At 42.2% G+C, this 144,179-nt stretch overlaps 1 protein-coding gene across 3 annotated transcripts; it reads right to left on the bottom strand.

Annotated features, from left to right (window-relative positions):
* Nucleotides 1-32,851: 32,851 nt before the first annotated feature.
* Nucleotides 32,852-109,776, bottom strand: LOC140727540 (immunoglobulin superfamily member 5-like). 3 transcript variants are annotated; one of them, XM_073045000.1, is made up of 9 exons: nucleotides 109,675-109,776; nucleotides 92,170-92,248; nucleotides 90,162-90,476; nucleotides 86,254-86,553; nucleotides 81,261-81,392; nucleotides 80,232-80,256; nucleotides 76,258-76,355; nucleotides 62,311-62,372; nucleotides 32,852-34,348 (listed from the first exon to the last, which is right to left on the bottom strand). In XM_073045000.1, exons 2-9 carry the CDS (start codon nucleotides 92,213-92,215, stop codon nucleotides 34,241-34,243), a joined length of 1,086 nt encoding a protein of 361 aa, XP_072901101.1. In that variant the 5' UTR covers nucleotides 92,216-92,248; nucleotides 109,675-109,776; the 3' UTR covers nucleotides 32,852-34,240. The 3 variants fall into 3 exon arrangements, with proteins under 3 accessions (XP_072901101.1, XP_072901100.1, XP_072901102.1); XM_073044999.1 differs by having other exon boundaries at nucleotides 109,382-109,754; XM_073045001.1 differs by having other exon boundaries at nucleotides 81,261-81,377; nucleotides 109,382-109,754.
* Between the last annotated feature and the right edge of the window lie 34,403 nt (nucleotides 109,777-144,179).

Here is a 144,179-nt window from a genome sequence, read left to right as displayed (position 1 = left end):
TGGTTTTGGTTTCTCCCATAATTATAGGTTAAGTGAAGGAAAATGGGACCAAGACACTCAATAAAACATCCAGCCAGTTCACATTGCACATGGACGAGGTCTAAAATGCTGCATGCCGGTCAGCCAGCCGGTCAGCCGGTCAGCCGGTCAGCCAGCCGGTCAGCCGGTCAGCCAGCCGGTCAGCCGGTCAGCCAGCCGGTCAGCCAGCCGGTCAGCCAGCCGGTCAGCCGGTCAGCCAGCCGGTCAGCCGGTCAGCCGGTCAGCCGGTCAGCCAGCCGGTCAGCCAGCCGGTCAGCCAGCCGGTCAGCCGGTCAGCCAGCCGGTGCATTGTTTTTTACTTGGCGCATGCCAGGTTGCAGTGATGCATTTGAACAAGAATGAATTCAATGAAACAATTCAGTGTCAGAAAGCAAACCACAGCCAGATAAAAATAAAAATCAATATAAAAATTGTGTTTCTGCCACTTGCAGACATGCTTCATCAATGATTAAGTTAAAGTCTAGAATTGTTTTTCCCTGAGCTGCCCAAAGTGGCTGTGTGCTGCCTATGCAAAATCCAGAGCGGTCTTCATAGTGAATTAAATAATTTCAGAAGTTCAAGATTAATTATCATTCAGCCATACGTGTATATTCATGAACAAATCGGTGTTCCTCCTCAGACAAGGTGCAAAACACAGTAGCAACTGTCACGGGCAGCACAAGGCATATGTAGCACATTTAATACAGCAGTAAAACACACAGTCAGGGGAGCAGCTGCTGCCTTCTCCCAGCCAAGAATGGACCAGATGGGCCGAAGGGCCTGTTCCATGCTGTAAATATCCGACTAAGAATCTTGGCAGCTAAAACCGAAGTGAACCGAGTCGGCAGTGATCTGTAGAAACTTAAAGGTGTGCGACATTAAGGGAGGCCATTGAGTTCTATAGCACAGAGACCCTCAGCCCGCCGTGGTCATAGAGACTATCAAGAACACATCCACACTAATCCTATTTACCATCTCTTTACCAAACTCATAGATTCCAGAATTTATCTGGATAGCATTTTAAATGCTGTGACAATACCTTCCTTCAGCAACCACTCTCGAATCTTCATCAGAGTGGTGTAGCAGCTAATCCAATTGATTGCCACTACCTTGAAGACATTTCATTCGTTAATGATGTGGCATGATTATAACGCAGGGAATCATGGTCTTTCCATGACCATGATTGTCCTTGACAAATTTTTCTACAGAAGTGGTTTCCCATTGCCTTCTACTGGGCAGTGTCTTTAAAAGTGTCTGTCTGCCTAGCCTCAGTGGTCATATAACCAGGACTTGTTATATGCACCAGCTGTTCATACAAACATTCATCACCTACTCCCATGCCTTCACATGACCTTGATGAGGTGTCTAGGTATGTGCTACACCTTACACCTCTTTGATAGAGATGTATCTTCACCCTGACATCCAACTGAAGACATTAGGAATGACAAAAAGCTCCTGTAAATGAAATAAAGCCCAAATTAGTTCCACTTCCTGCTGTGGCCACCCAGCTCTGCAAAATATTTTCAACTATATTTTCAAAAGATGTATGGTTTGCTCAATATGATGCCTAGCTGCAACTTCCACTGAGGTTTCGCCTATCACCTACCATCGTGTACTTCCTCCCTTCCTCCGCTTTGTTTTTCTGACTCCCTTCCCCTTCCTTTCCAGTCCTGACAACGGGTCTCAGTCTGAACTGTCCACAGATGTTGTCCGACCTGCTGAGCTGCTCCAGCAAGTTGCGTGCGTTTCTCAAAATTACCCGATGTCTTCCATCCCTATTTTCACTAAAGCTCACCCATGGGCAACTGGTACCATTTATATTGCTCCAACTTCACCCCTCAGACCCTCCCCCTCCGCAACTGCACGTTGCCTAGTTTCAAAGTTAGCGCCATCTTACCCCAACCTTGCCAGATTAACACACGTTCACCAGTGCTAGATGCCATTGTTATGATCTAAATACTTATCCAATCATTCGAATTTTCAGGAGCATCAATATGCTGCTAAAATTTGAGTAACATACAAAATGCTGGAGGAACTCTGCAGGTCAGTCAACATCTATGGAGGGGAATAAACAGTGAATGTTTTGGGCCGAGACTCTTCATCAAGACTGGAAAGGAAGGGGGCAGAAGCCAGAATAAGAAGGTGGAAGGAGAACTTGCCGAGATGGATTCATTGCAGCTCCTGAGCCTGAACTTTCAAAGGTTTCAACTGAATAAAAAAAAACTTTTAATGAACTTAGGACCTATTCAACTACAGTTGATTGCTTTACTTGGCTACTAAACTGGAAGCCATGATTGATCCCATCACCAGCAATTAAAAATTCTGAGGAAAGAGATACTGTCACTATATCCTGCAGTTCCTTTCTCTTTTATGTTTTTCTAACATTTCTCTAAATGTATCAATTTGCCACAGCAACACCATGTGAAAGCAAGTTCCACATTCTAACTGCTCTCCACGTAAAGACATTTCTCCCAGACCTACAACCTCTTATCTGACACACTTGATTCTCAGTATCTCCCATTATTAAGTGCAGGAAAAAGGGTCCAAGGCATTCGATAAATATCCAGTCAAACGTATGTGCACATGGTCTAAAATTCAGCAACTAAAATTCTCTGTCTATTCAAAGTGCAAATTAACATCTGCAAGATACATCTTCAAAAACATTTTTAACCCCAAGATGTCAGCAAATTCAATGTATAACTTTATATAAATCAAATCCCCAGGCTATAAAATAATGCTAAGCAGTTGTACACTGTATTTCATAATGAACTGGAATTATCAGACCATACTGTGAGATCGAAGCCTTTTACATTTCTTTTTAAATCCAACACACCAGAGCATTAAAAAAATACAATTACAGTGTGATAACTACTGTTATGCATAAACAATGAGCCTGTCAGTCTTCATCAATTCTTAATATCAAGCGTTGCTGCAGTAACAACTAATTAAAAAGAGATAAATGTTGTTCCATGTGACTGAGAAATGAGATGATCAGGACTGCTGTGTTGTGTGCACGCCACTTCAGTTAATGCACACCAACTCCCCCAAATCACAGAGGCAGCATAAAAACAGGGCATTATTGGATCAAAATATATTAGAGAATCATCCACGTTTTTAAAATTATTTATTCATCCACAGGATATGGATGTCACTGCATTTATTGCATCTCTGAAGTGGATGACTTCTTGTGCAGTTGCAAAGGTTTCAGTTACACCTAGAGTCACAACAGGTAAGGATAACAAATATGCTCAGCTCTCAGAACGGTCCAGCAAGAAACCTTCTTAACAGTTTATTGCATCATTCAAAAGATCAGGATGCGCTCTATAGATAATAAGTTACCTTGAGAGTGTGATTACTGTTCTCAAGTATCTATTTATCTGCTCCTTAGTTAGGGAGCAGAAAATTAGCTGCCATCTGGTGTAGAGGAACTGCTGATGAAGCACTGGTGGTGTAACCAGGCTGACCTTGATCTAGCAGCCTCTCCTAAGAGAAGCTGCGAATGCAGGAGGAGAAATGAGTTTGAGTTTCCTAGGAATTTCTAGCGAGAACAGAGTTTCAATAAAAGCTGCAACCAAATGCCTTAACTGAGGTATCATGGGAATGTACAGATTCATACAAAAAGATATATAAAATATAATACAACAATTTATGAGAAAGAAGATCATTTTGTACAATTAAAAACAATAGAGCTTTGATATAGACCAGCCCAATGAAATTCCAATAGATATCCAACCTGATTGCAAAGATTGCTAACTCTAGTGGTCTGAGATGTTTCATCATGTGACCTCCAATGTTTTCTGACATTGAAAAAGGATCTAGTGCTTTTTTTTTCTGATATTGGTTACCCCATTCGAGTCATAAAGACAGAGAGTAATATAGACAAGGGAAAATCTGCAGATGCTGGAAATCCAAGCAACACACAAAATGCTGGGGGAGCTCAGCAGATCAGGCAACATCTATGGAAAAGAATAAACAATCATTGTTTCAAGCGGAGATCCTTTATCAGGACTGGAGAAAAATGATGAGGTCAGAGCAAGAAGGTGGGGAAGGGAGGAAGAAGTACGAGTTTGGAGGTGACAGGTAAAACCGGGAGAGGAGGAGAGGTAAAGTAAAGAGCTGGGAAGCTGATTGGTGAAAGAGTTAAAGGGCTGGAGAAGGGGGGATCTGATCGAAGAGGACAGAAGACCATGGAAGAAAGGGAAGGGGGAGGAGCACCAGAGGGAGGTGATGGGCAGGTAAGGAGATAAGGAGAGGGAGGGAAATGGGAATGGGGAATGGTGAAAGAGGGGGCGATTATTGGAAGTTTGAGAAATCGATGTTCGTATCATCAAGTTGGAGGCTACCCAGATGGACTATAAACTGTTGTCCTTCCAACCTGACTGTGGCCTCATCGCGGCAGTAGAGGGGGCCATGGACTGACGAAGAGTAACACAGCGCGGAAACAAGCCCTTCGACTCAGCTGGTTCAAGGACTGCTAACTCTAACTATCTGAGACGTTTCATCATGTGACCTCCAATGTTTTCTGACATTGGTTTCCCCGTTGGAGTCATAGAGTCATAAAATAATACAGCATGGAGACAGGGCCTTCAATACTGACCATTGCATTTTCCAAGCTAGTATTAGATGCCTGCATTCAGTCCGTATAAGTTAGAAACCCTAGTCCAGGCAACTTTTATGCACCCTCTCTAGCTTGACAAAGTCTTTTCTATAACAGCGTGACCAAAGTTGAATACACTACTCCAAACAGGATCGCACCAGTAACTTACGTGTATAACTGCAACGTAATGACTCTCTCCTAAACTCGATGCTCTGACTAATGAAGGCAAGTGAACTAAATGTCAACTTGTTTGGCTGCTTTCAGTGTGTACATGCACTCCAGGTCCCTCTGTTCCACGACACTGGCCAGTGTCCTGCAATTCACTGCATGGGTTTTACTGTGGCTTGACCTTCCAAAATGCACCATCTCATGCTTATCTAAGTTGAAATCCACTTGCCATTCCTCAGCCCAACTCTCTAGGCAATCAAAGTACTTTTGTTATTCATTGTAATTATTCATTATCAACAAGACCCCATAATTTAGTAATCAGAAAACTTATGAATCATGCCATGAACATTCACATCCAAATCATTTACATAAATAGTGAATAGCAGAGGTTCCAACACTGACCCCCTGGCGCCTCACTGGTCACAAGCCTCCATTTGGAGAACTGATCTTCAACCATCACGTCAGCCTCCTATCGTCGAGCCATTTCTAAGTGCACCTCACCAGCTCCCCTGAACCCCATGCGACGCAACCTTCCAGATTAGCTTGCCATGCTATCGTTTTTGTTGCTTGCTCTTGTGAACATGTTGAGCACGTTATGTTGACATCAGAATGAGCGGTGACACTTGAAGGCTGCCTCCGGCACATCTTCAGATTGTGTTAGTTGATAACGCAAACAATGAATTTCATGGTATTTTTCAATGTACGTGTGACAATTGAATCTGAAGCTGAATCTAGAATCAAAACAAATATGAATACACTTTTCTTTCCCTGAAGAACCTCAGTGAAACAAATAGGTTATTACTACAACGTGGTAGATTTACAGTCACCAGTACTGAAAATATATTCTTCATGTATTTCTTCACTTGACTTTAAAATCCCTCACTGGAAGGGTACAATTCAAAGTCAATGGTCACAACTGGATCACTAAGCCACAGTACCAATTAATGCAGTGATGTGCTAGAGGTCAACCTTTAATCCTCGATTCCTCCTGGCAACCAGGTTTCTAAGAAAGCACGAAAGCCACAAATGAGAGAGCCAAGGAGAAAAATATTTCCTGTGAGTTCTAGGGAGTGCAGTTTCCATGGGTGGCAACATTCACAACCACAGCTGTTGAAAGGTTCTCGAGCGCTTATTGTACTAAAGGTGAAATTGATTGTGCTGATTACAATTAAATTGCAGAACACATTATTTAAAATGATAATAAAACTCAGATGGAAGTTAATTTCCAAAACAATCATAAAATCATACACCATCAGTCAAAATTAAAATATGCACCTAAAGTGCAACAAAAACAACTGGAAAAAGCCCACAAGCCATTTTAATATAAAAATTACATAAGAAGCGATTACATTAATGATGCAGATTGTGTTACAGAAATAAGAAGTGACATGGTCTCTCCTGGTGGAAGGTATCAGCCTTGTAGCTCCATAGGAGAGACCTAATTTTGGTTGTTACACCCATGAACAAAGCAGAAAGAGAAAGAATTGCATTTATGCACTCTGTGACCACTCCTACACACCTGCTCAATAATGTAAATACCTAATCAGCCAATCATGTAGCAGCTACTCAATGCATAAAACCATACAGGCGTGGTCAAGAGGTTCAGTTGTTGTTCAGACCAAACTTCAGAATGGGGAAGAAGCGTAATCTAAATTACTTTAACCATGGAATGAATATTGGTGCCAGATGGGGTGATTTGAATATCTCAAAAACTACTGATCTCCTGGGACTTTCCCGCACAACAGCCTCTAGAGTTCACAGAGAATGGTTCAAGAAACACAAAAACATCCAGTGAGTGGAAGTCCTATGGGCAAATACACCTTGTTAATGAAAAAGGTCAGAGGAAAGTGGCCAAGCTGATTCAAGCTGACAGGAAGGCGACAGTAACCCAAATAACCAAGTGTTTCAATAGTCGTGTGCAGAAGAGCATCTCTGAATGCACAACATGTCGAACCTTGAAATGGATGGGCTACAGCAGCAGAAGATCATGAACATACACTCAGTGGCCATTTTATGAGGTACAGTAGGAATTTATTAAGTGGCCACTGAACGTACATGTGGCCCAGAAGCAGTAATCCACATGCTCAGAGAGAAGCTCCACTCTGGAACCTGACCTTCAGCCTTTGATTCCTGGATGAGAATGCCAAAAGAGAGTTAAAAGTAAAATATTTTGTGTGAGTGCAAGGTAGTGCATGCTAAGCTTCCTTTCAGCATTGCTGGGTGGGAATGGAGAAAGAGAACGATTAGCTTTATTTCTCACATGTAGGTTGAAACATTGAAACAGACAGTGAAAGGTGTCATTTGCATCAAATCCTGTCGGTGAAGATTATGTTGGTCATGCCTATAACTCACTATCTGTGCATCTTTGGAATGTGGGAGGAAGCTGGAGCACCTGGAAGAAACCCATATAGAAACAGGAATAATGTACAGACTCCTTACTGGCAGCAACGGGAATTGAACCCCGATCAGTGATCACTGGCGCTGTAAAGCACTGAACTAACCGCTATATTACTGCGCCACACATAGAACGTACAGTCCATGATGTTGTGCCAATCAATATAAACTTACTCCACGATCAATCTAACCCTTCCCCCTCCCCCAGACAGGTAGTCCATATCACTCCATTTTCCTTACATTATGCTCCAGAACCTACTGCTCTGTGTAAAACACTATCACTGATATCTTCCCTAAACTTTCCTCCACTCACCTTAAATGGAAGTATGCTGATATTAGCCATTGCAGCCCTGAGTAAAGGTGCTGGTTGTCCACTCTGTCTATGCCTCTCATTATCTTATAAACTTTATCAAGTCATGTCTCATCCTTCTTCATTCCAAAGAGAAAAGCCCGGGCTCATTTAGACTGTCTTCATAAAACTGCTCTCTGAACCAGACAGCATCCTGGTAAATCTACTCTGCACCCTCTCTAAAGCTTCCACATCCTCCCTATAAAGAGGCAACTGGAACCAAAGGTGATGCTCACAACTGCAATTGTTGAAATAAAATTAAGTACATTTACTATCAAAGTACATATATATTACCATTACACTACCTTGAGATTCATTTTCTTGCAAGCATTTAGAGGAAAAACAGAAATACAACCAGAATTTGAAAAATAAAAGACTGGCAGACAACCAATGTGCAAATGAAGACAAACTGTGCAAATAAAATATAAAACTAAGAACATCATTTGTGAATAGACCTTGAAAGGTCGTCTGTCGGTTGTAGGATCAGTGATTGAGGTTATCCATGCTGATTCAGAGGCCTGATATTCCTGATTTGGTACCAAGTCTTCTGTAGCTCCTGTCTGATGGTAGTAGTGAGGAGAGGGCATCATTTGGATTGTGAAGGTCATTGATGGTGGATGATGCTTTCACATGGATCTGGAATGTTTATTGCACTCCAGCTGAAATGAAGTAATTCAGAGGCACAACAGCCTACAGTCAAGTTCCTCCATTTTCCCAGGTTATCCAGGGAATTCTGACTCCTGAACCTTTGCAATGTTACTCCTGGCACAGGTTCAGCTGCTCTTCGACATCAACGGAAGGGAACCACTTTGAGGAACCACTCTCAGAAGACTTTCAGCTATTTTTTTTAGCTCTATTGTATTAACTCAAATTAATGTAATTGCTGATTTAAATTACTTGAACATATTTAATTGCTCTTAGTGCTTGTAGTGAATTTAAATGTTCTATTTTTAATAATGAAAATTGTGATATTTTCCCCTTCTTTAATAGTATGGTTATCTGTTAATTGTCTTGTAATTGATCCAATGTTTTCAATACACAGATGTTCATGTTTCCGGGACAACTGAGAAACCTGTGACATGGATCGAGCATTTCAGGGGCCAATCGGGATACAGCTTCAAAAGCACACGCCAGGTAACTGCGAGAGGGGCAAAGAGCGGATCGGCCAATGGGTAGATGAGTAGGGGGCAGAAGAGAAGGTGGATCACTACTCCCTTTGGAAGTTTGGGTGGAACAATCCTGCATGTGTCCCCGTGTTCTACACCACTAATTTGATATTGGGGACATTAAATTAAATTATCAGAGGTACTAATAGACTTCTTCATTGGTATTGGCTCCTCTTAATTATCACTTCTTGATCATTTGGCGTTCGGGAAGAAAACTCACCAAATGCCTCTACCTCAACACTCAAAATCCTGGAGAAAGTCAGCAGGTCAGGCAGCATCTAAGGAAGGAAATGAACAGTTGACGTTTCAGGCCAAAACTCTTCATCGGGACTAGAAAGAAGGAGGGCAGAAGACAGAATAAAAGGATGGGAGGAGGGATAGAGCACAAGCTGGCAAGTGATAGATAAATCCAGGTGAGAGGGGGGAAGGTAGGAAACAGTGGAAAGGGTGGAAAAGGAGAATATTGTGAGAAGCTGGGAGCTGAATGGGCAGAAGAGACAAAAATGAAGGAGTCTGATAGGAAATGTCAATTATTGTGGAATAAAGGGAAGGAAGTAGGGAACCAGAGGGAGGTGTGGGTGAAGAGGCAGGTCATGGGGGCAGGAGGAGGGGGAAGGAGCAGGCAAATGGGCCAGAGTGATAAGGAAAAACAAAGAGGGAAGGAACAGAGAGACATGGTTACTGAAAATTAGAAAAAAAATCATATTGATCCCTCTACATCACTCTCCAAAGTCTGTGAGCTCATAAATGCTGATTAATACTTCTTCACCCATAAGACTATCATATATAGGAGCAGAATTAGGCCATTTGACCATCAGGTCTGCTCTGCCATTTCATCATGGCTGATCCATTTTTCCTCTCCGCCCCAATCTCATGCCCTCTCCCTGTATCCCTTCACCCATCCTATGTTGAAAGGGATCCTAATTATCTGGTTATTAAGTTAGCCCTTAAGTCTGACCCCAGAAATGTGTCCCTAGCAGAAATGACGGGTGCGTTTGGAATGCAGTAAATGGGACTGAATTTAAGAAATGGGATGTAATATGCATTGGCACATTAGGACACATACATAGAGCTACAGTCAGAGGATAAATTTCTAGGGAAAAGACTTTGCAGATTTTACCACGGATATTTTAATAGCAAAATCAAAATCTAAGTCGAGTTTTTTGTCATTTGCCCAAGCACATATACACACAGGTGGATTGGGAAACTTATTTGCAGAAGCACATAGCATTAGAAATACAACGTTCACAAATAAATGTAAAATAAACAAATTATACAAGGAAGAATACAATCGAACACAAAAATAATCAAAGTCCATATAGTGCAAAGTGATCATAGTAGCGTTATACTAAAGCAGCGATTAGAATTGCGCAGATTGGTTGAAGAAGAGAATGGTTGAAGGGAAATAGCTGTTCATGAACCTGGCGGTGTGGGACTATTCGATTACCGCTTCATTCTGTGTGAAGGCCTGTACCTGACGGGATGTCTGCAGAGTTCGGTTCAAGCATTTAGAAGCACAAGAGATACTGGAACCTAGAGCAACAAACAATCTGCTGGAGGAAGCGAATGGGTCGATGGGTTGAGCAGCATTTGTGTGGGGGGGGGCGGGGAGGGACTGTCGATGGTTCAAATCAAAACCCTACAAAACGTCAGTCATTCTTTCCTCACCCACTGAGTTCCTCCAGCAGAGAGCTGTTCCAGTTAATTTAAGTCAGTGCACCCTTCAGCCGTGCTTTGCAATGTTTCCCAATTTGCTGTTCGCCACAGCATCAGGTGACATGTCACCCAGCAGGTGGTATCTCAAGCATTGCGACTGCTGGCTCTCTGCCAGTTCAGGCAGCCACTGACCGCCCTCACATCCCCATAGGCACCCACATGAAGAGACCAAATCTTTTGTTAAGCAGGAAAGGTTTTCAATTGCCTGTGCTCACAGTGGTGAATGCAATGTTCCCAGGGGAACACCCTCGAAGGATCCTGAAGCAAACTTTGAAACGTTGAGCGAGCCAGAGGTTGTCTCTTTAGAGCAAAGGAATACAAGAGGTCATTTGATAGGGGTGTATTAGATGATAGGAGGCACAGTTAGAATGAACAGCCAGTGTCTTTTTTCTCCGGGCAGCAATGGTAATACAAAAGGGCATAATATAAAGATGATTGGAGGGAAGTATGTCGGAGGAAAGATTCTTACACAGAGAATGATAAGTGCCTGAAGTGTACTGTCAGGTGTGGTGGTAAAGGGATATAGACTTTAGACATTTTAGATAGACACATGGATGAAAGAAAAATGGAGGGCAATGTAGGAGGGAAATATTGGATTAATTTTGGATTAGATGAAAAGATTGGCACAATATCGTGGGCCAAAAAGCCAGTACTGTGCTATAATATTCTAGGTTCTATCTTCAGATAGCTAATGCAGGCTATGCCGTAGGTAGTACCATCTCAAATATTAAATTGAGCATTAAATATCCATTTTAGTAAGCTTGCTTACTCTGGGTGGAGGAAAAAATGTTCCTAATCCAGGTACTGACATCAATATGAATGTAAAGTTGATTGGTTTTTCTCTTTGGAGTGAAGGAGGATGGAGGTGACTTAATAGACGTATACAAGACAAGAGGTAAAACAGAGCGGACTGCCAGAAACTTTTTCCCTCAGTGCAGAAATGGCTCATTCAAGGGTGCAAAACTATTATGGTGTTTAGAGGAAAGTACAGGGGGGGATATCAGAGGCAGTTGTTATTTTTACACAGAGAGTAGTGGGTGTGCAGAATGCTCTGCGACGGTGGGTGGTAGAGTCAGGGAGAGTTAAGAGACTCTTAGACAGGCATATGGATAATGGAAACGTGGTGGGATATGTAGGAGGGAAGAGCTAGACTATTCTTGGAGCAGTTTAAAAGGTCAGCACAGCATCATGAGTCAAAGGGCCGGTACTGGTGTGTATTGTTCTACCTTCTATATTCTAACAGCTGCCTGAATGAACTGGATGAAGGAATGGTTCCGAGGAGGACAAAGGCCACTCTGTACTCCCCAATAACAGGAGCTGAGCTCAGCTTCAATAGACATGCAAGTATTAAGATAATATTGTAAAAAATGCTTGATCGCCACTTTAATGCTGTTAATGACCCGACCATTAGCTGTATAAACTGGCTTTGAGAATCTACTGGAAGTTAGTTGAAGGTTGAAGGCTTCTAAGACAGAATATGAGGGGTTGCTTTTCCAAACTCACTCAGAAGGCCATAGTCAACCTGGATGTTGATTCCCGAAGAAGGGTCTTAGCCCAAAATATCAAATATCAATTCATTTCCATAGATGCTGCCTGACCTGCTGAGTTCCTCCAGCATGTTGTTAATTCCTATGATGACTCTTTCACATGAAAGATACACAGAGTATCTACTGATTTTATTTGCAAGTGTTCAAACTGATGCATGGTGTATCTTGGTGAAGAGCAGGGATGTTCATGAATCTGATGTAAAACTACATGAACAATTGTTCCCATAGCCCATTCTGAAAACATTTTATATGTTAGAGCTTCTCTCATTAGGGAATGTGTAACTGTCTCCAAAACAAGCAAATCAGTCTGCTAGTAAAGTATATGTAATTGTTAAAAGTATACTAACCTTTCTGGAGTGGGCAACTTAAACTGTAAACCATGATTCTAATCCACTGCTTTAGCTAAAACCATAAGCTAAGAAAAGCCGCAAATGATTATTGTCTGTTTATCAGCTGTCTCCCAGTACAGGCATTAACTCAGAAACTGTTTAACACCTTTATTAAAACAGTAGGAATGGTTAAAATACTGTTACACTAATGCAACGCATGGTCATATCTGGACTTTGACTGTGAAATTTCAGTGTACCTTTTCTCACCAGGAAGCACGTATTATTATCAAGAGAGTTATTGTTTGATAGAATTGTTCGTCTTTTCAGAATGTACTTTCAACATTTGTCTTGGAGTGGAATTCTCATTCATTATTTAGCTGCTTATGTCAAATTCAAACTTTGATACATTGCACCCATTCCATAATCATGCATAATACAGCTTCCCTTCCATTCTTGATGCTAACGCATGAAGTGAAAAATAACACTGTGTGGATTGAAGAAACATTTGTTGTATGACAGAGGATAGGCCAAATTATTCTGACAAGTTTACTCTGAAACCCACAGCATTCACTAAGTAGGCAGAGCTGGAGGTGGCTTGGTTTAAAAATGCAGTGCTCTCTAATGGACATTACCACAAAGATTACTAAACTCAGCTCACTTAGTCGTAAACAAGAGAAAATCTGCAGATGCTGGCAATCCAAGCCATGCACACAAAAATGCTGGGGGAACTCAGCAGGCCAGGCAGCATCTATGGAAAAGAGTGTTGTCAATGTCTCGGTCCGAATGTCCTCCAGCATTTTGTGTGTGCCACTTCGTTGTAAACTAAGTTAAGAAGCTGATCCTGATTGGATAGGCTAGGCAATCTGGGGAAGAATAAGCCATGGTTCCCAGTGCTGGTCATTAACTTGCAGATCCTGAAGGACACCTATCGGGTCACAATGATTTCTCCACACTTGCTCTATCATAGCTGAAATAACTTAAATATTTACTTGCAAGTGCAAAAGGGTCTTTGTTGAAGCTCTGGATTATGAGCAAACTCCATCAAATTTCTCTATCACAGGGGTTCCCAAACTGGGTCCACAGACCCCTCGGTTAATGGTAGAGGTTCATGGCATAAAAAAGTTTGGGAACCCCTGCACTAAAGGAAGCTGATAAATAAACTTGCCAAAAAAAATAGCAGCTCTAGGAAGGAGAAAAAGCTATCATAAGACATTTAAAAACTATCAACTGGATTAGACAATACCAATGTAGCTTTATGGAAGGGAACTTTGACAAATTTACTAATTTGATGAGATGGAATATATGTGAGGGCTGTGGATGTGGGTTTTTTTTTGGGGATTTTCAGAAGGCATGCAGCAAAGGTCCCATATAAGAAATGACTTGTAATTGGATAAAATGGAGACACAAGAGATTCACAGCAAAATGAGGGAGGAACTCGATGGGTCAGGCAGCATTGATGGAGGGAAATGAACAGTTGGTGTTTCAAGCTGAGATAATTCATCAAAGTCCTAGTGCAGGGTCTCAGTCTGAAACATCAATTGTTCATTTCCGTCCATACATTTTGTACGTGTTGCTGTTGGCCTGAGACTAAAGGTTTGTTGTAGATGGGAAAGAGAGACAATCTAGAACAAGAAGTCATGATCTCAGGATTTGGATCAAATATTTAGGACTGAGATGGCTGTGGAAGATATATTTAAGAAGGTAATAATTTTCAAGCCAAAAGAAAGCGTCATAAATGGATATGGAAAAAGGCAGGAATATGGTCTCGATATTTAGGATCTTCCATGATCTTGTGAAAAAAATAGAAGCAGGTTTGAAAGGCTGAATGGCTTATTACCACTGGATTTTAATATTACTCAGTTACTGTATTCAGCAGAATGGAATATTGGGGTTAATTTGTTGAAAAGTAACCAAGAAATCAAATTATGGCTTTTCAAATTCTTTCTTGTTCAGTGCTATTGAAAATATGAAAATATTGAATTCAGTCACAAGATACATCTCCACAGCATGTCGAACAGAACAGGTATACACTGTGAAACTTAAAAACTGATCTTAGTGTTAGGATGACAAAGGATTGGAATGGAATCCAGCAGTGGTCAGCTCAGAGTTTCTCTGTGACACAATCAGCAAGGTCAAATATTTCAGTGCAATGCTACGAAATGACAACTAGCTCTTTCTGTTAACGTGGCACATTCCTTAAACTTAACTTAGAAAGAAAAACATTTTTCTTGATTTAAGAAACCTCCCTGGATACACTTAACAAATTCAGCCCCATCTAAACCCTTTTCACTAAGAAGGTTTATAGTAGGGAAGTTGAAATCCCCCATGACAACAACCCTATTATTTTTACACATTGCCTTTATCTGATTACTTATCTGTTCCTCAATGTCTCAGTGGCAATTGGGGATCTGTAGTACAATCCCATCGGTGCGATAGCACCCTTCCTATTCCTAAGTTCCACCCAAATGGACTCAGTGTCTGCCCCCTCCATTATCTCTCCCCCGAGTGCAGCTGTGAAGTTGTCCCTGATTAGTAGTATATCTCCCCTTACTCCCCTTTTACCAATAGCACCACTACCTCTGGCTGTACCCCCTCCCACTTGAGAATATAGAAACATAGAAAAACTACAGCACAATTCAGGGCATTCGGCCCACAATGCTGTGCTGACCATGTACTTACTTAAGAAATTACCTCGGGTTACCCATAGCCCTCTATTTTTCTAAGCTCCATGTACCTATCCAGGAGTCCCTTATTATACCTACCTCCATCACCATCACCAGCAGTCCATTCCACTCACTCACCACTCACTGCGTAAAAAAAACTTACCCCTGACATCTCTTCTGTACCTACTTCCAAGCATCTTAAAACTTTGCCCTCTCGTGCTAGCCATTTCAGCCCTGGGAAAAAGCCTCTGACTATCCACACAATCAATGCCTCTCGTCATGTTTTACTGCTCTATCAGGTCACCTCTCATCCTCCATCGCTCTAAAGAAAAAAGCCGAGTTCACTCAACCTATTCTCATAAGGCACGCTCCACAATCCAGGCAACATCCTTGTAAATCTCCTCTGCACACTTTCTATGGTTTCCACATCCTTCCTGTAGACAGGTGACCCGAACTGAGCACAGTACTCCAAGTGGGATCTGACCAGGGTCCTATATAGCTGTAACATTACCTCTCGGCTCCAAAACTCAATCCCACAATTGACAAAGGCCAATGCACCGTATACCTTCTTAACCACAGAGTCAGACTGCGTAGCAGCTTTGAGTGTCCTATGGACTTGGACCCCAAGATCCCTCTGATCCTCCACACTGCCAAGAGTCTTGTCATTAATGCTATATTCTGCCAAGATAGTTGACCTGTGAAAATGAACCACCTCACACTTATATAGGTTGAACTCCATCTGCCACTTCTCAGCCCAGTTTTTCATCGTCCCACTGTAACCGCTGACAGCCCTCCACATTATCCGCAACACCCCCAACCTTTGTGTCATCGGCAAATTTACTAACCCATCCCTCCACTTCCTCATCCAAGTCATTTATAAATATCACAAAGAGAAGGGTCCCAGAACAGATCCCTGAGTCACTGACCTCCATGCAAAATATAACACATCTATAACCACACTTTGCCTTCTGTGGGCAAACCAATTCTGGATCCACAAAGCAAGGTCCTCTTGGATCTCATGCCTCCTTACCCTCTCAATAAGCCTTGCATGGGGTATAATTTCCTGAACTATCTCTATTCTTTTTCTTGAATAAGGGAACAACATCTGCAACCCTCCAATCCTCCGGAACCTACCCCGTCCCCATTGATGATGCAAAGATCATTTCCAGAGGCTCAGCAATCTCCTCCCTCACCTCCCACAGTAGCCTGGGATACATCTTGTCTGGTTCCGGAGACTTATCCAACTTGGTGCTTTCCAAAAGCACCAGCACATCCTCTTTCTTAATGTTTATATGTTCAAGTTTTTCAATCTGCTGTAAGTCATCCCTACAATCACTAAGATCCTTTTCCATAGCAAATACTGAAGCAAAGTATTCATTAAGTACCTCAGCTATCTCCTCTGGTTTCATACACACTTTTCCACCATCACACTTGATTGGTCCTATTCTTATCCTCTTGCTCTTCACATACTTGTAGAATGCCTTGGGGTTTTCTTTAATCCTGTTCACCAAGGCATTCTCATGGCCCCTTCTGGCTCTCCTAATTTCATTGTTAAGCTCCTTCCTACTAGTCTTATAATCTTCTAGATCTCTATTAGTACCTAGTTTTTTGAACCTTTCGGAAGCTCTTCTTTTCTTCTTGACTAGATTTACAACAGCCTTTGTACACCACGGTTCCTGTACCCTAACATCCTTTCCCTGTCTCATTGGAACGTACCTATGCAGAACTCCACATAAATATCCCCTGAACATTTGCCACATTTCTGCCATACTTTTCCCTGAGAACATCTGTTCTCAATTTATGTTTCCAAGTTGCTGCCTGACATCTTCATATTTCCCCTTACTCAAATTAAGTGCTTTCCTAGCTTGTCTGTTCCTATTCTTCTCCAATGCTATGGTAAAGGAGATAGAAATGTGATCACTATCTCTAAAATGCTCTTCCACCTAGAGATCTGACACCTGACCAGGTTCATTTTCCGATACCAGACACACTGACTTAGGTTCTTTGCGGGAATGGGACCCTTTCTCTGGGTTTCCAGACTGGCCGTTATCCGACATGCCTAGGGTTCAGCCTGAGAGCCTCACTCGTACTTGGAAGCCTAAGATCTCTGGCTCTGGAGATGGGCAGATCAAGGGTCAGTGTCATGGCAAGAGACTCGTGTGCCTTCGGGGAGGCCAGAAAATCTTTTGCTGTGGGTCCGAAGACCTGAGATCTTTGCCATCTTCAGGCACAGAGCTCGTAAAAAGTGACAAAACGGTCTTTCAACATCATAAACCAGTGGGTTGTTGTTATGTCTCCCACTCGCTGTGAAAATGGGGGACACCTCCCTCTCCCTCATTAGGGAGAGAGAGACACTGTGGTTTGTCGAAAGCCGGATGAAACGCTAAGTCTTTGGGGTAACTGCAAGTCTGTGTCTGCCATTGCCCAGCTCACGCTTGTGCTCGGTGTTTGTGCTGATGTTTGCCTTTTTTTGCTGGCGGGGGGAGGGGGAACTGCTGTTCGTTGCTGTTTATGCACGGTAGTGGGGAGCTGGGGGAGGGACTTTGGAGTTCTCACGTTTAACTGTTGTTCATTCTTTGGGGCACTTCTCTGTTTTCTTGGATGTTTGTGAAGAAAAAGCATTTCAGGATGAATATAGCATACATTTCTCTGACATTAAATTGGACCCTTGACCCTTTGAAGTACGGCCTCTCCCCTTGTAGGCCTATCTACATATTGTGTCAGGAAACCTTCCTGAACATACCTAACAAACACCACCCCATCTAAACCCCTTGTTCTCGGGAGACGCCAATCAATATTTGGGAAATTAAAAACTCCCACCACAACAACCTGCAGCCACTCCAATATATCTTGGACCCTAGCACCCAGGAGGAAACAAGCCACTCCAATATATCTCGGACCCTAGCACCCAGGAGGAAACAAGCCACTCCAATATATCTCGGACCCTAGCACCCAGGAGGAAACACACCATCCTGGTGTTTCATTTGCAGTCACAAAATATCTTTTCTGACCCCCTTAACTATCGGGTCCCTATAACTACCACAATGCCTGACTTCACCCTTCCCTGTCGAGCCTCAGAGCCGGCCACAGTCCCACTAGCCTGGCAGCTGCTGCCGTGATCTGAGACGATAAAGTTGACCAGGATATAAGAGATGGCAGATGCTGGAACCTTGAACAACAATCTGCTGGATGAACTCAACAGGTTCAGCAGTAAACTGAGGAGGAAAGAAGTTGTCAGCTTTTTGGATTGAAATTCTGCATCAGGACTGAGAGCGGAGTGGCAAAATCATCAGCATAATGAGGAGCAGGAACGGTGAGAAATGAGCGCCAAGTGATTTCTGCCAGGATGGATTTGATGCTCCCCATGCTGAAACATCCAGGCCAAAGGCCAAGCTCTCAAAATAAGGGACCAACCATTCAGAACAGAGATGAGAATTTTTTTTTTTGACACATTCTGAGAATGGAATGCTAATTTAATCCATTTTGCGGCAGATTGTGGGTGACTGCCCTAAACCACCCTCTGGGTAAAGTACAACGATGTAAGCCAGGCACAGATCTGACTGAGGCAGTCTGCTTCAGATTCACAGCCAAATCCCAGTGCCAACAGCGATTTCAGTGTATCCTCAGTCCAGCGACTGTGCTGGCCTGTTCAATTACGTCGTTAAAGCAGGCTATTTTTAATTACTTGCTTGTCCCATTTGAGCAGAGAGATGGTTCGGCTGAAATTAGTTTTATTTGTGCCCATGTCATCCATCTGACAATGATAAATTATAGTAAGTGTTATAAGTGTCTGTACAAATCTGTTACAGTGTTCTCTTTAATAACACAACCTGAGATCTGAAGACATTATAGATAGTAATAGCACTGTTTTTATAACAAAATCTTTCAGGTACGTATGGTAGCACATTAGAATAGATTTTGTAGATCAGTGCCAGCAACTCCCTGTGCAAATCCCAGCATCTTTGGGATTACTGGAGACAAACACTTGGTGGCCACTTTATTAGGTACCTGCTGTTCATGGTCTTCTCCTGCTGTAGTCCATCCACTTCAAGGTTCAACTTGTTGTTCATTCAGATTTGCTTTTTTGCTCGCCACTGTTGTAGCGCATGGTTATTTGATTTGCTGTCGTCTTCCTGAAAGCATTACCAATTTGGCCATTCTCTTCTGATCTCTCTCATTAGCATGCATGGTATTTTCACCCACAGAACAGCTGCTCTCTTGGTGTTTCTTTTTGCACCGTTCTCTGTAAACTCTAGAGGTTGTTGTACATGAAAAGTCAAAGTCACTTAGATCACATTTCTTCCCCATTCTGTTTGTTCTGAACCTCTTGACAATGCTTTTATGCATTGAGATGCTACCACATGATTGGCTGATTAGATATTTGCACTAACGAACAGGTGTACCTAATGAAGTGGCCACTGAGCGTATGTTCAAATGCACAAGACCTAAACTTCATCGATTTATCAACTGAACCCAAGATCTTCTCAGCTCCCTGGCACCAATTCTAGGAAATTCACTCAAAATACCACTGCCAGAATAGAGCTGGCATAAAAAAATCACTCATCCATTAGCTTCAAGTAATTATAAGGGGATTAAGTATGATTAGTGCCAGCAATGCCTACCTGACTGAAAGTCATTCAATTATTCTGTTCCATTTCACACTCATCCATACTCACCCTCCTCTTCCCATTCAGAACATGATTAGAGTTTCCCACTTTGATCACCTTCCACCCAACTAACCTTTGTTCAATGGGTCATCCTCCATAATTCCCAATGACTCCTATGTAATTCCATCGCTAAACTTATATTTAGCTCCTTTCCCCTTACAACATGACCTCCCCTCACCTTCCCTCCCTCCCTCCGCCCTCCCCTTTCTGAAGGACCTGCACCCTTCAGGATGAACTGACACACATTTCCATCACCATCGTCACTCACCACGCCTTCCACTGAAATCATAGGTAATGCAAAACCAGTAAGTCCTTCTCCCTTCCGGCTGAGCAGGTTTTTGAAAATCCCTTCCAGGTGGAACAACTTTGTGTGATATTGCACTCATTTTGGTGCTCAGAACGTGTTTAGTTCGCTTTGTGAAAACCATCTCCTCCTGTCCGTAGGTGTGACTCCAAGTTTCCTATTGTCTGATCTTTCGCCATCCCACCTTCTCTCTGGTCACTGTGTCTTCAGTTTCCTAATCTGTTAGGGCGAATCTGAACGGAAGTTCAAGGAGAAGCTTTTCAGCTTCTGGCTAGGTGTATTACAACCTTCAGAACTCAATGCTGTATTAAAATAAAATTTGAATTTTAGCCTTTAATTCAGGCTTTTTCCCCCTCTTTTCTCTATCTCCACCCTATCACAGAGATTTCCTTTTGTTCTCTTCACTCCACCTCTTTTCCCTTGATTGAGCCATAAAATTGTCAGTTTAGAAATGTACCCATCGTGTGCAGGCTGACCATCCCACACCCATCCACTCTAATCCCATTTACCAACAGCGGGTCAGTAGCCTTCAATGCCTGGAATTCAGTGCTCATCTAGCAATCTCATTGTTGTGAGATTACCTGGCCTGTTTCTCAATGTCAAGACTGGTCTTACTCAATATAATACAATCTAATCAAGGCACATTAATAAACAGCAATAATGTATCAATTCCACTCCAATTCTAATTGTAAAAGCTTTGACCACTGGCCCAGAAACACACGGCCTTAGTCAAATGTCCAATGCAATAAAAACTGTAAATGTTTTTGAACAGCTTGGGCAGCATCAGTGGAAGGGAATAAATAGTTCTGGTGAAGTGTCTTGGCACAAAACATCAACTGCCTATTCCTTTCCACAGATGCTAACTGACCTGCTGAGTTGTTCCAGCATTTTGTGTGTGTTACTCTGGATTTCCACCTCTGAAGGTCCAAACCTATAACCTCTTCATGAGAGGTAGAAATGGGTAAAGCTGGGCAACAGGGCTTCAGTAAAACTGTATCAGCCAGATACAGAAACATTGATGATTTCCAACCATACCATTGACTCTGGCTGATGTCCACAGAGGGATCAGAAGTGGGGAGAGTGAGCAGCTTCAAATCCCTCGGTGTCAAGATCTCTGAGGATCAAACCTGGTCCCAACATATCGATGTAGTTATAAAGAAGGCAAGACAGCAGCTATACTTTATTAGGAGTTTGAAGAGATTTGGCACGTAAACAAATACACTCAAAAACATCTATAGTTGTACCACAGAGAGCATTCTGACAGGCTGCATCACTGTCTGGTATGGAAGGGCTACTGCACAGGACTGAAAGAAGCTGCAGAAGGTTGTAAATCTAGTCAGCTCCATCTTGGGCACTAGCCTACAAAGTACCCAGGACATCTTTAGGGAGCAGTGTCTCAGAAAGGCAGCATCCATTATTAAGGACCTCCAGCACCCTTTCCTCACTTTCCTCATCAGGTAGGAAGCCTGAAGGCACACACTCAGTGATTCAGGAACAGCTTCTTTCCCTCTGCCATCCAATCCCTAAATGGACATTGAAGCTCTGGACACTACGTCACTTTTTTTAAAAATATACAATATCTCTGTTTTTGCACATTTTAAAAATCTATTCAATATACATAATTGATTTTCTTGTTTATTTATTATTATGTTTTTTTCTCTCTCTGCTGGATTATGTATTGCATTGAACTACTGCTGCAAAGTTAACAAATTTCACATCACATGCCGGTGATAATAAACCTGATTCTGATTCTGGAGTCAGGAGGTCATCAATGGCCTATGCTCCCCGGGAACTAAGGCCCAAGAAGAACAACAGGACTCTAGACTTCCAGCATCTGCAGAATCTCTTGTGTTAATCTAACGTAATGTTAAGCAATTAACAAAATATTAAAGTAATTAAAACAAATTGAGAAAACCAAAACATAAAAACAGATAAACAATGAAAAACAGTTTACTAGGTTTCCCTAAATTGGGAATCTAAGAAGGACATCTTCCATCCATAGAGTGAAATCCACTAATAGGGAAAGTGGTGGAAGCAGAGTCACTAACAATATCTAAGAAGTGTAGAGACAAGCACTTAAATTATATAGATGCAGAAGAGCAACTGTTTATCATTCAATAGTTATAATAAATCCCTTAACAGGGAACGTATCAGAGAACACATTGAAACTTTTCAAATGTTGAAAGACCCTTACAGAGTAGATGTGAAAAGGAGGTTTCCCATGGTGGGGGAGTCTAGGACAAGAGAGCACAGCCTCAGGATATGGGCATCCATTTAAAACTGAGATATGGAGAAACTTCTTTAGCCAAAGGATGGTGAATTTGTGGAACTTGTTACCATAGGCAGCTGTGGTGTATTTAAGGCAGAGCGTCAAAGGTTATGGGGAGAAGGCTGGGGCGTGATGCTGAGGAGGGGAGAAAAGGATCAGCCATGACTCAATGGTGGAATAGGGCCAAATGGCCTAAATCTGCTCCTATGCCTTATGGTCTTATAATCACCAAATCCATCCTGTATAAATATTTCAGAATCTTATATGTTTCAGTCTAGTGCCTTCTCATCCTTCCAAATTCCCAGGACTAATAGCCGAGAGCTGCCCAAGACAACGAGGAAGTTGTGAACACAGCCCAGTCCATCTCATAAACTAGATTCCCTTTCATTGACTATTTTGGTGGATTAGGGTCTAAAGTGTTACTTTTCTTCAAATTTCAAGTGCAGGTTCAGTTGATAGGTGGAGGGGCAGGAGGTGCTGAGGAAGCAGGGAGTTTGCAAAAGGACTTGGACAGATTGGAAGAATGGACAAAGAAGTGGCAGATGGAACATAGTGTCGGGAAATGGATGGTCATGCACTTTAGTATGAGGAATAAAAGCATAGAGTATTTTCTAAATGGGAAGAAAATTCAAAAATCTGATTTGCAAAGTGACTTGGGAGACACTGTTTGGTTTCCCTAAAGGTTACCTTGTAGGTTGAGTCAGCAGTGAGGCAGGCAAATGGAAAGTTAGCATTCATTTCAAGAGGACTAGAATATAAAAGCAGGGATATAATGCTGAGGTTTTATAAGGTAATGGTGAGGTTCATGTGGAGCATTGTGAGCAGTTTTGGTCCCCTTATCTAAGACAGGATATCCTGCATTACAGAGGGTTCGGAGGCGGTTCAAGAGAATGATTCTGGAAATGAAGGGGTTATTGTATGAAGAGCATTTGATGGCTCTGGGCCTGTACCACTGGAATTTAGAAGAATGAGGGGGGGGATCTCATTGAAACCTATCAAATGTTGAAAGGCCTTGATAGAGTGGATATGAAGAGGATGTTTCCTGTAGTGGTGGAGTCAAAGACATGGGTATCCCGCCTCAGAATAGGGGACACCCATTTAGAATGATGAGGAGGAATTTCTTTAACCAGAGAGTAGTGAATCTGTGGAATTTGTTGCCACAAGCAGCTGTGAAGGCCAGTTCATTGGGCATATTTAACGCAGAGGTTGATAGATTCTTGATTAGCCAGGGAGTGAAGGATTACAAGGAGAAGGCAGGAGAATGGGGTTCAGAAGGAAAAATAGATCAGCCATGATGAAATGGCAGAACAAACTCTATGGGCTGAATGGCCTAATTCTGCTCCTATCTCTTATGGCCATTCACCATGCAGATGTATAGAGCTAAACAAAATATTGTTCCTCTGAGGCCAAAGTGCAAAACACAGTGCATGCAGTCACATGCAGTAGACAGTAACTATGTACAATAGCGCATACAGTCACAAAATAATATTAGCACAAGTCTTTGAGTGGCATGGCATGAAGACTGATGGTGCACAGGATGCTGGCCTGGAGCCACGAGCACATGATCGCGCCTTATCTCCCACAGCCGCAGACAAAGGTGGTCCAGCTTGTCTCCCAGGGAGCGAACACTACAGAGCAGCCACCCTGCAGGGGCCGGCCCCTAACCCAGCACGGATTTCAGCTCACCCACCACACTTCTGTCCATTTCCAGCACAGGCAAAGCCACAGCATGGCAGTCTAGTCTGCACAACAGCCGAGGCCACACAGCTCCCCGCCTGATGCACCATCAATAACTCACTCTGAGACGTAGGAAGCGAGGTATCGGCTTTTATTGACTGGAAGAATGAACAACACTACATCCTGGAGAATGAGGCTGGGCATCAGGCCTCAATCGCCTTTATACAGGGGTCTGTGGGAGGAGCCACAGGAGCAGTCAGCAGGGGGTCTGTGGGAGGAGCCACAGGAGCAGTCAGCAGGGGTCTGTGGGAGGAGCCACAGTCGCCTTTATACAGGGGGTCAGTGGGAGGAGCCACAGGAGCAGTCAGCAGGGGTCTGTGGGAGGAGCCACAGGAGCAGTCAGCAGGGGTCTGTGGGAGGAGCCACAGGAGCAGTCAGCAGGGGTCTGTGGGAGGAGCCACAGGAGCAGTCCAGACAGGTATATGTAGTTCACCACACCGCCATCGGCCTTCCACTGAACCAGTGAACCGGACTTGCTGTATTTTATATCACCAATGTCCAACAGCGTCTTGCAATCACAAAAAAATGTTTAAAACAAACACTTACACCTTTTATTGGCCGATGCAAGCAAATCTTACCAGAATCAATTTATTGATTTTCTTTCTGCAGTTTAATTTTCTTTATGCTTACTTACGTGTTTGTATAATCACCTGCTTGTCCATGAATGTTCAGTGAACTTTCAGTAATTTAGTATAGTTGGCTCTGTACTTTTGTAGTTTTTATATCTATAAGCCTGAGATGTCATGACCATGTAAATCAACACTGTCCCAGTTTTCTCAAAGGCTGTTCTTATCAGAGAAGACCCTAATTGGTCAGGGTTGAACCAATTTTCAATATAAAGACAGACCATGAGGCAGAGTGTCAGAGTGAGCTGGTTACAGCTAGAGTTAGTTCTCTTTGGCTGTGTTACCAGCTCAAGGAGCTCTACCATTAATTCTTTATTATGAACACACCCACCTTCTTATTCTCCCTTCCTTCCCCCTTCCTTTCCAGTCCTGGTGAAGGGTCTCGGCCTGAAACGTCAGTTCAAGTCAAGTCAAGTCAAGTCAACTTTTATTGTCATTTCAACCATAACTGCTGGTACAGTGCATAGTAAAAATGAGACAATGTTTTTCAGGACCATGGTTTACATGACACAGTACAAAAAACTAGATTGAACTACGTAATAAAAAAAACATAGAGAAAGCTACACTAGACTACAGACCTACACTGGACTGCATAAAGTGCACAAAAACAGTGCAGGCATTACAATAAATAATAAACAGGACAGTAGGGCAAGGTGTCAGTCCAGGCTTCGGGTATTGAGGAGTCTGATAGCTTGGGGGAAGAAACTGTTACATAGTCTGGTTGTGAGAGCCTGAACGCTTTGGAGCCTTTTCCCAGACGGTAGGAGGGAGAAGAGATTGTATGAGGGGTGCATGGGGTCCTTCATAATGCTGTTTCCTTTGCGGATGCAGCGTGTAGTGTAAATGTCTGTGATGGCAGGAAGAGAGACCCCAGTGATCTTCTCAGCTGACCTCACTATCCGCTGCAGGGTCTTGCAATCCGAGATGGTGCAATTTCCGAACCAGGCAGTGATGCAGCTGCTCAGGATGCTCTCAGTACAACCCCTGTAGAATGTGATGAGGATGGGGGGTGGGAGATGGACTTTCCTCAGCCCTCGCAAAAAGTAGAGATGCTGATGGGCTTTCTTTGCTACGGAGCTGGTGTTGAGGGACCAGGTGAGATTCTCCGTCAGGTGAACACCAAGAAATTTGGAGCTGTTTACGATCTCTACCGAGGAGCCGTCGATGTTCAGCGGGGAGTTGTTTATTCATTTCCCTAGATGCTGCCTGACCTGCTGATTTCCTCCAGCATCTTGTGTGTGTTGCTTTGGATTTCCAGCATCCACAGACTTTCTCCTGTTTAAAATCTCTCTTATTGTTTATCCCACTGTACTGTCTTTCTTTCTGAAATGTGCATCTCATTCATGACCTCCAAAGAACCTTGTTTAAAATTTACACTTGTCTCTGCCTGGGGAAAGCTGCAAACTAAATCGAAGACCTCTCCCGGTCTGGTCATTCGCTCTTCTCTTCTCCCCCATCAGGCTGAAAGCGCAAACCACTGGACTCAAGGACAGCTTCTGTACCGCTGCTGTCAGACTCACAAATGCTCAAAGATGACTTCTTGAATTCTGATCTCCCAATCTCATCTAGGCCCTTGCACTTTACTTGTCAATCTACACTGTACTTTCTCTGTAACTGCAATATTCTGCATTTTTCTTTTTACTACCTCAGTGTAGCTATGGGCTGCCTGGATAGCATGCACACAAAAGCATTTCGGGAGGCACTCAGTGGACACTCTATTAGGTACACCTGTACATCTGCTCGTTAACACAGATAACTAATCAGCCAATCATCTGACAACAACTCAACGCATAAAAGCATGCAGACATAGCCAAGAGATTCAGTTGTTGTCCTGACCAAACTTCAGAATGGGGAAGAAATGTGATCCAAGTGATTTTGGTTGTGGAATGATTCTTGGTGCCAGATGGAGTGGTTTGAATATTTCCGAAACTGCTAATCTCCTGGGGTTTTCATGCACAACAGTGTGTAGAGTTAATTGCGAATAGTGCAAATAAAAAGACCAAAAAATATCCATTGAGCAGCAGTTCTGTGGGAAGAAATGTCTTGTTAATGAGAGAGGTCGGAGGAGAATAGTTAAACTGGTTCAAGATGACAGGAAGATGACAGTAAACCAAATAACCACATATTACAACCATGGGGTGCAGAAGAGCATCTTTGAATGCACAACACAACAAGCCTTGTAGTGAACGGCTACAGCAGCAGAAGACCAGGAACATAAACTCGGGGGCCACCTCATTAGGTACAAGAGGTAACTTATAGAGTAGCCACTGAATGCATGTGACAATAGTAAACCAATACCAATGCTAATGTCCAACCTTTTCTCATAAAATCACCTGCACATTCCATCATTAATCATGACTTACCCTGAATTATGTCCAACATACTAATGTCCAGATCAAATAAGGACATCTGTGCTCTACGCGGTACTCCAGATGTAGTCTCACCGACGTCTAATTTAATTGAGAAAAGTCACTCCTTATTTTTGTATTCAATTCCCTTGGCAATAGGCAGTAACCTTCTGCTAGTTTTCCAAACAACTAACTGCAAATATTTGACAGGAACACTAGAACCCTCGGTAATTCACAGCTCTGCATTCTTTCACCATTTAAAAACATTTAATCTATAAACCTCTGCATCCAAGTAATTTATATAAATTGTAATATGTTTCAGGCTGAGACCTTTCATCAGGACTGGAAAGGAAGTCAGAATTAAAAGGGTTGGGAAAGGAGTACATGCTGGTGGGTTACAGGTGAGACTAGGCAAGGGGCAGGGTTGGAAAGTGGGGGAGGTGGGATGAAGTAAGAAGCTGGGTGGTGATAGGTGGAAGAAGTAAAGACTGAAGTAGAAGGAATCTGATTGGAGAGGACAATAGACTTGGGAGAAAAGGGAAGGAGGGCCCCAAATGGAGGTGATAGAGGGAGATAAACAAGTGATTAAATCCCTAACTAATCAATTCTGCCTACACAATGTCCATATCCCTCCATTCTCTGCACATTTGTGTATCTACCTGAGGGACTCTTAAGCATCTCTGTGATGCTTGAGTCCTCTACTACACCTGGCACCTGCCACTCTCTATGTACAAAGTAATGCCCAGCACTTCTCCTTTGAACTTCCATTAACCTTAACCTTAAATGCATGCCAGCTAATATTGGACATTGGCTGTCTAGACTATCTAGCCTCCCATAATCTTATAAACTTCCATCAGGTCTCCCCACAGCCTCTATTGCCCCAGAGAAAACAAACCAAGTTTGTCCATATCTACTATAAGCCTACAGACTCTCACAACTACCTGGACTATTCCTCTTCCCACCCTGTCTCTTGCAAAAAGTCTATCCCCTTCTCACAATTCCTCCATCTCCGCCGCATCTACTCTCAGGATGAGGCTTTTCATTCCAGGACGAAGGAGGTGTCTTTCTTTTTTAAACAAAGGGGCTTCCCTTCTTCCTCCATCAACTCTGCTCTCAAACGCATCTCTCCCATTTCCCGCACATCTGCCCTCACCCCATCCGCCCGCCACCCCACTCGGGATAGGGTTCCCCTTGTCCTCACCTACCACCCCACGAGCCTCCAGGTCAAACGTATAATTATCTGTAACTTCCGCCACATCCAAAGGGATCCACCTACCGAGCACATCTTTCCCTTCCCCTCTCTTTCTGCTTTCCGCAGGGATCGCTCCCTACGTGACTCCCTTGTCCACTCGTCCCCCCCCCCATCCCTTCCCACCGATCTCCCTCCTGGCACTTATCCTTGTAAGCGGAACAAGTGCTACACCTGCCCTTACACTTCCTCCCTCACCACCATTCAGGGCCCCAGACAGTCCTTCCAGGTGAGGTGACACTTCACCTGTGAGTCGGCTGGTGTGGTATACTGCGTCCGGTGCTCCCGGTGTGGCCTTTTATATATTGGTGAGACCCGACGCAGACTGGGAGACCGTTTCGCTGAACACCTACGCTCAGTCCGCCAGAGAAAGCAGGATCTCCCAGTGGCCACACATTTTAATTCCACGTCCCATTCCCATTCTGATATGTCTATCCATGGCCTCCTCTACTGTCAAAATGAATCCAAACTCAAGTTGGAGAAACAGCACCTTATATACCAGCTGGGTAGCCTCCAACCTGATGGCATGAACATTGACTTCTCTAACTTCTGTTAATGCCCCTCCTCCCCTTCTTACCCCATCCCTGACATATTTAGTTGTTTGTTTCTTTTTCTCTCTCTCACTTCTGCATTTGTGATGAAGGGTCCTTGACTTGCTCAGGTCCCCACTAATGCCGCTTGGCCTGCTGACTGCTCCCAGACTGGTCTCCTCATGTGAAGGAGAAATGGCCCTTACCAGTTTTTAATAATGCATTCTAGAACGCATCCTATCTGGATGCATCAATGCTCTGCTCTACACTGAAAGAAACTGTAGGGAGTTGTGGACACAGCTCAGCACATTGGAGGAACCAACCTCCTCTTCATGGACTCTGTCTATACTTCTCACTACCTCAGTAAAGCAGCCAACCTAATCAAAAACCTCACCCACACTAAATATTCTCTCTTCTCCCCTCTTCATGAGCAGAACGTACAAAAGCCTGAAAGCATATACCACCAGGCTCAAGGACAGGTTCTACCCCACTGTTATAAGACTACTGAATGTGTCCCTTGTGCGATCTTGGACTCTTTCTTGACCTCACAATCTACCTGGTTATTATCTTGCACCTTAACGTTTACCTGCGCTGAACTTTCTATGTTACACTTTATTCTGCATTGTAAGCACAAGAGGTTCTGCCGATGTTGGAAATTCATAATAACACACACAAAATGCTAAAAGAACTCAACAAGCCAGTTACCATCTATTGAGAGGAATAAGCAGTCAATGTTTCGAGCCAAGACCGAACATCAGGACTCGGCCCGAAATGTCAACTCTTTATTCCTCTCCATAGATGCTGCTTGACCTGCTGAGTTCCTTCAGCACTCTGCATGTGTAATTCTGCATTGTTATTGTTTTACCTTGTTCTACCTCAATGCACTGTGCATTGTGATCTGAACAAACCGTATTCATGACCAGCTTTGCACTGAACCTCAGTACATGTGACAATAATAAACCACATCCAGTTCCAGTTCCCCTAGCCTTCCCTATCGAATGCTGGAGCAACCCTTAGCTGAGTATCTGTAGAGATGCCCCACCTCCTTGTCAAGTCAAGTTTGTTGCACGTGAACACGTATGGTGAGGTGCAAGAAAAAACTTACTTGTGATGCATGACAGACAGGTAATGTATCAGTACATGAGAAAAAGTTATTGAGCTCATGTCATCCTTTCTGGGGAAATCAAAGGACGTGTTGAGTTATGCTCTTTACTCTTCCACAATAACGTTCACAATGCTCCTGTCACCAGCCACCTTTCTTTCTCACCTAGCCTGCAATGAGCTTGAAGTCCCTTATCATTAACTGTGGATTTATTTACAATAGCTACTACTTTGTGCCCTACCAACATGTTAATCTGGTGTTGAGACAGATTTGAACTTGAGGTTGAGACTTTAGGCAGTAGACAAAAGGATAATGAGCAAGAAGGCCTTATGCCTGGATCGGATGAGAGAATTCTGTGAAAGAACAGGAAAGATGGCAGATGAGGAGAGCTTGGAGTAGTTAACTGGAGAAGCAGTGGAAAGGGTAAGCACTTTCAAGTTCCTGGGTGTCAACTTCTCTGGAGATGTATCCTCACCCCAAAATTTCAATGTAACTACAGAGAAGACACAATGGCAGCTATATATCATAGGGAGTTTGAATAAATTTGGTATGTCCCCAAAGACTCTATCAAATTTCTGCAGATGTACCGTGTTGAGCATTCTAACTGGTTATAGCACGGTTTAGTATGGAGGCACCTCTGCACAGGATCAGAAAAAGCTGCAGAAACCCAGCCAGCTCCATCATGGGCACTAGCCTCCCAGGCAACAAGGACATCATCAAACAGCAATGCCTCAGTAAAGGGGAATCCATTATTAAGGACCGTCAACAGCCAGGACATGGCCTCATCTCATTACTACCATCAGAGAGGAGATACAGGAGCCTGAAGACACACACCCAACATCTTAGGAACAGTTTCTTCCCCTCCACCATCAGATTTGTGAACGGACAATGAAAACTACCTCATGTTTGCTCTCTTTTTGTGCTACTGACTTAATTTAATTATATATATATATATAATTTTCTTATTATGGTTTTTAATGTACTGCACTGTACTGCTGCTGCAAAACAACATATGCCAGTGATATTAAACCTGATTCGGAAGGTAAAGATTAATGAATTGTGTTAACTGTTAAAATTGCTCTATGTGAAATCACAGATACAGCAACTATGTATTTTACCAATATTTAAACTGTGTATCTGCAATTTTCTGCAATAACTCATCCTCACTGCCTGAAAAATAAACTTCACTTTCAGCTCTCAATAACACAGCAAATCGCTAGCTAATCAAATTCATGCCCAATTGATTAACATCCAGAGGTTCCCAGGCAGCAGCAGTTTGCAAGTATATAAAATTTATTTATTAACTACCCAATAACTCAGAAGGAAAGGCAATACAGTGAGATAAATAATAATGGTGATTTTAAACACACAAAAGTTTGCAGATACTGGAAATCCAAAGCAACTCACATAAAATGCTGGAGGAACTCAGAAGGTCAACAATATCTATGGAAATGAAGAAACAGTCAATGTTTCATGCCAAGACCCTTCTTCAGGACTGGAAAGGAAAGGGGAAAACACCAGAATAAAAAAGGTGGGGGAGGACGATAGCTCGAAGGTAATTGGTGAAGTCAGGTGGGCAGAAAGATTAAGGGCTGGAGAGGAAGGAATCTGATAGGAGAGGAGGGTGGACCAAAGGAAGGAGGAGGGGATCCGTGGGAAGTGATAGGCAGGTAAGAAGTGATAAGAGGCCAAAGTGGGGAATAGAAGAAGGGTGGAGGGGGAGGGATTTTTTTTTTGTTTTCAGAAGGAGAAATCAATATGATGGATCAATATGTTCGATGGAAAAAGCCAGAGGGTGGTAGTGGAGGATTGCTACTCTGAGTGGAGGCCTGTGACTAGTGGTGTGCCACAGGGATCAGTGCTGGGTCCATTGTTATTTGTCATCTATATCAATGATCTGGATGATAATGTGGCAAATTGGATCAGCAAATTTGCTGATGATACAAAGATTGGAGGTGTAGTGGACAGTGAGGAAGGTTTGCAAAGCTTGCTGAGAGATTTGGACCAGTTGGAGGAATGGGCTGAAAAATGGCAGATGGAGTTTAATACAGACAAGTGTGAGGTATTGCACTTTGGAAGGTCAAACCAAGGTAGAACATACAAGGTAAATGGTAGGACACTGAGGAGTGCAGTAGAACAGAGGGATCTGGGAATACAGATACATAATTCCCTAAAAGTGGCGTTACAATTAGACAGGGTAGTAAAGAGAGCTTTTGGTACATTGGCCTTTATAAATCAAAGTATTGAGTATAAGAGTTGGAATGTAATGGTGAGGTTGTATCAGACATTGGTGAGACTGAATTTGGAGTATTGTGTGCAGTTTTGGTCACCTAATTACAGGAAGGATATTAATAAGGTTGAAAGAGTGCAGAGAAGGTTTACAAGGGTGTTGCCAGGACTTGAGAAGCTGAGTTACAGAGAAAGGTTGAATAGGTTAGGACTTTATTCCCTGGAGCGTAGGAGAATGAGGGGTGATTTGATAGAGGTGTATAAAATTATGATGGGTATAGATAGAGTGAATGCAAGCAGGCTTTTTCCACTGAGGCTAGGGGAGAAAAAAACCAGAGGACATGGGTTAAGAGTGAAGGGGGAAAAGTTTAAAGACAACATTGGGGGGGGGGCTTCTTCACACAGAGAGTGGTGGGAGTGTGGAATGAGCTCCCAGATTAAGTTCTAAATGCGAGCTCACTTTTGACATTTAAGAAAAACTTGGACAGGTACATGGATGAGAGAGGTTTGGAGGGATATAGCCCAGGTGCAGGTCAGTGGGACCAGGCAGAAAAATGGTTCAGCACAGCCAAGGGCCAAAAGGCCTGTTTCTGTGCTGTAATGTTCTATGGTTCTAATATTCAATGCATCAGGTTGGAGGCTACCCAGACAGAGTATAAGGTGTTGCTCCTCCACCCTGAGGGTGGCCGCATCTTAGTACAAGAGGATGCCAAGGACTGACATGTCAGAACAGGAAAGGAGATTTTTTTCTGGGAAACTTGTTGAAGTTCTGACAATCAGCAGGAGGCCCAGCAGGTGTTTCCCTTATCAGATCCTGATGGGTAACCTTAAGAGTCAGTCATCTGCTTTTCAGGCAGGATTTTATTATAAAAATATGTATATGTTAGCATACACTACCTTGAGATACATTTTCTTGCAGGCATTTACAGGAAAATAAAGGAATACAATAGGTTTATGAATAATTATACCGTGCAAAAACAAGGCCTGACTTTCTCCCAAATTACTTGGCCTATTCTTTTCAACACACTAACTGTGACAGTGTATAACACCCAGTGTACATAGAGAATACTTAAAACTGCCAGCCAAGAAAAGATTTTTACCCTTGCTTTCTGGCTATGGGGGTATTTCTATTTGCAAGTGCCCACAATGCACAATTCAAAGCTGCATTTTCAACATTGCAATAGATGGTTCTTCAGCAGCTCATGCCCCAGCTTATGAAAATTGCTTCATAAATGGAAGTTCTTTAGAAATCTGATCCAACAGACTGAACACCTAGTGCAGGGAGGGGAGTGGGGCACTTACAGAAAGGCAATCCCTGGATCGGGTTACCGCTGGGGATGGGAGGGGCAGTGGAATAAGTGAAATCAAGACTTGTTGCCATGATGATGAATAGAACATGGAGTTCGAATGTCAATGGCAGAGAAGGAGGGAGTCAACCTGATCTGGAGTGATATGGAAGCAGTAAAAAAGAGTGTTTGGACTTGACTCAGAGAAGACATTCTGCCTCCCAGTGCTCTACAAGGGTAGAATCCAAGCTGGCATTCTGACTGGACAAGGGGGACCATGCAATTTGACCTGGAAGTGTAAGTTTAAGGTCAATATCAATCTCTTTTACTTAGCACCAGTGCGCAGTGATTCATGAGCAATTTAAATACCTCATACTCCAAAGAATACAAGCACAATGAAGCAAGTTTTGTCCTTCATTTGCACAATCTGTCTGTGGGAAAGGAGACAACCACCCATCCTTGTGTTTAGATTCACGTCTATCATCCTGGGGCAGCGTGGTAGCATAGTGGCTAGCGTAACCCCTTACAGTACCAGCGACCTGGGTTTAATTCCCAGCGCTGTCTGAATGGAGTTTGTACATTCTCCCTGTCACCGCATGGGTTTCCTTCGGGTGCACATTCCAAGGAAGTATGGGTTAATAGGTTAATTAGTCCCATGGGGGTAAACAGGTAGTGCAGATTCATTGGGCCGAATGGCCCGTTGCCATACTGTATCTCTAGATAAAAACAAATAGGCATGGCACATTGAGACTTAATTCACTTTGTACTAACTGAGATTCCATCTGTTTCTACCAAGCAATCTTTTCCCACTAATAAGTGACTCCTCCAATCAGTAACATTCAAATTCAAAATGCTTTCAATGTAGTTTTCATTTCTATTGCAAAACCCAATAAAATACCTAAATAAAGCCATTAAATACAAAAACTCCTCAGCACGGTCATCGTCATTACACAGCGGTCACGTGTCTGGTTTTCCGTGGGTACCAGGGAAATTTCATAGGTTGATTCTGTGTTTCCTTCTGGATTTCATGATAATCGGCTGGAATCGTAGGGGTCTGTATAACGATAAGAGAGAAGACACAATCATTAAGGCTTTTGAGGCAACTTATATTAAAGAATGTCTAACTAATATTACAGGGATTTTCAAGGAAGTTACAAGGAAAATGGATGAAGGCAAGGCAGTGGATGTTGTGTACTTGGACGTTAACAAGGTATTTGACAAGGTCTCGCATGGAAGGCTGGTCAAGAAGGGTCAGTCACTCAGCGTTCAGGATGAGGTAGTAAATTGGATGAGACGTTGGCTTTGCAGGAGAAGCCAGAGGGTGGTAGTAGATGGTTTCTGCTCTGACTGGAGGCCTGTGACTAGTGGTGTGCTGTAGGCATCGGTGATGGGTCCTTTGTTGTTTGTCATCTATATCAATGATCTGGATGATAATGTGGTTAACTGGATCAGCACATTTGTGGATGGCACCAAGTTTGGGAATGTAGCGTACATTGAGGAAGGCGATCATGGCTTGCAGAGGGATCTACATCAGCTGGAATAATGGGCTAAATAATGGCAGATAAAATTTAATGCAAACAAGTGCAAGGTTTTACATTTCAGTAGGACCAGCCAGGTAGGTCTTACACAGTGAATGGTAGGGCACCGAGGTGTGTGGTAGAACAAAGGGATCTGGGAATAAAGGTCCATTGGTGTCACAGGGAGATAGGGTTATGAAATTTTTTTGACATATTGGCCTTCATAAATCAATGTATTGAGTACAGGAGATGGGATGTTACGTTGAAGTTATAAAAGACATTGGTGAGGCCTAATTTGGAGGATTGTGTGCAGTTTTGGTCACCTACCTACAGGAAAGATGTAAACAAGGTTGAAAGAGTGCAGAGAAAATTTACAAGGATGTTGCTGGGTCTAGAGGACCTGAGTTGTAAGGAAAGATTGGATGGGTTGGGGCTGTATTCTTTAAAACATAGAAGATTGAGAGGAGATTTGATAGAGGTATATAAATTATGAGGGGTATAGATAGGGTAAATGAAAACAGGTTTTTTCCACTGAGGTTGGGGGGGGGACTACGACCAGAGGTCATAGGTTAAGAGTGAAAGGTGAGAAGCTTAAGGGGAACATGAGGGGTAATGTCTTCACTCTGAGGGTCGTGAGGGTGTGGAATGAGATGCCAGCAGAAGTGATGCAGGCAAGCTCGATTTCAATATTTAAGAGAAGTTTGGATAGGTACATGGATAGTAGGGGTATGGAGGGCTATGGTCCCAGTGCAGATCGATGGGAGTGGGCAGTCTAAATGGTTTTGTCATGGACTAGATGGGACAAAGGGCCTGGTTCTGTGCTGTACTTCTCTATGACTCTATAATGCAGAAGAAATTTCTCAAGTATGCACTGACTTGTTTTAGAAAGGATTAACAGAACATTATTAGATTGGTTCTTGGAAAATGAATGTTATATAGATCTGTGCGTGTATGCTGAGTGTTTTCACCATTTTCTATTTTTAGTTCTCAGACTTCCGGCACCTACAGATTCCGATTTTCATTTACTGATAATCACCGCTGGAGATGGCTGAATTCACAGCTCTTTGCAACTTCCTGCAGGCCTGTACACCGCAGGCTCCATTCCAGGCTGTGACGCAACCAGTTAGAATTATCTCTAGCGGCGATATAGGTGAGCAGCTTCAAATTCTTAGGTGTCAACAATGGAGGATCTGTCCGTATTGATGCAGTCATGAAGAAGGAACGCAGCCGGCCAGTGGAGTAGCGGACTTTGAGGCGAGTGATCCCAGATTGGAACCTGGCCAGCTCCTTGCATGCTTCCCATCTGTGCTGGGTTGAGATTCAAGCTAGCAACATGGCCTCATAAAGGACAGACAAAATGCTAAATAAATGGCAAGGTTACCACCCGACGCGCCACAAGGCACGCAACGGAACAACAACAACAATGAAGAAGGAATGCCAGCAGCTCAACTTTGTTAGGAATTGGAGGGGATTTAGTACAGTAAGCCACCAAAGACTATAAATTTCTACAGATGCATAGTGTAAAACATTCTGACTGGTTGTATCACAGCCTGGTACAGAAATTCTAATGCACAGGACAGTCGAATGCTGTAGAGGGTTGTAGACTCAGCCAACTCCATTATGGCCACAGCCCTCCCAACCATCAAAGCTTCAAGAAGACAGCATCCATTACTAAGGAACCTGGCCATGTGGGACATGCCGTCTTCTCATTACTACCATCAAGGAGAGGACAGAGGAGACTGGAGACTCACTTGCAATGATTCAGTGACAGCTCCAAAATCAGATTTCTGAATGCCCCATAAACCCAAGAACATGATCTTGTTTTTGCTTTTTTTATGTACTCTTTATTTATTATGTAACATATAGTTCCTTTATGTCTTTACGTCTACTGTACTGCTGCCACAAAACAACAAATTTCACATCATATAAGTCAGTGACAATAAAGCCGATTCTGATGAGTTAGTTTCTCTATCAAGTACACACAGGTTTGAATCTCTTCACCAGGCCTACTCTTTATATTTTCATTCTCAGGAGAATAATCTCAACTTCTCCAATTTCCCATCATCCTCATTTTCCTGCTGGTAAATCTTTGCTGCACTTGTTCTCATATCCTTTCTGGAGGACGTGTCCAAATGTATTCACCATGCTACAGACAAGGACTGACTACAAATTTACGATAGCTTAGCATGGTCTTCCGGTTTGTCTTCACTACTCCTAATTACAAAGCCAGTTTTTTAATACACATTTTAACTGTTTGTCCAACATCCAAAATTGTACATTTCACTTTAGGTTGCCTTAAAGTCCATCACTTCATGTTAAGTAACTTCCAAGTCTTCCCATTTCATCAGTTGTTCCCCTGAAGTCTGCTGCTGCTTTGATCACTATTGCTGAATTTAGAACATGGTAACCTGCCTCAGTGATTATCGTCCACTAGCACTTGCATCCACGGTGATGAGGTGCTTTATGAAGTTGGTCATGAAGTATATCAACTCCTGACTGAAGACTAAATTGGATCTGCCCCAATTTGCCTACTATCATAACAGGTCAACAGTAGATGCCATTTCATTGGCTCTTCACTCAGCTCAGGAACATCTGGACAGTGGAGATGCATATATCAGGATTGCTCTTCACTGACTACAGCTCAGCATTCAACACTATCATCCCTTCATAACTAATCAATGACCTCCAAGACCTGGACCTCGGTCCCTTCTTATCAAATGGATCCTCAATTTGCTCACTTGCAGACCCCAGTCAGTTTGGATTGGCAACAATATCTCCTCCATAATCTCTATTAGCACAGGTGCACCACAAGGCTGTGTGTTTAGCCCCCTACTCTACTCGCTTTACACCTGTAACTGTGAGGCTAAGTACAGCTTCAAAGCACATTTATGTTTGCTGATGACACCCCTGTTGCAGGCCGAACCAAACGTAGTGATGGATCAGCATATTGGAGGGAGATTGACAATCTAGCTAAGTAGTGCCACAACAACAACCTTTCACTGAACGTCTACAAAAGCAAAGAGCTGATTATTGATTAGAGGAGGTATAAACCGAAGGCCTATGTGCCAGTCCTCATTCAGGGACCAGAGGTGGAGAGGGAGTTGAAAAAAACACTGGTCTCTCTTCAAAATCGGAAGAAATTGCAGAGTTGAGAACGTGGCCAAGGCCATTACAAAACTCTGCCCTCCTTCCATTGACTCAGTCTACCTCTCCAAATGCCTCACAAAAACAGTTAAAATAATCAAACTCCTCCAACCTTGGTTATTCTCTCTCTCCCTCCCACTGGACAGAAGATGCAAAAACTTGAGAATGTGTACCACCAGGCTCAAGGACACCTTTTATCCTATTGTAAGCCTCTTGAATGGATCTCTTGTGCAATAAAAATGAACTTGTGATTTCTCAATCCATCTCTTCATGGCCATGGCACAATGTCTACCAGCACTGCATTTTCTCAGAACACTGTATTCTGCATTCTGATATTGTTTTCTTTTTATAAATACTTCAAGTTACTTATTATTGTATATTTAATATTTGAAAATAGAAGAAGAGAAGAAAACCCTTAACTCCAAGTGGAGTCTTCGGGACACTGTCATGATGGCGTGTTTTTAGCAGGCTTTCTTCTTTTTACGAGGCCGAGTTGCTAGCTCGATGCTCAACCAGGCACGGACGGAAAGCGTGCAAGGGAGCCGGCTGGATTCGAACTCAGGAGCCTTCGCTCCGAAGTCCGGCGCTGATGCCGCTACGCCACCAGCCAGCATATTCGAGTAATATTGTAACTATATTGTTTGGTTAAGCATTCTTTGTTGTTTACATAATGCATTGCCAATTGTATGTAAAACTACATAAATGGCATATGTTACGACACTGACACGTGATACGTGTGCGCCTCGCATGAAGCAGAGAACAAACTAAGATTCACATCTCTTGGGCTCCCGGCTTTTTCCTGCAATTAGTTTTTTATGATTTGGAGTTACAAGACATAACACTATTATGCATGGAATTAAAATATAAAACTGCAGAAGCTGGAAATCTGAAGGTAAAAACACATCAGGTGCTGGAACTCCCCAGCAGGTCAGGTAGCATCTGGGAGAGAGAAAGTGTTAATTATCTCAGGTCAAAACTTGATCACTGAACTGAAATATTTACTTTGTTTCTCTCCCCATTTGCTGCCTGACCTGCTGAATGTTTCCACCACTGCTTGTTTTACTGGGGATAACATGAGGGGTAATGACCCTGTCAGTGATGTTTCGTAACTTCACTGTTGCGAAGGATGGAGATTAATTTCATACCTATCTTTCTCCCCTTAGGTTTGAGGATGACAGTTTCATTCTGGTTTTATGGGTTCAGAAGAGGTTAACAAAGCCAAAATTCAGATTCTTATATATAAATGGGAGGGTGAGAGCCAATGAGATAGTGGTTTGCGAGGTGGAGCCCTCCTTCTCCTGCTTAAACACATCTTTGAATCTTTTCCTCTACACACTTAAAACATAGAACAGTACAGCACAGTACAGCCCTTTGCCCCATGATGTTGCTGCAAATGTTTACCCTACTGTAAGATCAGTACAACTCTTACCCCACCCCAACAGAGCCTCTCATTTTTTTTATCATCCACAAGCCAACTGGTAATCAGCTCTCAAAATCGAGTACTTGTCTCTGGACTCTGCTTCTCAGGCATGTAACTGGTGTGGTCAATCCCATGCAGTTGACTGCGAGTAATTAGGGGCTTAATGTGGGCCTAAGAGAGGATGGTGTTGTTGGCTCACATGGGCCTCCAGTCATTTTAGAAGGTTTTGCAGACATGACATTGGTGATACTTACCCAAAGCTTTGAGATGCTTCACATTATGCTGTACACATAACTGATTTGTTATCATCCTCCACCTGGTCCAACTTTTCATAGAAATTACATTGACTAGAATTTATTGACTGGCTGTATCACTGCCTGGTATGGAAACTGTACTTCCCTCATTCACAGGGCTCTGCAGGGACTGGTGCAGGCAGCCCAGCGCATCTATAGATGCGAACTTCCCACTATTCAGCACATCTACAGAGACAGGTGTGTAAGCAGGGCCCAAAGGATCATTGGGGATCTGAGTCGCCCCAGCAACAAACTGTTCCAGCTGCTACCATCTGGGAAATGGTACTGCAGCATAAAAGCCAGAACCAACAGGCTACCACCAGGCCATCAGACTGATTAATTCACGCTGACACAATTGTATTTCTAGTCTGTATTGACTGCTCTGTTGTATATCTTTCTGTACATACTATTTATTACAAATTACTATAATATGCATATTGCACATTTAGATGGAAATGTAACGTAAAGATTTTTACCCCTCATATACGTGAAGGTTGTAAGAAATAAAGTCAGTTCAATAACAAGAAAAGCAACAACCCTAATGATCCCATGTGAAGGCTTTACTCTACACATCTCTGCAAGTAGAATAATATCTGTTCACCACTCTTTGTGTGTGTGTGTGTTGTTTGTCAGTGTGTATTTATGTGGATGTACTGTATTTCTTGGTGTGGATGTGTGTATACATAGATCTAAGGCGCAGAGGGAGTTGGAAGTCCTCATGTAGGATTTCCTAAAGGTTAATTTGCAGTTTGAGTCAGTGGTAAGGAAGGCAAATGCGATGTTAGCATTCATTTCTAGAGGACTAGAATATAAAAGAGAGCATGTAATGCTGAGGCTTTATAAAGCACTGGCAAGGCATCACTTGGAGTACTGTGAGCAGTTTTGGGCCCCATATCTAAGAAGGGATGTGCTGACATTGGAGAAGGTTCATGAAAATGATTCTCGGACTGAACGGCTTATCATTTGAGGAGTATTTGATGGCTCTGGGCCTGTACTGACTGGAATTCAGAAGAATGGGGAGTGACTTCATTGAAACTTATCAACTGTTGAAAGGCCTTGATAGGGTGTGTGTAGAGAGAATGTTTCCTATGGTGGGGGAATCTAAGACCAGAGGACACAGCCTCAGAATAGAGGGACATCCATTTAGAATAGATGAAGAGGAATTTTTTTTAGCCAGACAGTGGTGAATCTGTGGAATTTGTTGCCACATGTGACAGTGGAAGCCAAGTCATTGATATATTTAAGACAGAGGTTAATAGATTCTTGATTAGTCAGAGCAGGAAGGGATATGGGGAGAAGGCAGAAGATTGGAGCAGAGAAGGAAATGGATCAGCCATGATGAAATGGTGGCACAGACTTGATGGGCCGAATGGCCTAATTCTGCCCCTATATCTTATGGTCTTACATGCATGCATCATGTGTGTCTGTGTGTGAAACACTGTATGGCTGTGTGTACACATATGTGTGTGTGCCTGTGCATGTGTCAGTATGTCTGCATGTGTGTAGGTATATGCTTGTGTGTTTGTATGTGTAAGTGTGTGAGTGTGTTTGTGTGTGTGTATGTTTGAGTGTGTCTGTGGAAAGAGACTACTGGATTACAAACAGCCATCATTTCAACCCACACATGAAGAATTGACACTTGTGTGAGGGGTGACACCATTGCACTCTTACTTAATTACCCACCTCCCACCGGAATTAGCACATCCAAGGGAGAAGGGAATAACCTATATTCATAGCCATGTTATTGACCCAGTTATTGCACATTTAAGCTATAATTGCCTGATAAGAGGACGGCCTGCACTGTGACTAAAACAAGCTGGAGAGAGGATTTTTGCCCTCATTGCCCGGCCTCTAATGCAACAGGGTGGATCCTCGTTGTCCTTTCCTCACAAAGAGGCATACTCACTCTGCCACTTACCCCTCTGAGGCTGCAGGGCAAATCAGCCACTTAGCCTGTGGACGATGGCAGTGCCTGGGAACAAAATAACTCCCGTGATACTCAGCGTCTCTCCAGCTTTCAGGGCAGAGACACTCTGTTTAGCACTTCTAATGTGTGCTCCAGTCAATTACTGGAAGGGTTCAGTAAAGATGGGGTTACAGTTTGTTAATGAACGGTGAATTCAGTAGAGCACTTTACAATCTGCAGCTGAATCCAAACCTTACAGAGCAGTAAACTTCTAAGATGACTTTCACACCTATCCATCTTTCACTGATCTCCACCCACTCTTTACTCAACGGCCTGCAAGTCCAGACCAGTCCGCTAGTCACTCCCCACATCCTAGTCCAGACCAGTCCGCTAGTCACTCCCCACATCCTAGTCCAGACCAGTCCGCTAGTCACTCCCCACAGCCTAGTCCAGCATCCTAGTCCAGACCAGTCCGCTAGTCACTCCCCACAGCCTAGTACAGCATCCTAGTCCAGACCAGTCCGCTAGTCACTCCCCACAGCCTAGTCCAGCACTAAAACTAGCCTCTGTCAAACTCCACTGGCTTTATCTAAGAGAGCAGCCAATGTAATCAAAGACCCTTCTCAGAAGTTTTTCTCTTCTTCCCCCCTTCCATGTGGGGTATTTAAAGGGTTTCTGATCTGGATCTTGTTCATTCAGAGGGTGGAATGAGCTGCCATTGGAACTGGAGAGGATGCATGTTCAATAGCAACTTTTAAGAGAAGTCTTGGATGAGTAAATGGATGGGAGGGTATGGAGGACTATGGTCCAGGTGTGGATCAGTGGACCTAGGTAGAATAACAGTTCAGCACAGACTAGATGGGCTGAAAGGCCTGTTTCTACACTGCAGTGCTCTATGACTCTAAGATACGAAACTCTGAAGAACACTTCGAGAGCGATTGTAAAACTCCAGAATGCCTCTGTTCTACCAAGAATTGAACATTGATCTCTCAGTCTACCTGCTCAGGGTTTATTTGTCTTCTACACTGCACTATTTTTGTAACCGCACTCTATAGTCTGCACTTTCTGACAAAATGCTGGAGCAAGTCAGCAGGCCAGGCAGCATCTACAGAAAAAAAAAAGTACCGTTGATGTTTTGGGCTGACCCCTGAGTCCTGCCAAAGGGTTTCAGCCTGAAACATCGACTGTACTCTTTTCCATAAGATGCTGCCTGGCCTGCTGAGTTCCTCCAGGTAGGTAGGTAGGTGTGTGTGTGTGTGTGTGTGTGTGTGTGTGTGTGTGTGTGTGTGTGTGTGTGTGTGTGTGTGTGTGTGTGTGTGTGTGTGTGTGTGTGTGTGTGTGTGTGTGTGTGTGTGTGTGTGTGTGTGTGTGTGTGTTACCATTGGGTGCTCTGGTGTCCTCCCACATTCCAAAGATGTACCCGTTAGTAGGTTAGTGTGTGTTAGTTACTCGGATTTCCAGCATCTGCAGATTTTCTCTTGTTTCTGCATTCTGTAATTGTTTAATTTTTGTGGTACCTCGATGTACTTATGTAGGGGATGATCTACCTGGATGGCAAGCAAGTGAAGCTTGTCACTGTAATTTGGCACATGTGAGAATAATAGACCAATTACTAATTAAGGCACAGCCACCACACACACACAATGAATGAATGGTCACTGAGAGGGTGATACAGGGCCAATATGCAAAGGTTCTATTCAGCAAATTGTTCTCATGCCTCCTCCCTAATACAGACCCCACCCCCATTGCTCTGACTGACCAACCGCTCCCACCTCCCACCTACCCAGCCTACGACCATACTGCTGCCCCTCCTACCCTCCCTACAATTCCATTTGTTGACAGCAGCGGGCACGCTGCTCGCTAAAATGAAAACTCCATTCAGTGTCGTTGCCATGGCAGCAGCTTTTGGAGCAGCGCAGCGTGCATTTGGAGGTGCTTGAGTTTCTCCTGAGAAGGGATCAGGAAGGAGGGGCTGTCTCCACAGCTGAAAGAGCCCTTTGTGACTCTCCCCTATCAGCAGTGTGCCAAGTGTGAAAAAAAGCCCACAAGCTGCTCACAGTTTATTCCCTAAATGTCACATTCATATTTGCATATCCGCTCGGTCCTGCTGCAAAAATTAAGCACACAGCAAAATCCATTTATTTGCATTCATTTGTCACGTCAGGTATTATAATTCAAAAGGTCATTTTGTATTTGAAAATTAGAGCCAGTCTCAATGTGTCTCATTAAGATGCAGGGTTAAGGATGCATCCTCCAGGGTAAAGTACACCAATTCCTCCCTGTTTAACTCAGCTTCTCATCAATCTACGCCCAGCCCCTCTGCCAGGATCAAACAAGCCCACACCTTCCCTGCCTACCACCTACAGATGACCTGGCATCCGCCAGACTTTTTCACCCTACCATATCAAGGTCACCTTGACCCCAAGCAGGGGTTCCTAATCTTTTTTATGCCACGGATCAATGCTAATAAGCAAGTGGACCGTGGACCCTGGGTTGGAGCCCCTGAACACCAAGGAACAATGGCAATTCCCGAAAATCAGGGAGTAAACCACGGCTCCATGTCACCAGAGGGTCACTGTATCTCCTCTCTTCTGCTCCTTTAGGGCCACAACTCTGGTTTGACATGAGATTTGACCATCAGATGCTTATGCCTAGGAGCTGAGATTTCATACTTTCAGTAAAGGGTGAATAGGTTAGGACTTTATTCCCTGGAGCATAGGAGAATGAGGGGAGATTTGACAGAGGTATACAAAATGATGAGGGGTGACTTTTTTCCACTGAGGTTGCGTGAGACCAGAACTAGAGGTCATGGGTTAAATGTGAAAGGTGAAATCTTTAAGGAGACCCTGAGGGGGAGATTTCTCCTCTCAAGAGGGCGGTGAGAATGTGGAGCAAAATGCCAGCAGAAGTTGTGCATATGGGTTCGACTGCAACATTTAGGAGGTTTGGATAAGTACATGGATGGGAGGGGTATAGAGGGCTATAGTCTAGGTGTGGGTCAAAGGGACAAGGCAGAATAATATTTTGGTATGGATTAGATGGGCTGAATAGTCTGTTTCAGTGCAGTCATAGTCCATAACTCTATGGCTTGCTGTACTAAATGGGTGCAGCATTTGGCACTAATAGTCAATTAAGTGCCTCACCTTAAGAACAAAATTAAATTGACAAATTGACAAAAAAGTATGATTGAGAAAGGTTTTGGGTGTTTTCAGTTATTCATGCACTAAAATGAGGCCAGCAGTATTCCCAGTGGAGCTCGTCCAGTGCAGTGCACCTGCAGATATGATTGCGTGCACAAATCCCAACAGGGACACAATCTTCAGAAGCACACTACCCATCACAGGCACTCACCTGCTGTAGCGAATGGAGGTGAGGTAGGAATAGTAGGAAGAGTAGTGAGAGAGAGAGAGAGCGTGGGGGAGAAGGGAGAGAGAGGAAAAGAGATAGTATGCTGCTTTACTCTATTATTAATTGAGGTGGCAGCGGTCAAGACTGAGACCAGAAAGGGTGGTCCTCTGGTTAGTGAGATCCAGGAGATGTTCCAACTGAAAACTGAATCCTGTAAGAACTCAGAGTCGAGCAGCATCCATGGAGGCAAAGGATGTAGCTTTTGTCGATTACCATGTCGCCTTTGATCAACTGTGCATGCTGCCATTACCATCTCCATTGCTGCCTCACTATCAAGGTGGTCCTGCCTCTGCTCACTGGCACAACCGTCCTCTGTTTTAATAGGCTAACAGGCCAGACTAGCTCTCGACCACTCCACAGAAAGTTGCAGTGCTAAAGCTCGCGGGCAGCGGGAGACGCTGGAGCACAGGTGGGAGAAGCCAGGCTTCTGGGCGGAGGGTGGGAGAGGATGGGATTCTGAGGAGAGGGTGGTCAGGGTCAGCAAGACTAAGAGGACTTTGATGGCGAACACCATACAGCATCACCATCACTGACAGTCCGGTCTGTAAGGCCACACTTGGGGTACTGTGTACGGTTCTGGTCACCCTGCTATAGGAAGGATGTCATTAAACTGGAGAGGGTGCAGAAAGGATTTTTGAGGAGGCTAGTAGAACTAAGGGGCCAAGCTAGAAATTTCTGCCCTGGAATGTAGGGAGAGGGACACAACCTTATAGAGGTTTATAAAGTCCTGAGTGGTATCGAACAAGGAAAATGGCTACAGTCTTTTCCCCAGAGTGAGCGGAGTCCAGAACTGGAGGACAAAGATTTAAAATTAAGGGTGAAAGATTCTAAAGAGGATTCAAGAGGCAACTTTTTCACAGACATGCAAAAGTCTTAGGCACATATATAGGGTGCCTATGACTTTTGCAATGTACTGTAGTTATTTTATGTGTTGCACTGTACTGCTGCTGCAAGAAAAACAAATTACATGACATAGGTGAGTGATGATAAACTTGATTCTGATATGGGTCTCTATTGTGGACTGAGAGTGGGAAGGGGGCAGGGAGAGGCGAGGGAGCAGGAAACACCAGAGAGGCATTCTGTAATGATCAATAAACCAATTGTTTGGAATCAAATGACCGTGTCCGGTGCATTAGAGCTGGGCGTGTCTGCACCAGTGCCAACCCCCACCCCAGCATTCCTTCTCTGCCGCCTGCCAAGTACACCGCACACAGCACTCCACCCTCACCAGTCCTAGCACCCTTTGCAAGCTCACTCTCCGCATCACGTTTACAAATACAGTACTGTGCAAATGCCTTGGGCACCCTCACTATATATTGTATACGTGCCTAAGACTTTTGCACCATACTGCAGAGAGTGGTGGGCTTATGGAAAGAGCTAGAGAGGAAGGTGGATGCGTGAACAAGTGCCACATTTTAAAGATATTTGGATAGTTATACGGACAGATAAGGTTTAAAGGGATGTGGGCCAAATGCAAGTAAGTGGGACGAGCTCAGTAGGCAATTTGTTCGGCACAGACAACTTGGGCCAAGGGTTGTATTTGTGCACAGTACAACTCTTTAACTCTATCGAATTATAAAGATACATATTACTGAGAGATACCCAAGGCATCACTGGGCTGTAATCTGGCACCAGGCACGGGGAATAGGGTGCTGGGGATCACCAGAAGGGTGTTACTTTCCCAACTGTATTGCCTCATAAGCCACAGATGAATACACTTATTGGGAATCTTTCATGGCAGGTCTGATGGTACGATATAGTGAGATAGTGAGTGCTAACAACTATGGGGCTGAATTCTGGGGATGACAAGGAGAGTCTTTTGGTTAAGGCCATAAGACCATATGGGAGCAAAATTAGACTATTTGGCTCATCGAGTCTGCTCCATCATTTCATCATGACTGATCCATTTCCCTCTCAGCCCTAGTCTCATGCCTTCTCCCCGTAACTCTTTATACCTTGACTAATCAAGAACCTATCAACTTCTGTCTTAAATATGCCTAATGACTTGGCCTCCACAGCTGACTGTGGCAATGAATTCCACAGATTCACCACTCTCTGGCTAAAGAAATTCCTCCTCGTCTCTGTTCTAATTGGATGCCCCTCTATTCTGAGGCTGTGTCCTCTGGTCTTAGACTCCCCCACCAAAGGAAACATCCTCTTCACATCCACCCTATCAAGGCCTTTCTACATTTGATAGGTTTCAATGAGATCCCCTCCCCTCTATTCTCCTGGATTCCATAGATTACATGCCCAAAGACGCCACTCTTTATATTATAAGCCTTTCAATCCTGGAATCAATTTTGTGAACCGTCTTTGAACTCTCTCTAATGTCAGCCCATCCTTTCTAAGATAAGGAGCCCAAAACTGCACACAATACTCCAAGTGAGCATCTTATAATGACACTCACTTAATGAACATAATGAATATAATTCACTATGTTAACAGTGAATGAATGATGGGAGGGGCAGGGAATGGCAGAGATTGTTCAGTGGGGAGCAGAGAGGTGTGGATGGATAAGTGAAGTATTTTTCCACACAGGAAGAACGTTCTTACTGCAAAGAAGGTGTGTGGAATTTCACAGGGGCACAGCCCAATTGCTCCAGACAAAAGGCTGAGAGGGAGGTTTCTACAAGGCATAAGTGGTGTCTATGACAGGATAACTTTATAGTCCAAGAAAAAATATCTATGACTGCCCATACTGTCTGTTCCCTTAAAATGAAGGAAATGAAGATTAAGGCTCTCCTTCCAAAATACAGAGTCTGGGTCACCTCCCTAATATTGGAATTGGTTTATTATTGTCACATGTATCAAGATACAGTGAAAAGCTTGTCTTATGTACTGTTAATACAGTTCACATCATTACACAGTGTATTGAGGTAAAACAAAACAATACAGAATAAAGTGTAAAAGCTACAGAGGAATGTAGACAATGAAGAGCAAGATCACACTGAGGTAGATCATGTGTTCAAGAGTCCATTTTATCATACAAGAGTGATACAAATTGTGAGAGAGACTTAATGAGTCATGCAGTATCTGTGGGGGCAAAAGGAAATGTCAACATTTCAGATCAAAACCTGTATCAAGAGTCGACGATTCTTTTACCCACAAAGTCATCGCTCGACTCACCGAGTTCCTCCAGCAGATCGCATGTTACTCCAGCCTTTTGTACCTCCATCAAACTGTGAGACAAGGCAGATGCCAGAAGCAGCTCCAACAATAACTTCAGACTGACCAAGACATGATATCCATGGGCAAAGCTTTGATGACTCCATATGAGTTCAAAGATTGAAAGGAGCACTAAGAATACAGTTTGAATGTTGGCCGTATCATAGAAAGCTGGGTTAGCAAAACCCCGTTATTCTTTAACTAATTAAGGATGGTCACTTTTCAGACTTATAAAGTTCAAACTCTCACTATACTAATTAGCAAATTAATTTATTGTTATACGTACAGTGAAAAACTTCGCTTTGAATGCCATCTATTCAGATCATTCCATCGCATCAGTACATTAGATAGCCAAAGAGAAATCAATAACAGAATGGAGAACATAGTGATTCAGTTACAGAGAAAGTGCAGTGCAGGTAGACAATAAGGTGTAAACCATGATGAGGTAGACAGCGTGGTCAAGTGTTCATCTTAAAATATACTGTTATGTTTTGTAATTCCATAAACTAACCGGAAAGAAAAACACAGGAGGCCGGGATAAAGATGCACTCTTTGTTTTCTACTTTATTTATTTATTTATTGAGATTGACCACCATAAGGTCAGAAGTGAGGATGACTGCACAATGTTCTGCACCAGTCGTGACTCCTCAGATAGTGAAGCAGTTCATACCCAAACGCAGCAGGACCTGGACAATACCCAGGCTTGGGCTGACAACCGGCAAGAAGCATTCGAGCCACACAAGTGCCAGGCAATGACCATCTCCAACAAGAGAGGCCCTGACCATTGTCCCTTGACATTCAGTGGCATCACCATCACTGAATCCCCTACTATCAACATCCTGGGGGGTTACCGTTGACAGGAAACTGAACTGGTCTAGCCATATGAGCACCAAAGCAGGTCAAAGGCTAGGAATCCTGTGGTGTGTGACTCACCTCCTGACTCCCCAAAGCCTGTCCACCATCTACAAGGCTCAGGTCAGGAGTGTAATGGAACACTCACCACTCGCCCGGATGAGTGCAGCTCCTTCAGCACTCAAGAATCTTGACACCATCCAGTACAAGGCAGCCCACTTCCACAAGCATCCAATCCCTCCACCATTGGGAAGTGGTAGCCTCAATGTCATAAAAACAAAGGAGCTGGTTGTGTATTACAGGAGGAACAGAGACGAGCAAACCCCTATTGACATCAATGCATCTGGGGTTGAGAGGGTAAACAGCTTTAAGTTCCTCGGCATCCACATCTCCGAGGACCCCACATGGTCTGTACACACCAGCTGTGTGGTGAAAAAGGCACACAACGCCTCTTTCACCTCAGATGGTGGAGGAAGTTTGGTATGGGCCCCCAAATCCTAAGAATTTTCCACAGGGACACAACTGAGAGCACCCTGACTGGTATGGGAACTGTACCTCCCATAATCGCAGGACTCTGCAGAGAGTGGTGCGGACAGCCCGGCGCATCTGTAGTTGTGAACTTCCCATGATTCAGGATATTTACAAAGACAGGTGTGAAAAAAGGGCCTGAAGGATCATTCAGGACTCAAGTCACCCCAACCACAAACTATTCCAGCTGCTACCATCCGGGAAACCGCAGCATAAAAGCCAGGACCAACAGGTTCCAGAACAGCTTCTTCCACCAGGCCATCAGACTAACTCACGCTGATTTGAGTGTATTTCTAATTTACATTAACTGCTCTATTTATTATCAATTACTACGATTGCACATTGCACATTTAGACAGAGACATAACATAAAGATTTTTACTCCTCATATAGGTGAAGGGTGTAAGAAATAAATCCAAATTCAAAATTCAAATTCAAATTCAAATACAACTATTCATTAATGCAAATATCTTATCAGCCATCTGTGTCCAAGTCCTTTCAAGAGTTTACTACAGCAGCATAGAAGGTGAACCTGAGCCCGGTTCCAGGAACATTCTGGACTCTTGTTTCGTCTGCCTGATTGGGGGGGGGCGGGGGGGGGGGGAAGGGAGGAAGTCTAAGGAGGGGTGGTTCTTTGGTTATGGCTGATTTGTCAGGGTAGAGAGAGTTATAGGTAGAGTGCATGGAGGGGAGGGGATGTGCTAGTCTGTACACGTTCCACTCTGCAGCACAGCGCACAGTGAAATTTGCACTGCAGCACTGTATGGCGGGATCTTATGCCTGAAAGAAACACAAATGAGCAAAGGAAAGAAGAAGAGCTTAGTGACAAACACTGAGGCACCAGAAGTGTGAGAAAAATCGCTCTAACCCAGGCTAATGTGATTTTCAGCAACACAATGTAGTTTGTTTCAGAGGTGTAGATTAATTTCTAGCCCAATAGAAATGTAGCAACAAATCCCCCCTTGCCAATGAAGACATCAGCAGAGCCAGGCTAAATCAGGCTACTGTTTTTGCAAAGATTACAAGCAGAATCAAAGCTAATTCAGATTGCCATGTCAAGAGCTATGATCTATGGTGTACAGTATGTCACGGAGAAGGTTTACAATCTACTAGTTCATCTCATTAATTGCAGTACCAAGAAAGATGCTCCACAACTCACACAAACAAATTTGCACATCAGCATTCATCAGAACTCACTGCCATTTGAGATACATTGAAATATAATGTAAATTTTGTGAATCACTTTCCAAAACAGGGTTTCAGCATTTTGCTTGTACCGTAATCCAAACACTCTGCTGAAATTCAGGTGCAAAACTGAACCGTAGCAAGTTTGCATGCAGCTGATTGATTGTGTGGTGAATCAATTGAGCCTCCTACACAAAGGAGACCCTCACTTTTGGCGTGGGCTTTCGAGAGCGCATTTTCATCTCAGCTATTCAGGTTCATAGCTCCCACGCTGTATGTTGCCCAGTGTGTACTGTTACCAACATGGTAAAAAGGCTTAATCTTACTGCTCCGCTATCGTTCTTGTTCCTTACATACATAACAAAATCCATTGTAGACTAAAGGAAGATCAATGTGAACCCATGTGAAGGAGCTTAATCCTGCTCTTAACGGTAAAACAAATACACAAAAATGCCTTTCATTTAATATATAGGTGCAAGTATGATCAAGCCCATTCTGACAACAGAATAAACTGTTGCTGCATGTCAGGCTGTCATTATCCCTGGCCAAAAATATAGTTAATGATGGAATTCTTCTGGCAGTTCCAGTTGTAGGTGATGAGGCAGATTCTAGACTAGAAGACATAAGTCATAGGAGCAGAGTTAGGCCATTTGGCCCATCGAGTCTCTGCCATTCAATCATGGCTGATCCTTTTTTCCCCTCCTCAGCCCCACTACCCGGCATTCTCCCCGTAACCTTTGATGCCATGTCCAATCAAGAACCTATCAATCTCTGCCTTAAATACACCCAATAACCTGGCCTCCACAGTTGCCTGTGGTAATAAATTACACAATTCACCACCCTCTGGCTAATGAAATTGCTCCATATCTCTGTTTTAAATGGAAACTCCTCTACCCTAAGGCTGTGCCCTCTTGTCCTAGACTCCCCCACCATGGGAAATATCCTTTCCACATCTGCTCTGTCAAGGCCTTTCAACATTTGAAAGATTTCAATGGGATACCCCCTCATCTTTCTAATTCCAGCAAGTACAGACCCAGAGCTCCTTGTATGATAACTCTTTCATTCCCAGAATCATCCTTGCGAAGCTCCTCTGAACCCTCTCCAATGCCAGCGACATATTTTCTTAGACGAGGAGCCAAAAACTGTTCACAATACTCACCAGTGCCTCATAAAGCCTCAAACATCATATCCTTGCTCTTGTATACTAGACCTCTTGAAATGAATGCTAACATGGCATTTGCCTTCCTCACCACCAACTCAACCTGCAAGTTAACCTTTAGGATGTTCTGCACAAGGACTCCCAAGTCCCCTTTGCATCTCAAATTTTTGGATTGTTCTCCCCGTTTAGAAGATAGTCCGCACATTTATTTCTTCTACCAAAGTGCATGACCATGCATTTTCCAACATTGTATTTTATTTGCCACTTCCTTATCCATTCTCCTAATCTGTCCAAGTTTCTTCAGCGTGCCTGTTTCCTCAACACTACCTGACCCTCCACCAATCTTGGTATCATCTGCAAACTTGGCAACAAAGCCATTTATTCCATCATCTAAATCATTTACATACAGCATAAAAAGAAGCGGTCCCAACACCGACCCCTTCAGAACACCACTAGACACTGGCAGCCAACCAGAAAAGGATCCTTTTATTCCCACTCACTGCCTCCTACCAATCAGCACATGCTCTAACTATGCCAGCTACTTTCCTGTAATAACATGTGCTCTTAACTTTGTAAGCAGCCTCATGTGTGGCAACTTGTCAAAGGCCTTCTGTAAGTCCTAATATACAACATTGATTGCATCCCTTTTATCTATCCTACTTGTAATGTCCTCAAAGCATTCCAACAGGTCTGTCAGGCAAAATTTTCCCTTAAGGAAACTATACTGACTTTGTCCTATTTTGTCCTGTGTCACCAAATTCTCCATCACCTCATCCTTAAACATTGAACCCAACATCTTCCCAACCACTGAGGTCAGGCTAACTGGTCTATAATGTATTTTTTTCTGCTGCCTTCCTCCTTTCTTAAGGGGTGGAGAGACTTCTGCAATTTTTCAGTCCTCTGATACCATGCCAGAGTCCAAAGATTTTTGAAAGATCGTTACTAATGCCTCCACAATCTCTACCACTACCTCTTTTCAGAACCCTGGGGTGCAGTTCATCTGATCCAGGTGACTTATATACCCTTAGGTCTTTCAGCTTTTTGAGCACCTTCTCCCTTGTAATAGTAACTGCACTCACTTCCCTCGCTCCCTTCAACATCTGGATCACTGTTAATGTCTTCCACGGTGAAGACTGATGCAAAATACTCATTTAGTTCATCAGCCATCTTCTTGTCCCCCATTATTATTTCTCCAAACTCATTTTACAGCTGTCCTATATCCACTCCCACCTCTCTTTTATTTTCTACCTATTTAAAAAAGCTTTTACTATTCACATTGATATTGTTTGCTAGCTTGCTTTCATATTTCATCCTTTCCCTCCTAATGATTATTTTAGTTGCTGTCTGTAAGTTTTTAAAAGCTTCCCAATCCTCTCAATCTTCCCTGAATGCATAACATGTCGAACCTTGAAGAGGACGGCCAACAGAAACAGAAGACCACGTACAGAAGGAATCTAATAAAGTGGTCACAGAGTGTAAATCTGTGTTGAAGGGGACCTTTGGGGCCTACTGAACTAACAGCAGCGCTGACCAAAGGAAAGAGGCTCAGAACTTGAAGAATTCTCTCCACAGAGCAGTGGTGATAAAAGCTAACAAGGAGAAGACAGAAAATATGAAGAAAGGGGGATGGCACTCTCCAGTGCACCTTGTGTCCACTCCTGCCTTCACAGCCAATGGGATGGCCTGATCTTATCAACTCCTGAGATGAGCGTGCTGCAAGCTTAGGGCTGAATGGCTGACCAATGATCTCTTCTCACAGTTCAGGGAAAAGACTGGGATCGGGAAAGGGAGTTCCAGAGAATCATTTAACAGGGTTAGAACAGGAGGTAGTGGTTAGAGTTACACTATTAACATGGAAACGGAGATACATAGAAAACCTTCAGCACAATACAGCTCACTAAGCTGTGCCGAACATGCCCTTAGCTGAGAAATTACCTAAGGTTACCCGTAGCCCACTATTTTTCTGTACTCCATGTACCTGTCCAGGAGTCTCTAAAAAACCCTATCGGATCCGCCTCCACCACGATCGCTGGCAGCCCATTCCACACACTCACCACTCTCTGCATAAAAAACTTACCCCTGATATCTCCTATGTACCTACTCCCAAGCACCTTAAAACTGTGCCCTCTCGTGTTAGCCATTTCAGCCCTGGAAAAAAGCCTCTGACTATCCAAATGATCAATGCCTCTCATCATCTTATACACCTCTATCAGGTCACCTCTCATCCTTTGTCACTCCAAGGATAAAAGGCCGAGTTCACTCAACCTATTCTCATAAGGCATGCTCCCCAATCCAGGCAACATCCTTGTAAATCTCCTCTGCACCCTTTCTATAGTTTCCACATCCTTCCTGTAGTGAAGTGACCAAACCTGAGCACAGTATGCCAAGTGGGATCTGACCAGGGTCCTACATAGCTGTAACATTACCTCTCAGCTCCTAAACTTAGTCCCATGATTGATGAAGGCTAATGCACCGCATGCTTTCTTAACCAGAGTCAACCTGCGCAGCAGCTTTGAGTGTCCTATGGACTCGGACCCCAAGATCCCTTTGGTTCTCCACACTGCCAAGAGGCTTAACATTAATGCTATATTCTGCCATCATATTTGACCCACCAAAATGAACCACCTCACACTTAACTGGGTTGAACTTCATCTGCCACTTCTCAGCCCAGTTTTGCATCCTGTCAATGTCCCACAACCTCTGACAGACCTCCACACTATACACAACACCTCCAACCTTTCTGTCATCAGCAAACTTTCTAACCCATCCCTCCACTTACTCATCCAGGTCATTTATAAAAATCACAATGACTAGGGAACCCAGAACTGATCCCTGAGGCACTCTACTGGTAACCGACCTCCATGCAGCAGAATATGACCCGTCTACAACCACTCTTTGCCTTCTGTGGGCAAGCCAGTTCTAGATCGACAAAGCAATTTCCCCTTGGATCCCATGCCTCCTTACTTTCTCAATAAGCCTTGCATGGGGTCCCTTGTCAAATGCCTTGCTGAAATCTATATACAATACATCTGCTGCTCTTCCTGCATCAATGTGTTTAGTCACATCCTCAAAAAATTCAATCAGGCTCGTAAGGCACGACCTGCCCTTGACAAAGCCATGCTGACTATTCCTTATCATATTATGCCTCTCCAAATGTTCATAAATCCTGCCTCTCAGTATATTCTCCATCAACTTACCAACCACTGAAGTAAGACTCACTGGTCTATAATTTCCTGGGCTATCTCTGCGCCCGTTTTGAATAATGGAACAACATCCACAACCCTCCAATCCTCCGAACCTCTCCCATCCCCACTGATGATGCAAAATCATTGCCAGAGGCTCAGCAATCTCCTCCCTCACCTCCCACAGTAGCCTATGTTACATCTCGTCTGGTCCCTGTGACTTATCCAACTTGATGCTTTCCAAAAGCTCCTGCACATCCTCTTTCTTAATATCTACATGCTCAAGGTTTTCAGTCTGCTGTTAGTCATCCCTACAATCACCAAGATCCTTATCCGTAGTGAATTCTGAAGCAAAGTACTCATTAAGTACCTCTGCTATCTCCTCCGGTTCCATACACACTTTTCCACTGTCACACTTGACAGGTCCTATTCTCTCACGTCTTATCCTCTTGCTCATCACAAACTTGTAGAATGCTTTGGGGTTTTCCTTAATCCTGCTTGCCAAGGCCTTCTCATGGCCCCTTCTGGCTCTCCTAATTTCTTTCTTAAGCTCCTTCCTGCTAGCTTTATAATCTTTGAGCTCTCTTGTCATTACCTAGCTTTTTTACAGAGCCAGTGACCCTAGTTCAATTCCCTTTTCTGACTGCAAGGTCCGTACGTTCTCCCCGTGATCATGTGGATTTCCCCTGGGTGCTCTGGTTTCCTCCCACATTCCAAAGATGTACAGGTTAGTATGTTAATTGGTCACAGGGGTGTAACTGGGCACCATGGACTTAATGGAGTGGAAGGTTCTGTTACCATGCTGTATCTTTAAACAATAAATAAGTAAATGTGACAATGGTGATTAAGAGGTGACCAATGACACATTGCCAATGTTTTCATTGCTCAGTGGCTCCTGTACCTTGAGCAATGTGCTTTTGCCTTTTTTATGAGTTGACAGCAAAGGTCACAGCTCCGCACAAAAGCCCCAGCTTTTGGCACCAGTGGGGGAGAGATTTGCTGCTTGACCTACAACCAAACTGGCACCCCCAGGTTGGTTGTCCTCTTCTTATTAAATACACAGGATTACACCCACAGCGATACAACACCCTAGCTAATGCAACTGCTTCCTCGTGGTGCCTGAAAGCCTGACCTTCGATGCTACCTGTGACTCTGTATGTTTCCTCAAGATATTTCCGTTTTATCCCACATCTCAAAGGTGTGCAGGCTACTAGATTATCGATCACTGTAAATTTCCCCTGGCTTAACGGTGAGTGGAAAAATCTGGGAGAGTTGATGACAGTGTGGGAAGAATTTAAGAAAATGAGTTAATGTAGGTTTGGTCTAAACAGATGATTGATGATTAGCACTGAAGATCTATCTCCTGGCCGTGTCTCTCCATATGATTGCTGGATTATAACCTAGGTTTCAGATGGCGAGAAGGCAGCTCAATAATTTGCATAAATTCATCGCCTGTGGAGGAATGTCTATGAGAAACTTTCTGTTCCAAATTGGAGCAAAGAGGAGGATGAGAACATAAACAATTACCTTTAGCTCGTCAACATTCATCAATGCCCTATTATCATAGAGACTGCCTTATGTCATGTGCTGGTGATGACAGCAGAAGTTGGTCCACCAGGAACCTCATATGAACAGAAGCAGTTCAAAGTGCATTTATTAGCAAAGCGTGAATATATCACCACATATTACCCTGAGATTCATTTTCTTGCAGGCATTCACAGTAGAACAAAGAAATACAATAGAACCAATGGAAAATACTACACGTAAACAAGACAGACAAATGAACAAAGTGCAAAAGATAAACCGTGCAAACACAGTAAGAAAATAGATGGATAGATGAATTTTGGGTTTCGTGTTCATGCTACCTCTACCTGCTCATGGAAAACAGTGTCCTCTCCATGGTCTCTGTCTACACTTGTTCCCTCAGTAAAGAAGCCAGCATAATCAAAGACCTCGCTCACCCTGGACATTCTCTCTTCTCCACTCTCCCATCAGGCAGAAGATTCAAAATCCTGAAAGCAACCCCCACCAGGTTCAAAGTCAACTTCTACTCCACTGTAATAAGGCTAGTAAATGCTTCTTGGTGTGATAAGATGGGCTCCTGGCCTTACAATCAATTTCATTTTGATCTTGAACTTCATTGTTTACCTGCCGTCCAGATTCTCTTTGTTCTACTTCAATGCATTGTGTAATGGATTGATCCGTATGCACGGCATACATGACAACCCAACTTCACCCTAAATATATTCACTTTGTCCTGTCCACCTCTACCCTACCCTCCCTGCACCTTAATTTGATTTCTTACTTAGGAAACATTATTTATTTTCCCACCGATGCTCTGTGACCCGCTGAGGTTTCCCAGCACTTCTTGTTTTCATATTCCAAATATTTACTGACTCACTCGGTTTCTTAAAGACGTGAGGGAGAATTTCGCAAGCACGAGGCACAGGAGAGAGCAATAGCTGATATAAAAACCTAAGTATTCAACTCTACACATCCTGATTTGCTGGTCAGTGAACTAACTGGGAGAAAGTACAATCCGTGGCCAAGTTCTTCATTTAAAATGGAACATGAAGACTATTTGCTTTGGTGCATCTTCTCTGAATATGCTGCTCAAAGAAGTGCAAGGATTTCCTGCAGTATCTCAGCCCAAATTCCTCCTTCTGTTAATGCTACCAAAAAGCAGATATTGGCCTGCTCATCTCATTTGCTTTTAGTGGGAACGGTGCCCACGTTTCCCACATAATTATCATTGCAATTGCAAAGTGCAATTCATTTTCCGAAGTGTTTCAAGGCCCATCGGCCTACAGTAATAATTAAAAGAACTGCTGCTTATTAAGTTATAATTTAATTTTTTTATGGTTGGAATGGAAATACTGTTTGCTGGCAGTCAGAGTAACTCTTAGCACTTTACTCAAATGCATGATGCCAAATATTAAAAGGTGTGTTAGTTTATCTGAGGATAGGAATCTAAACAGCAGTTAGCAGTTAGCAGAATCCTATTACAGTACAGGGACCTGTGCTGAATTATGCTGCTGTCTGTAAGGAGTTTGTATGTTCTCCCTGTAGGTTTCCTCCGACTGCTCCAGATCCCTCCCACATTCTGAAGATCTACAGGTTAATAGGTCAGTCAGTCACATGGATATACAGGGTGGCACAGGCTCATTGGGCTAGAAGGGCCTTTTACTGTGCTGTATCTTCAAATAAAAAATAACTGGCCAACAAAAAAAATGGTGTACGTGATGATAAGAGGAATAGATCGAGTGAACAGCCAGAGATTTTTTTCCCAGGGTGGAAATAGATAATACAAGGGGCATAATTTTAAGGTGATTGGAGGAAAGTTTACGCAGGATATCAAGTAAGTTTTGTTTTACACGGAATGGTAGATGTGTGGAACGTGCTGCCAGAGGTGATGGCAGAGGCAGATACAGTAAGAGCAATTAAGAAACTTAGATAAACACATGGATGATTGAAAAATGGAGGGTGTGTAGGAGGGAAGGGTTGGATTGATCTCAGAGTAAGGCCAAAGGGCTGTACTGTGCTGTAATGATCTTCGTTCTATGTTAATACAATACTGGGTTGAACTTCCTTTATTTATCGATAATTTGTCCTGCACACGTGTTGTACACAAATGGCACCATGATTTGATTATTCCTTCCTCTATAAATTCTTCCAGCCTCGAAACCCTCAAAGGCCTCTGTGTTCCTTCATTTTTGGATTTCATTGGTGACTGATGCCTCAGTTATCCAGGCTCAAGCTATGGAATTCTCTTCCTAATCCTCTCTGCCTCCTTAAGTATGAGATTTCTTTTCCTACCCCCTCCAATTCTCTATCTCTGCTTCTTAATAGTTTTGTTAAATGTTATCTCTGATTAAGCATTTACTCTTTAGCTTATTATCCTCCTGGTGTCAAGTTTCCTTGCTAATTCTCGTTTTCAACAGTCTGCAATGGATTTGGCATCAGTAAAGGACAATAAAAAGAAGCGAGGTGTAAGCAAAGCAGCCATCGTTGGAGTGACCAATGTTGGAGTGGTGTAGTGTTAGAGTGCTCAGGAATTGACTGAACAGGTTTGGGCATGAACAGACTTGCGCAAGCATAGGCACAGGTTCTAAGTAAGTTTCTAGTAAGGTTTTTTTCCTCTTTCGTTGTCTATTAGTACATATCTAATGCAATGACAATGGGCCCAGGATTAGTGGTATGCTTTTTGTGTGAGATATGGGAACTCTCAGGGACCTCCACTTTCCCCGATAATTACATCAGCACAAAGTGTATGGAGCTTCAACTCTTTAGACACTGTGTTCAGGAACTGGAGCTGCAGCTGGATGACTTTCAGCTTGTACTGGAAACTGGAATGTTAGGTGGATTCCCTTAATGGAGAATGCCTGTGCTTGACTTTGTTTAATGCAGGAGGCTGATGCACGAGAGGCCACCACATGGTCCGTGACAAAATCGAGGTCAGGCTCCAGTGGCATGAAATGCAAGATGCCTGGAGATCCTTAAATGCTGCAGACATCCTCTAACTTCAGTGCCATTGTGATGTGTCAGAATCTTTTGCCAGCTTCAGTTGAGGTCTTGGTCAGACAGCTCCTCGCCTTGAACATTCCCCTTGACCTTACTACCATGGGTGACCCTATCTGGAGACGGCATCACTCTCAGGGTGTCAGGAACTCACAAATCTCTCCACCATGACAAGGTGATGATCCTCAGAGAAGATATAACAATATACCATTATTGTGAAAATCTTGCAGGTCAGTTACTCCATCCCTGTGATCCTGCGGCTTTTGTCCTTCGTAAAGTGCAACTACTATGGCAAAGCTGTCACTTCTCATCCATCCCTAATAGTTCCTAACCTGAGGAGGCAGTTAAATGTTAATCACATTTGTGGATGGAGTCATGCAAATCCTATACCAGAAAAGATACTCTCTTTCCCTGAAATGCATAGTCCTCCAACAGCCCATGAACTTCATAAAGACAAGAGATTCTGAAGATGGTGGAAATCCAGAGCAGAAAACACAAAAATGATGGAGGAGATCAGCAGGCCAGGAAAGGAATGAAAAGTCAACATTTGGGTCTGAGACCCTTCTTCTGGAAAGGAAGGGGGAAGAAACCTGAACAAGAAGGTAATGGGAGGGGGAGGAACACAAGCCAACAGGTGAAAGCAGAGGGGGAATGAAGTGAGAAGTTGACAGTCAATACGTGGAAGAGGTTGTAATCTGTTTGGAGATGTGAGTGGACAGTGGGAGAAAGGGAAAGAGCAGGGGCACCAGAAAGACGTGATGAGCAGATGAAGAGAAGTGGGAAGCTGGAATGGGGAATGGGAAAAATTACCAGAAGTTGATATTCATGGTTTCCTTTCCTTCAGTATCAACTTAATTTGGTTATTTGGATTGAAGTTCTCTGCCAGCCATAGTTGCATTCAAATTCCCATCTCTAATTCAGTTCTCTTTGTTGTAACCTACTCACTATGCTGCTCTTGTCTCTTGGCTTTTGTCTCTGTTGTTTGTGAGGATATTTAATCAACCTATGTGTTAAGACTTTCACTCTTTGGTGCAGAAGAAATAGTCCAATACTCACTGGGTCCTGTAGCACAGTGGTATTACAGTACTATCCAGAGGTATAAGCTGTTGTGTTGGAGAAATTAGACTGAATTGAGTAATTAAATAGACACTAAATAAATTAGTAGTGCCAGGCATTGTAACTGTGAAACTGTTGGAGTGTTGTAAAAACCAACCTGATCCTTTAAAGCAGAGGTTCATAGGTTCTTGGTTAGTAAGAGTTTCAAAGCAAATCGGAAGGAAGCAGGAGAATGGGGCTGAGAGGGATCATGAATCAGGCATTGTGGAATGGCAGAGCAATCTCGATAGGCCAAGAGCTGACCTGCCAGGCCTCCAAAAATTTGGGCTCAGAAATCTCCCTGTGACTCAGTATCCTAGCGCCGTTCATTCAGTCATCACACCTGACCTCAAAGACGCCACCAGCCTGGATGTTGTGTATTCTCCTCTTTCCCACTGGGCAGAAGGCACAAGCCTGAAGCTTTTACTGTACTACCAGGCTCAAGGACAGCTTCTTCCCTGCTGTTATCAAACTATTCAATGGTTCAGTACCATAAGATGGAATCTTGACCTCACAATCTACCTCGTATGATTTTGACCCTTATTGTCCGTCAGCACTGCACTTCAGCTCATCTAATCCATACTGAACCATTTAAACTGCCTACTCCTGTTGACCTGCACCGGGATCATTGCCCGCCATACCCTACCATCCATGTACCTATCCAAACTTCTCTTAAACATTGAAATCAAGCTTTCATGCATCACCTGTTCCACATGCTCTCAACCCTCTAAGTGAAGAGGTTTCCCTTAATGTTCTCCTTAAACCTTTCACTTTCCACCCTTAACCCATGACCTCTACTTGTTGTCCCACCCATCATCAGTGGAAAAAGCCTGCTTGCATTTACCATATCTATGCCTCTCATAATTTTGTATGCCTCTGTCAAATCCCCCTTTAATCTTCGACATTCCAAGGAACAAAGTCCTACCCTATCGATCTTTCCTTATAACTCGGGTCCTCCAGTACCAGCAACATCCTCGTAAATTTTCTCTGTACTCTTTCAACCTTATTTTCATATTCCTTGTGGAAAACTGCATACAATACTTCAAATTGGGCTTCACCAACGTCTTATACAACTTCAACATAACATCCCATCTCCTATACTTTGATTTATGAAGCCAATGTGTCAAAAGCTTTCTCTGCAGCCCTATCTACCTGTGATGATACATTCAATGAACTATGGACCTGTACTCTCAGATCCATTGTTCTGTAGCACTCCTCGGTACCCTACCATTCAGCGTGTAAGACCTACCCTGGTTGGTCCTACCAAAGTGCAAAACTTCACACTTGTCTGCAGTAAAGTCCATCTGCTAATTTTCAGTCCATTTTCCCAGCTGGTCCAGATCCCACTGCAAGCTCTGATAGCCTTCCTCACCATCCACTACATCCCCAATCTTGGTGTCATCTGCAAATCTGCTGATCCAGTTAACCACATTATCATCAAGATCATTGATATAGATGGCAAATACCTAACATCTAAACAATTCAGATTTGTGAATAATCCTACACATTTTGTAGAAAACATACCCAAATATCTTTTAATAATCTTACTGTTATTTTCCCAACAGGTAGACGGGACATGACCTTTGATACTTAGCCTACTGATCATACATGAAAGCATCATGTTAACCAAGTCATCATTACCTACCTCCAAGATATTGTTGCTCTTTTCTCCAGAACATGCATTAATCCAGTAGGGTGAAGTCAAACCTGGTCATGAAACAATATCAAGAACAGCTTACTAACAGCTTACATTGTTATATTTTCACAAGAATTTTTAATAAATTTCTCCTTTGTAACTACAATGTACGTAGTAAATGGTTACAAATTATGACTTGACTGTCATCAGTTGTTGTAATAATTGCACATTGATTGACACCAAGTTTGAATTATCCATCCTTGCAGAATACCAGTGATTCCTTGCTACCTGCAACTTTAGTTCTCCATCCCACTCATTCAGATCCAACTTTCTATGGCCATCTACACTAAGATAATGATGCCCAATGTAAGCTTGAAGAGCAGCGTCACATCTTCCATCTGGGCATGTTGCAACCTTCAGCACAAAACAGATGCTGCCTAACCTATTTCCTGTAAATTTTGTTCTTATTTCAATTTCTACAGTCTTCTAGATTATTTGTTACTGAATTATCTGTTTTGTTTTTGAAGCTTCCTTCTTATTTCATGTGTTCCTATCCAAATTTGATTGGGGTGAAAGACAAATCAGACATAACCTGTTTAAGATTAACTACTGAACACTACTGACAGCTTTCTGGTAATCAAAAAGTTAAGAAATCCGACTAAAAACATCACTAAAAATACATTTTCTGAGGTAAATTGTGTCACATTATCGCCGCAGACAGTGAAGGGGCAAGTGATGGTGAGGCAAGTTTGGGGGATGAGCCGAGATGGTGTGTTGCAGTATCAATGCAGATGGAGTTATGATGCCCATACAACTGGCCCAGGTGTGAGGTTGGATTATTCTGGGCACCAAGAGGAGAAATCAGGGCTTGGGCAGAGGAGATTTGGTGCCCATATAACTAGCTCGAGAGCTAGAGAGCCTCTTCAGGCTGGGCAGTGAAATCTGGGCCAGCAGCAAGTTGTTGGGCAGCATGATCTAGGCCCAGAGCCTTTTGATGCAGCAGCACCTGGGTCCTAGTGTGAAGTACAATACCCTGTTTAGACAAATTAAATACCGGTCCAGATTGGAAGCGAACGCCGATTTTGCTCCCTCTCTGCGATGTTCACTTCTCTCTCCAGGGTACCAGAGCCGTTCACTGTTCTGTTGGTTTGTCAACTTAAACACCAGCCCAGATAGACTAAAAAGACAAGCTGTCGGGATCTGGGCAAGGAGCTGATTTTGCTCGTTGTCCGTGATAGTCACTCCTCTCTCTTTATGCCGCTGAGGCTATAAAGACTGCCCCGTCTGTTGTCTCCGTGTCCGCTAATATGATGAACTGATAAGCAAGGCTTTGGGCCTACTCTGGGCTGCTCCTAGGTTCAGATCTGAGGACTCAATTTTTGGTTCGAATTGTTGTTCATTTTAATTGTTTGCATGATTTGTGTGTTTTTTCTCTTGCACATTAGTTGTTCATCTTTTATTTTTATTTTTTATTCATTTTTTTCACTGATTGGGTGCTTTTGGGTTTCGTGCTTTGTGGTTATCTGTGACAAATTTCTAGGTTGTATAATTTATACATTCTTTGATAATAAAGGATGGAGTTCAACCCAGAAAAATGTGAAGTGGTTCATTTTGGAAGGTCAAATTTGAAGACAGAATACAGTATTAATGGGAAGACTCTTGGCAGTGTGGAGGATGAGCGAGATCTTGGAGTTTGTGTCCATAGGGCACTCAAAGCTGCTGTGCAGGTTGACAGTGTTGTTAAGAAGGCATATGGTGTGTTGGCCTTCATCAACCATGGGATTGAATTCAAGAGCCGTGAGGTAACGTTACAGCTATACAAGACTTTAGTTAGACCCCACGTGGAGTATTAAGTTCAGTTCTGGTCACCTCACTACAAGAAGGATGTGGAGACTATAAAGAGTGCAGAGGAAATTTACAAGGATGTTGCCTGGATTGGGGAGCATGCCTTATGAGAATAGGTTAAGAGAACTTGGCCTTTTCTCCTTGGAGCGACAGAGATGAGAAGTGACCTGATAGAGGTGCATAAGATGATGAGAGGCATTGATCGTGTGGATAGTCAGAGGCTTTTTCCCAGGGCTGAAATGGCTAATGCGAGGGGGCATAGTTTTAAGGTGCTTGGAAGTAGGCACAAAGGGGATGTCAGAGGTAGGTTTTTCACACAGAGAGTGGTCGGTGCATGGAATGCACTGCCGGCAGGTGGTAGAGGCAGCTACAATGGGTCTTTTAAGAGATAGGTACATGGAGCTTAGAAAAATCAAGGGCTATGTGAAAGGAAAATTCTGGACAGCTTCTAGAGTAGGTCACATGGCCGGCACAACATGGTGGGCCGTAAATTTTCTACATTCTATGTTTTAAATGTAGTTTGAATCTTTGATTCCTTGAACCCAATCACTGTCATCTTGGAAAGCGGCCAAATGAATTGAATGAAGTCAAAGGATATTGCAGCAGAGAAGGAGACAACTTGATTCCTACTTTACCTACAGCTGTTCTTGGAAGAGCTATCTGTTGCTATGTTGTTCATCCAAAGGCATTATTTATTGGCCATCTCTATTTACCTCTCATCTGCATGGTTTTCTCTGAGGATTTTTGAAGGTGGTGTTAGGTTAATGTGTGCAATTCTGGTTGGCCCATTCAGGAAGGATGTGTGTGGTGGAGAAGGTGCTGAAGAGGTCCTTCAGGATGTTGCCTGGTCTAGAGAGCATTAGTGTTAAGGAGAGGTTGGAGAAATTGGATTTGTTTTTCCAGTGTGTCGGAGGCTGAGGGATGAACTAACAGAAGCTTAAAAAATTAAGGAAGACTGAAATAGGCTAGATAATCAAAATTTTCTTCCCTGTGTAGAACTGTCAAATTCTATGATATATGCACGTAAGATTAAAGGGGCAAAGTTTACTGCAGATACATGGGGCAGGGTTTTTACAGAGAAAGTGGTTGGTGTCTGGAACAGGCTGCCCGGGGTTGTGGTGGAAACAGGCACAGTAGTAGTATCCATGAGGGATTTAAACAGGCACAAGAACATATAGAGAATGAGGGAGATGGATCATGTGCAGGCAGATAGATTTAGTTTAATTTAACATCATGCTTTGCACAGATATTGTGGGCTAAAGGCCCTGTTCCTGTGCTGTTCTGCGCTATGTTCTGAGTAACCATCGGTTCTGAAATCACATAAGCCAGATCAGATCTCTATATAAGTACGTTAAAAGACCTGTAGGCTTTTTATGACAATCTAAGAAAAGATTGAGTGGCAGGGTGGAGATACGTCTCTATCAAAGGAGGTGTATGGCGCACCTTCCCTCTGCTAACCCATAGGTCACCTTTGAACAAGGTGTTGCACCTGCTTAGCCCTCTGATCCGGGTCACTTGAAACCATGGAAGTAGGTGGTGCATATCACAAGTCCTGGTTATGCAACCACTGACACCAGGCAAACAACCTCGGAAGGGTATTGATAATGGCTGGGGTCACCCGTCTTGTAAGATTCTGCCCGGAACACAGCAATGGGAAACCACTTCTGTAGAAATATTTGCCAATAACAATCTAGGTCATGGGACCATGATCACCCACGTCAAACGACTTGGCACATAATGATGATGAAGATAAGATGAGCTTTACTTGTCACACGTACATCGAAATATACAGTGAAATACGTTGTTTGTGTCAAATCAAATCAGCAAGGCTTGAGCTAGGAATTGTTACTACACTTCCAGCACCATCATACCATGCCCACAACTCACTAACCATAATCTAGTAGGTTTGTACTCTTCATTAATATCACCAGACTATAATTACAGAATATGTCTCTGGGCCATTGTTCAGGTCATCGATTGCTAGTACAATAATGTAACTACTCTCCCACCTTGTTCTTGACCTGCCATATTTATATTTAGCCCTATCCTTCCCAGCAATGTTTCCCCTTTCACATATTTATACAATTCCTTTTATAAATCATTACAATCTTACATAATATGTTTCTGGGCCATTGTTCAGGTCATTGGTTACTAGTACAATAACCTAACTACTCTCCCACCTTGTTCTTGACCTGCCATATCTATATCTAGCCCTACCCTTTCCTGCAATGTTTCCCCTTCGTATATTTATACAATTCCTTTTGTAAGTAATTACAATCTTCACCTTTTCAGTCATGTACTCCAAATAATAACAAGTAACTACTTCTTATCTCACTTCTGGAGCTAGTGACCTTATTACTGTGTCCTTCAATGATTAACCCTTTGAAGAAATGTCTCATTTCTATATACATTATATGGTTATATACATGTATTCAGTTAAATGACAGTAAACTTAACTTGACTTACTTAAAGTAACAATATTGAGCCCCTTAAGTTGAATGCCTAATGTTTCCAAGCAAATGAAGACCCTCCTCTTTGACACCATTTTAGTTAACGTCTTCACACATTTTCTACCTTAAATGTAACATGCAGAGCTGGGCACAGCATTCAAACAAGAGGACATGAGTTGAGAGTTAGGGGGCAAAAGTTTAGGGGTAACACGAGGGGGAATTTCTTTACTCAGAGGGTGGTAGCTGTGTGGAACGAGCTTCCAGTAGAAGTGGTAGAGGCAGGTTCGATACTGTCATTTAAAGTAAAATTGGATAGGAATATGGACTGGACATTGTTTTCTATTTTAGGATCTTCACTTCCTTTTGCTTTATCTAAATTGAATAAACAAATAACTAATCCTATAGTTAAACATACATTACAAATATGGTTTCAATTTTGTAAATTCTTCTGCTTGAATAAGTTTATCTTATCAAGCCCTATTATATCTAACCTTTTTTTCAGCCCTCTTTTATGGATCAAGCCTTTGTGTTATGGAAAAAAGGTATAATATGTTTTTGTGATCTATTTTTAGATAACAGTTTTATGTCCTTTGAACAGCTATCCAATAAATATAATTTGCCTAAATCTCATTTTTTTAGATACTTGCAAGTTAGAAATTTCTTGAATAATATATGTTACAGTCTTTTCCGAAATCATGTCCAATGGATATTATGGAAAAATTTTAGCTCTGAATCCTTGCCAGAGGGGTTTAGTAGCCATCATTTATAATATGACCGTGAAAATACAGCCAGAAGTATCAGAAAAAATTAAAAAGGAATGGGAAAAAGAACTTCATTGTCTTAAACTCACAGAACAGTGGGAGAAAATTTAACAATTAGTCAATTCTTCTTCTATTTGTGCTAAACATGCCCTAATTCAATTTAAGGTTGTACATAGGGCTCACATGTCCAAGGATAAACTTGCTCGATTTTATTCTCATGTTAATCCAACCTGTGACAGATGTCATTCTGAAGTCACTTCATTGACCCATATGTTTTGGCCTTGCCCCTGTTTGCAAAATTATTGGAAAGATATTTTCGGTATTATTTCAACAGTTCTGAATATTAAATTGCAACCGCATCCTATTACTGCAATTTTCGGTTTACCAATGGTGATAATAGTTGTTTATCCCCCTCAGCTCGACGGATGATTGCACTTGTTACATTAATGGCTAGAAGGTCTATCCTATTGAACTGGAAATAAATTAATCCTCCAACTATATTTCAGTGGTTTTCTCAAACTATTTCTTGTTTGAGTTTAGAAAAAATTAGAAGTGTTGTCTTTGACCCTTCAGTTAAATTTGAAGAAACTTGGAGACCATTTATTCAACATTTTCATATGAGCTAAGTCGACTTTTCCTAAACCTTACTCTTATCATCCTTAATTATTTGGATGGAGGTGCGGAGTTATTGACGCTACTGTGTATATTTGACATAATGCAATGGCCCATGTTGGTTAGGTTTTTTTTCTTTTTTTTGGGGGGGGGGTTCTTATTTTCTCCATTTTTTGTAACCACTATGAGTTTGGGAGGTTATTATATATGGATTATTATATATTTGTATTTGTACCTTAACCTATTAATTATGTACTCTCAAGCTCTTTGTATTCATGTTTTATTTATGTTTGTTTAAAATCTATAAAAAGATTTAAAAAGAAAAGGTATATGGACAGGAAAGGAATGGAGGCTTATGGGCTGAGTGCAGGTCGGTGGGACTAGGTGAGAGTAAGCATTTGGCATGGACTAGAAGGGCCGAGATGGCCTGTTTCTGTGCTGTAATTGTTATATGGTTATATGGTTATATTCCAAAGGAAGACTGAGTTTTAGCTTAGCAGAGAACATAGAACAAGGCAGAGCAAGGAGAGACCTTTTGGTCCACAATATCTGTGCCAAACAAAGTGGAGGGCTACGTAGGAGGGAAGAGTTATGTTGATCTTAGAGTAGGTTTAAAGGCGGCACAACCTTGTGGGGCAAAGGGTCTGTTCTATGTTCTTTGTTCTATAACATTAAATAAATCTACTCCTATCGGCCTGCACCGAATCCATATCTCCCCAGTCCGTCCGTGTTCATGCGTCTCCCTAAATGCCACTTCCATGTCTGATTTTACCAGCACCTCCATCAGCACATTCCAGGTGCTTACCACTCTTGGTATAAAAACCCTTGTCCTTCACACCTCCTTTCAACTACTCCCACTTTACATCTATGATCTCCAGTGTTTGATGCTTCTACCCTGAGCAAGAGACTCTGACTACCTTTGCCTCTCATAATTTTATCACCTTCTGTCAGATCTCCCTCCAGCCGCTGACACTGCAGCAAAAACAGTCCAACCTCTCCTCCGAGCTAATACCCTCTAATGCAGGCATTAAACTAGTGAGCCACTCTGCACCCTGGGCAAATCCTCAACAACCTTCCTGTACTGCGGCAACCAGAAACAAACACAGTACTCCAAATGTGGCCGAACCAAAGTTTTATGCAGTAGCATTGAGACCACTGCATTCAGTTTTGGTTTTGCTTACAAGGAAGGTTTAGAGTCAAGATCCATTGTCGTTCTTCAGTACATGGGTGTGAAGGAAAACAAAATTGTTGTTACTCTGGATCCAATAGAAAAAATATATAAAGAACACAATAAAAAAACAAAGAACAATAAATATAAATATAAAAGCAATGAACGAGTAGCCGTTACGTAAACTCAGTGGCTCCGTTATTGGGTACTCCGGTAAACTTGCTCATTAATGCAAATATCCAATCAGCCGATCATGTGGCAGCAACTCAACGTATAAAAGCAGGCAGACCTGATCAAGAGGTTCAGTTGTCGTTCAGACCAAACATAAGAACGGGCAAGAAATGTGATCCAAGCGACTTTGTCCGTGAAATGATCATTGGTGCTAGACTGGGTGGTTTGAGAGTCTGGGCATCTCAGGAGCTGGTTGGATTTTCACACACAACAGTCGCGAGTTTACGGAGAATGGTGCAAAAAAAAAATTCAGCAAATAAAAAAACATCCGGTTCTGTGGGAGAAAACACCTCAACGAGGGAGGTCAGAGGAGAATGGCCAGACTGGTTCCTGCTGACAGGAAGGCGACAGTAACTTAAATAAACCAAACACTGCAACAGTGGTGCGCAAAAGTGTCATCTCTGAATGGGCAACACACTGAACTTTGAAGTAGATGGGTTACAGCAGCAGCAGATCACGAACATACATTCAGTGGCGAATTTATTAGGTGCAAGAGGTACCTAGTAAAGTGGCCACTGATAGTGCATAGACTGATTGTAACACACATAAAGTGACACTAGGTGACGTGTATGTAGTGGTGGTGGGGTGGATTAATTAGTGGAGCTGTTGATCAGCCAGGTGGCTTAGGGGAAGTAGCTGTTTTTGAGTCCGGTGGTCCTGCTATGGATGCTGCATAGTCTCTTCTGTGATGGGAGTGGGGCAAACAGTCCACGAGCAGGGCGGGTAGGAGTCTTCAAGATATTGCTGGCCTTTTACCAGCACCTTTCTGTATATACTGGATGCCTCTGGTCCTCCAAGAGGACCACAGCCATATCATAGTGTTTGGAGGCTAGACTACCTCAATGACCAGGGGAGCTATGTTGGCTGGAGTCAGGGCCTTGTGCTTTGACTCTTGATAGGGTCACCCATGTGACAGGTGATAGGGTAGAGGCCAGACTAAGAGAGGTCCACTGGTCCTCCAGGCTCAGATCAGGGCTAACAACCCTGAATGGTAAAAAAAAATGGTTATGAAAACAGTAAAAAAGCTGCCCTAAACAGCAGTGATATAACAGACAGTAACTAACTGTATGTCCTGGATGGTGGGTAGGCTGGTGCTAGTTTTGTTTAACTTCCTTGGTTTTGTAATCAATCTGTTTCTATTAATGCAATTTTCTCTTATTCTTTTAGATCATAAGACCATAAGATATAGGAGCAGAATTAGGCCATTTGGCCCATTGAGTCTGCTCCGCCATTTCATCATGGCTGATCCATTTTCCCTCTCAGCTCCAATATCCTTCCTTCTCCCCGTATCCCTTCATGCCCTGACCAATCAAGAATCTATCAGCCTCTGCCTTAAATATATATACTGTTACGCCTGTGGCCCCCTCCTTTTTGAGAATCGCAGGATCGCTATTGATTCGGGTCAGGAGACCCAGGAAATGTGAGAGAGACAAAGCCACGGATAACGGCCATTATCTCTTGGAGACGGAATTGTGTATTGAGTACTGTACGATTCATCGAAGCCCCCAGGCAATGAACCGAGGGGGGTTGGTGGAGGGCTGGCATCATTCCACCCTGATTGACATCTGAGACCCTGTGAGTCAGGATAAAAGAGGGTCTGTGGGAACAGCCCCTCAGACGCACCAGAAGAAACGCTAGAAATCCTGTAACAGCGTAATAACGAAAGCCGGTGGAAAGCCACGTGCGTCCTTTTCCATTTGCCTCAGAATTGGTGAGCCTTGCCACAGAAGAACGGCTTTAGCTAGCAGCAAAGGAGAAATCAGCCCCCAGCGACTCTCGAAGGGTTGACATCATAAAAGGAATGGGCAAGTTTTAATCCGTCTCTCTCTCTCCAACCAAAAGCTGCAGCTTGAATGAACTTGAGTGATTTTTATATTTCCATCAGACAATACATTATCCCCTAGACAACGATAGAGCTATTTCTTATTGATTATTATTATACCCGCGCTTTTAGATTTAGTATTGACGACGTATATTATCTGTATGGTTGCATTGATATTATTTTTGTGCATTTTTATCAATAAATACTGTTAAAAATAGTACCATCAGACTTCAACGGACCTCTCTATCTTTGCTGGTAAGTGACCCAGTTATGGGGTACGTAACAATTGGGGTTCTCGTCTCAGGATTTGACACCAAATTGGGAGGCCAGTGAATCGGGCTTGTAAGTCCAAACTTGGATCTGGTTACGCGGGTAGCCAGACGGGAAACCAGCAAAGATGGACGCGGGTGAATTTATAGAAAACCCGACTCTGGAAGCGCTAGAGGCGGCCACCAAATCGGACTTGATAAATTTGGCGAAGGGGTTAAACCTCGCAGAGGTGAGGTTGTCAATGAAAAAGCTGGAGGTGCGAAGGGCCATAACTCAGTATTATATTGAGAAGAATGTGTTTGCAGCTGAGGTATTGGAAAACATCCCTGAAAAGGTACCAGCTAGTGGGACGGCTCAGTTAGAGTTGGAGAAATTAAGGATGGAACATGAAATTAAAGTAAAGCAGATGGAAGCAGCTGAGAAAGAAAAGGAAAGAGCCAACAAACAAAGGGAGCAGGCACTCCAGCTAAAGGAGTCAGAGGTGAAAAGAGAGCAGGACAGGGCTGAGAAACAAAGAGAGCATGAAATTCAGTTAAAACAGCTGGAAGCAGCTGAAAAAGAAAAGGAAAGAGCCGAGAAGGAGAGGGAGACAGAGAAACAGAGGAAACATGACTTGGAGATGGAGAAGTTAAGGCAAGAGCGAAGAGATCAAGGGTCAGACCGAGAGGAGCGGTTTAATGTTAGTCGGGAGTTGAGGTTAGTACCTCCATTCGAGGAGACGGATGTTGATAGTTATTTCTTGCTTTTTGAAAAGGTGGCAGTGAGTCAGAAGTGGCCCAAAGAGCAGTGGGTGGCGTTGTTACAAAGTGTGTTAAAAGGGAAGGCACAACGAGCATATGCGGCGTTGTCCATGGAGGAGGGAGAAGCGGAGAATTATGCCGAAGTAAAGGAGGCCATTCTCCGGACTTACGAATTGGTACCTGAGGCGTATAGACAAAAGTTCAGAAATTTAAAGAAAGGGTGGAATCAGACGTATACCGAGTTTGCCTATGAGAAGGGTGTGCTCTTGGATCGCTGGTGCACAGCAGAAATAGTGGGAGAGGATTTTTGGCGTCTCAGGGAGTTAATTCTGATTGAGGAATTTAAAAGTGGTGTTTCAGAGGAGATCCGGACGTATTTGAATGAGAAGCCGAATAAGTCCATCTCCGAATTTGCTAGGTTTGCAGATGAATATGCCCTAACCCACAAGACAAAGTTTTCCTCGAATAAAAGTTCCCAGAGTGACCGTGGGAATGATAGAGAAAGTTCGCCGGCTGAGGCAGAGGTCCCGCCGGGAGCTAGTGGTAAGGTTGGGGAGGAGAGGCAAGACGGCCAGAGATTTCCGGGCTTGACCTGTTTTAATTGTAGAAAGGGGGGACATATTGCATCTAAGTGCTTTATTCCGAGGAAGGAGACAGGAAAAGGGAAAGCAGCGGTCCCTATCGGATGTGCCGTGGTAATCAGTAAATCGACAAGAAATCCCCGGGTAGACAGAGTACGAGAAGGGTCTGAGACTTGTATGTCAAACGGAACCGTGTCTGTGAATGAGGGAGATACACCAGTTCCAGTACGGATCTGGAGAGACACGGGCACTGAACTGTCATTGATTAGCAGTAAGGTACTGGATTTTGGTCGCAAGATGGGAATGGTAGCTGTGAAAGGAATAGGAAAAGGGACGGAAATGGTGCCCTTGCATAAGATCATTATGAATTGTGAGCTAGTTTCTGGACCAGTTGAAATGGGGGTGCGATCAGAATTCCCGAGAACTGATGCAGACGTCCTTCTTGGTAACGATTTAGCCAGTGGTAAGGTTTGGTCAGCAATGATGCTAACGAGCCGGCCGGTGGAGGCCCCGCCCCTAGATTCCAAGATCTATCCCGCATGCGCGGTCACTCGCAGCATGTCGAGAAAGGCAGCTGAGACAGAGAGCAGTTTAAATCAGGCCAGTATCGATTTGGCCAAGATGTTTTTACCGACCCTGTACCAGGAGGGTGGGAAAACGGAGAATAGGAAAGTGAAAGAGAGTAAGGGAGAGGAGGTAGACCTCCCCTTAGCGAGGAGAAAAGTTCTAGAGGCACGAAATAAAGATGAGAAACAGATAGGGCTGTTAAAAGGTTCAGAGTTGGACATGGATGATCTGTCTGGTTTGGCAGAACTGTTTGAAGAAGTTGAAAATTCTAAAGGTGTTCCCGATAATGAAATGAGGGCAGTCCTAGATGAAAAGGATGCCATTACCTTGAAGAAGTCTGCTGGGTTGGCAGATGAAGTTGTTTCAGCCCGCGGGGTTGAGTTTACCCCGGAAGGGAGTTGCCCAGAGAGTAGTTGGGAGAATCAGGGGAATTTAGAATTTGAAAAGGGTACGGGTATTGAAAGCCTGGAAGAGGCAAATGTCCCGTTTGAGTGTGTCCAAGATGGTACTGAACCTAATAATGGAGCTCAGAAAAAGTCTGAGGTATTTGATTCAGTTGAAAAGGAATGCAGTCCTTGTGGGTCAGATAGACTTGGTTCAGTGAAGAAAGGGTTAACCTTGGTAATAGTGGGAAGTGAGAGTTCCCAGGTGTTTGTGCTCGAAGGTGTGTTAAAAGTTAGTGGGGAGATGAATATTATTATTGAAGGAAAAGGGAAATATGTAGTTCCCAAATTGAATGAAGAAAATTTAAAGGCTGGACTGATATCAAAAGCAGCAACCAGGCTACAGAGACAATGGCGTGGTACCACAAAGCCTGTGAATCAATTACAGGTTGAGTTGGAAGGTAACGGGCCCCACACGCTATTGTTATTCCAGAGTGTGGTGTGAAAAGGCAGAATTTGAAATGCTGTTTGAACAAAGAGTTTGAACTGAAAATTAATAGCCTGAAGGATCCTGAAGAGAAAACTAGCAACTTGCATAAAATTAAAGAATTGGGAGGAAATTCAGAAGATGGTCTAAGTTTGGAACACATTGTTGATAAAATAACTCCTATGGAAGGAGCAGACGAAAGCCTATTTCACCAGGGTGCACAAGCTCCCCACGTGGGAATTAACTGGAAAAAGAGGCGAGGGTTAATGGGGATGCCATTTTTAAATAGCAGAAGCCAGTTTTAAGGGATTTCGACAAAGCATGTGAATAATAAAAGACAACCCCCATGGAAGCCTGCCTGTTAAGTTTGAAAGCAACATAAAGATTAGTATTTGCAAGAACTTTTATAGTATACCTGTAAGCTAAGATCACAACTCTTTAGTTTTTGTTGACTAAAGAAAAATAAGACCTAAAAATAGGTGGCTATTAAATTGGAGTCTGATGCTACAAGACTTTAGTAAGGTACAAGATGTTAAGATATTAAAGGAAGTGACAATGTAATCGGTAACCATCTAGATACTGAATTGAATGTATAACTGTATTACCCAGTAGAAAAAAGAACTTTTGTATGGTGTTAGATTCTAAAATCCTGTAAGACTCTGTATTACTTCGTTTTTACCGATGGTAAAAAAAAGTTGAAGAAAGGGGGTGTTACGCCTGTGCTCCCCCCCTCCTTTTTGAGAATCGCAGGATAGCTATTGATTCGGGTCAGGAGACCCAGGAAATGAGAGAGAGAGACAAAGCCACGGATAACGGCCATTATCTCTTGGAGATGGAATTGTGTATTGAGTACTGTACGATTCATCGAAGCCCCCAGGCAATGAACCGAGGGGGGTTGGTGGAGGGCTGGCATCATTCCACCCTGATTGACATCTGAGACCCTGTGAGTCAGGATAAAAGAGGGTCTGTGGGAACAGCCCCTCAGACGCACCAGAAGAAACGCTAGAAATCCTGTAACAGCGTAATAACGAAAGCCGGTGGAAAGCCACGTGCGTCCTTTTCCATTTGCCTCAGAATTGGTGAGCCTTGCCACAGAAGAACGGCTTTAGCTAGCAACAAAGGAGAAATCAGCCCCCAACGACTCTCAAAGGGTTGACATCATAAAAGGAATGGGCAAGTTTTAATCCGTCTCTCTCTCTCCAACCAAAAGCTGCAGCTTGAATGAACTTGAGTGACTTTTATATTTCCATCAGACAATACATTATCCCCTAGACAATGATAGAGTTATTTCTTATTGATTATTATTATACCCGTGCTTTTAGATTTAGTACTGACGATGTATATTATCTGTATGGTTGCATTGTTATTATTTTTGTGCATTTTTATCAATAAATACTGTTAAAAATAGTACCATCAGACTTCAACGGACCTCTCTATCTTTGCTGGTAAGTGACCCAGTTACGGGGTACGTAACAATACACACTTGGCCTCCACAGCTGCCTGTAGCAACAAATTCCACAGATTCACCACTCTCCAGCTAAAGAAATTCCTCCTCATCTCCATTCTAAAAGGACACCCCTCTATTTTGACGTTGTGTCCTTTAGTCTTAGACTCTCCCACCATAGGAAGCATCCTCTCCACATCCACTCTATCAAGGCCTTTCTCTATTCATAAAGTTTCAATGAGGTCACCCCTCATTCTTCTGAATTCCAGTTAGTTGAACATCTTCTAACCTTTTGAGAAATTTACTAAATTATTAACTGTAGGGTTACTCTCTTATTTATCTGAATGCACATGGAATAACTTAACATAATTCATCACTCTCCTTCCAGTTTCCACTCCTGCTGAGGATAGAAGTAGGCACCATTTTGTGTTTTACACTTCTTTAAATGATGTTGCCATGACAACCATCGACTGGCCTGTGTCATGCAATATATTGGAAGTATGAAATTAGGACTCCAAATCAAAGTTGGAGGTAGCAGGAGAAGGGGGGAGGAACAGACTTTCACCTGTGAATGTAACACCCTAAGAGCACTTACCTGAAGGATACTGCAAATCATTTACACTTTCAGTTGACATTCCCATGTTTTCCACACCATCTGCAGTCACCTCCAGGGGTTTCTTCATTGATATTTTCCTTGAATGATAAATACAAAATGAAATTATTAAATAGCTAAATGCTGCTACTACCTATGAAGGATTTTAGTTGGAGAAAGTAGATGTGGATTTTTGAGTGGCAGGGATCGAGGAAAAAGATTGTTGTTTTCTCAGAGCTGGAAGAAAGCAGATGGCTCCAGTACAAAATCACAGCTTAAGTGTGAAGGACCTAGTGAATCAAAATATTTTAGAAGTTTTATACATTCCAGATAGGTGAAAAACATGGTTCAATTCATAATGTATCCATCTAAATAATTATACATAGTTGATAACCACTTTATTAGGTACTTCATGTACCTAACAAAATGGCGACTGAGTGCATTTTTATGGTCTTCAACTGCTATAACTCATACACCTCAAGATTTGACGTTATATGCATTCAGAGATGCTCTTCTGCACACCACTGGTGTAACACATGGTTATTTGAGTTAGTTCCCTTCCTGTTAGCTTGAACTAGTCTAGGCATTCTCCTCTGACCTCTCTCATTAACAAGGCACTTACATGCACAGAACTCTAGACTTTGTAAACTCTAGAGACTGTTGTGTATGAAAATCCCAGGAGATCAGCAGGTTCTGAGATACTCAAACCACCCACCTGCCGCCAATGATCATTCCATGGTCAAAGTCACTTACATTATATTTCTTCCCCATTCTGACACTTGGTCTGAACAACTGATGAAGGGTCTCTGCTTAAAACATAAACTGTTTATTCCTCTCCATTGGTGCTGCACGACCTACTGAGTTGTATGTGTTACTCTGGATTTTCAGCATCTGCTGAATCTCTTATGTAACTGAACCTCTTAACCATGTCTGCATGCTTTTATGCATTGAGATGCTGCCACATGATTGGCTGGTGAGATATTTGCATCAATGAGCAGATGTACAAGTACTAACGTGGCCACTGAGAGTAAATTCACACTGTATTAATAGCCATCCTATGGTGGGATTTATACTGCACAGGAGCTTTCTCTCAAGTTGCTTCATCTAATTCCTAACCTTCATATTCATTCTCACCGAAAGTATTTTATTTTCTACATGACTGCCTGGAGCAGCTGACAGCAGATCAGGTCAGAGCTCTGCAGCTCTGCCATATCCACCCACGGACTGTGGTGAACAATTAAACAACTGATATGAGGAGGTTGTTCCGCTTTGTTCGTTCATCGACTGGGCACAAAACATTCCATAACACTATTCATAAGGGAACCGAGAGATCTCCCAAAACTTCTGAGCAATATTCCTCTCTCAATTAACAAGCCAGTAAAAGGTATTAGCTGACTACTTAGCTCCTCTTCTTGTGGAAATTATTTGCCCTTTTTTTCTTCCAAGGCAATAATCACACTATTCCAAGTAGCTATCATTATAGGATACAAGTTAAACTGAAGAACTGAGCTATTACTTTTTTTATTACTAGGGGTGGCCAGTATTACTAGTTAGTACTAGGAGCATCATGGCAGCGTAGTAGCTGGCACAACATTTCACAGTAGCAGCGACCCGGGTTCAATTCCCGCCGCTGGGATTAAATTGGGAGATTGCTGGACGGCGTGGCTTGAAAGGCCGGAAGGGCCTTTTCTGCACTGTATTTCAATAATAATAAATATTTCATAGAACATAGAACATAGAATAGTACAGCACATTACAGGCCCTTCGGCCCACAATGTTCTGCCAACCTTCAAACCCTGCCTCCCATATAACCCCCCATCTTAAATTCCTCCATATACCTGTCTAGTAGTCTCTTAAACTTCACTAGTGTATCTGCCTCCACCACTGACTCAGGCAGTGCATTCCACACACCTACCACTCTCTGAGTAAAAAACCTTCCTCTAATATCCCCCTTGAACTTCCCTCCCCTTACCTTAAAGCCATGTCCTCTTGTACTGAGCAGTGGTGCCCTGGGGAAGAGGTGCTGGCTGACCACTCTGTCTATTCCTCTTAATATCTTGTATACCTCTATCATGTCTCCTCTCATCCTCCTTCTCTCCAAAGAGTAAAGCCCTAGCTCCCTTAATCTCTGATCATAATCCATACTCTCTAAACCAGGCAGCATCCTGGTAAATCTCCTCCGTACCCTTTCCAATGCTTCCACATCCTTCCTATAGCGAGGCGACCAGAACTGGACACAGTACTCTAAGTGTGGCTTAACTAGAGTTTTATACAGCTGCATCATTACATCATTTCTAGTTGTGTTAGTTTTCAGTTTGTAGTGGAGGGTGTATTGCAATAGAAGACATACATTAAATAATGTTAGGATTTAGAACAAATGCAGCAAAATGAGTGTCACAGATTAATACTGGACTAAGCTACTATACTCGTTCTTAAAGCCGGGAATGACTGACCTGTGGACATGAGTTCAAATCCCATCCCGGGAGCTGGGAATTTAAACTTAAATATTAAATATGGCATTAAAAGGCATGATGAGAAAACTAGTTGCCATCCTTATAGAGTCACAGAACAATACAGCATGAGAAAAGGCCCTTCTGCCCATCTCGTCCATGCTGACCAAGATGGCCATCTAAACAAGTCCCATATGAGGGATGAAAATCTGCTTTTTCTCATCTAGCCTGGTTCATATGAGTCTCAAGAGCAGGGATTCTCAACCTTTTTATACTATGGTCCAATACCATTCAGCAAAGGGGCTGTGGACCCAGGTTGGGAAATTTTAGACCCACTCTTCAATACCCCTTAGAGTGGCTAGCCAGGAGGTATATAACCACATGGTAGAGTAACAGATAGCACAGTTGCTTTATAGCCCCGATGTAAGTTCAGGTTCGATTCCTGCCTCTGTCTGTAAGAAGTTTATACGTTCACCCCATGACCATGTGTGTTTCCTCCAGGTGCTCCGGTTTCCTCCCACATTCCAAAGACACACGGGTAGGATTAGTGAATTGTGAGCAGACTAAGTTGGCACCAGAAGTGTAGTAACATTTATGAACTGCTCAGGACAATCCTCCCTGATGTGATTTGATGCAAACAACACATACCACAGTGCGTTTCAATGTACATATGACAAAGAAAGCCAACCTTGAGTAATCCACTCAGTGCATTCATTTAGGAAGGAGAAGTATATGCAGAGCTTGCTAGTAACATATCTCGGTAAATTAGTAACTTCTATAAGAACCGGTACTTCCATTTGTATAGCACCTTTCCTATAATGAAAATATTCCAAGACACTTCATAGGACTGTTATCAATTTTAAATAGCACTACTTTGACGCACAAGGGAACCTTTTGGAAGCTGACCAAAAACTGAGATTAGGAATAACAGAGGAAAAGGAGGCAGGGATTTTGGGAGAGTTTTCCTGAAGCAATTCCCTTTCCATGAAGACATGACCAGCAGTGCTGAAGCTGTTAAATTCAAGGATGCTCAAGGCACCAGACTCAGAGTTATAGAGTCATGCTGCATGAAAATAGGCCGTTCGGCCCAACTGATCCATGCCTACCAAGATTCCCATCTAAGCTAGTCCCATTTGCCTCATATCCTTCTGAACAAGGGGTTCCCAACCTGAGGTCCAGGGACCTCTTGCCTAATGGTATTAGTCCATGGCATAAAAAAATTTTCAGAGAGTCTAAACCCTTTTCCTGTCCGGGTACCTTTTAAATGTTGTCAATAACTTCCTCTGACCACTCTGGGCAATAAAATTGCCCCTCAAGTTCCTGTGAAATCTCTCCCTTCTCACCCTAAATGGGAGGAGAGCAGGAATCTCAGAGAGTTTGTATGGCTGGGTTCATATTGGCTCAACAAGTCTATACTAACCATATGCCCTCCCAGTTAGTCTCAATTTCCTGCTTTCAGCCCATAGTCCTCTAAGCCCTGACCTTCCACGCACATTCCATTAAAAAAATTAATGTACGCCTACTTACCTTAACTCATTCTGGTAGCTTGTTTCTAAAATCAAAAGAAAAATGAAATTATAAAGGAGCAAAGTAATTTGGACGGCATGATAGTGTAGTGGCTAGCACAACACTTTACTGTACAGGCAACCCAGTTTCAATTGCCGCTGCTGTCTGTAAGGAGTTTGTACGTTCTCCCATTGACCACGTGGGTTTCCTCCGTATACTCCAGTTTCCTCCCTCAGCCCAAAGACGCACTGGTTAATAGGTTAATTGGTCATTATAAATTATCCCATTATTAGGCTCTGATTAAATCGGGAATTGCTGGGCAGCGTAGCTTGAAGGGCCGAAAGGCCTGTTCAGCACTGTATCTCAGTTAAAGGTCCACATAAAAGGACAAAACACGCCTGAGAAGGCTGCCCAGTGTCCATAATTGAGGCTTTTGAACAATATAACCATCTCAATGTGCTACACAGAAGTTAGTTCAATCCTTTTTGCTCCATCTTGGGAGAACATCTGAAACCCAGTTTAAACCATGTTTTGACAGACCTGGATATGAATCACTGAGTTATCTAGAATCAAGGGCTTCAGACAATAATCTATGCTTCATTATTTTACACAGAGAGCAGTGAATATGTGGAATATATTGTCTGCAAATAAATGACTAACATTGGCAACTATTTGTCCTTGACTAATTCAAGGTAGCTATTTAGCAAAGGGATCAATTGAGAATTCTTTTTTCAAGGCTCTTTCCTCCCCCATGCCTTCATTTGTTACTATCATTGTTAGAAATTAATTTATTATGTTAACGTCAAATAATATAGATCACTCCAGCTCACTTGAATAGGATGACTGTCAAAGACTCTGCTACCACAGATAAAACCCATCAGGCATGCTGTGCAGTCAGACCCTAGGGCAATACAGTATACCAACTCACTATGCACATTCATCAATATAATACAAAGTCTGTTAAGTAAAGAGCAAGCATAACAAAACGAAAGTAAAGCTGTACGTACATAAGTTCATCTTTTAAAGGACTAAGAGAAAACTGAAACTAACCATCTCGCTTTCTTCGCTTTATGCAGATAATAATCACAACGATGAGTATGATCAGCAGGATGGCCACAACGATTGGCACCACAATGGCAACAATTAGCCAGGTCTGATCCGTACCAGCTGTAGAAGTCAAAACTACAGAGGATTAGCACACATTTGAGAACATTCCCCACCGACAGGCGCACATAGAGAGAGTGCTGTCACTAGGAAGCAGCATCCATCATCAAGGACCCCCACTAGCCAGCCCATGCTCTCTACTTACTCTTTTCCATAGATGCTGCCTGGCCTGCTGAGTTCCTCCAGCATTTTGTGTGTGCTGCTCTCTACTTACTATTGCCTTCAGGGAGGTTGTTCAGGAGCCTTAGGTTCCACATCACCAGGTTCAGGAACAGTTGTTACCCTTCAACCATCAGGCTCCTGAACCAGCATGGATAGTCTCACTCACCTCAACACTGGAATAATTCCACAGCCTGTGGACTCACTTTCAAGGGCTCTATAACTCATATTCTCAGTATTATTGATTTGTTTATTATTAATTACTATTCTTTTGCATTTGCACAGCTTGTCTTCTTTTGCATATTGATTGTCATTCTTTGAGAGTAGTTTTTCATTGATTATACTGTATTTCTTTGTTCTACTGTAAATGCCAGCAAGAGAATGAATCTCAGGGCAGTATATGGTAACATATACATACTTTGATAATGAATTTACTTTGAACTTTAAACATTTCCTAATAATAGAATCATTTTGAGAGAAGTAGATGAAATGTAAACAGGGTAAACCGGGAAAAAATCAGGCAGTACCAGTAAACATGAGAATACAATCCCAAATTCACTCTCTACCTAACCCAAAATATGCCTCTGACTTGGATGTGGTTTGCAGACGCTGGCTTTCTCATTTGTCCACTTTTATCTGAGCCCGAGTGTTAGGAAGCTGTTTAACTTTGAGTTTACAATGGTAGAATTCAGCCCTGTTGTCACCACGTATCTACACTCAATGGCCACTTTATTAGGCACACCTGTACACCTGCTCATTAATGCAAATATCTAATCAGCCAATCATGTGGCAGCAACTCAATGCATAAAAGCATGCAGACATGGTCAAGAGATTCAATGGTTGCTCGGACCAAACATCAGTTTGAGGAAGAAATGTGATCTAAGTGACTTTGGCCATGCAATGATTGTTGGTGCCAGACGGGGTGGTTTAAGTATCTCAGAAACTGCTAATCTCTTGAGATTTTCACAAACAACAGTCTGTAGAGTTCATAGAGAACGGTGAGAAAATGTTTTTAAATATTCAGTGAGCGGCAGTTCTGTGGGCGAAACATCTTGTTAATGAGAGAGGTCAGAGGACAGTGGTCAGACTGCTTCAAACTGAGAGGAAGGCAACAGGAAATCAAATAACCTCACGTTACAACAGTGGTGTGTAGAAGAGCATTTCTGAATGCACAACACATAAAATCTTGAAGTGGATGGGCTGCAGCAGCGGAAGACCGTGAACATACTGTAAACTCAGTGGCCACTTCATTAGGCACAGGAAGTACTGATAAAATGAATACTGAGTGTATTCAACCCACAGCTTTCATGTCAGTAAATTGCCAGACTGGTTTCCACGTTCCTTTAAGGAAATTAAGATCAATTCTTGTACCTTCACCATCACACGCCTGGCATAAATTGGCTCAGCACAGACTATCAAACTGAATCCAGGAAGGCTGAGCTGTTGGAAGAGTTAATACTATCCAGTTTAGTAAGTTATAATGAACACCCAAAGTATCCCAAATTTCAACAATAGCTACAAAGTGCTTTGAAATGTCTGAAATCTTCAAAGGCATTGTACAAATATAATATTTATTTTATTTTCATCACTGGATACTACAGCTGGATATGCCTCTCTGTAAAACATTCTGTGGTATCTATGACACAAGAGATTCTGCAGATGCTGGAAATCTGCAGCAACACACTCAAAATGCCGGAGGAAATCTATGGAGGGAAATGAACGGTCCTGCTGTAGGGTCTAAGCTCGAAATACTGACTGTTCATTGCCCTAAGCAGAGGCTGACTGACCTGCTGAGTTCTTGCAGAATTTTGTGTGTGTGCTGTAGTATCTTTGTTACTTCAGAGTGCAAATACATTGAGATTTGTCCATCAAAGTAAATTATAACATTAGCAAAATTTTTTAAAAGGACTAAGTTGTCAATTGATCGATCTAACTCTCAAATGTGTTGATAACTTTTGATCAGGTGGATACTGGACTGATATGCTTTCCCCTAAAATTCCCCTAAAAGAAGGTATGTGGTTGCCTTAGCAGACAAGGTGAAGAAGAATCCTAGGGGATCCTACAGATATGTTAAGACCAAAGAGCTGCAAGGGACCAGTTTGGTCCTCTTGAAAATCAGAATGGTAATTCATGCATGGAGCCAAAAGAGATGGGAGAGATCTTAAATGCATTATTGTGCATCTGTATTTACTCAGAAGGACACAGAGTCTATAGAAGTGAGGCAAAATGGCATCAACTTCATGGACTCTATACAGATTACAGAGGAGGAGCTGTTTGCTCTCTTGGGGTAAATTAGGGTGGATAAATGCCCAGGACCTGACAAGGAGTTCCTTCAGATCCTGTGGAAGGCAAGTGAAGAAATTGCCGGGTCCTAGCAGAGATATTTAAATCATCCTTAGCGACAGGTGAGGTACCGGAGGACAGGAGGAGAGCTAACATTGTTTTGCTGTTTCAGAAAGGCTCTACAAATTAGCGAGAGAATTATAGGTTGGTAAGCCTGACATTTGTAGTCTGAAAATTATTGAAAGGTATTCTAAGGCACTGGATAGAGGAGTATTTGGATTGACAGGGACTGATTAAGGATCGTTAACCTGGCTTTGTGCGTGGTAGGTCATGTCTAACCAATCTTAAGAGTTTTTTGAGGAAGCTACCAGGAAGGCTGATGAAGGAAAGGCTGTGGATGTTGGCTACATGGACTTTAGTAAGGCATTTGACAAGGTCCCACATTGGAGGTTGGTCAGAAAGGTTTGGTTACTTGGCATTCAAGATGAGGTAGTACATTAAATTAGACATTGGCTTTGTGAAAGAAACTGGAGTGGTTACCTCTCTGTCTGGAGGACTGTGACTAGTGGAGTGCCGCAGGGATCAGGACTGGGTCCATTGCTGTTTGTCATCTATAACAACGATCTGGATAATAATGTGACTAACTGGATCAGCAAATTTCTGGATGACACCAAGATTGGGAGTGTAGTGGACTGCAAGGAAGACTATCAGAGTTTGGAGCGGGACTGGGACCAGCTGGAAAAATGGGCTGAAAAATAGCAGATGGAATTTAATGCAGACAAGTGTGAGGTATTGCACTTTGGTAGGGCCAACCAAGGTAGGTTTTACACAGTAAATGGTAGGGCACTGAAAAGTGTTGTAGAAAAAAAGGGGATCTGAGAATACAGGTCCATAATTCATTGAGAGTGGTGTCACAGATAGATAGGGTCATAAAGAAAGCTGTTGGCATATTGGCCTTCATAAATCAAAGTACAGAGTACAGGAGGAAGTAGTATAAGAATTGCTGAGGCCTCATTTGGAGTATTGTGTACAGTTTTGGTCACCTACCTACAGGAATGATGTAAATAAGGTTGAAAGGGTGCAGAGAAAATAGAAGACTGAGGGGAGATTTGATAAAAGTGTATAAAATTATGAGGGATATAGATAGGGTAAATCCAAGCAGGCTTTTTCCACTAAGGTTGGGTGGGACTACAACTAGAGGTCATGGGTTAAAGACGAAAGGTGAAAAGTTTGAAGGGAATATGAGGGTAAAGTTCTTCACTCAGAGGGTCATGAGAATGTGGAATGAGCTGCCAGAGCAAGTGGTGCATGCAAGCTTGATTTCAACATTTAAGAGAATTTTGGATAGGTACGAAGATGGCAGGGGTACGGAGGGCTACGGTGCAAGTCGATGAGAGCAGGCATTTTAAATGGGTCGGCACAGACCAGATGGGCCAGAGAACCTGTTTCTGTTCTATGCTTCTCTATAACTGTATTTCATTAGAATGCATTGGCTTTAAACACTATCAGAAAACTAGCAAATTGTTAAATACCATTAATTGATTTTAAATTTGGAAAAGGGGGGAACAAACCGTAATATTGCAAATTTCTAATGCATAAACATAGGAACCTTGGAAAAATTGTCTCTGTTCACCATTGCTATTGTACTGGAGAGAGAGCTGGTTGTGTGATAAATTCAGTGGGGAAGTAGGTAGTTATTTGATGAGGATGTGACAGATAGTTTTATATGTCTTGATTTTAAAGAAAGTCAATAGATTAAACTGACTTTAATCACCTCTGGTGGTACACACCTCCCAATTATACCAATTAAAAATTGGTTTTAGAATCCTTCAAGGCATGAATACTAAACATCATAGGCTAAAAATCACTATTGGTTACAAATCCAGTAGTGTTTTTGCATTGTACATTTAATAAATATGGTTCTATTCTCCTCATTATTGTGGTTAAGTCTGCTTCCCTATAAATAAGGATAAAGTTAAAAAAAATAAGTTTATACAATTATCTTCTTTGTCACCGAAGTCATTCTGTGGATTCCTGTGAACTACCAGTGGTCCCTTTCAGAAGCCAGTCCTCAGACGAGGACTCAGTAGATAAATGTCAGGAAGTTTCAGCCTAATCCTATCTTCATTTATTGTGCCCCCACAAAACATTTCATCAGAATCAAGGAATGATTAATGACTTTCACGCCCTTGGTCTAGGCCAGTACAGTAAACAATATTGTTTTTTTTCTCACAAGCAGATACATCTAGTGCCATATTCTCCAGGAAACAAAGTTGAGGTATACCTTGCAATGCTCCATTCCCTATACGACAGTCATCCATCTGTAGTACCTTCCCGTAGACCAGGATTGAAATAACTCTCATCTCTGAGACCAGACAGTAAATCACAGTATTAAATAAGCCCTTCTTCACCCCAATGCACAAAGCACTATACTTACCTGGTTTCACAGTGATGGATAGTTCAGCAGATTTAGGCTGAGGAAGAGCGTTGATGTCAGCCAGACAGATGATCTTGGCATTAGCACTAAGGGTGAGATTTAAAATGCTGATGGCATTGTAGAGATTTTCTGAAGACTGTTGGATGGTAGTGCTGTACATTTGCGAATCAACCACTGTTCCATTATTTTTCCACCCAATGGTCGGTGCAGGATTCCAGCCGTCTGCCTTACAGACGATATCCGTGGCATGGTTTACCACAACAGATGAAATCGGCTTCTCAAAATATACTGTTCCATCAACTGTGAGTAGAATAAGAGCAGGGATTTTGGTTTGCGTGTTGTCTTAACAGTGATGAACTTGCCATTCAAGTTAACAAATATATATATATATATAGAGAGAGAGAGAGAGAGAACACTGAAGACAGAACAGTACAGCACAGTGCAGACCCTTTGGCCCAAGATGTTGTGCTGACCTTTTCACCTACTCCAAGATCAATCTAACCCTTCCCTCCCACATAGCCTTTTACGCTTCTTTCATCCAAGTGCCTATCAAAGAGTCTCTTAAATGTCCCTAATGTATCTGCCTCTACCACCATCCAGAGCAGAGCATTCCATGCACCCAGCACTCCCTGTGTAAAACAAAGCTAAACCTCGTCTGGAGGTTTGACCGCACATTCCAGTTTCCACCCACGTTCTAAAGGCGCACTTGGAGGTTGAATTACCCCGAGAGTAGGTATGGAAAGTGGGGGGGGGGGGGGGAAGTGAAAGGGGAGTTGGAAAGCAAACGAAAAAGAGTAAGGTGTAAGTCTGCAGAGGAATAACTGAATGGAACCAGTTGGAATGCTCTGTGGGATGAGTCAAATGGCCCCATTCTCTGTTTTAGCTCTAGCAGTACTTAAGGAACTAATACATAGCTAACTCATAAGTTATACACTCTCGGAGACCGCTTTATTAGGTATATCATCGTCATTATCATCGTAGTGCTGCCATACCCAGCTTCAAGACCGTCCAAGTGGACTGAGGTGTATATTATTGTTTTGTACTTTATTTTTAGTTAAGTTTTCACACTGCTAAGTGTGTTTTTAAATGTTGTTGCTGTAACAAAAGAACTTCCCACTGTGGATCAATAAAGTACACATTATTATTATTATTATTAGGTGTCATGTCATATGACGTGGGGCGATCATGGCCTTTCCATGACCACGATTGTTCTTGACAAATTGGTTTGCCACCGCCTCTTTCTGGGTAGTATCTTACAAGACTGGTGACCCCAACCATTGCCAATACTCTTCAGAGATTGTCTGCCTGATGGCAGTGGTTGCATAACCAGGACTTGTGATATGCACCAACCGCTCATACGACCATCCACCACCTGCTCCCCTGGCTTCACATGACCCTGATCGGGGGGAGAGGGGGTGGCTAAGCAGGAGTTACACCTTGCCCAAGGGTGGCCTTCTAGCTAGCGGAGGGAAAAAGCGCCTTACACCTCCTTTGGTAGAGACATATCTCCACCCTGCCGCTGTTTACAGGAGGTACCTAATAAAGTGGCCACTGAGTGTAAATCTTCTGCTGCTGTAGACCATCCACTTCAAGGTTCCACGTGTTGTGCATTCAGAGATGCTCCTCTACACACCAACTTTATAAAATATGGCTATCTGAGTTACTGTTGCCTTCCTGTCAGCTTGAACCAGTCTGGCCATTCTCCTCTGACCTCCCTCATTAACAAGGCATTTCTTTTGCCCTTAAAACAGCTGCTCACTGGATTTTTTTTTGGTTTATCCGCCATTCTCTGTAAGCTCAAGTCTGTTTGTTGCTCATGAACATCCCAGGAGATCAGCAGTTACTGAGATATTGCAACTACAGCGTCAGGCGCCAACAATCATTCCACCATCAAAGTCACTTAGATCACATTTCCTCCCCATTCTGATGTTTGGACTAAACAACAACTCAACCTCTTGACCACGTCTGCATGCTTTTGTGTATTGCGTTGCTGCCAAATGATTGGCTGATTACATATTTGCATTAACAATCAGCTATACCTAATAAAGTGGACACTGAGTGTATATACCTATAACACAAAATAAATTCAGTAAGGAAATTGGCCCCAAAACACGTTTTGTGCTTATGTTTATGAAAGAATATGGATTAAACCTTCTAAAGATAGTGGAGAACTGTAGACCTACAATGAATGAAAATTATCAAGGTAAATTTCCAAGCATAATTCAATACTAGTTCATTTCCTTAAACAAGCTTTATGTACTCTGGCACAGCTGAGTGTTCACGTGCTTAAAAATATTCACGCAAAGCTTCTTGGAGCACCTTGCTGCATTATAGATAATACATTAATGCAAGCTAGTATTGGAAACATAAATATCTACTGCATATCTACTCCCCTGGGAAAGGCGTGATTGTGGCTGTATGCAGAGGTAAATAAAAAGCACTAAGCAAGATAAAAGATTTCCTTGCTTGCTTGAAGAGTGTGAACAACTGAAACAGACAACAATCAAAGCACACAAGATGAAAAGAAACCGAGGAGGAGACTGGAAAGAATTGCCTTCAGTCCAGTAGTTGAAACATACAGAAAACCGTAATGATGCATTTCTTTTGATCTGTCAGATAGCCTTTGTAACCCCTGTCTTAACTCCTTTCCCTTCCACATCTCCTGCTCGAAGCTTCTGATCCTATTAGATGAAAGAGTGGTTTGATCATTGGCTCACAATATAGACTGCAGTTGGTCACAGCACAAACCCAGAACCTGAAATGGCTGGCACAAGGCTCATTCTGCCAATTGTCTTTAAACCATCCTGACACAGGTAACCATTAGATGTAGCGAAGGCTCAAAGCAGAGGCCAAAATATTTTATAAAGGGTTAAGAATGCAAGAACCAAAGATGTATTAGAGATTAATAGTAAATTGAAAGAAGAGAGAATATTTCGTAAACTATTTAAAATGTTTCAAAGGTACTTTTAAAACCATAAAGGTAATCTTGGTCATGCAGAATTCCCACTTGGTTTTCTGTTAGTCTGTGCACAATGTTATAAAATGGCTGGAGAGTCTGAGAATCTTCTGCTCTATGTTCATATGTTTGTATTTAATAACGAAAAAGAGGAAAATGACAGAGATTAGAATGAAGTACAAAAGGGAAAAAATGGTGAAAAAATACTCAGTAGAAAGGGATGTGGAGGCAGTATTTCAGGTCGAGGACTTACCATCAAAATTAGAAAATTATATATTTCCAACCTTTGCCTGCCTTTCTGGACACACTGCAACATTTATTTAACCATTCACACCTTCTCTGAATACACCTTTTGTTCCTTTATTTTTCTCTTTTCATCATTTCCTTTACTCTGCCATTTTCTTCTGCATCAATGATCTTCCCCCAGAGGTCTTTCAGGTGGTGTTTTTCACTGCATCGAAATAAACATAAATTCCTATCCCCTCACCAATATATTCATCACTGATGCCCTCCCTATCGTCCCTGTTGAGGACACTCACAATTTGAACAAAGGGAGTTGAATATTTATTTATTATTATTTATTCATTTATTGAAATATAACACAGAATAGGCCCTTCCGGAAGTTCAACCTGCACCACCCAGCAATCCCCCAATATAGTCCTAACCTAATCATGGGACGATTTACAATGGCCAATTAATCTACCAACCGGTACGTCTTTGGACTGTGTGAGGAAACTGAAGCACCCGGAGGAAACCCACGTAGTCACAGGAAGAACGTACAAAATCCTTACAGACAGCGGCAGGAATTCAACCCTCTTAGTAGACTGTCCTGTAAAGCTTTCTGTTAACCACTACACTACCGTGCTGCCCCTTAACTAGTCCTCCTTTTAATTATCTCTACTCAGCAGACAACAACCTCAGATTCCAAATCATTTAAAGCATTAGTACTGACCCTGTACAAACAAAAATGCCTCTTTGTGTCCTTCGGTTTGGATGCTGCACCTCACGGTCATGTTTTCTTTCATGCTCACTGATGAGATGATAAGTTCTGAAGTAAAAGTGGTGCTAGTTGAATAATTCCGTTGCTCAAATTGAGGATCTGTTATAATTGGTCCTTCTTTTACAACAGTAAGGATGGGTCTCGAGTCCATTAACCAGATGATAACACTCCACGGTTCTGAAACTGTGCAGTTGAACGCAGCATCGGCGTGAAGCAAAGCATAGACATTTTTTGGACCTGCTATGATTTGAGTAGATAAACACACGCCTAAAAGATAAACAGTTGATATAGCATAAATGTAACATTGAGAAAAGCGACTGTGAAATTCTTTAAGAAAGGAAAAAGTTGGCAATCAACGACCTCTTGGCTTTCAAGCCTGTAACAGTACAATTGCATGAATAAACTTTCCTCAACATCTGGATATCACACAATAGAGACTTCAAAAGCAATGCGAATCTAACTAGTGCATGCCTCCTGTGAAATGGTGCCGATGGCAGATGGATGATTGTCTACTTTTAATAAAATATAAACTTTTGCTACTACTATCAGGTGATTTTTGAATCAGGCAGCCTGCAGATAATGAACACTGATCTGAACTGCACTGAAATGTGCTTTTTGTGTTTCATTTTCTGTTTTCAGTTTTTTTTTGTTGCAATTTTGAATGCATGTGGGAGGAAGGGGCGGTTGACGTTTAATGTTTTTCTTTGAACAGGTTAGTTCCATGGTACTTTGTTTCGGGACTGTCTGTGGAGAAGACAAATTTCAAGGTTGTATACTGCACACATACTTTAATAATGTACATTGAACTTGGACTTATTCAAATACAGAGGCTTGTACTTGGGCCTGTGGCCAAATTTTTGCTGTTGAGAGGTTTGCTGTTGAACTCTGAACCAATCCAAACCCACCACTCTCCTCAAAGGCAAGACTCACACTTCCCATGATCCTCCTCTCTCATTCTCAGTGTTGCCAGAGAAGCTGGTGATTTAGACTTCAAATCTTCATCTCTGACTGGATTACAGTGGCTTGCCTGTATGAATCCTCAGAGATCAATATCTGGGCCATGTATCAGGACAATAATCCTTGTGCCTGTCCTTACCCCATTGAAAAAAATGGCAAATAATCTGCCCCATATTTGTGCACTTTCTTCCTGACATTTTGGATCCTTAGAGTCTGAAAAGCACCTGAAGAAATGGTGTCGCACAAATCAATTTAGGTCATTAGTTCTGTTGCAAGAGGGAAATTTGAACTTCATTTTTCTATTTAAACATAATGGCTTTGAATTTAAACAGAACTATTAAAAAAATGGTGCATTCCAGTATGTAGAACATAAAGGAAATGATATCTCAGTTATAAGCAAATAACAGGATTACTGTTGTTGCACTTGATGGTAGGAGATATCCTGAAGAAAATATGGTTTACAACTTCCATGCCACTTTCAAGTCATCCCAAAGCACAGCCAGTGAAATGCAAAGCAAACTGGATCAATGAAGGCAAAATTTACAGCAATCAATTTTTGCATAGCAAGCTCCAGCAAATGTTCTGATGATCTGATACAGTGATGTTTGTAGACCAGTTTTATTAGGTGTTCCTGGGATAATAGGGTGGTGCAATAGGTGACTGGATGGAGTCACCTTCATTGTGGGCTACACTAAACTACCTCCATCCCAATCCAGCTACTTCCTTTCATTGTCAACTCTGATCCTAATTCCTCTATCTGTCTACTTCTCCCATGCCTGACCTACAGAGCTCAGATCTCTCTCCTGCCATGATGCCCTCTCATTCATCCCCTCCTCCTTCAACATGCTGGTGTCCAACGCTTTCCTCCTAATCTTGATTTCTGCACAAACCCAATTGAGCCTATGGTTGTCAAAACTCCACTCTTTTCATTCAGGGGAGGGTGGGATCTATTTCGCTACAGCTGTGTATTATGAAAACTGATCTCTATAGACAGGATACTCACCTAATGACAAGCTAAACAGTGCTAGATGTGTTGTAACCGCCACCATGGTGCACCAGGGATTTTACGTTAAATGTGATGCCTGAAATAAGAAACATATGGATTATTAAAATAATTATTGCAGTAACTTACAGTAATGCTCAATTAAATAATATTTCTGACTGGTGATATAACTGAAAAAAGCTGAAAAAATTTAGGCAGCAGGGTAGCATAATGGTTAGCGTAACTCAATTACAGCACCAGTAACCAGGGTTCAATTCCCATTGCACGTTCTCCCCATGAGCGTGCGCATTTGCTCCAGTGCTCCAGTTTCCTGCCACAGTCAAAAGCCAAGGTTAGCTTGTCAGTTGGTCACATGGACGCAATGGGGCAGTGTGGGCTCGTTCAGCCGGAAGGACCCGTTGCCACGCTGGACCTCTAAATAAATAAATTCTCACAAGAACTGTTTTGGGCATGTAAGAGCAAATGTTAATCTGACAGGACAAATGCCATTCCACAAACAGAGTGGAAGACACATAAGGAACGGTGGACGCTAGTCTCCTTACAATAGACAGAGAAAGGGATTGATTCTGCTGCTTGGCCACACAGGCCATAACAGGTGTGTGGAAATTTATTTATTTAGCGATACAAGCCCTTCCAGCCTAACAAGCCATACCACCCAGCAACCCACCTATTTAGCCCTTGCCTAATTTCAGGATAATTTACAATAACCAATTAACATACTAAGTGGTACGTCATTGGACTGTGGGAGGAAACCGGAGCACCCGGAGGAAAGCCATAGAGTTCAGCACAAACTCTTTACAGATGATGCCGGAATTGAACTCTGAACTCTGGAATATCCTGATCTGTACATCCAACATGGTAGCTGACAGCACATAACATCACAATCAACGTAAATAAAACAGAAAGTAGTGGAAATGTTCAGCAGGTCAGGGAGTATTTAGACAACAGATATAATGATTTCTCTTGAAAACTGTCAGTTAGGTCATCGGGTATAAAAGATGGGATGTCATGGTGCGGTTGTGCAAGATGTTGGTGAGACCACTCTTGGAGAATTGTGTTCAGTTTTTGTCACCATGCTGTAGGAAAGATGGAAAGCGTGCAGAAAAGATTTACATGGATGCTGCCAGGACAGAGATATACGGAGAGGTTGGACAGGGTTATACCTCGGAGTGTAGGAGACTGAGAGGTGATCATGAGAGGCAGTTAATTTAATTTGCTGGCCCGCAATGAGTGGCATAATCCTGCTGCCCTTCTTGAATAAAAGTATCTAATTTGGTGTCCTACAGGCATCTCGTTCCTCAACGTGGCCGTCAGGATTTAAATTACCCTAAATTCTAAGCCTCAAACTCTGAACTCGATGACTCGCACACTGAGGGTGTCACCTGCTCTCATGACTCCTACTCACACAGATATCCAATCCCAGGACCTATGGACCCGGAAGGATTTGCTGACCTAGTGGGCCACCAACCTCTCCCTCACTGGTCTTTGTGTAGTGTAAATGGGTATTTAAATACTTTGTCATATCATGAGGGGTATTTAATATCATTTAAATTATGAGGTGACTTTCAGAACATGAATTCTTCAACCGCTCTTCAGCAGTCTGAACGGGGCACGACTGCACAAGCGCGTGGAGGTCGGCCAGTGAGAACAGCAGGAAGAGTTAAAAAGAAGACAGCTTTACAGAGCGGGCTTCAGAGGACCGGGCATTCAAGTAGAAGGAGACAGAGTAGGAAGGCTTTGGCTCAACGGGGCTTCGGCGATAATGGGTCGAGGCAAGGTAGGGTATCTGCTTAGAAATCAGACAGAAAGTATGTGTGTGAGGCTGGTGTTCTGTGCTCAGTGTCAGATGTGGAAAGACCGGGAGACTCCCAGCCTCCCAGATGGCCACATCTAGACCAGGTGTGTCGAGCTGCAGCTCCTTAGGGACCGGGTTAGGGAACTGGAGATGCAGCTCGACAACCTTCGTCTGGTCAGGGAGAGTGAGGAGGTGATAGAGAGGAGCTATAGACAGGTGGTCACACCGGGGCCTGGGGAGAAGTGGGTAACAGTCAGGAGAGGGAAGGGCAAGAAGCAGGTACTAGAGAGCGCCCCTGTAGCTGTACCCCTTGACAATAAGTACTCCTGCTTGAGTAGTGTTGGGAGGAACAGCCTACCTGGGGGAAGCAACAGTGGTTGGGCCTCTGGCACAGAGTCTAGCCCTGTGACTCAGAAGAGTAGGGAAATGAAGAGGATGGCAGCAGTGATAGGGGACTCTATAGTTAGGGGGTCAGACAGGTGATTCTGTGGATGCAGGAAAGCAACACGGATGGTAGTTTACCTCCCAGGTGCGATGTTTCTGATCACATCCACGATATCTTGAATTGGGAAGGAGAACTACCAGAGGTCATGGTACATATTGGTACCAACAACGTAAGTAGGAAAAGGGAGGAGGTCCTGAAAACAGACTACAGGGAGTTAGGAAGGAAGTTGAGAAGCAGGACCTCAAAGGTAGTAATCTCGGGATTACTGCCTGTGCCACGTGACAGTGACAATAGGAATAGAATGAGGTGGAGGATAAATGCGTGGCTGAGGGATTGGAGCAGGGGGCAGGGATTCAGATTTCTGGATCACTGGGTTCTCTTTTGGGGCACTTGTGACCTGTACAAAAAGGACAGGTTGCACTTGAAACCCAGGGGACCCATATCCTGGCAGGGAGGTTTGCTAAGGCTATTGGGGAGAGTTTAAACCAAAATTGCTGGGGGGTGGGAACCAAACTGAAATGACAGAGGAAAGTGAGTTTGGCTCACAAAAAGAGAAAGCTTGGAGACACTGTGAAAGGGAGGATAGGCAGGTGATAGAGAAGGGACGCACTCGACCAATGGTTTGAGATGTGTCTTTTTTAATGCGAGAAGTATTATGAATAAAGTGAATGAGATTAGAGCGTGGATCAACATTTGGAGCTATCATGTTGTGGCCATTACAGAGACTTGGATGGTGCAAGGGCAGGAATGGCTACTTCAAGTGTCAGGCTTTAGATGTTTCGGAAAGAACAGGGAGGGAGGCAAAAGAGGTGGGGGCGTGGCGCTGTTGATCAGAGATAGTGTCAAAGCGGCAGAAAAGGAGGAAGTCATGGAGAGGTTGTCTACAGAGTCTCTGTGGGTGGAAGTTAGTAATAGGAAAGGGTCAATAACTCTACTGGGTGTTTTTTATAGACCACCCAATAGTAACAGAGACATTGAGGAGCAGGTAGGGAAACAGATTCTGGAACGGTGTAATAATAATAGGGTTGTTGTGGTGGGAGATTTTAATTTCCCAAATATCGATTGACATGTCCTTAGAGCGAGGAGTTTAGATGGGGTGGAGTTTGCTAGGTGTGTTCAGGAAATTTTCTTGACGCAATATGTAGATAAGCCTACAAGAGGAGAGGCTGTACTTGATTTGGTATTGGGAAATGAACCTGGTCAGGTGTCAGGTCTCTCAGTGGGAGAGCATTTTGGAAATAGTGATCACAGTTCTTTCACCTTTACCATAGCATTAGAGAAAGATAGGAACAGACAAGTTAGGAAAGTGTTTAATTGGAGTAAGGAGAAATATAAGGCTATCAGGCAGGAACTTGGAAGTATAAATTGGAAACAGATGGAAACGTACTGAAGAAATGTGGCAAATATTCAGGGGATATTTGCGTGGGGTTCTGTGTAGATACATTCCAATGAGACAAGGAAAGCATGGTAGACTACAGGAACTGTGGTGTACAAAGGCTGTTGTCAATCTAGTCAAAAAGAAAAGAGCTTATGAAAGTTTCAAAAAACTAGGTAATGATAGAGAACTAGAAGATTATAAGGCTCGCAGGAAGGAGTTTAGGAATGAAATTAGGAGAACCAGAAGGGGTCATGAGAAGGTCTTGGCGGACAGAATTAAGGAATTGAGGAATGTTAAAGGTGTAGTAACACTTATAGGGGTGTATTATAGACCACCTAATGGGGAGTGAGAATTGGAGGAGCAAATTTGCAAGGAGATAGCAGATATTTGTAGTAAGCACAGGGTTGTGATTGTGGGAGATTTTAATTTTCCACACATAAACTGGGAAGTCCACACTGTAAAAGGGATGGATGGTTTGGAGTTTGTAAAATGTGTGCAGAATAGTTTTTTGCAGCAATACATAGAGGTACTAACTAGAGAAGGGGCAGTGTTGGATCTTCTGTTAGGGAATGAAATAGGTCAGGTGACAGAGGTATGTGTTGGGGAGCACTTCGGGTCCAGTGATCACAATGCCATTAGTTTCAATATAATAATGGAGAAGGATAGGACTGGACCAAGGGTTGAGATTTTTGATTGGAGAAAGGCTAACTTTGAGGTGATGGGAAAGGATTTAGAAGTGGATTGGGACAATTTGTTTTATGGGATGGATGTAATAGAGAAATGGCGGTCATTTAAAGGTGAAATTTTGAGGGTACAGAATCTTTATGTTCCTGTTAGGTTGAAAGGAAAGGTTAAAAGTTTCAGAGAGCCATGGTTTTCAAGGGATATTGGAAACTTGGTTAGGAAAAAGAGAGCCGTCTACAATAAATCTAGGCAACATGGAGTAAATGAGATGCTCGAGGAATATAAAGAATGTGAGAAGAATCTTATGAAAGAAATTAGAAAAGCTAAAAGAAGATACGAGGTTGCTTTGGCAAGTAAGGTGAAGATAAATCCAAAGGGTTTCTACAGTTATATTAATAGCAAAAGGATAGTGAGGAATAAAATTGGTCCCTTAGAGAATCAGAATGGACAGCTATGTGTGGAGCCGAAAGAGATGGGGGAGATTTTGAACAATTTCTTTTCTTCGGTATTCACTAAGGAGAAGGATATTGAATTGTGTAAGGTAAGGGAAACAAGTAGGGAAGTTATGGAAACTATGATGATTAAAGAGGAGGAAGTACTGGCGCTTTTATGGAATATAAAAGTGGATAAATCTCCAGATCCTTACAAGATATTCCCTAGGACCTTGAGGGAGGTTAGCGTAGAAATAGCAGGGGCTCTGACAGAAATATTTCAAATGTCATTAGAAACGGGGATGGTGCTGGAGGATTGGCGTATTGCTCATGTGGTTCCATTGTTTAAAAAGGGTTCTAAGAGTAAACCTAGCAATTATAGGCCTGTCAGTTTGACGTCAGTGGTGGTTAAATTAATGGAAAGTATTTTTAGAGATGGTATATATAATTATCTGGATAGACAGGGTCTGATTAGGAACAATCAACATGGATTTGTGCGTGGAAGGTCATGTTTGACAAATCTTATTGAATTTTTTGAAGAGGTTACGAGGAAAGTTGATGGGGGTAAAGCAGTGGATGTTGTCTATATGGACTTCAGTAAGGCCTTTGACAAGGTTCTGCACGGAAGGTTAGTTAGGAAGGTTCAATCGTTAGGTAATATTGAAGTAGTAAAATGGATTCAACAGTGGCTGGATGGGAGATGCCAGAGAGTAGTGGTGGATAACTGTTTGTCAGGTTGGAGGCCGGTGACTAGTGGTGTGTCTCAGGGATCTGTACTGGGTCCAATGTTGTTTGTCATTGACATTAATGATCTAGATGACGGGGTGGTAAATTGGATTAGTAAGTATGCAGATGATACTAAGGTAGGTGGCATTGTGGATAATGAAGTAGGTTTTCAAAGTTTGCAGAGAGATTTAGGCCAGTTAGAAGAGTGGGCTGAAAGATGGCAGATGGAGTTTAATGCTGATAAGTGTGAGGTGCTACATTTTGGTAGGATTAATCCAAATAGGACATTCATGGTAAATGGTAGGGCATTGAAGAATGCAGTAGAATAGAGTGATCTAGGAATAATGGTGCATAATTCCCTGAAGGTGGAATCTCATGTGGATAGGGTGGTGAAGAAAGCTTTTGGTATGTCGGCCTTTATAAATCAGAGCATTGAGTAGAGGACAAACATGAGGAAATCTGCAGATGCTGGAAATTCAAGCAACACACACAAAATGCTGGTAGAACACAGCAGGCCAGGCAGCATCTATAGGGAGAAGCAATGTCGACGTATCGGGCCGAGACCCTTCATCCTGACCCGAAACGTCGACATTGCTTCTCCCTATAAATGCTGCCTGGCCTGCTGCGTTCTACCAGCATTTTGTGTGTGTTCATTGAGTATAGGAGTTGGGATGTAATGTTAAAATTGTACAAGGCATTGGTAAGGCCAAATTTGGAGTATTGTATACAGTTCTGGTCTCCAAATTATAGGAAGGATGTCAACAAAATAGAGAGAGTACAGAGAAGATTTACTAGAATGTTACCTGGGTTTCAGCACCTAAGTTACAGGGAAAGATTGAACAAGTTAGGTCTTTATTCTTTGGAGCGTAGAAGGTTGAGTGGGGACTTGATAGAGGTATTTAAAATTATGAGGGGGATAGATAGAGTTGACGTGGATAGGTTTTTTCCACTGAGAGTAGGGGAGATTCAAACAGGAGGACATGAGTTGAGAGTTAGGGGGCAAAAGTTTAAGGGTAACATGAGGGGGAATTTCTTTACTCAGAGAGTGGTAGCTGTGTGGAATGAGCTTCCAGTAGAAGTGGTAGAGGCAGGTTCGGTATTGTCATTTAAAGAAAATTGGATAGGTATATGGACAGGAAAGGAATGGAGGGTTATGGGCTGAGTGCGGGTCAGTGGGATTAGATGAGAGTTAGCGTTCAGCACGGACTAGAAGGGCCGAGATGGCCTGTTTCCGTGCTGTAATTGTTATATGGTTATATAGGAAAACCCCAAGGCATTCTACAAGTATGTGAAGAGCAAGCGGATAAGAGATGAGAGAATAGGACCAATCAAGTGTGACAGTGGAAAAGTGTGTATGGAACCAGAGGAGATGGCAGAGGTACTTAATGAATACTTTGCTTCAGGATTCACTAAGGAAAAGGATCTTGGTGATTGTAGGGATGACTTGCAATGGACTGAAAAGCTTGAGCATATAGATATTAAAGAAGATGTGCTGGAGCTTTCGGAAAGCATCAAATTGGATAAGTCACTGGGACTGAACGGGATGTACCCCAGGTTACTGTGGGAAGTGAGGAAGGAGATTGCTGAGCCTCTGGCATCAACAATGCATCAACAATGAAGACAGGAGAGGTTCCGGAGAATTGAAGGGTTGCAGATGTTATTCCCTTATTCAAGAAAGGGAGTAGAGATAGCCCAGGAAATTATAGGCCAGTGGGTCTTACTTCAGTGGTTGGTAAGTTGATGGAGAAGACCCTGAGAGGCAGGATTTATGAACATTTGGAGAGGTATAATATGATTAGGAATAGTCAGCATGGCTTTATCAAAGCCAGGTCGTGCCTTATGAGCCTGACTGAATTTTTTGAGGATGTGACTAAGTACATTGATGAAGGTAGAGCAGTGGATGTAATGTATATGGATTTCAGCAAGGCATTTGATAAGGTACCCCATGCAAGACTTACTGAGAAAGTAAGGAGGCATGGGATCCAAGGGGACATTGCTTTGTCGATCTAGAACTGGCTTGCCCACAGAAGGCAAAGAGTGGTTGTAGACAGGTCATATTCTGCTGCATGGAGGCTGGTGACCAGTGGTGTGCTTCAGGGATCTGTACTGTGACTCCCTACTCTTTGTGATTTTTATAAATGAACTGGAAGAGGAAGTGGAGGAATGGGTTAGTAAATTTGCTGATGACACAAAGGTTGGGGGTGCTGTGGATAGTGTGGAGGGCTGTCAGATGATAGGATGCAAAACTGGGCTGAATAGTGGCAGATAGAGTTCAACCCAGATAAGTGTGAGGTGGTTCATTTTGGTAGGTCAAATATGATGGCAGAATATAATATTAATGGCAAGACTCTTGGCAGTGTGGAGGACCAGGGGGATCTTGGGGTCCGAGTCCACAGGATGCTCAAAGCAGCTGCGCAGGTTGACTCTGTGGTTAAGAAGGCATACAGTCCATTGGCCTTCATCAGTCATGGGATTGAGCTTAAGAAGCCAAGAGGTAATGTTGCAGCTATATAGGATCCTGGTCAGACCCCACTTGGAGTACTGTGCTCAGTTCTGGTCGCCTCACTACAGGAAGGATGTGGAAAACATAGAAAGGGTGCAGAGGAGATTTACAAGGATGTTGCCTGGATTGGGGAGCATGCCTTATGCGAAGAGGTTGAGTGAACTCGGCCTTTTCTCCTTGGAGCAACAGAGAATGAGAGATGATCTGATAGAGGTGTATAAGATGATGAGAGGCATTGATCGTCTGGATAGTCAGAGGCTTTTCCCCAGGGCTGAAATGGCTAGCACAAGAAGGTACAGTTTTAAGGTGCTTGGAAGCGGGGGGGTGGGGGGGGCGTCACGTGATGACGTAGGGTTGAGACGTTGGGAATCCAGCTCCCTCATAAAAAGTAATGAAATAGGGTTTAAATGAAGAAGAGTTAATAAATATCTACTAGAAACTATTTACAAGCAACTCCGGATTATCTTTTGATATGGCTCCTAAATTGAAACAGAAGAAAGATATTACTTCGAAGACTGCGCATATCAGTGGGAAAAAAGGCCTAACCATTTCGGCGAAGCATCGGACTCAAGTTGGATCTCCTCCCGGCGAAGTGCATGGCACTTCTGATGATGCGGAAGTTGCAGCAATGTCGGCGGTCTCTAAGAAGAAACAGCAGGAACAACGCATGCGCGAAAGTATGTAAGAAAAGATATCAACAAAACTACAAATCCCAACTACGGCTGGAAGTGAAATTGGATCTGGATCAGAAGTAGAAACAGACTCTTTGGGAAATTTGGAGGAAGAAGAAGAGATTAAAGGAGACATAAAAGATATCCTGATATATATGACGAATGAATTAAAAACTATAAGAACAGATATAAAAAGGATGCAGAATACACTTGATAATGTGGTGGAAAAACAAAAGAAGATGGAGAAGAAAGTTAAAGAGGTGGAAGTAAAAGTGGAAGAAAACACTGAAAAAATAGACAAAATAGAAAACGATAATCTTCTCTGGACAGCAGAAAGAAAACGGATGTTTGAAAAAATGGATGCGCTTGAGAACTCTAGTAGACGAAATAATATTAAAATTGTTGGTCTTATGGAAGGTACAGAGGGAGAAAATCCAATAAAATTCTTTCAAGAATGGATTCCGAAAATTTTGGAAATGAAAGAAGGAAGTCAAGTAATTGAAATTGAAAGAGCACACAGAGCTTTAAGACCAAGATCTCAACAAGATCAAAATCCAAGATCAATTTTGATAAAATGCTTAAGGTACCAAGATAAAGAAATGATCTTGAAGGCAGCTACTCAGGGGACTAAAAAGAGAAATGGGCCATTGATAATAGAAGGGAAAAGAGTTTTTTTTTTATCCAGACATAAGTTACGATCTTCTGAAGAGGTGGAAAGAATTTAATCCAGTGAAAAAATCTTTATGGGAAAATGGCTATAAATTTTTATTGAGCTACCCAGCAAAATTGATAATTTTCCTGGAAAATGGAGAAAGAAGTTTTTTTGTTGACTACCAGAAAGCGGAGAAATTTGTACAAGAATTACCTGATGTTCATGAAGAGGACTAAAGAATTATAGAAATGAAATGGACTAATGATGAAGATTGAAACAAGGTTGGACTTGATGGACATTTATAAGGAAAAAATAATCGAGGAGAATTAATTGGGAGTAGAGACATTAATTATTTTCTTTTTTTTTCATTAATATTTTTTTTTCTTTTGCGGGGGAGCTGGAGGAGCTCCTGATTGATGGCTGCGAGTTTCACATGTACAATCATGGCAATTGCCATGAGCCGTAAAATGGGGGGGGGGGGTAATGTTGTGTTCTTTTTATTCGCAATATTAGTGGGAGGGTATTTTGGTTTTTTTCTTAAATATTAGTTATCTTTTTTATATTTTTCTTCTTTTTTGCCTGGATGGTTGGGGAGAGACTCATAGCAACATGGAGAATTTTAAAGAGTTCCCAAATTACTATGAATGATTAATTTGCTTAATTTATTAAGTTTTAATGTTAATGGAATTAATGGACCTGTGAAAAGAAAAAGAGTTTTAACATATATTAAGAAAATGAAAGGAGACATAGCTTTTTTACAAGAAACGCATTTAACAGAAACAGAACATAAGAATTTAAAGAGAGATTGGGTTGGAAATGTTATTGCAGCTTCATTTAATTCAAAATCGAGAGGAGTTGCAATTTTGGTTAATAAATCTTTACCAATTAAAATACAAAATGTAATAATTGATTCTGGGGGGAGATATGTAATTATAGATTGTCAAATTTTTTCAGCATTATGGACTTTTATGAACATTTATGCACCAAATGAAAATGATGCAAAATTCATACAAGAAGTTTTTTTTGAAATTGGCTGATGCACATGATAAAATATTAATAGGTGGAGATTTTAATTTTTGTTTGGATCCAGTTTTGGATAGGTCAACTAAAGTTGCTACAAAATCAAAAGTAACAAAATTAACTTTATCATTAATGAAAGATTTAAACCTGACTGATATATGGAGAAAAATTAATCCAAGAGAAAGAGATTATTCATTTTATTCAAGCAGACATAAAACTTACTCAAGGATTGATTTTTTTTACTATCAAAAAATATTCAAGATAGAGTGAAAAGTGTGGAATATAAAGCAAGAATACTGTCAGATCATTCTCCCTTGAAAATGACAATGATAATGATGGATAAGGAGGAATCGATTTATAGATGGAGATTTATTTCAATTCTATTAAAACGTCAAAATTTTTGTGATTTTATGAAAAAAACAAATTCAATTTTTTTGGATACAAATTTACATTCAGTAGAGGATAAAATTGTATGGGAAGCGATGAAAGCGTATTTAAGGGGTCAGATTATAAATTATACATTTAAAATTAAGAAGGAATACGCAGCAGAAATAAATCAGTTGGAAAAAGATATTATAAAGTTAGAAAAAGAATCTCAAAGATATATGACAGAAGAAAAACGAAGACAACTTGTTAATAAAAAATTACAATATAATACACTCCAGACATATCGTACAGAAAAAGTAATTATGAGAACTAAACAGAAATATTATGAATTAGGTGAAATATCACATAAAATTCTTGCTTGGCAGTTGAAAACAGAACAGGTTTCTAAAACAACAAATGCAATTAGAACAAGTGTAAATAAGGTTACTTATAAGCCTTTAGAAATTAATGAAACTTTTAAGAAATTTTACACTGAACTATATCAATCAGAATCAAAAACTAAGATTGCTGAGATAGATAAATTTTTATCACAAATAACCCTTCCAAAATTAAATTTGGAAGAACAGAAAGGATTAGATATGCCCTTTACATTAAAAGAGGTAGAAGAAGCTTTAGGATCACTTCAGAGTAACAAATCTCCAGGAGAAGATGGCTTTCCTCCTGAGTTTTATAAAAAAATTAAAGATTTATTAATTCCTCCTTTTATGGAATTAATATATCAAGTGGAAAGAATGTATAAACTCCCACAATCTTTTTTAACAGCGATCATAACTGTACTGCCAAAAAAAGATAGAGATCCTTTAAAACCAGCATCATATAGGCCTATTTCTTTGCTGAATACAGATTATAAAATAATAGCAAAAATTTTATCTAATAGAATATCTAAATATTTACCAAAATTAATACATATGGACCAAACAGGTTTTATTAAAAATAGACAATCAATGGATAATATAACCCGGTTAATTAGTATAATTCATTTGGCACAAAAAAGAGAGGAAATGAGTGTGGCAGTTGCTTTGGATGCAGAAAAAGCATTTGATAGATTGGAATGGGATTTTTTATTTAAGGTATTGGAAAAATATGAATTAGGAAAAATTTTTATACAATGGATTAAAATTTTAAATACTAATCCTCAAGCTAAAGTAGTTACAAATGGTCAGATTTCAACACCATTTTGTTTAACGAGGTCAACTAGACAAGGCTGCCCATTATCACCTGCTTTATTTGTATTGGCAATAGAACCATTAGCTGAATTAATTAGAACAGATTCAGATATTGGGGGCTTTAGAGTTAATCAAGAAGAATATAAGATTAACTTATTTGCTGATGATGTTTTGATTTACTTAACAAACCCATTGCAATCTTTGCAAAGATTATCTTTTAGATTGGAAGAATATGGGGAAGTATCGGGTTATAAAGTAAATTGGGATAAAAGTGAAATTTTACCCCTTACCAAAGGAAATTATAATCAATGTCGAATAGCAACTCAATTTCGATGGTCAATAAACGGGATAAAATATTTAGGTATTAGAGTTAATAATGATGTAAAAAATTTATATAAACAAAATTATTTGCCATTATTAAAAAATAAATAAAAGAGGATCTTGATAAATGGAGGATGTTACCAATAACATTAATAGGTAGAGTTAATGCTGTAAAAATGAATATATTTCCTAGATTGCAATATTTATTTCAAACTTTACCAATACAATTACCTCAGAAGTTTTTTCAAGAACTGAATAAATATGTAAGGAAATTTCTTTGGAAAGGAAAGATGTCAAGAATATCATTGGAAAAATTGACATGTAAATTTGATTTAGGAGGGTTACAACTTCCAAATTTTAAGAATTATTATAAAGCAAATCAACTTAGATTTATTGCGTCTTTTTTTGATGAAGAAAAACCGGCCTGGATTAGAATAGAACTAGATAAGATAGGAGAAAATATACCAGAAGATTTTATATATAAATGGGAATCCAAATGGATACAGGAAAAAAAAGAATCTCCTATATTAAGACATTTGATTGATTTATGGAATAAGGTAAATATGGACGATGAGATAAAGAAATCTTTATTAGCAAAAAGGACTTTAATTCAAAATAGGCTTATTCCTTTTACAATGGATAATAAACTTTTACATAATTGGTTTCAAAAGGGGATTAAATATATAGGTGACTGTTTTGAAGGAGGTATATTGATGTCGTATGATCAATTAAAAAATAAATATCAAATATCAAATAACACTCTTTTCTGTTATTTTCAATTAAAAGCCTATTTACGAGAAAAGCTGGGACAAACAATGTTGATGCCAAAACCTAGTGAAATAGAAATATTAATTCAGAAAGGAAAAATTAAAAAATTTACATCTTGTATGTATAATTTGATTCAAAAGCAGACAATTAAATTAGGAATTCATAAATCAAGACAAAAATGGGAATCTGATCTGAATGTTAAAATTGATGGAAAAAATTGGTCAAGATTATGTTCTTATCGTATGAGAAATACAATAAATGTTCGACTTAGATTAATACAATATAATTTTTTACATCAATTATATATAACACCACAGAAAATAAATAGATTAAATTCAAATATGTCTGACCAATGTTTTCGATGTAAACAAGAAATTGGTACTTTTTTACATTCTACTTGGTCTTGTTTTAAAATTCAACCATTTTGGATTAATTTAAGACTTTTACTGGAACAAATTATTGCAGTACAACTGCCACATAGTCCATTATTATTTTTATTAGGAGACATTGAAGGGACAATAACGAAATTTAAATTGAATAAGTATCAGAAAAAATTTATAAAAATTGCATTGGCAGTAACCAAAAAAGTTATCGCAGTTACTTGGAAATCTGATTTAAATTTAACTATGGATCGTTGGAATAATGAAATACATAGTTGTATTCCACTTGAAAAAATTACGTATAATCTAAGAAATGAATATGATATATTTTTGAAAATTTGGTCCCCATACTTACAAAAGATAGGATTAGATACATAGGTCCTTTGAAGATGAAATTATAGTAATTGGGGAAAGTGAAAATAAGGAGATGGTGGTGGACTTTAGGAGATCTAGGCCTCATATGGAGCCAGTGATCATTAATGGAGAATGTGTGGAGCAGGTTAAGACCTACAAGTATCTGGGAGTACAGTTAGACGAGAAGCTAGACTGGACTGCCAACACAGATGCCTTGTGCAGGAAGGCACAGAGTCGACTGTACTTCCTAAGAAGGTTGGCGTCATTCAATGTCTGTAGTGAGATGCTGAAGATGTTCTATAGGTCAGTTGTGGAGAGCGCCCTCTTCTTTGTGGTGGCGTGTTGGGGAGGAAGCATTAAGAAGAGGGACGCCTCACGTCTTAATAAGCTGGTAAGGAAGGCGGGCTCTGTCGTGGGCAAAGTACTGGAGGGTTTAACATCGGTAGCTGAGCGAAGGGCGCTGAGTAGGCTACGGTCAATTATGGATAACTCTGAACATCCTCTACATAGCACCATCCAGAGACAGAGAAGCAGTTTCAGTGACAGGTTACTATCGATGCAATGCTCCTCAGACAGGATGAAGAGGTCAATACTCCCCAATGCCATTAGGCTTTACAATTCTACCGCCAGGACTTAAGAACTTTTTAAAAGCTATTATTAATGCTTTTTGAGATAGTGATTTAGATGCATATCATATTTTTTACTGAGTTAAGTATTGTATGTAATTAGTTTTGCTACAACAAGTGTATGGGACATTGGAAAAAAAGTTGAATTTCCCCATGGGGATGAATAAAGTATCTATCTATCTATCTATCTATCTAAATATCAAAATTATTTTGAACTCCATGGAGCATGTGGGGATCCTCCGATATCCAGGCAATCTTTCTTCTCTTTCTTTTTTTTCATTCTTTAGATAAGGGTTAAGGGGGGGAGGGTTAATATCATTTTTCTTACTATTTTATTACCACATTTATTCTTTGTAATCTCTAAAATTTAATAAATAAATATTTAATTTTTTTTAAAAGGTGCTTGGAAGCAGGTACTGAGGAGATGTCAGGTGTAAGTTTTTTACTCAGAGAGTGGTGAGTGCATGGAATGGGCTGCCGGTGGTGGTGGTGGAGGCAGATACGATAGGGTCTTTTAAGAGACTCCTGAATAGGTACACAAATCTTAGAAAAATAGAGGGCTATGGGTAAGCATAGGTAATTTCTAAGGTGCGGTGAACTACATATACCTGTCTGGACATGCCCCCCTGCTGACTGCTCCTGTGTCTCCTCCCACAGACCCCAGTATAAAGGCAATTGAGGCCTGAGCCCTGCCCTCAGTCTCCAGGATGTAGTTTGGTGGTCAATTGCTGCTTGTTCTTTCTTCCAGTCGATAAAAGCCAATATCTCACCTCACGTCTCGGAGAGTTATTGATGGTGCATCATAAGGTAAGGACATGTTCAGCACTACTTTGTGGGCCGATGGGCCTGTATTGTACTGTAGGTTTTCTATGTTTCTAATTCCTTCCCTCTGACAAAAATTCGAGGCCAAATGTAAGTGGTGACTTCATTTCCTCAAGCGGTGTCTCACTGAACTCCCTCCCTCACTACAGACACATCAGACTACAGACCAGAGACTGGATCGAATTGTTCACCATGGTCAAGTTCACCACGGTCCTTAACTTTCAGGCTCTTTCCAAGGTGCAGCATGAGCGATGATTCCCATTTTCCAATCCTCAGTCTCATCTGGAAGAGAGAAAACAGACACTCTCTACATGCAGCACCGCTGAAGACTTTAGCATTTAATTTGGCCCCTTCTTCCTGGAACCTGTAGCTGCCTACCTCTGGGCAACATAGCTAGCCCACAGATTTGAATAAAAATACCAACAGATACTCGCATTTCTATAATATGGTTAGCATAGCAAAATAAAGACTGAATTAATATGCCTCCTTCAATGAAACTCCAAGACTTGGACTTCCAAACCCCTTCAAACAGTTTGGAAGGGGTGGTGAACTTGACAGTGGTGAACAATTCGATCCAGTCTCTGGTCTGTAGTCTGATGTGTCTGTAGTGAGGGAGGGAGTTCAGTGAGATACCACCTGAGGAAATAAAGTCACCAGTTATGTTCAGCCTGGAATCCTTGTCAAAGAGAAATTCATCCTCCATAAGTCCCTCAGAATTTAAATAAAATTTACGACAGGTCTCACCAATGTAAAAGAGGTCACATCAGTAGCTCCAGACACAATAGATGATCCCGGGAGATTCACTGGTGAAGTGTAGTCTCACCTGGAAGGACGGTTTGGGGCTCTGAAGGGAGGCAAGGGAGGAGGTGAACGGGCAGCTGTAGCATTTAGGCTGCTTTCAGGAGGAAGTGCCAGGAGGGATGAATGGACAAGGAGATCATGGAGGGAGCATTCCCTGTGGAAAGTAGAAGCAGGGGAGGTAAAGGTACGTTTAGTGCTAGGATCCCTTTGGAGATGGTGGAAGATACGGAAGATGATGTATGGAGGTGGAGGACTCAAGGACAAGGCAACAGGAAGATGGGGTGAACATTTGGATGTTCAGGAAATGGAGGAGATGCAGGTGAGCTGGCATCAATACAAGATGGAGGGAAGCGCCGTTCTTTGAAGAAGGAGGACATCTCTGATGTCCTGGAAAGGAAGGCCACATCCTGGGAACAGATGTGGCAGAGGCAAAGGAACTGAGAAAAGGGAGTAGCATTTTTACAAGAGACAGGGTGGGAAGAGGTATAGTCAAGATAACTGTGGGAATCAGCAGGTTTATAAAAGACGTTGGTTGACAGTTTGTCTCCAGGGGTGAAGACAGAGATCAAGAAAGGGGAGGGAGGTGTCAGAAATGGACCAAGTGAATTTAAGGGCAGGATGGAAGTTGGGGGCAAAGCTGATGAAATTGATGAGCCCAACATGGATGCATGAAGCAGCACCAATGCAGACCTCAATGTAGCACAGGAAGAGTTGGGGAGCAATACTGGGGACTGTTCCATCTATATTGTACAACATATATAGATCCATCCATATTTACAATATACACTGTATATTATATGCATATATATTGTTTGATTAAGCATTCTTGTTTGACACATTCACCCCTCATTTTTCAATCTGGCTAACAAGCAGTTAACTGTTCATTTGAAAGAAGTGGCAAACCCCAGTGGAAAGGGTCAAAGCTCTGCCTTATTTAATTGTTTATTATTATACATTTGATGGACTCACTGGGCCAAAGGGCCCTATTTCTGTGCTATAGTGCTCTACAACTCTATTTAAATTGCTTTTGGTTTTATGCTTGTTACTATTTGCAGATTTTTTGAATATTAAATTATAAACCAGAGGTGAATAAGTGAAGCCATCATAGTGTTAGGGCCTGCTGTAAAGTAGCAGATCCTTTCGGCACAGATCAGAAGTTAATCAGGCAAATTTCATCCAAGGCCCAAGAGCTATCTGGCTCAATATTCCACCCATTTTTTTTTTAAAAGAGTTAACTATATTCCAAACAAAGGCGAATTCATGAGAGAAGTGTACTTCTGACCTGTTCAACAGTCTTGCTAAGCTTGAAAATGTTCTTTTCCTCAATTTGCAACGAAGTGTGGGCAGGAAATTCCACCAACTCATTCGAGAGTTTTCCAGTGCACTTCCGACTTTGCAGTGAGGAATGATCAACCATGCACCTTGAGTGGAAGCCCTGTGTTTTCCAAAAAAAACCTTTGCAAGTAAAAGCAACAGCAGCTTTCAGCTACCCGACTAGGAAGCCTGCAGAATAAACAAAGGTAATTTCACCTAAAAACAAATATCATACAGAAGGAATCAAACAAGACTCCATACCAGGAAAGCATTAGGTTAGCAGGCTTCTCAGATGACATATAAAAACTGAACCTTATTATGGTTTGACATAAGGCAAGGACTATTTGTACGGCCAAGTTAAAGGGCAAAGTCTGCAGAAACCCAATCGTGGGTTAATGTTTAATATCCACTCACACACGTCATTACTGACTGTCAACACAATCCCTCCCAATGCTGTAAAATGAGATAAATGCAATGATGTCATTAATTTTAACCAGAAATCCACAAAGGAAAACCAAGGATTGGGGGATTTTCAAATGTGCTGTTGCCAAGGATACAGATTATGAAATACATTTCAGTTACCACCAATAACCTTCACAATTTCCTACCAGTATCACAATGACTACGTTCGAACATGACTGTTGGTCATAAGATAAATCGAAACACCCTGAGAAGTTGTAAAATCCTCAACTTTGCTCCTTAACACAAGAAAAGTTTCGGGTGAGATGGAAGAAAGTTAATATAGGTCTGAAGGTTGGTTTCGGGTGGGGTGGGGTGGTAGTTATCTGGAATGAGCTGCCAGAGAAGATGGAAGAGACAGATAGAGTTAGAACATTTAATAAGCTCTTAGGAGAGGCGTAGAGGGATCAGGCCTTAATGTGAAGAAGTGGGATTAGCGTGGATTGGGAACAGACAGGTCCTTGGGAGAGGTATCAAGGGATATGGCCCTAATGTGAGAAAGTGGAATTAGTGTGAGGACAATCAGCATGGATAAAGTGGAACAAAAAGGTCCATCTCTATGCTGTAGGATTCTGTGCAAATATTGGAAAATATTTTGGTCTAGCTGTGAAGTGCTTATTTGTTGGCCCTGGTGTGGTCAGTCATCTACATTGCAGCAATATTGATAATGAGCTGCTTCCCCGTTTACAGAGACAGGGTGAATTTCAGGTCCTAGAAGCTCAATGCTATTTTGTACAAGTCTATGGCTCATTTTTCTCACCTGAAAAATGGGGATTGAGTGAGGGAAAGGCCCATTGCTGCCTCATTGACACAGATGCCAAACCCCCTGATTGCCTTATTTGCACTTAATCCAGACACCGTTCCATTCCATTACCACACAGGACAAAAGCTATACCCAACTCCATTAACACTCACCCCAAGCACTGGTTTCATCCCCTATTAGAACTCAGTTCAAGCTCCAAAGCCATCCCATTAGCACGTCGGTCACATGCTATGCTCATGATATTGCAAAACAGGCCAAGCACTCTGGCCACGAACCCACAAAACCATAAAATACAGGAGCAGAATTGGGCCATTTTGCCCATAGAGTCTGCTCCGCCATTTCATCATGGCTGATCCATTTTCCCTCTCAACCCCAATCTTCTGTGTTCTCCCTGTATCCCAGACCAGTCAAGAACCTCTCAACCTCTGCTTTAAATATCCCCAATCACAGGCCTCCACAGCAGCCAGTGACAACAAATCTCACAGATTCATCATTCTCTGGCTAAATAAATTCCTCCTCATCTTCATTCTAAACTGACCCTTCGCTATTCTGAGGTTGCATCCTTGGGTCTTAGACAGCCCCACCACAGGAAACGTCCTCTCCATATCCACTCTATCAAGGCCTTTCAATATTCGATAGGTTTCAATGAGGTCACCCCTCATTCTTCTGAATTCTAGTGAGTAGAGGGCCAGAGTCATCAAACGCTCCTCATATGGCCAGCCTTACAATGCTGGAATCATTTTTGTAAGCCTCCTTTAAACATTCTCCAAGATCAGCATGTCCTTTCGTAGATAAGGGGCCCAAAACTGCTCACAATATTCCATAAGGCCTCACCAGTGCTTTATAAAGCCTCAACATTACATCCTTGCTTTTTATATTCTAGTCCTCTTGAAATGAATGCTAACATTGCATTTGTTTTCCTCACCACAGATTCAACCTGCAAATTAACCTTTAGGGAATCCTGCACAAGTCCCTTTGCACCTCAGATTTTTTAACTTACTCTCCATTTAGTAACCCCATTCTTTCTCTTGAACTCTCCCTGTAATACAAAATTCTGCATTCTGTTATTACTTTGCCTGCAAACTGCTCAATGTACTTATGATTTGAGATTATCTGTATGGATGGTTTGCAAAACTTTCACTGTATCTAAGTACATGGGACAGTGACAAACCAATTCCAATTCTAACTTCACCCAAGTTGGCCCCTGCAGATTCCCCATTAGGGCACAAGGACCTGTGGATAGAATTTTCAGGCATTTATAGACAATAGACAGTAGGTGCAGGAGTAGGCCATTCAGCCCTTCTAGCCAGCACTGCCATTCACTGTGATCATGGCTGATCATACACAATCAGTACCCCGTTCCTGCCCTCTCCCCATATCCCTTGACCCCGCTATCTATAAGAGCTCTATCTAACTCTCTCTTGAATGCATCCAGAGACTTGGCCTCCACTGCCTTCTGGGGCAGAGCATTCCACATATCCACCACTCTCTGGGTAAAAAAGTTTTTCTGCATCTCTGTTCTAAATGGCCTACCCCTTATTCTTAAACTGTGGCCTCTAGTTCTGGACTCATCCATCAGCAGGAACATGCTTCCTGCCTCCAGTGTGTCCAATCCCTTAATAATCTTATATGTTTCAATCAGATCCCCTCTCATCCTTCTAAATTCCAGTGTATACAAGCCCAGTCGCTCCAATCTTTCAACATATGACAGTCCCACCATTCCGGGAATTAACCTTGTGAACCTACGCTGCACTCCCTCAATAGCAAGAATGTCCTTCTTCAAATTTGGAGACCAAAACTGCACACAATACTCCAGGTGGGGTCTCACCAGGGCCCGGTACAGCTGCAGAAGGACCTCTTTACTCCTATACTCAATTCCTCTTGTTATAAAGGCCAGCATGCCATTAGCTTTCTTCACTGCCTGCTGTACCTGCATGCTTGCTTTCATTGACTGATGTACAAGAACACCTAGATCTCGTTGTACTTCCTCTTTTCCTAACTTGACTCCATTTAGATAGTAATCTGCCTTCCTGTTCTTGCCACCAAAGTGGATAACCTCACATTTATCCACATTAAACTGCATCTGTCATACATTTGCCCACTCACCCAACCTGTCTAAGTCACCTTACATTCTTACAACATCCTCCTGACATTTCACACTGCCACCCAGCTTTGTGTCATCAGCATATTTGCTAATGTTACTTTTAATCCCTTCATCTAAATCATTAATGTATATTGTAAACAGCTGCAGTCCCAGCACCGAACCTTGCGGTACCCCACTGGTCACAGCCTGCCATTCCGAAAGGGACCCGTTAATCACAACTCTTTGTTTCCTGTCAGCCAGCCAATTTTCAATCCATGTCAGTACCCTGCCCCCAATACCATGTGCCCTAATTTTGCCCACTAATCTCCTATGTGGGACTTTATCAAAAGCTTTCTGGAAGTCCAGGTACACTACATCCACTGGCTCTCCCTTGTCCATTTTCATTGTTACATCCTCAAAAAACTCCAGAAGATTAGTCAAGCATGATTTTCCCTTCATAAATCCATGCTGACTCGGACTGATCCTTCTACTGCTATCCAAATGTGTCATAATTTCCTCTTTTATAATTAACTCCAGCATCTTTCCCACCACTGACGTCAGGCTAACCGGTCTATAATTCCCTGTTTTCTCTCTCCCTCCTTTCTTGAAAAGTGGGACAATATTAGCCACCCTCCAATCAGCAGGAACTGTTCCTGAATCTATAGAACATTGGAAAATGATTACCAATGCGTCCACGATTTCTAGAGCCACCTCCTTAAGTACCCTGGGATGCAGACCATCAGGTCCCGGGGACTTATCAGCTTTCAGACTCAACAGTCTATCCAACACCATTTCTTGCCTAATATAAATTTCCTTCAGTTCATCCTTTACCCTAGTTCCTTTGGCCACTATTACATCTGGGAGACTGTTTGTGTCTTCCCTAGTGAAGACAGATCCAAAGTACCTGTTCAACTCATCTGCCATTTCCTTGTTCCCCATAATAAATTCACCCATTTCTGTCTTCAATGGCCCAATTTTGGTCTTAACTATTTTTTTGCTATTCACATACCTAAAGAAGCTTTTACTATCCTCCTTTATATTCTTGGCTAGTTTACCTTCGCACCTTATTTTTTCTTGGCGTATTGCCTTTTTTGTTATCTTCTGTTGCTCTTTAAAAGCTTCCCAGTCCTCCGGCTTCCTGTTCATCTTTGCTATGTTATACTTCTTCTCTTTTATTTTTATACTGCCCTTTATTTCCCTCGTCAGCCACGGCTTCCCCTTACTCCCCTTAGGATCTTTCTTCCTCTTTGGAATGAACCGATCCTGCACCTTCTGCATTATTCCGAGAAATACCTGCCATTTTTGTTCCACTGTCTTCCCTGCTAGGGTATTGTTCCATTGAACTTTGGCCAGCAACTCCCTCATAGCTCCATAGTTCCCTTTGTTCAACTCTAATTTCTGTAAATGGCAAGGTAATTGTCCAACTCTAGAATCTGACACTGAATCTCTGGAATTCTCCGCCTCAGAGGAAGGTGGAGACGAGTTCAGATTATTTAAGCAGGAGAAAGATGAATATTAGAAAGCTCGAGGAACTTAAGAGTAAAAGAGAACCAGTGAAGAAGAGGAGTTGAAGCCATCATTTATTAATAATTAATGCCATGATAATAATTAATGGCAGGCAGTCTAGAGAGGTAGACTCCTGCAACTACTGTTTTGTTTTCTTTCTGCAAATGATAGCAATCAGATTAAATATTCAGCTGGGGTCAGACTCTGGCTACAGGATTCCAGCTGGAGACCAATGGGAGGAGTGTGCACCTTGCCCATTATAATCCCTCTGGAAGTGAAACTGGAATTAGTTTATTATTGTACGTGCACTGAGCTTGTTTTGTATGCCATTCATACAGATCAATTCATTACACAGTGCACTGCGCTAGACCAATAACAATGTAGACTAAATTATAATCTACAAGAAAGTGCAGTGTGGCTAAACAGTAAAGTCCAAGATCAGACCTCATATCCAGTGGTCTAAAGGAAGTTAATTGAAGGCAGTTCAAACTAACCTGCAAGCCTTCAATTCTTTTCTTTCTTTGCCATGCCGATGATGTTATAAGTACCACACTCTGAGCATCTGCCCCCCCCCCCCGTCCCGTTCTGTCAGTAGAAGGAAAGATTTGATTTTAGAGCACTTTTCTTGATCTTCATGGACAGTTAAACCCGTTGGGGCTCTTGAAGTGCTGACACTTTTATCATGTAGGGGAAAAGGTATCCAATTTGCACACAAGTAGCTCCTTCAAATTATAATCAGGAAAAGATTATCCAATGAGCGATCAAAGTTACCCGGGCCAAAGAGGATAGTGTCCCTGTCATTTTGCTACTCTTACAGAATGTACCCCCAGCTGGAACAGAAGCTTTCTGAGCAATGTACTAGAAAAAGGCTGCTTTGAATTGATGGACATTACATTGTAGAAAATGGTTCCAGAAGGAAGGGCTGAAGCTATGTTACTGAGTTGTGGAAATTCTTTGACGAAATAAGAGAACGGAGACTAGAAAATAGTGGCGATGAAGAAGGCAAACTGAAATCCCACCAACGAGATGAATAGACCTCTTGAAAATGAGTGTGAAGGGGCAACACACACAAAATGCTGGAGGGACTCAGCATATCAGGCAGCATCTATGGAGGGGTTTCAATCTGAGAATGAGGGGGAGAAATCAGTATGACGGAGCTTTGAGATGATGATACTGCTGACAGTCCTTTCAAACCTCCTTGTCAGTGGGGATTGCTTACATTTATAGGTTCTTTCTTTATGAACAAGATCGATGTGGGTGACACCATCCCTGGTCTTCACCACAATTCCATTGCTTGCCACAAATACCACAATACCACAAAAAATCTCAGATCACAGTGAAAGTTGATCTGGTGTACGACAACACTGCTGAAGGTGCTGACAACTCAACACGAGAAACACAACTAAATACTTTATTGATAACCAACAAAAGAAAATCTGCAGATGCTGGAAATCCAAGCAAAACACACAAAATGCTGGAGGAACTCAGCAGGCCAGGTAGCATCAGCATAATAACACTTTTTCTGTTAAAAAAAATCATGGTCTGTGTTGTTGGCCTTTGGATATAGCTTTAACTCTAGGTTAGGGGTATGGAAGTACTACTCCTGGTGTGTTTTAATTTTTGGGAGGGCTGTTTGTGTTTCTCAAGGGGTTGTTAAAGCACATCTATTTGTTCGAGTTACAGTTTGTGTTATGCCGCGACCATACAGCATATTTTTTTTTTGTTAAGCAGCAAATATGACATCTAATTCGCAAACACACAAAATTGGTGAGGCTAAACTTGTCAGCTGGAATGTACGGGGGATGAACAGTCCACTGAAGAGAGGGATGGTGTATGCACATCTTCGTACACTCAAAGCTGATAGTTGTTTTCTCCAAGAAACGCACATTAAGAAAACAGCGGCAAAAGTGCTTTGTCCCTCCTGGGCATCTCAGGTCTACCAGTCGAATTTTAGTACTAAAACTAGAGGTGTTGCAATCCTAATTAAAAAAACCACACCGTTTGTTCACACACAATCTATCGCTGACCAGGGGGCAGATATGTAATAGTAAGTGGAATATTATATTCTTTTCCATAGACACTAGTAAATGTGTATGGGCCCAACTTTGATGATCCAATTTTTTTTTCCAGAACCTCTTTAAGGCCATGCCTAATTCAGATTCAGATTCAGTTTATTGTCATTTAGAAACCACAAAAGCAATGAAGTTAAAAAATGAGACAACGTTCCTCCAGAATGATATCACAAAAGCACATGACAAAACAGGCTACACCAGAAAATCCACATAACATTTGGCAATCCCCAAATCCAGAGTCCGGAGAGGCTGCTGCGTATTAATATCGCGCTACCATCTTAGCGCGTTGCCCAGAAATGAACTCCAAATCCACCAGACAAACAAGACCAAAAACTAAAGCTACAAGACCTGTACAAAACTACATAGTTACAACATATAGTTACAACAGTGCAGACAATAGCATAATTGATTAAAAGATCAGACCATGGGCACAGTAAAAATAGTCCAAAGATGTTAAAAGACTATAAGTTCGAAAGAAACCACCACACAGTTTCCACAAGTCCCCAGGGTCCCGACAGACTTGCCATCCCACACAGGTGGCAGAAGGGAATTATTAGCCCATCAGTTAAGATAGATGTAGGCCTCCAGGGCCATACTTCGTATAAAGGTGAAAGATGGCTTTTTATTGACAGACCCGGAAAAAATTAATAAGTGTTTTGTGGAGTTCTATGCTAATGTTTACCAATCACAAGGAAGTCCAGACATTGAAGCTATGGAAGCATTTTTTGATCATCTGAATCTGCCCATGCTGTCAACAGATTCAGTGAATGCACTTGATGCTGATATAAGCCTAGATGAGATCAAGAAGGTCATCTCTTCCCTCCCCAATAATAAGGCAGCAGGTCCGGATGGTTTTAGCATGGAATTCTTCAAAGTATTTGGTCCAAAGTTGTCACCTCTGCTCTTATGAATGTTGAACTACTCCAGGACAGCTTCCAGATTGCCACCTACTTCATGTAAAGCCAATGTTTCCCTGATTCCAAAATTAGGCCATGATCCTGAGGTGGTTTCATCATATCGCCCCATTTCTCTGCTGCCCACTGAAACCAAAATTCTTGGGAAAGTCCTGGCCAATAGGCTAAAAGAATGCATTTGTTCTATTATTCATCCAGATCAAACTGGCTTTATGTCAGGTAGACATATGCATTTTAATTTGCGTCGTCTTTTCAATATTTTATATACAAAACATGCAGAAGAGGTTGTAGTCATTTCATTAGATGCACAACGTGCGTTTGACCAAGTGGAATGGCCATATATGATGTTTGCACTTTAGAAATTCGGATTTGGACCATCTTTCATTAAATGGATTGAGATAATTTATTCACACCCATCTGCTTCTATTATCACTAATCAGAATATTTCCTCCCCTTTTGCAATTCATCGCGGGACTCGTCAGGGCTGCCCCCTTTCTCCGTTTTTGTTTGCAGTTAACATTGAGCCACTGTCTGTTAGCATCAGACAGGACCCTTTGATATCTCCCATTGATAAGCATGGACATAAACATCACCTTTCATTATACGCTGATGATGTCCTTTTATATATCTCCAGCCCACAAACATCAATACCTGCCCTTCTGACTCTAATTAATAATTTTGGTAGTTTCTCAGGTTTCTCTATTAATTGGGATAAGAGTGAACTACTGCCAGTCACTGCAGTGGTTAATACAGAGTATTTACAGTCTATTCCCTTTAAAATAACTTATGATAATTTTTCCTATCTTGGTGTGTCTATTACAAAAAAACCCAGATGACCTTTTGCAAGTGAATTGGCGAAACAAAGTTGAGCAGGTTAAATGCAATATTGGCTTTTGGAAAACCCTTCCAATTTCTTTGGTGGGGAGGGTTAACGCAATCAAGATGATTGTACTGCCATGATTTCATCTTTTCTAGTCAATTCCATGTTTTATTCCTCTGTCATATTTTAAGCAATTGGGTTCAATTATTATACCTTTCATTTGGAATTATAAAGCCATTAGAATTACTAAAAAACACTAGTCAAAGCCCAAGGAAGCAGGAGGTTTTGCCCTACCGGACATTAAAATGTATTACTGGGCTGCCCACCTATCCATTCTTGCATGGTGGATAAAAGGCCCACCCTCTACCTCAGACTCCTGCCCAGCATGGTTACTCATAGAGCGAGTGCTTTGTAAGAAGACTTCCTTACCAGCTCTCCTTTATAGCCCCACTGCAGTTAATAAGTCACATTTTAACAACAGCTTTGTGGTTGGCAGCACTATCAGAGTTTGGAAGCAGATTCAACTACGCATTAAGGCCCCAAAAACTTATATTGACACTCCGATTTGTGACAATCATACCTTTTTTCCTGGCCTGAATGATACTGTTTTCTCGTCCTGGAAACAGCGTGGCATCTGTAGTGTAGGTGACCTCTATATTAATGGAAACATTGCCTCATGTGTGCAGTTACAAGCAGTTTACAATGTCTCTGCATCTAGTTTTTTTAGATATTTACAAATTCAAGATTATGTTAGGAAATATATACCTAATTTCGAAGTTTTAGACAAACATGAGTCCCTGGAGGCAATAAATAAATTTGATCCGGTTACTCGTAGTGCCGTATCCTATTTTTATCAGATCCTACATAATGGAGCTCGGGTGAATACTGTAAGTCTTAAACAGGCAAGGGTGGATGAATTGGGTATAGAACTGACAGAGGAGGTCTGGGATGAGTGTTTAAAGAGCATACATGATTGCTCGGTCAACATCAAACACAGACTTATACAGTTTAAAACAATACATTATTCCAAAGAAAAGTTGCACAGCTTCTACCCTGATGTTTCACCAGTTTGTAATAGATGTAAATCTGAGAACAGTAACTTGTCACATTCATTCTGGTCATGTTGTAAGCTTTATGCACACTGGAAAAGTATTTTTCACTGTTACTCTGAGGCTTATGGGAAGCAGTGGGAACCGGACCCACTGATAGCCATCCTTGGAGCAACAAGCTCCCTATCTTCAGCCAACAAGTATGAAAAAATGACTGTATTGTTTGGAATGGTGATTACTAAAAAGATAATCCTGCAAATGTGGAAAATGGACTCAGTGCCTACATATGATCTGTGGCTGAGAGAACTGGCAAATACTTTACATTTGGAGAGACTGAGACAATGTAATGAGGACAGAGGGGACATCTTTGAAAGGATATGGGGCCCTGTATTGGACTTTCTTATGGGGTGAGGACTGAGGTTTTTTTGGTGCGGTACACCTCTGCTGTATATGTTTACTGCCTTTATATTTTTCTCCCTTTTGCTGCTCAATATTTAATTTGCTTTTGTTAAGGTCATGGTTTTTGTGGATGTGCTGAATTTTGTTTTGTTTTGTAGGAAAGAAAATAAAAAATATAAAAAAAAATTTAAAACCATGCAAACAATGAAGAGGAGAGCGAAGGCAAGGTTGACTCAAGGTGGGTATGAGCGAGGTCAAGTTGGAGTTGGAATTGGAGATGGAGCAGGAGCGAGCAAAGTGGAGAAAAGTCAAAGCGGAGGAGTTTAAACACCAGGCTGGGTGGATTGAAAAGGCACAGTGTCAGGATTGGAGGCAAGGGTCGGTCCAGTTCTGTTTACTACTCCGCTTTCCACTGCACTGAAGCCAAGGCTGTGGGCCTGCTCCGTGTCTCCAGGCTTCATGTCTGCGGGATCTGTAATGTTTTTCTCCACTGTGTGAGGAACTGAGGCTGAGGCTGTGGGCCTGCTCCGTGTCTGCGGGATCTGTAATGTTTTTCTCCACTGTGTGAGGAACTGAGGCTGAGGCTGTGGGCCTGCTCCGTGTCTGCGGGATCTGTAATGTTTTTCTCCACTGTGTGAGGAACTGAGGCTGAGGCTGTGGGCCTACTCCGTGTCTGCGGGATCTGTAATGTTTTTCTCCACTGTGTGAGGAACTGAGGCTGAGGCTGTGGGCCTGCTCCGTGTCTGCGGGATCTGTAATGTTTTTCTCCACTGTGTGAGGAACTGAGGCTGAGGCTGTGGGCCTACTCCGTGTCTGCGGGATCTGTAATGTTTTTCTCCACTGTGTGAGGAACTGAGGCTGAGGCTGTGGGCCTGCTCCGTGTCTGCGGGATCTGTAATGTTTTTCTCCACTGTGTGAGGAACTGAGGCTGAGGCTGTGGGCCTGCTCCGTGTCTGCGGGATCTGTAATGTTTTTCTCCACTGTGTGAGGAACTGAGGCTGAGGCTGTGGGCCTGCTCCGTGTCTGCGGGATCTGTAATGTTTTTCTCCACTGTGTGAGGAACTGAGGCTGAGGCTGTGGGCCTACTCCGTGTCTGCGGGATCTGTAATGTTTTTCTCCACTGTGTGAGGAACTGAGGCTGAGGCTGTGGGCCTACTCCGTGTCTGCGGGATCTGTAATGTTTTTCTCCACTGTGTGAGGAACTGAGGCTGAGGCTGTGGGCCTGCTCCGTGTCTGCGGGACCTGTAATGTTTTTCTCCACTGTGTGAGGAACTGAGGCTGAGGCTGTGGGCCTGCTCCCGCTGCTCTGGACTTTGCCTCTATGGACTCACTTTCCTTCTGAATGCTCTTTGCTTGTTTAATTGTTTGCATGATTTGTTTTTTTTCTCTCTCTCTCAGCTCATTGGGTGTTTGTTGGTTTTTTTAGTGGGCTCTTTTGAGTTTCTTGTTTTGTGGCTGCCAGTAAGGAGATGAATCTCAAGGCTGTGTAATGTGTACATGCTTTGATAATAAATGCACTTTGAACTTCAACCTTTGAAGTATTTTCGACAGTGGGTAAGCCTGCATTTCTCCTAGCTTTTTGAGTGGAGAAATTACTCCTCAATGGTGTTGTTTCATACATAGGTGGCCAAGCAGCTCTCTGCTCCACAGTTTCTGGTTTCTCACCAGACTAGACCTATTCTCACAAAGAAGACTACAGAAACCATAGCGAAGTGATTTGTCAAACATTCCATTTTGCTGATATTTCTGATGGAGGAGTTCTTGCTTGTAATATTGGGGAAAACCTTCTGTGTTGTTTCAAGAAATTCCCCAAGAATCCAGAACTTCTGACTCTGTATCTCTAGTGAAGGACAACCAAGTGATATATGCTCCCTTGGAAATGAGAACCAATCTGATATTTTATGCCATAAAAACTGTCTTGTTTTGTGGAGCTCATGATCAAATTCATAATAAATCCACCGCAGTAGAACTTTGTCACATACTTGTTGGAAAAAAAACAAATCATTTTTCAAGAAACTGCATTCATCACACCAGGCATTGGGAAAATATTTCAACTTGCTAGGCAGGTCAGAAATCAGACCTATAAATATGACAGTCAATAATAAGTTAACCAGGAAATTTGAAGGAAACTGCTTTACAACCTGCTACACAACTGTATTACCCTGATCCAGGCAGCTTGGTAAATATACAGGAGATGTTTGTGGCAGATCACTATAAGATAGATGAGCAGAATTTGGCCATTCGACCCGTTGAGTCTGCTCCCCCTTTCAATCATGGCTGATTTATTTTCCCTCTGAACCCATTCTCCTGCCTTCTCCCCAGAACCTTTGTCATCTTTACTAATCAAGAACCTATCAACCTCCACTCTAAATATACCAAATGACTCTTTTCCATGGGAATGAATTCCACAGATTCGGGCTAAAGAAAATCCTCCTCATCTTTGTTCTAATGGGATGTCCTTCTATACTGAGGTTGTGTCCTCTACACCTAGACTTTTATCCTCTCCATGTCCACCCCATCTAGGACTTTCAATTGGTGAGGAGTTCATTGGTATGGGATGATACCAGATAATACCTAAACCTGCACATCATTTTTCCTTTCCCAAGACTAGACCGTTTCCATTATTTACTCTCAAAACTGTAGACTGATTCTCCTGTTAGTTTGCAAAACAGTCCCTGTGGACTGATCCCCTTTGACTTTCTTAAAACATTCCCGCAATCTATGCTAACACCATTTTATATTACAACCACTGTTTTGTGTAATACTCATGCACATACCAAGGAGGAATTATTTGACTTCTGGCAAATTTAACTCTGGAATTACAGACCCTTGTAGATATATTGCTGACTTGGAATTACAAATTAAGTGAGCTCATACTCCATTCCTTTGTTAACATGCAGATCTATCCAATCTAAAGGAGAATACACATTAGGAACTCCCAATCCAGGTTCACTGCCAAACCCATCAATTGTATCGGTAAACTTGCTCTTGCAGTTCTGCAGTTTGCTTTTGACACACGGTGGATTGTTTTCCCACCGGCCCCATTTTAGTTCTCCAGAACTGAGAAGGGTTCTTTATCTTTTACAGTGCTGTACAGCATAAAAACACCAACACTGCCTTCCCTACCCTGCTAATGCAAGTGGATGACTGAATGTCTCTGAGGTGAAGTGCTGGTAAGTGATTCTACAACCTCCTATTGTTACCCGCTCCAACTTCCAGGGTTCAGACGCTCAAATTCTCCAGAATATGGATAGCTGGTGCGGCCACTTTAAAGGTCAAGCCCTCGGACTTCCGGTAAGATGGTGATTGCTTAGCTGCTCCGAACTTTTGTTCCGTTATTGTCACTATCTTTGCACTAAATGTCTCCATTTTTTAAACCTTGGGAACTTTTTCAGTTTCTTTTACTTGCCTGTGAACACATCTACCTTACAATGTCTAGCAAGAGTTCTAAATCCGGGAGAAAGGAAGTTCCGGCTCTGTCGGCTGAGACCCTGGCTGCGCTCGAACAGCTCCGAGACGAAATTTTAAAGGAATTTAGAACCGCTTTCAAACAGCTGGAAGCCAAACTGGATCGGATCAACGATAGAGTGGACGAACATGCTGAACACTTATCTCGCATCGATTCGACTTCTGAAGATTTAGAAAGTCATGTTCGATACATGGAGACTCTCTGTTCCAGCCTAGAGGAAAAATGTAACAAACTCCTTTCCAAAACGGTGGATCTCGAAAATCACAGCAGACGCTGTAATCTTCGAATTCTTGGATTGCCAGAGCCCACCGAACAGGGATCAACCGTGAAGTTTTTCGCCGAGTTTCTCTGTGAGATATTTGGGAAAGATTTGCTTCCGAATCCGCCTGAGCTCAAAAGGGCACACAGGGTCTATGTTCCCCCCGGAATTCTGGGCTCCCGCCCGCGACCGGTAATTTTGTGCTTTCATCAATACCAGGTAAAACACCGTCTGATTATGGAGGCACGTCGCAGAGGTACTTTTACTTTCCAAAATACAATCATTCACTTTGTGGAAGATTTTGCACCCCAGACCTTAAAGATGCACGCTGAGTTTAAAGGCGTAATGAAAGTGCTTTTTGATCAAGGTTTTAAACCCTCCCTTCGCACTCCTGCCGATTTACGAATCAAGCTTAATACTGGAAAATATAAGTGGTTTAAGTCAGTGAAGGAGGCTGAAGCATTTGTGGCAAGTCTTCCAGCTATCCAGTCATCTTCGGAATCCGATCGGACCTCCTAAAAGGGTGGATAAGTACTTCTCGTAGTAAAATTACTTTTTCTGGACTCAGACTTTACTTGAATCACTCAGACATTATTCATTGAAACTCTAAGGGCTGTTGACAATCTCTCCCTGGATTTGGTGTGTGTGTAATCTATTTTCATTCTTGTATAACTTTATCTACAGAGTTCTACAACTGACTCTAACTTGTTTTGGAGGTTTTAAGTCTTTAGTGAAGGCCTCCCTGTTTGTTGGTTCACAGTTTAATTGCTGATTTATTTTTTCTTTTATTTATTTTTTTTTTCTTCACCTTTTTTTTAAGTCTCTGATTTTTTTTTTCTCCTCTCTGTAAATGGTTGATAAGTACTCTTCTTGAATTTATAATTTTCCCCTTCCTCCCCTTTTTTTTCCCCTTTCTCTTACCTTATTCTTCTATAATTTTTCGCGGGTAGGTTAGTTTTGGTTTTCTTCTGATTTTCTCTGTATTAAGTCTTATATTTCTGCAGAAGATGTTCCAATTTGTAGTTATGTTTTCTAGTGCATAAACTAGTTACTATTTGCTATAGCATTTATACGGAATTGCTGTTAATGACACAGATCTGGAAGTTGTATTTGGGTTAATTTTTTTGGTAGAGCTAGCTGCTTTTTTTGGTAGCCGTCTAGTTTTGGGTTGTGTGGATGGGGTGAATTTTCCAGTTCCAACATCACTCACTGTATTTATTGTTTTTCTTTATTGCTCAGGACATGTTTATGTTTTGATTTTATGAATCTATGTTTACATTTCTGCTCCCAGACTGCTATTGTATTGTTTGACTTTTTATATGCCTGCTGCCTTTTATGCATTAGTAATTGATAATATCTAGTGCACTTAAATTCGTGAGCTGGAATGCAAAGGGATTGAATCACCCTGTTAAAAGGAGGAAGGTATTTTCACACATTAAACAACTCAAAGCTGACATTGCTTTCCTTCAAGAAACTCTTATTCGTTGTTTTGATAACTCCCGGCTTCTGTCAAAGTGGGCAGGTCAGCATTTTAATTCATCCTTTGCCGCTAAAGCTAGGGGAGTCTCCATTCTTATTAACTCAAATATTCCTTTTGAACTCCATAATAAAATATCTGATACAAATGGCCATTTTATTATTGTTTCTGGTAAACTATATAACACTAAAGTTGCACTAGCAAACCTGTATGCCCCCAACTTTGATGATGTTAACTTTTTTGAACTTTTTTTTCCTCACTACCAGACTTAAACTCATACTCTCTTATACTGGGTGGTGACTTCAACTGTTGGTTAGATCCTAATCTGGATCGATCGTCCTCTGTTACCAGATCACCTACTAACTCTGCCTTAGCTATCCAATCATTTCTCTCTAATTTTGGTATCTCTGATATATGGCATTTCCTTCATCCTACTGAGAGAGATTATTCTTTTTTCTCACATGTTCACCATACCTTCACTAGAATTGACTATTTCTTACTCGATAACCAACTTATTCCATTTGCCCACTCTTGTAACTATCAGAGTATACTGATTTCTGACCATGCCCCAATTACTCTCTCTCTGAACTTTCCTGGTCTCCCTCAGAGGAATAAACACTGGCGGTTTGATTCAACTTTATTATCGGATGATGATTTTTAAAAATTTATTAAGGATCAGATAACCTTTTATTTTAACACTAATACATCACCTGAAGTGCCATCCCAGATTGTCTGGGATGCCATGAAAGCATATCTGAGGGGTCAAATAATCTCTTACACAGCAAATCTCAACAGAAGATCCTGTGCAGATCGATTAGACCTCATTAACCAGATTAAAGAATTGGATCAACTATATGCTCAAACTAAGAACCCTGAACTATACAAGAAGCGCGTTGAACTCCAAACTAAATTTAATCTTCTGTCTACTCAACCTGTCGAACGCCAACTTCTCGAAAGCAAGAGTCGCTTTTACATTCATGGGGATAAGTCTGGTAAATTTCTAGCCAATCAGCTGAGGCGTTCCAAAGCCAAACAACATATTACAAAGATCCGGAAGGAGAATGGAGACCTTACATTGGATCATTTAGAAATTAATGACGCATTTAAAAAATTTTATTCTGGGCTTTATTCCTCTGAATCTTTGAATGACAATATCTCTGTTGATCAATTTTTAAAGAATCTGAATATTCCTTCACTTTCATCTGATTTTAAAGCCAAACTTAACGCGCCTATATCATCAGAAGAAATATCTTCTGCAATTTCTGCACTGTCCTCAGGGAAATCTCCTGGACCTGATGGGTTCCCTGTAGAATTTTATAAATCATTCTCTTCACTTCTTTTTCCTCAGTTACTTTCAGTATTATCTGACTCACTTAATTACGGCAAATTGCCACCTTCTTTCAATGAGGCATCTATTATTCTTCTATTAAAAAAGGGCAAAGACCCAACAGAGTGTTCCTCGTATAGGCCGATTTCTTTGCTCAATGTTGATGTAAAGATCCTAGCTAAAGTTTTGGCTCATAGATTAGAAACCGTTATTCCCTCCATTATCTCTGATGACCAATCAGGTTTTATTAAAAACTGTCTCCCTTTTTTTTAACATTCGGCATTTATTCAAAATCTTATACTCACCTCCAACTGGGATTCCTGAATGTATTATTTCTCTCGATGCAGAGAAAGTATTTGATCGTATAGAGTTGAACTACCATGTTGCCGTCTTAGAAAAATTTGGCCTCGATCAAAGTTTCATCTCTTGGATCAAATTGCTGTACCTGTGTCCTACTGCTTCTGTTTTAACTAATTTTCAGAAATCCCAGGTATTTAATCTCAAACGTGGCACCCATCAGGGATGCCCCTTAAGTCCCTTTCTCTTTGATTTGGCTATAGAACCTTTGGCGATAGCATTTCGAAATTGTCCTGAATTGACCGGGATTTGGAGAGGGGGTGTTGAGCATAAAGTTTCTCTTTATGCTGATGACTTATTACTCTTTCTCTCAAATCCGTCTACATCCTTACCTCTAATGTTTTCACTTCTTGACCAGTTTATCCAGATCTCTGGCTATAAACTTAATTTACATAAGAGTGAACTTTTCCCAATTAATAAAGAAGCACAAGAACTAACATTTCGTGATCTCCCTTTTAAAGTAGTCCATAATCAATTTACTTATCTTGGAATTACAGTCACAAGGAAGTTTAAAGATCTCTTTTGTGAAAACGTTGCCAATCTTTCATATACTATAAAACAGAGTCTGGTACAATGGTCACCTCTATCTATGTCTTTGGTAGGTTGTTAATGTTGTTAAAATGTATGTTCTCCCCAAATTTTTATACTTATTTCAATCTATCCCAATTTTTATTCCTAAATCTTTTTTTGATTCCTTAGACTCTATTATTTTGTCATATCTGTGGAAGAATAAGCGCTCTAGAATTAATAAAATCCATCTCCAAAAATCTAAAAAAGAGGGTGGCATGGCTTTACCTAACTTTCATTTATATTATTGGGCAGCTAATATACATTGTGCTACCTTTTGGTCTTTCTTCCACGGCCAACCCGAGTGCCCTAATTGGGTGGCAATGGAGTTGAGCTCCACTAAAGAATTATCTATCTCTGCACTTCTTGGCTCTGCACTCCCTAGTAGTCTGCCCAGATTAATAGCTAATCCTCTTGTTAGACACACTTTGCATATATGGGCTCAGTTTAGGAAATGCTATGGTTTCCATGGTTTTTCTGTTTCCAGCCCTGTCGCACATAATCACCTTTTTTTACCTACTACGTACGATTCAGCATTCCATGTTTGGTATAGGAAGGGCATTAGACATTTTGAAGATCTTTTCATTGATAATCGCTTCGCTTCTTTTCAGCAGCTCTCTGTTAAGTTCAATCTGCCCAATGCTCATTTTTTTAGATATCTCCAAATTAGACACTTTATTGCTCCTTTAATTCCTACCTTTCCTGAAATGCCTGCGAAAAATGCTATGATAGATAGATAGATAGATAGATAGATAGATAGATAGATACTTTATTCATCCCCATGGGGAAATTCAACATTTTTTCCAATGTCCCATACACTTGTTGTAGCAAAAACTCATTACATACAATACTTAACTCAGTAATAATATGATATGCATCTAAATCACTAACTCAAAAAGCATTAATAATAGCTTTAAAAAAAAAGTTCTTAAGTCCTGGCAGTTGAATTGTAAAGCCTAATGGCATTGGGGAGTATTGACCTCTTCATCCTGTCTGAGGAGCATTGCATCGACAGTAACCTGTCGCTGAAACTGCTTCTCTGTCTCTGGATGGTGCTATGTAGAGGATGTTCAGGGTTTTCCATAATTGACCGTAGCCTACTCAGTGCCCTTCGCTCAGCTACCGATGTTAAACTCTCCAGTACTTTGCCCACGACAGAGCCCGCCTTCCTTATCAGCTTATTAAGACGTGAGGCGTCCTTCTTCTTAATGCTTCCTCCCCAACACGCCACCACAAAGAAGAGGGCGCTCTCAACAACTGACCTATAGAACATCATCAGCATCTCACTGCAGACATTGAATGACGCCAACCTTCTAAGGAAGTACAGTCGACTCTGTGCCTTCCTGCACAAGGCATCTGTGTTGGCAGTCCAGTCTAGCTTCTCGTCCAACTGTACTCCCAGATACTTGTAGGTCTTAACCTGCTCCACACATTCTCCATTAATGATCACTGGCTCCATATGAGGCCTAGATCTCCTAAAGTCCACCACCATCTCCTTGGTCTTGGTGACATTGAGACGCAGGTAGTTTGAGTTGCACCATATCACAAAGTCCTGTATCAGTTTCCTATACTCCTCCTCCTGTCCATTCCTGACACACCCCACTATGGCCGTGTCATCAGCGAACTTCTGCACATGGCAGGACTCCGAGTTATATTGGAAGTCAGATGTGTACAGGGTGAACAGGACCGGAGAGAGTACGGTTCCCTGTGGCGCTCCTGTGCTGCTGACCACTGTGTCAGACCTACAGTCTCCCAACCGCACATACTGAGGTCTATCTGTCAAGTAGTCCACTATCCAATCCACCATGTGAGAGTCTACTCCCATCTCCGTTAGTTTGTGCTTTAAGATCTTGGGCTGGATGGTGTTAAAGGCACTAGAGAAGTCAAGGAATGTAATCCTCACAGCACAACTGACCCCATCTAGGTGAGAGAGTGATTTGTGCAGCAAATACGTGATAGCATCCTCCACTCCCACCTTCTCCTTATACGCAAACTGAAGCGGATCCCGGGCGTGCCTGGTTTGTGGCCTCAGATTCTGTATTATCAGCCGCTCCATGGTCTTCATCACGTGCGACGTCAAGGCAACAGGTCTGAAGTCATTCAACTCCTTTGGTTGTGGTTTCTTCGGTACCGGGACAATACAAGATGTTTTCCACTGTCTGGGTACTCTTCTCTGATCTAGACTCATGTTGAAGATGCGCTGTAGTGGTTCTCCCAGTTCAGTTGCACAGGCCCTCAGTAATCGTGGGGAAACTCCATCCGGTCCAGCCGCCTTGCTGGTACAGATCTTCCTCAGTTGACCTTCCACCTGTGCAGCCGTAAACCTGGGCGTGGGCCAGGTCTCCTGTGAGTGGATATTTTCCTGTGAGGGAAGTAAGCCTGGTGTGGAGTTCTGCAGTGAGGGTGAGATTGTGCTGTCGAACCTATTGAAGAAGTTGTTCAGCTGGTTCGCTTTCTCCACATCTCCACTTATGTTTGCCCCCCGCTTTGCACCACATCCGGTGATGATCTTCATCCCATCCCACACCTCCTTCATGCTTTTTTCCTGCAGCTTTTGTTCTAACTTCCTCCTATACTGCTCCTTTGCCCCCCTTATCTGTACTCTGAGTTCCTTCTGAACTCTTTTAAGCTCCAACCGATCACCATCTTTAAAGGCCCTCTTCTTCTGGTTTAGGAGGCCTTTGATGTGACTAGTGATCCAGGGCTTATTATTGGGATAGCAGCGAACAGTTCTAACAGGAACAACCGCATCCACACAAAAATTAATATAGTCCGTTGTGCATTCAGTGACCTCCTCAACGCCCCCACAGAGCCCCCCTTGCAGTACATCCCAGTTAGTAGTACCGAAGCAATCCCTCAGGGCCTGTTCAGCTTCAGGAGTCCACTTTCTAAAAGAGCGTGTGGTAGTGGGATGCCTCATCACAATTGATTTATATCTTGACTGTTTCTTGACTTATTTCTTTCCATTAATCCACTAGGTAAAGGTTTAATATCAATTATTCGAGATAAATTAGCAGCCTTACGACGGGCCCCTGTGGATAAAATTTAAATGGCCTGGGAGCAGGATTTAAATACCTCCTTATCCGACGAGAGTTGGGACTCAATTCTCAAATCAGTTAACTCAACCTCTCTTTGTGCTCGCCATTGCCTTTTACAGTTTAAGATTGTTCATAGAGCCCATATGTCTAAATCTAAACTATCTCGATTCTACCCTAACATTAGTCCGTTCTGTGATAAATGCAAGAGGGGCGTGGTCTCTCTCATCCATATGTACTGGTTCTGTCCTGGCTTGGAGAAATTTTGGAAAGATGTCTTCACTACATTATCGTGTATTCTGAATCAGCACCTAGAACCAAACCCCTTAATTGCTTTGTTTGGTTTCTGGGGCGAGACAGATTTACGTCTGAGTCCGACCAAATGCCGAATATTATCCTTTGCCTCTCTGCTGGCGAGACGCTTGATCCTCCTTAGATGGAGAGATGTTGCCCCGCCCACTCATGTGCAATGGCTTAACGACATCATGGCCTGCTTGGACCTCGAAAAAATTCATTATTCAGTTCTTAATTCGGATCTAAAGTTTCATAAGGTCTGGGGACCTTTTATCGAGTACTTTCATAACCTTCCTCTTGACTAGGGTTTTTTTTTTCTTTTCAGTCCCTTGCTTTCAGCTCCCTTTTTTTTCTGGTAGTAGGCATTATTATTCTCTGCTGCTAAGTGTATTCACAGTCTGGGAGTTTGATTGTCCTGATTTATACTCTCTATATTGTGTTGTGGTTGGTCTGGAGTTGTTTTTTTTTTGTGTGTTGTGGGGCTTGGGGAGGATACTAAGTTTACTTGTCTTCAATTTAGGTGCTTTTTTGTCAAATTCTCTTCCTTTGTAGCATATTGTCATTGTATGCTTAACTTTGCACTGTACTAATGTTCCTCATTGGGATTTGGGGTTTTTAATTTGTAAAATGTATAGAAAAACTAATAAAAATAATTTTTAAAAAAAGGTCAAGCCCTCTCTGCTAATTGACAGCCATGTTCTGGCACCAGAATTTTCATATTTAAAGAACACCTCACCTGAACTCGGGCTCGGTGTGTAATCATCAGCTCAACCTTAGTTCAATCTGTGATTGTGTTTAGGATTTCTGTCTTGCTTGGATTCTCATTTAGCATCTAGTCGAGAATCCTGTTCCTGTCTCAATCTTGCAATTGTGTCTTGAGTCTGGCCTCGGATACTCCAGCACTTGGGTCCTTACCATCCTCGCCTGGGTCTCACATCACACCTGTGGCACAAGCTCTAGTTGTCAGCCGGTCTCCATTGATTTCCCCTCCAATCGCCTCCTCAGTTTCTCCAGCTCTGCAACCCCTTTCCTGTTGCTGAAGCACACACTAACCAGAGTCTTGTAGAGCTTCAATAAAACATTCCAATACTCATATCATTTGTCTCAATTAATAAAGCAGAGCATGCATATTCCTTCTTCACCACCCTAACTACACATGTTGCCACTTTTGGGGATGCATGGACTCCTACCCCTAAGTCTTTCTGTTCATCAACACTCCTCACTGATTATTAATAGTCTTTCTTACTCCGCATCATTTACTTTCCTTGTCCTACTTGTACTTGACTTCTGAAAATGTATCGTCTCACACGTGCTGGGATTAAATTCCACCTCCCCGATTGTCCATCAGCTCTATATCCGACTGTACCTTACACAGACTTCCTCATTATCCACAGCACCAATAATTTCCGTGTCATCTACAGACACTGAACCTTGCTCCTGCAATCACACCAAAGTCAGTAAGATCTATTACAAACCACAAAGATCACAGCACTGATCCTGTAGCACACCACTGGTCATGGACTTCCAAACAGAAAAGCAACTTCCACCCCTCTGCTTCCTGTCACCACACCAGTTTTCGATCCAATTGGTCAACTCACCTTGAATTCCATAAGCCTTGACCTTCTGGACCAGCTTGCATGTGCTACCTTGTAAAATGCCTTACTAAATTCCATATAAGTCCTTCCTTCAATAATCTTCTTAGCTAATTCCTCGAAACAAGCAACCAAATTAGTTAACCAGGACTTCCCTCACTCAAAAGCATGCTGAATTTGCCTTATCAGTCTCTATCTTTCCAAATACTGTATATAAAAAATCTATGCCTTAGAATTTCCTCCATTAATTGTCCATCTACTGGAATAAAATTCATCAGCATGTTGTCACTTGACTTATCCCAACTTTCCTTCTTAAAAAAGGGCATTAGCTGTGTCCAGTCTTCTAGTACCTAACCTGTGACAAATAAAGATGCAAAAATCTCCTTCACGATCCCACCTATTTCCTGCATTTCTTCCTTTGACTTTCTGCCTTCAAATTCAAATTCAAATCACATTTACTATCAAAGAATGTACAAATCATACACCTTGAGATTTGCCTGCTTACAGACAGCCACAAAGCAAGAAACCCAAATAACTCAATTTTTTTTAAAGTCCAGAAGTTCCTTTTAATTCTTTTAACCTGATTAATTTTTGCATCCTCGACGCAGTTCTTTCCCCTAGCTCTCGTCAGCTATTGTTTGACAAGTCCAATGACCATATAGACTTTGCCTGTTTCTGGCACTTCATTAAGCTTTCCAAAAAATCAAAAGACTTTTGGACAGCAAACTCCAGTCGACCGATATCCTTTTCCACACATACTTTTCTGACACAATATTCAGTTGTCCACTGAGGAATTCGTTTACCCAGTTTAGGAACGTTCCATTTCATCATTATTTGTCCTGAAATGCAAAGTCCTAAAGCCATCACCAAAATCCAGAGTAACAGAGGTTTTCTAGCACTTTTGTCCATTCGAATGATTGTTGTTGCAATTATGTCAAGACCTTGACTGGAATCCTTTATCAAATGACTTGGTTCAAATTGTGTACTGTTCCTTGTGTACAGGATATCAATGTCCTTGCCACTCTCACAGCTCACTTAAGACTATTTCATTCAGAGACCTCATCTTTGCTGATGTTTGATACAACCAAACAGTCTTTGGATATTCGGTCTGGGCCAAATGTACTTTCTTGAGACCTACTGACTAGATCGACTCCTCCAAGTGCAGTAATGGTATTTATGTAATTTGTTCTTTATCACCATTGTGCACTGGAAAAGGCATGATTAGTTCCTGACTGGTCACCTAGACCATGTTCTTTTCATTGACCAGCCAACAGCGCCATGTTGCTTTATTTTTACCATTCTTGGTAGGCCCAGGTGCTATTTGTCTTAGGCCAGGGTTGTCAGTCCACATCTTTACATTGTCTTGATTGATTTATTTATTTAGTGATACAGTGCAGAGTTGCCCCTTCCAGCCCTATGAGATCCTCCGCCCCAATGACCCTTAACAAAACTGATTAACCCTAACCTAATCACAGGACAATTTACAATGACCAATTAGCTGACCCAGTAAGTCTTTGGACCATGGGATGAAACCGGAGTACCACGTTCCACGGGGAGGACATAGGGACTTCTTACGGAACAGCGCTCGAATTGAACTCTGAACCCTGGGATGCCCTGAGATATAATAGCGTCACACTAACCGCTGAGCTACTGGGCCGCTCCATCTTTCGGTTGCTACGAGTTACCACTTCTTGCTGTAAGTCAGAATAAAACAGTCCAGAATCACAATTAGAATCAATTTTATTATCATATACATCATAAAATTTGCTGCTTTGTGGCAGCAGTACAGTCCGAGACGTAAATAAGTAAGATGTTGCAGTAAATAAATAGCACAAAAGAGGAATAGTGAGTTAGTGCTCTTGGGTTCGCGGACCGTTCTGAAATCTGATGGCAGAGGGGTAAAAGCTGTTCCTAGAACATTGCTTGTGTGTCTTCAGGCTCCTATACCTTCCCCTGATGGTAGAATTGAGAAGAGGGCATGTACCGGGTAGTAAGGGCCCTTGACGATGGATGCAGCCTCTTCAGGCATCACCTTTTGAAGATGTCTTCAGTCGTGGGGGGGGGGGGGGGGGGGGCTTATGTCTGTGATGGAGCTCGATGAGTCTAAAGCCCTCTGGATTCAATAGACAATAGACAGTAGGTGCAGGAGCAGGCCATTCAGCCCTTCTAGCCAGCACCGCCATTCACTGTGATCATGGCTGATCATACACAATCAGTACCCCATTCCTGCCCTCTCCCCATATCCTTTGACCCCACTATCTATAAGAGCTCTATCTAACTCTCTCTTGAATGCATCCAGAGACTTGGCCTCCACTGCCTTCTGGGGCAGAGCATTCCACATATCCACCACTCCCTGGGTGAAAAAGTTTTTCCGCATCTCTGTTCTAAATGGCCCACCCCTTATTCTTAAACTGTGGCCTCTAGTTCTGGTTCAGATTTATTTATCACATGTACATTGAAACAAACCATGAAATGCATTGGTTGCATTAACAACCAACGCATCTAGATGGACCCTCTTTCAATCCTGTGCATTGGAGCTTCCAAACAGGTGGTGATGCAACCAAAAGTTTCAGAATTTCAAAGTTTCAAAGTGCATTTATTAGCAAAGAATGTATAAGTGATATAACCTTGAGATGTGTTTGTTTACAGGCAGTCACAAAGCAAGCAACTTGAAAGAATCCAATTTTCAAAGATAAGACCAACCCCACCCCAGTGCCCACAGAGAAAGAGGGGGAAAAAAAACACAAAGCAAATCATGTAAACAATAGAAGTGAGCAACAACAGCAGCATTCCGAACCAAATTAAATTCTTAGGTTCAAATCCCCGGAACTGCCCAGAGTAGTCACAAAGCCTCGGTATTCGGTTCACCATATCAGCGGGAAAAATCACTGCAAAGTTCACAGGCGTGAAGCACAGCAGCCAAGAGCCGTTTCACGGAATGCTCTCTGCCACTGAGGCCTCCACTGGTCAGAGTCGACCATGGAGGTTGCATCCGAGCTGTCCACACGATTCACTAGCCAATGTGCAAGCCTGGGCAGTATGATATCTGTCCATGCAGCAGGCTCCCACTCTCCACCTGGTGAATCCAAAGGAGCAGCAGAGACCGAAAGAGTGTCTCCACCATACATCTGTAAAAGTCTGCAAGAAAATCTCCTCAGACTTCAAAAGTACAGCCACTGGTGTGCTTTCTTCATGATTGCATCAATATGTTGGGCCTAGGATAGATCTTCAGAGTCAAATCAAGTTGCTTTTTACTGTCATTTTGACCATAACTGCTGGTACAGTACACAGTAAAAACCAGACTTTTCCAGGACCAAGGTGCCTAATGAACAATACAAAAACAACACAAAAAAACTAGACTACAGACCTACCTACCCAGGACTACATAAAATACACAGAACAGTGCAAGCATTACAATAAATGATAAACAAGACATTAGGCACAGCAAAGGTCAGTAGGTTGGTAGTCTGATGGCTTGAGAGAAAATCTGTTACATAAATAAACAGCTGAATGGCGGCGTCCGGGATTCTGTCCGTTTCTGTACTCCCGCCGAGTATTTCATTGCCACAGATGTAGTCCAATTTAATGTCCATTGGAGAGCAGAATGGACGGGAGAGCCGGCCGGATAGGGCTTGTTTTTTTCCTGGCACGGACTTCTGCCCGCTCGCCTTGCTTCCGCTTCCTCTCACACCGCATACGCCATCCCCACTTCCAGCCACCGGCATCAGGCGACTCTGAGGACTGCAGGCCCGATTCCCTCAGCAAGCCGAGGTCGCGCAACCCACCCAGCAGATTTTCATGAAGGTTTGTTTTTGGCGATCTCTGTATTGTAGCAGTATCTGGCAACGGTAGATAGGTGCTCTGTTATCCATTGCCCTAAACCCTAATTGTGCCTTAAAATTAAATTTAAAAAACTAAATAAAAGTAGCACCAGATCCGAAAGGCCACTGCTGCCGTGTGCTGTGCCGCCTACAGGTGACAGAGATACTGATGCCCTGGAACTTGAAGCTGCTCACCCTTTCCACTACTGATCCCTCAATGAGGACTGCTGTGTGTTCTCCCAAGTTCCCATTCCTGAAGTCCACAATCGATTCCTTTGTCCTGTTGACATTGAGTGCAAGGTTATTGTTGCAACACCACTCAACCATCCAATCTATCTCACTCTTGGATGTCTCCTCATCACCATCTGAGATCGTGCCAACAACAGTGGTGTCACAGGCGAATTTAGAAATGAGTTATGCCTAGCCACACAGTCAAGAGTGTAGAGGGAGTAGAGCCATGGGCTAAGCACACATTAGTGAGATGTACCTGTGTTGATTACCGGCAAGGAGGTGATGTTATTGCTGATCCATGCTGACTGTGGTCTCCCGATGAATGAAGTGAAGAATATAGTTGCAGAGGGGTGTACAGAGGGCACGTTTTGAAGCTTGTTGATTAGTACTGATCAAATACTTGTCTACCTGTTATTACACAGATGCATTTCATAAACCATTCCTTTTTAATCTTGGGATAGGGAAGGTGATTTGACAGAGTACACTCAGTGGCCACTTTATTAGGCACACCTGTACAGCTGCTGGTTAATGCAAATATCTAATCAGCCAATCATATGGCAGCAACGCAATGCATAAAAGCATGCAGACATGGTCAAGAGGTTCGATTGTTGTTCAGACCAAAAATGAGAATGGGGAAGAAATGTGATCTAAGCGACTTTGAGCATGAAATAAATGATTGTTGGTGGCAGACTGAGTGGTTTGAGTGTCTCAGAAACTGCTGATCTCCTGGGGTTTTCATACACAACAGTCTCTAGAGTTTACAGGGAATGGCGAGAAAAACAAACAAAAATCCAGTGAGCAGCAGTTCTGAGGGTGAAAATACCTTGTTAATGAGAGTGGTCAGTGGAGAATGGCCAGACTGGCTCAAGCTGACAGGAAAGCGACACTTTACCTGATAAAGTGGCCACTCAGTGTACTTCAAAGAAGCATTAGGTTTCCCACTACTGGGCCAATAGCCCAAGCAATTTTCAGCTAAAAAGCCAGGGAACTCTTTGCATATTAGATTTTCTAAATAGTGGCAAAGAAATCAATAAAGCTGCAAGCAAGAGGGATCAAGGTGACAGTTCAATGCATACATTACTAAATAGCAAGGTTGTAGTCCTGTAAGAGTATTTGCATTATGCTTAGCATGGGAGATTTAGGTTAGAGATTAGAGGATTAGCTCTGAAGTTGCAGTGTACACTAATAGCAAAACTTGTGTTAATCCTGTGGGTCCTGCAAATATGTTGAAATAAATTCTTTGGAGCATTATTTTAACAGCAACATCAATCAGAATTTGAACTGAAAACCTTTATTTAATGAAAATAATTTAATTCCTGCTATTCATCCCATTCACCATTAATACTGCACAATTTCAACCCCCGTTTCATTCAAGATGGCAACTTTAAGGTTATTCCTTTTATTGATTCTACCTTCAGGTTATATTCTTACAATCTGAAGCATTTTCACAAATCATTCTAAAGGTTCCTTCCAATTATGGTAACCAAACATAACAAACACACACCACACATTTTCTTGCCTAAAAAAGAAATTACAATAGTTTCATTTGCAGTTTCTCTGTGCAGGGTGCTTGCCTGCTGTACACTCAGTGGCCACTTTATTAGGTACCTCCTGCCTGTTTGTGGCCTTCCACTTTATCCACTTCAAGGTCTGACATGTGTGTTCAGAGATGCTCTTCTGCACACCGTGTTGTGAAAAGTGGTTATTTGAGTTACTGTCACCTTCCTGCCTGAAACAATCTGGTCATTTTCCCCTGACCTCTCTCATCAACGCACGTAGGACTGCCGCTGACTGGATGGTTTTTTTCCGTTTCTCGTAGCATTCTCTGTAAACTCCTAGAGGCTATTATGCACGCAAACCCCAGGAGATCAGCAGTTTCTGAGATACTCTAACCACCCAGTCTGGAACCAACAATCATTTTATGGTCAAAGTCACTTAGGTCATATTTCTTCCCCATTCTGATGTTTGGTCTGAGCAATACCTGAACCTCTTGGCCATCTCTGCATGTTTTTTTCATTGTGTCACTGCCACATGATTGACATACTAGACATTTGCATTAACGAGTAGGGGTACCTGATAACTTGCCCACCAAATTTGAATGCATGATACTTTGAAAACCCATATGTTAGAACCAGAACATTCATGAATACCACGCGAGGACTTGTCATCTCATGAATTCATAATCCTCAAATGCAGGAGGAGGAATTTTGTTTCAGTTGGTAAAGTCATAGAGCATTACAACACAGAAAGAGGCCCATTGGCCCATTCAGTCAATGAAGTCCTGATCTTCTGCCTACCTGCATCCGGACCATATCCCTCTAAATCCCTCTCATCCATGTTCCTATCTAAACTTCTCTTAACTGAAGCAATGGAACCTGCATCTACCACTTCGCCTGGCAACTTGATCCACACTCGCACCATCTTCAGAGGGAAGTTCTCCCCTCAAATTATCCTTGAATATTTCACTTTTCACCCTTAACCTATGACCTCTTGTCTCACCGAACCTCTGGGGAAAAAAGTCTGCCCGCATTTATAAGATAAGAAATCTTCTTATCAGTAATGTTGACTACAAAATTCATTAAAAATATTTATACTATTCCCCCATGGGAATTTCCTTTAAACAATAGAAGACTTAGCGTGTCTGGCGTATATGTAACTTCAACATACAAAAACATAGTTGCCTCTTAGCTGCTCTCTAAAACGCTACAGCAACTTATCTAACAAAGGTAAAGCCTACATTCCTTAAATTTAAAAAAAAACTGTAGATGGCATAACACAAGAAAGGCAAAGATGGTTTCATGCAGTCAAAGCATCTGGATGGAAAAGTGATCATTCAGCCAATGATCAGTGCTAGTTCTTTGGTACAGACTGCTTCCATTTCACAGATCTTTACCTATACTTCTATATATTTAATTTATCCTTCAAGATTATTTTTGTCAAGCTTCCTTCCTTATGTGTGGTGTCCAGTGCAGAATTTCCCCAGGGTCAAAATCACAATGGTTGCACCAACTCATTAGTGACATCTAGTGATCACCTTGCTGTATTTTATTTTAGTTTGTGGGGGTGGTAGGGAGTCGAGGAGACATAACCTGCCTGACAATGGCTATTATGTCTCCCTGCCCCCCCCACCACCCCCACAAAGTAAAAGCTTTTGCAATGCTGTACATCTTTCTCAATCTCAGGATGTCTGAAAAACCTCTTGCAGCCAATTATATACTTTGGAAGTGTGGTCACCCTTCCAATCCAGGAAATTATCACAAACGCTGCAGTGGAGGTGCTTAGCTTTGACGAAATGCAGGATTGTAATCAGACCTTATGCCACCTAATTCCTTCCTCAAGGATAAACAAAGCACTACGCAGGAATTAGAATGATAGAGCCTAGGTACTTAGTTTTTAACTGAGCTTTACAGCGTTTCGATAATTCGATGCTGTCAAAGCTTTCTGAAGACTTTCCTCGACCAGGGTAAGATTTGCCACATTCCTATTGGACAGCTCGATTATTTCTCAATAGATTTTCATACATACACTGTCAGATCCTTGCCAGCTTACTTCAGCCTGATGAGTTCTCACTACAAGCAATATGATCTCTCCAGACTCCAGGGAAGCCATTTTGGAGAGAATGCCAAAAGATTTTGCCAGGACATGAGTAGCTGAGCTATAGGGAAATGATGAGTAAGTCAGGACTTTATTCCCTAGACCGTAGAAAAATGAGGGGAGATTTGATAGAGGTATACAAAATTATGAGTATAGACAGAGTAAATGCAAGTAGGCTTTTGCCACTGAGGTTGGGTGAGAAGAGGTCATCAGTTAACATAGAAACGCAGAAAACCTACAGCACAATACAGGCCCTTCAGCCCACAAAGTTGTGCCAAACATGTCCCTACCTTAGATATTACTAGGCTTACCTATAGCCCTCTATTTTTCTAAGCTCCATGTACCTATCCAAAAGTCTCTTAAAAGACCCTATCGTATCCGTCTCCACCACTGTTGCCGGCAGCCCATTCCACGCACTCACCACTCTCTGAGTAAAAAGTTTACCCCTGACATCTCCTCTGTACCTACTCCCCAGCACCTTAACCCTGTGTCCTCTTGTGGCATACATTTCAGCCCTGGAAAAAGGCCTCTGACTATCCACACGATCAATGCCTCTTATCATCTTGTACACCTCAATCGGGTCACCTCTCATTCTCCATCGCTCCAAGGAGAAAAGGCTGAGTTCACTCAACTTGTTAAGGCATGCTCCCCAATCCAGGCAACATCCCTGTAAATCTCCTCTGCACCCTTTCTATTGCTTCCACATCCTTCCTGTAGAGAGGCGACCAGAACTGAGCACAGTACTCTAAATGGGGTCTGACCAGGGTCCTATATAGCTGCAACATTACCTCTCGGCTCCTAAATTCAATTCCACGATTAATGACGGCCAATACACCGTGCACCTTCTTAACCACAGAGTCAACCTGTGCAGCTGCTTTGAGCGTCCTATGGACTCGGACCCCAAGATCCCTCTGATCCTCCACACTGCCAAGAGTCTTACCATTAATACTATATTCTGCCATCGTATTTGACCTACCAAAATGAACCACTTCACACTTACCTGGGTTGAACTCCATCTGCCACTTCTCAACCGAGTTTTGCATCCTATCAATGTCCCTCTATAAACTCTGACAGCCCTCCACACTATCCACAATCACCACCAACCTTTGAGTCATCAGCAAACTTACTAACCCATTCCTCCATTTCCTCCTCCAGGTCATTTATAAAAATCACAAAGATTAAGGGTCCCAGAACAAATAAACTGGTGACTGACCTCCATGCAGAATATGACCCGTCTACAACCACTCTTTGCCTTCTGTGGGCAAGCTAGTTCTGGATCCACAAAGCAATGTCTCCTTGGATCCCATGCCTCCTTACTTTCTCAATAAGCCTTGCGTGAGGTACCTTATCAATTGCCTTGCTGAAATCCATATACACTACATCTACTGCTCTTCCTTCATCAATGTGTTTAGTCACATCCTCAAAAAATTCAATCTGGCTCGTAAGGCACAACCTGCCCTTTATAAAGCCATGCTGACTATTCCTAATCATATCATACCTCTCCAAATGTTCATAAATCCTGCCTCTCAGGATCTTCTCCATCAAATTACCAACCACTGAAGTAAGACTCACTGGCCTATAATTTCCTGGGTTATCTCTTCTCCCTTTCTTCCGCACAACATCCGCAACCCTCCAATCCTCCGGAACCTCTCCCATCCCCATTGACGATGCAAAGATCATCACCAGAGGCTCAGCAATCCCCTCCCTGGCCTCCCACTGTAACCTGCGGAACATCTCATCCAGTCCCAGCGACTTATCCAACTTGATGCTTCCCAAAAGCTCTGGCACATCCTCTTTCTTAATATCTGCATGTCTAAGCTTTTCAGTTTGTTGCAAGTCATCACTACAATCACCAAGTTTCTTTTTCATAGTGAATACTGAAGTAAAGTATACACTAAGTATCTCTGCTATTTCCTCCAGTTCCATATACACTTTCCCACTTTCCCTTGCTGTATTTCTAAATAAATAAATAAAATGAAACTTTGACGTGCAGATGCTGGAATCTGGAGCAACAAACAGTCTGCTGGAGGAGCATCTGTGAGGCAAAAGAAATTGTCCTTTCGCAATTCTAAAATATTGACAATTCCTTCCCCCCACTGATATGACTAGACCCGCTGCTGCCCCCACCCCCCAGACTGTTTTCTGCTACCTCTGAAGTGTAATTTTGCTGTTCAGATTCACAGTCATCCCACAAGCTGCAATATTATGACGTCAACCATATAATGCTTTAATAATTCAGTGGTTAATTGATAAACATTGATCAGAACACCAGCTGAACAACCATGTTCTTTGAACTGTGCCCTGAATTTCCCTGTGTCTACCCAAAACGGCAGACAGCGCCTTAAACACATGAGATTCTGCAGGAAATCTTGAGCAATACACACAAAATGCTAGGGGAATTCAGCAAGTTAGGCAACATCTATTGAGGGGGATAAACAGTCAACAACTTGGGCCAGAAACCTTCATCTTAATTTAATTTCTGATTCGAAAGCTAGATTTTTGAAAAGTACTGCACTCCATTAACACGCAAATGATGCATCCAGTTGGCAGTGCACAATTCACTGGATAGAGTCTTGAATGCAGAAACCAGATTGTCACTACTGAGAAGCAGCCAACAGCAACCCCAGATTTATCAGTCTTCTTGTTGCTGATGACAGCCAACCTGAAAACGATCTGGACAATAGCGTGATCCTGTGGATCACTTCAACCATCAGACACTAACAACACTGTTTTTAATTAATTCCCACTTAGATTTATTGACGTCACAATTCAAAGTAAATTTATTATCGAAATACATGTATGTCACCATACACAACCTTGAGATTCATTTTCTCATGGGCATACTCCATAAATCCATAAGAGAATAATAACCATAATAGAATCAATGATAGACTGCACCAACTTGGGCATTCAAGTTGTGTACAAAGGACAATAAACTGGGCAAATACAAAAAGAAAGAAATAATAATAAAAATAAATAAGCAATAACTATCGAGAACATGAGATGAAAAGTCCTTGAAAGTGAGTCCATAGGTTGTGGAATGATTTCAGTGATGGGGCAAGGGAGGTTGAGTGAAGTTATCCCGTTTGGTTCAAGAGTCTAATGGTTTGGGGTATTCCTGAAGCTGGTGGAGTGAGTCCTGAGGCTCCTGTACCTCCTTTCTGGTGGTTGCAGAGAAGAGAAAGGATGACGTGGTGCTGGGGGTCCTTGATGAAGGTCGTTGTTTTCTTGCGACAACGCTCTGTGTAGATGTGCTCATTGGTGGAGACGGCTTTACCCGTGATGGCCTGAGCCATAAGCACTACTTTTTGTAGGATTTTCTATTCAAGGACATTGGTGTTTCCATACCAGGCTGTGATGCAGCCAGTCAATACACTCTCCATCACACATCTATAAAAGCTTGACAAAATTTTAGATGTCATGCTGAATCTTTGAAAACTCCAAAGGAAGTACAGGTGTTTTCTTCATTAATGCTTTTATGTGCTGAGCCCAGGACAAGTCCTCCACAATAATAGCACCATGGAATTTAAAGTTTCTGACCCTCTCCGCCTCCAATCCTCCAAAGAAAACCAGCTGATGGACCTCTAGTTTCTGCCTCATGAAGTCAATATTCAGCTCCTTGGTATTGCTGATATTAAAAGATGTGTGTTGTGGCACCACTCACCCATATTTTCAATCTTCCTTCAATATGAAGATCTGTCACCACCCTTGATTCGGCCAATGATAGTAGTGTTGTAAGCAAACCTGAATATGGCATTGGAGCTGCGCTTAGCCACACAGTCATTAGTGTGGTGAGTAGAGGAAGGGACTATGCACGCAGCCCTGTGATGCACCTAGGCCGATGAGGATTGTGGAGGAGATGTCGTTGTTAATCCAAACTGACTGGTGTCTTCACGTGAGGAAATTGAAGATCCAATTGCACAAAGAGGTATTGAGGCCAAGGTCTTGAAGCTTATTGATTTTGAAGAGCTGATGGTATTGAGCTGAGCTGTAGTCGATAAAGAGTATTCTGACTTATGCATCTTTGCTGTTCAGATGTTCCAGGGTTGAGTGGAAAGCCAATGAGATGGCATCTCCTGTGGACCTGATACGCTGGTAAGCAAATTGGAGAAGATCCAAGTTGCTCCTCAGGCAGGAGTTGATATGCTTCATCACCAACCTCTCAAAACACTTCATCACTGTGGATGTAAGTGCTACTGGATGATAGTCTTTGAGACAGGTTATCACATTCTTCTCGGGCACCGGTATAATTGAAGCCTGGTTGAAGCAGGTGGGTTCCTCAGATTGTCAAAACAAGAGTTTAAAGATTTCAGTGAAGATTCCAGCCAGTTGATCAGCACACATCTTTGGTACTTGGCCAGGTATCACACCTGGGTCAGATGCTTTTTGTGGATCCTTGCACATTGGGCTCAGAGACCGAAATCACAGGATCATCAAGGACTGTGGGAGATTATGATTGTCATTTATCTTCAACAATCACCTGCTAAGCATTCCATCCCAAATGGAATCCACCTTTCTTTCCTTTTTCTTTTCTTTTATTTTAGAGATACAGTACAGTAACAGGCCCTTCAAGTACAAGGACCCCATGCCCTCTAATAACAGCTATTTACTAAGCACAAAAAATTTGTACCGTGCCTCATTTGATTATGGTAAAGATGAGTATGTTAGTATCTCCATC

The sequence above is a fragment of the Hemitrygon akajei genome, chromosome 5 (assembly GCF_048418815.1).
Source record: "Hemitrygon akajei chromosome 5, sHemAka1.3, whole genome shotgun sequence".
Taxonomy (NCBI): Eukaryota; Metazoa; Chordata; class Chondrichthyes; order Myliobatiformes; family Dasyatidae; genus Hemitrygon; species Hemitrygon akajei.
Note: the sequence above shows the minus strand (reverse complement) of the source record. Positions and strands in the feature narration are given on the sequence as shown.

Coding starts and splice junctions, on each gene's coding strand:
- LOC140727540 (XM_073045000.1), bottom strand. CDS start 92,215: ATGGTGGCGGTTACAACACATCTAGCACTGTTTAGCTTGTCATTAG. Junction 80,257..81,260: donor AAAGCGAAGAAAGCGAGATG/GTTAGTTTCAGT, acceptor TTTTGATTTTAG/AAACAAGCTACCAGAATGAG. Junction 34,349..62,310: donor AGAGCAACAATATCTTGGAG/GTAGGTAATGAT, acceptor ATCGTTATACAG/ACCCCTACGATTCCAGCCGA.